Genomic DNA, 144179 nt, shown 5'->3' with positions numbered 1-144179 from the left:
CTAATGATCCAAACAACTCCCGGTGCTTCTCCTGTGAGAGCTCTGGGCTATGTCCTGCTCTCCAGCATCTTGCTCTGTCCAAACTGATGCAGAGAGGTTCTGGAGTTAAGATAAACACTCTCAAGAGGCAAATTTCACTGGGTAAATGCCCAGAGTTTTGTAGTGACAAAGGAGAAAAGTTCTGAAGTAACAAGCAGATTTCTAGAAATTTTTTTCCAAGGTGTTTTGCAAATACAGTTTTTTGGTTTTCTGTTTTTTTTTTTTTTTTTTTTTTTTTTAATTTTAACTATAAACCAGGCTGGGGTTTATATTTAATCCTTAACAGGGGAAAGTGACAACTACTCAACCGTTCTGTTCAGAAGAGACCCATATTGAAATCTGTAAACCGGGACATTGATATCTCTACTAGCCTAATGAGGAGTTGTCAATTTGGTCAAGAAGAAAAAGATCTTCCTGGCTAAATGACAATGTTCCTCGACAGAAACTTTCCACTTTCATTAAACTTGAGTTTTCATACTGTGTAACACAAAGAAAGGGATTTTCCAGAGAGAGACAACCAACCAATGTACAACAGGCTTTATATTAACCTTTTCCCTCCAAGCCATTTAAGCTATAATAGAAGGCAAGGAAAAAAAGGGGGGGGGGGAAGAAAATTCATTTTTAATTTTAAAATATAATTAAAAATTACTAATTATTCAATTCCTTCAGACCACTGATCTCACGCACGAGTTCAGCAGAGAAAGATTTATCCAGTAGCACAGCAAAACTGCAGAAACCCAACAAATAATCATGTGCCCCACCCAAAGGTAATGGATTAGACTGGGAATGGCAACAAAGAGGAACTGCATATTTAGGGTAATTCTCAAAACAACATACAAATCTTATAAAGTAATTTAAATTTAAAAATTCAAACTTGAAAGCATTTATTGAAGAATTTATTGCAGCTAAGTTACTTTTAAATCTTTCTCCATAATATTTGCATTATACCAAAAATTACAACAGTGAGGTGCAATCCTGCGGCACCTGTACACACAGACAAAACTGGGCAGTTGAAGACACAAAGAAATAGGATTTAATGGTAAGACTTGACAGTCTTTTCCAAAATAAAAGATTCAGTGTTTCTAGGACTTCGATTTTTTAGGTCATGAAATGACACAGTGGTATGAATCTGTGGAATATCCAATGTAACCTCTGTTTCTACAGCCTTTTTACCCTTTAAACTAGGAAATTGATAAAGTAGTCGGAAGAAGAAAAAACAACAAACAAATGCAACCATGTTTAAAACATTTTTACTCATTCTGTATCATAAAACACTTCAGAGTACTTCAGTGGGCAAGTACCTCTTATTTGCATAAGAACTCTGAAAAGAAATCCACTGAAGGTTTTTATTTTTTTTCTTGAGAATAAAGTACTATAATATACGCAGGAGACATATCTTTGCTCATTTCACACACAAAACCAATTTTGTAGTGATAATTTCCTCTCTGATTTTTCCCACCTCACAATTGAAATTACTAAATTATCATTCAAATTTTGAAGTAATTTTATGAAATCAAATAGACAAAAAATGCATGCTGCTCTGATTTCTTGAATGTATTCTATATTGTTGAATTTGTAGGCTGAAACTTCAGAAACATGATTACCATAATTATTCTATGGACAAAATAAAGCAGTATCATTTTTTTTACTCTTTGTCAGCAAGGAAAGAGAGTTATTTCCCATTGTGTCTGAAGTACATTCTTTCTGAAATGTTTTGACCACAGCGTTTCTGGTCCTCTGGTTTCTACAGTATTTAGTTTTGTCCACATTTGGACAGCAGAGCTGTAATTAATCTGAGCTGTCAGCTCATCCAAGTCCTGTTCTCCCTGCCTTTATTATGGCTGTTCCTCAGTGGTCTGTTTGCATGAATATTTGCACTGCCAGGTCCATTTCCCCATCCCAGAATCTCACAGGAGCTGGAGAGCTGCAGCCAGGGCAGCAGCGTTCCAGAACTTGCCGTGTGGGTACGAACAGTTTCAACCTTTCCACTGCACAGGACAGAGCTCTGGCTTTAAACAGTGTTTTCCTGCCAGGTACTGTACAAATCCAGGTGGTTTTTTAAACCACAGCAGGTCCACAGCCATCGGAGGAGTGTCCCATTAATGTTCAGCCCATCGACACACAACAAACTCGACAGATTTACACATCACTGTGACTAAGGGCGGCCCACAGCACATGGATGTGGATGTTGTCAGGAAACAAAATAAACATCAAATAAAAGTTGTGTGCAAAAGAGGTCAAAGTCATGTTTCATCATGTTTTCCCAATCTGAGAATCACAAGATAGTATTAAAAAGTGTGAGTGTGTGTGCATGCATGAACAAGTTATTAATGTATTAGACACAAGGATGAAATCTATGATATTCTAAAATCAAAATCCCCCCATAGAGGCTATATTATTGCCAAGATATTTTTCATGATAGTAAGAAAGCACAGCTAAAATAATTTAAATTGAGACGAGACTACTTGCCCAGGCATACACTTTATCAAAGCTTTAAAAGAAGGGAGAAGAGATCGATTTTGGTGGTTCTTAAGATAACAGATACTTGTGAATACAAGCAAAAAAATTGGCTTAATGACACAAATAAAGGCTTCAGCTATCAGTGAGGAAGGTATCTAAAGTAATTTTAAAAATGAAACAGAAAATAATTAAACTGACTATACAGTTGAAAGTAAATTTAATCTCATTTTTACTCATAGAAAGATGGCCTGACAAATTCAATTTGTATCCAATGCCTAATTTATTTCACTGCCAAATTAAAAGCTTTCAGAATGATAAACCTTACATCTGGCTAAGTGACAGGGATCTGGAAGTAGTAAATGGCACACACAAAAAAATTAAAAAAAAAAAAAAAAAAAAATCACAGAAGCTCTTTAACATAGCTGCAGATAGATTTTTTCAGACAGTGACCTGATCTTGAGATGCTCCCAATGAAAATATTTATCCTAGAATTTTACAAACTTTATGAGTATTTTTTAAACATTAACAAACCATTTTCATTTTATAGATTGTTCACTTTCTGTATTCTCCAATACAATCTAATGTTCCAGACTCAGTTAATATCCCATTAAATTCAATTCTAACCTCAAAAGAAAATTCCACTTGACAGTTTCCAGCAGAAAGGAATACAGGACTGTCTGATAGAGGAAAATAGTTCAGAATTTAGGCCAAATCTGCTTGAAATAAATTCTTTTGTAATTGAAAACTGGAATTTGCTCCTGACATACAGTTTTACACAGGCTGCTATTCAGGGCTTAAGAGGTTGAGATTGTTAGGTGATGTTGTGTTGAGTCCTATCTACTGTCATTGCAAGCCTTAAAATTTATAAAAGTGCTGGGTTTGCTATAATTGCACCTCTTTCAAAGGCAGATCTCCAATTTTACACTATAGGCAAGCCGTGGGTTCCACAAATTTACTCTCGTGTAGCACTCATTCCCTTCGGATAGGTCAGAGCATTAAAAAGGAGCCGCAGTCAGGCACAGAAGCCCCAGCCCTGCCCTAATCGGAGGTGATGCTGCTCTGCCCTCGCTGGGCACAGGTAACTCCCTCTGGGTCCAGCCACAGCCGAGGAGATGTGCATGAACCTCGCACGGGGCCTGGGAGACAGCGGATTCCTCCCGCCGCAGGCACGGCTCTGGTTTGGGAGAGCCCCTGCTGAGGGACGAAAACCACGAGACTCCCGGTCCCACTCAGTCTTTCAACACTGCTTTAGGAAGGTGTGGGGTCATTCAAAGTGTAGAGACGGAGAGAAAACCAGCCCGTGGACAGAATTTATCAGCAGTGAATAATCCTGCTTATCTATTATTCCATTTATTTATTATTCCAATTAGCACTGGAAGAGAACATTTTCCAGTATCACCTTTTGCTAAAAGCATTCCCCCAGTCTAGTAGAAGCTTCATGTATCATTTGGCATCAAGACCAGCAGAACCTCACTTGGTAGGGCTCAAAATGGTTTCTGAGAAACTGGAGGGCTTTGCCGGTATTTTAAATATAATTCAACCTTGCAATTAATTTGATGTATTGATACCAACACACACTCTCGATATGATATCTTAAATACAATATTTTCCCTGTTGCTGGCTTAATTTAATGTAGTGCCTCTATGGCATTATTCCATAGTCCACAGCAGAACAGCAATCACCAAGGAGACATTCTGGTCTTTGAGGTTAGATCTGTGTGAGTGATGCAGGGCCCAACCTCACAGAGCCAGACCATCCTTCTACACAAAGTACCAACTTATCAGCCCAAGAACTGAGCAGGTCTTCATAGCAACTCTTTATCCTTTAATTATTTGCTGGTCAAAAACAAGCCAGATGCAAAATAGTATGTATTTGGCACAATGTGCACAATTCTATTAAACAACCTGATTAGAGCTGAAATACCTCCCATTGGATTTCAATCATTTAATTCTTCTTTCATTTTAGAAGGGCTGATTAGCATTTCACTCAATGCCTTATAAACTTACCCTTACCTTGTAATGATATGTAAATGGAGCTGAATTTCATTCTCCATTTAACAACCACTGAAAGATTCTTGGCAAGTAATGATAGATCAAAATAACTATATTCAGAAACTGCACCTTCTAACACCAATATTCTTATTTGTATTTATATTCATCCTTTCTAAATTCCAACAAATATTGGAAGATATTTCTCAGTGTTAATAATTCAAGAGAGACATGAGAAAAGGATAAATCAGTATTATTATAATATTAAGTATGGTGCTAACTGCATTAAGAAAATTGCCACTTACTGCCATTTCAGAAAGCACATAATTAAATTTTGCAAAAGAATTCGGTCCAGCTACCAAATGAATTCTAAAGCAGCTGCAAATGGATCTTTTTCTGTTTGACATGAAATGTTTTCAAATGGAATATCACCAGCTCATATGTATAAATACAAATGAACCTGTGTACATTGTCTTCCTTCTAAAGTTAAGGACAATGCAAAGAAGATAAATTCATTCCACAGAAATGTTTTCAATCCAAACGTACCAGATGTGATTTATTACTGCTTCCTTATCATTATTAACTAGGTTACAGCTAAATTATTGTGTGTTTCCCCTTGTTGCAGGCAACTATCCCACTTAAAATAACCAGTGCGAGAACCTCGAATTTTGGTCAACTGTTCTTTTTAAAAGCTACTTAAAATTATATCAAGGAAGGACAGCTCCCCATTTTCAGTTGCTGCCATGGAACTGAACTACAGCTCTTTGTCACAATACCAGCATGTCACTCAGCAAATACAAAAGTCTGTTAAGTTCTCTTAAATTATTCTCTTATCACTAATCAGTTCTGAAAACGTCCTGGAAACTCTGACACGACTCCACAAAGGATAGACTGTTATGGAGAACTGCATCCTAGAGGGTTAAAGGCCTTCATGCACCTGTCTAGTACGAAACACTGGCACAGGCTGGTGAGGTTTGTGATTCACAGGACGAGGAAGCTTCTGCAGATGACACAAAAAGTTGTACTCCCTAGCGAGCATTCCCTCCCTGTGCTCAAAAAGCCCTGTGGAAGAACTCGAGCTTCAGATGGCCAAGGCTTGGAAATTCGCTAATACTGCCAAAAGGAGAATCCAAGCACAGGTATTTGTAAAGAAAACCCCAAACTCACCACTATAACAACCAACAACACAGCATATTTCCTGAAACAGGGGCAATGGTGCAGCATTGACATGCAGGAATAATGTCCAAATTTATAAACTATTGAAAACTCAATTTTGCCATGTCCTTTAAATTTGTCAAGTTATGGATCATAATTTTTTGAGCAGATTCAAGCACAACAGACCTACTTACATTTCAAAATACTCAGAATTTTCTGTTTAAGCCTGCTAATGTATCTGTTTCCACATTGATTTTTTATAATTAAATTATTAAATTCTCAAATCTCCTCCAAGAATTCAAGGAGAACTCCACAGAAAAGAGAGTAGGACCAGAACATGAACAGAACAATAGGAGACAAAACCAATCCAAAGCATCACTTCAGGGTTTGGCTTCAGAAGAGGCGAATTAATTAGCACAGTGTTTCAGTGATACCATATTCTTTCAAACGAAACACCAGACTGGACTTAGATAACAGTAAAAAAACCCTTAATGAATATTACTGGAGTGGAGCCTTCACAAATCCAATGACTATTTATATATTGGTCCACGGTTTGAAAAGTTAAAAAATAAACTGAAGTGTGACATTTATTCACCAAGCCTTTAGAGAACTTACAATGTGTGGTTTACAGGGGTTCATTTGAGTATTCTGAGCAAGTCTAATGAAATGTCATGTAAAGTCAGTGGGATTTAGAAGGGTAAGTGTTACAATTGCTCCTGAAAGCAAAAATGTAATCTTCAACGTATTTTAAAATTAATAGCAAAGACCCCATGTTCTTCTGATTGATCAGCAATAAACAGCAGTACCCCTGTACAAGATAAATCCTAGACTGTCTTCCTTCAGCCTGACTTCTGAAATACTGTATAGCTGACCTCCCCCGCAGAGCCTTGCCACTTTTATTTTTATAGTATTTTAATACTTAAATATTAAGGATGCACTTTGTGCAATAATCTGTTTTTGTGCATGTAAAATGTGTTCAGATGCTGAATTGCCTTGGAGAAGAAAAGCACTCATATCTGATATTGTCTTCAAATCCATTTCCAGTGAGGGGAGAAAAAAAAAAATCTTTTCAACTCTTGGAGATTTGACTTCAGGTTACATTCAGAAAGTGCTCACAGGATCTTATAGCAGCCAGGCATTTAATTTCTGTATGAAAGTTAAAACGCATATCTAGGAAAACTAAAGATTTAATTAACATCCCCTGATGAGAGTCATTTCTAAAATTATCATATGACCACAAGTATTTTCCAACCCTTCAGTATAATTTTGGGGTTTGGTGTCACATAATATGCAGAAATGGATATGCATTAACTATGCAAGAACATAAAGCATATGGCTCCTGATTACTTTAAAAGAAGCACTGAGAAGTTTAATGAAGAGAAATAATTGCCCTCCCCTCGCTAATGATGATTCTGCAGGGTTATTAAAAGATATGCATCACATCTTTTGTGTGTAATCTGGTATGGAAATGGAGGAACAAGGATTGTTTCACCTACTACATGCATAGACACATGCAGAAATCAAAGAATAACCTGCACATTGCTAATCCCATTCACTCAAAAATAAGGATTAGACAACAGTGCATCCTTTTTGTGTGCTCTTAACCCAAAAGTCTTTGTACTTAATGTAACCAAAAAGAGGAAGGGAAGAAAATTTTATAACTGTTTTCAATCCCACCAGTTTTCTAAAACATGCAGCAATATAAAAACACTGTATCTGAGGGAAAAAAACCCACGCTCTTAATTTACTAGATGTGATGGAGCTTTCTTACAAAGACACAAATTTTGTGCTCACAGCTCATTAAACAAAAGTAAACTCAAGAAATAAATTGGACTTTCCTAATCCTGGTTGCACAGAGCTCTATTCCTATTCACTAAAGAGAAACTTTTTGTCTTCCTCCCAGCTCTCAGGGAATCGTGCACCAGGGAGAGAACTGCCTTTGTAAACCACAGACCACAAAGATGGAAATAGGATCTAAACCACTCAACTTCTTGAGCAAAAGAAACTGCTTCTGTTGAGAACAAACTGGATGAACACTTGAACTCTGATATTATCCCTTAGAAGGTGACAGAGCACCATGTGGATGAAATATAGACATCAAGAGTCATGCTTAGACAATAAACTGAAAATTGTTTGGCAAGTGTAATTATCTCTCAGGAGTAAAAATATCAGTTAATAAATCTGGACTGTAAAGTCAAGTCTATTGTGCTTTCAAAATTAAATGCACAAAAGAAGCTACACCAAGACTTTATAAAATTAATTAGGGAATAAGTTCCCCCCAATATCTCTTCAGAATTAACTATCTTTTGAAGACAAAGAGTAAGAATGAAACATTCATTGCAAACTGGCTTAAATTCTTTTTCAGGTGTCATACATTAATAACAATATGCTTTTGCCATATAATTTTTGGGCCTAGAGCAATGACTCACAGGAATAATTATCTTTTATTAGACTGATGCTTGTGTACAAGATAAACAACAGATAAGCAAGAGAGCTGTCCATCACAACTATCCTGTCAGGCTGTTATTAAAGGATGCCAAAGGACTGATTGTTATGGATGTGATTATATCAGGCACATGCACGTATATAAAAAGCTGAGCACTTTAAATCTATCCATCGGCAAAACCCCATCGCTGGCCAGAACACCCAACAAAAACATTTTTTTGGAAAAAAAAATCCCATTCAATTTTGCATAAAAACACCAGTAAAGAAACAAAAAGGCCACAGAACACGTATTAAAAGACGCAGTATTTTTGCCTCACACAAGGCAGATTATCTAAGACATCTTGGTTGTATCTAATTTTAAGAAAAGTAAAAGGCAACATAAAAGCCTAACCAGACTTTATCCTCTTCCCATTTTAACCAAGAGACTTTGTCAGTACCTTTATTAAGGATATGCTACATTTACTCTTTTGCAACAGGAAATCTTTTTGTTCTCCATCAACTCTGCTGCAGTATTTTCTCACCATATCCATGATAGAGAAGTACATCATCCTACGGACCTCTCCTTGACACCAGTGAAGAGCCTTTCTGATATTTTTATGCCTAGAATTCAAGACATATGCAACTCTCTAATCATTTCCTCTAATTCTGCAGTTTTTCAGCCTTCAAAATAAGATACTGAAGAAACTATAACTGTACCTGAACCAAAGGAGGCCTTACTCATGCCAACCCCAAATCTTTAATTCAAGCATTTAATCATAACTGTGTGCTTCATTCATCACCAGTTTTTTAACTTTAAAATTTTGACTTGATACCTAGAGTTGTGCAAACAAGAAAGGTTGCCAACAGCTTTTTAAAAGAGCATTCAAACAAACAAAACAAAAACAAAACTCCCACCACACTCAAAATCCAGGTTTTTACTCTTCCTTAAAAATCCAATTGAAATACAAGCCAGGTGGATACAGACAACTCAAATCAGGTAAAAATGTTTTATATGAAGTTTAAAATGTTTTGGTGAATAATATGTGAGAGGGAACAGGAAGAAAACAGAACAAGGCAGAATTTGCATTTCTCAAATGGGGCAATAATGCATGCTGTACCTCAGGGGCTTTTGATTGTTTCGTGATTCATCTTTTTCTTTCTGTGCAGCATACATGAGACAAGATTTATTATTGTAAATAAAACAGCTATACAAACCCAAACCCGTAAATCTAACCAACAGGAGAACACACTGAGTTGTGCGTTGAGATGGATTCTGAAGAAAATAAAGGCACATTCATTTTAAAAGAAAAAAAGTAACATTAATTGACAATATTTGCCACAGACAGTGCAGAAGAAAATGCATGTAGGATCCTTTTTCAGCCTGTAAGGAAGAAAAGTTAAATGCATCTCCATCTCTCTTTTGGTGCATAGTGCATAGGATTGCTGGCTATGTTAAGTTCAATACTTTCATCCTAAATCACTGCTGGTGGTTATGATAAAAAAAATTCTCAGGATTATCCAACTCTGCTGTAGAGGTCTAAGTGGAAGATGAAGATTTGAGATCAAGACTGAAAAAAGGGAAATCGCAACGGGGTTTCACACAGCCCACTGAAGGCACAAGATTTCCCTTTTGCAAACTTCAGCTCAAGCTCTGTATGTTTTATAAAAATAGGAATGATGGTGAGTGACAGAAGGAAGAGTGGAGAAGCATCATCTCAGATTGCAGACACTTGCTGCACGTCCAAACGCTGCTTACCAAGGCTGAGCAAGGTCCCAGCAGCGATGCCACGCTGCCTGCAGGAGCGGAGAGGAGCCCAGCTCATTCCAGGAGCTCTGCTCTGCTCACCTGCTGGTCTGGACAGCCAGCAGTGCAACTTCCACCTCCCCTGGGGCTGGTGCCTTCCCTAAGGCAGCCTTTATTAAGAGTTTATTCATGGTTATGCATTGCTCTCTGCACCCTGGGACACACAGGCCCCCCTCACAAGTCAGCCCAATCTCAATGAAGCTTTAATGACATGCTTTGGAAAGAGTATGGTTTTATTCTAAAATTTTAACACCTTCACCGTGCCTGTCAATAGTAAAAAACAAAGCAGAAATGTTCTCTTAATCAAATGAGATTGATTCTTCATCTGTCCACGGTGATAGAACCAAGTAGTAGCTTACAGTTTTTTGCTATGAAAAGGTTTTAGAGGAGTGTCTTTGCCTTTCTACATGAAAGTGTGATGTTCTCTGTCTTCCCTACCTCCAAACTCAGAATCCAGGACCTTTTCCCATTTAACACATATCCTTACACAGAAACCTGACAGTCTCTAGCTGGGACGTGATGCATTATTTAGCTTTGTTCAGGTCAGGCAGACAATGCCTGGCTTTCAACAGCACTAGGAAATCCTCTGGAGTGTTCTCTCTCTCTCTCCCCTCTTTTCCAAGTTCTCCCTTTTGCTGCTCAGACATTTCAGTTCTTAGATTTAGGTATTATATGGGATGGTGCACAGATCCCAAAGGCATCTGCCACTCAGACACACTGTATCACCACAGCAACTGGGAAAGGTTATTTTATCAAATTAAAGAGGGCTTTTATTAGTCCTACTGAAGAGATGTCAAAAAAAAATCAAAACAAAACCCTTCTGACTGCCTGGTTCTGGTCTGTCCCTTCATGAGTTCTCACAAACTACTCCTTCCTCCTGCTTTTCAACAAAGATGCTGTTTGACAGCTCAGAACTCTTCTGTGTCACATCAAACCTCAGACACTTGTCCCACCACAGCAACATTTGAGATAAATTATATTTAGCATAAATCTCAGCCTCAAACTGGATGTAAAATTCTGTACAAGACCAGTTAAATACACAAAACTGATTGATTAGACTACAGAAAATCTTGCTGAAACACATGTACAGCCAGCATGAGTTTCTCTCCATCACCTGTCCATGTACTTCTGTCATGATATTGAAGTATTCTGCCCTGCAATCAAGGAGTTTCAATAATGGGGAATTCCTCCCCCCCACCCCGGGAAAACTGCTAAAGTGCTTGAAAGGTAAAATTTGAAACTTCCTTGTGACAAAATAAAACATACAAAACGACGCTGACACAGCTCCACAATCTCTGCATGAGTGTAGAGAATGGTCAAACTGAAAGCACTGAAGTACTCAGGATGATTACATGCAGGAGAAAGGCTAATTAATACAGCTGCTGTAAAAGAGTATTGCATCTTTTGATAATTGAGTTTTATCAGAAATGGAAAAGCAGAGGCATAGGATTAAATTGATTGATTAAATTGATCTATTGCTTTCTGGATGAAAACGAACAATAGCTAATTCTTAGCACTCTCAAAAAGAATCAATTTTTGAGAGACTGCAGGGTAAAACTCTAAAAACCTTGTTAAAAGAAAGAAATATTTCTGAAAGATATTTTTTTAAAGAGGTAGTAAAAGCTGTATTTTCCATTCTAAACAATCCTAATGCTTTGCTGGTCAGTCATCATGATTGCAGGTACCACAGTGCCTTCCCACCCACCAACCTAGTGGAAAAGCTTCTCAGACCAACACAGTTAGAGACAATCCATAAACTCTGGACCCAAGCAGAAAATTCTGATATCGTGGACTGTCAAAGACAATTCTGTTTACTAATCACCCTTCCCTGCCTCTCTAAGCTTTAAAAAGGAATGATATTCAACAACCATTCTGATAAAGAAGCCAAAAATAATTCAACTGTCAGTCCTTACTGAGCAGCAAAATGCTTGCTGAGTTGGGAATAATTCAGAAATATATATCTGGTTCATTCATGTGATTAAATAGCATCTGTGTGAGAAAGTTCTCCTGCATTTCAGACAGTTCTCACCTGTAAGTGGTCACTGGGTCATTGTCTCTTCAGAATAATATACAGTATGAAGACACAAAACGAAACCACAAATCAAAACCGCAAAAAAAGTTATCAAAGATCTCCACGTAAAAAAAGGCTGATTGAGGCATCTTCTCTTAATCAATGCCCTGAGACATTGCTGACCCAATAGTTCAATATTGAATAAGGAAGATGAGATTTGGCTACTAAATATATATATACACAGATTTCTGAACTGCGAGGAAGACAAAACCCAGTAAATTTACAAAGTTCCCACAATAACATTCACATACCCTTTTTCAGAAGGTGGATACTGTGAACTTTACTCACAGTATTTCTTTAGCTCAGTTTTAAACTTGACAAGTGAAACCTGAAATTTATCTAAACACCTCAAATTTCCAAGTTTGTTGAATTCAAACAGTCTCATATAGGTAAAAATTTCATGACATGATGGTTCAGGAAAAGATCAAAGTAACAATGCTCTGGACCTGGGAAAAAGTTGCATGCCTTTTATAGCCAGAATTTATGCAATTAAGAGTTATGCTTCAGAGATTAAAGGTGAGCGCAAGTAATTGATAATTACGCAAAGAGAATGGATCAGCTAATGAAATTCTGCTACAGAACGAAAATGAATGCATTGATTGGGCTTTTTTTATCAGATTCTATTTATATTGTGTTCCTATTTTCCTCTTTGTTCAATAATGAAGGGGAGGGGTTGTAAGCATCCAAGCTCAAGCCCCCATATGCAGAACAAAGTTTCCATTGCTGTGTACTATCAAACTGGGTGTTAATTTCTTCCAATTTTATTTCAACTTTGCCACGGGACATCTGTTCTTGTGTGCTGTGTTATATTATTAACACTTTCTACACTCTGCTACAAGAACTCGGGCAACAATTTTGAAAGGATGTTCCCGCTTTAACTTAAGAATTCTAGAATGTGCTTTTTGAAAATTAAAATGCCAGCACAGCTCTCTCATTATGGTAACAACTGAACATCCATTTCCAAGTTGAGGATGTAAGGGGAAACCAGATGTGGTGTGATATGTACTGCATGACAAACTTATTACTTAATGGTCTGTGCTATACCGTACAAAGAAGAGATATTTTCCACAGCTAAGTCCTTGGAACTTGTGAACAATGCAGCTCCAAATCACTCCAGTTTCTTTTCAAGAGTGAAAACCCAACCGCAGTCCACTTTTGTACAGCAAAATCAGACCCATTTGTTATCAATTTTCAGTGGAAGGTAGATTTTCCAAAAGGAAAAATCAATCATCCAGATTCCTTTTCCACTCCAAAGTAAAGAAACTTCAGTTTATATAATTAAGACTAAGTCTAAACTTGCCTGGCTCTTCAAAATTAACAGTGCAAAGACAACCTCATGGTTTAATCCATCATTCAGCATTAAATTAGAGCTGGATGTCAATTTTTAATAAAGTTATTTTTTATAAAAAAAAGTCATTTGCCTAAACTGAGCATCCTCAGGACTGCAGCATTATTTGAGAAAAGGGAAACAGAAATCCCAAAATGCTGCTTATTTAAAGCTGTCTGTTGGCAAAAGTTTGTCTTCAACCCAATGAGCATTTCCTTGTAGGTTTCATAGCTAAATAAAGGACAGTGCAAAAAGGTTTCCAGACCAACACGGGTTGCTCTAAGACTTCAATAGGGGAAAACAATCAAAAAACACCTGGAGCATTTGTACCAGATTCCTAAACGTAATTGCAAAATTATAAATTATTTTCACTGATGAGACCTGGAATAATTGCATGGCAGCTGAAACCCAAGGCCGTGTGCCACTTTAAATAGGTTCAGGGTTTATTATTAATGCATCACTTGGACCATAGGATTCGGGCAGGAAAGAAAATAAAGGTGCTGGCTTCCAAAGCAGCTTTCCTTAGAATACTCAGATTCCCAGCTTCTGTGCCAGCCTGCTCGTGCAGTGAAAGGAAGAACACACACAAAAATCCCATCCACATGCCTTGTCCACGTTACAGGAATCGGCCTCTGGATTTCTGTGTTGGCCTAACAATGAGGATACAGGAGAGGATGTACAGTGCCTGACACATGAGCCAAGGGCTTGGTTATTGTTCAAAATAAATCACTACCTAATTACCCTTTGCCAAACAGCATACACAGCTTTCTTGTGACACACACCCAGCAAGCATTCCCTACTGTAATACTCATAATATTGACAACTTCAACTGACAAAATTGATGAGTCTAACTCAATTAAATTTACTTCATCAGTGAACACTTCTGTGTTTCTTCTTACGGAAGGAGTTTGATTTTAGTGGTTTGATTTTAGTGCCACTTAAAAGCTTGGGAGGTTTTGGAAGACTTCTTTTGTGCTAAAAAAACCCAAAAAACCCTACTGCTACAAGATAAATACACAGTACAAAGAGTTAACATTTCCACTCAGAGACCATCATCATGACAAGAAACCTCTCAGAGAGAAGTGCCTTTAACCTTGCTCGCCTGCCAATGATCCAGCTGGGCTACATGGCAGACACAATGGTTGGGGAGTGACATCTCCACCATAGTAAGCAGCTAAAACAGAGACAATTTCATCACAAACCAAAACGAACATTTTGTCAGCTGTTGCTATAATGCACAACCACTGAAAATAGGGTATCACAAATAATGAAAAATATTCATTAGGATATCATTACATGGCTATGAGAGACACAGCTCAAGCAGAGCTGCCCTTGCTGGCTTTACAAGTCACTGGCCCTTCTCTCGAGATGCTAAACTCTCAACCGATGGCCAGCAAGGACTTTTCCTAAACATCAGCAGGAAACACGACTGTTTGGGATTTCATGGCAGGCTCTCAGTGCCTCACAGGAGTGGGCTTTTAAAGGGAAACAAAAGGAGAAGGGAGATGCAGGCAGATGGTAGGCAGTCAGGGAAAAGTCATGCTGAGTTGGCTGACCAGCTGAAAAGGAACAGAGGGAGACGGTCCAGCAATCCCATTGAGGAATAGACAAGGGCAGAACTTGGGGGGATCACAAACAGCTTGCTTCTGTTGCTGGTGCCCCTATTCCCTGAAGTGCAGTGGATCAGAACGAAGTAGAACTTGGCAGAGAATGCGTGATGCCATACCAACACCCCCTGGCACAGCTGCCTCTTTCCTTTCTGCTCTTGCAACTCCCTAGGCTGCCACAGCCTCCATCAGGCTTTGTATTGAAATGCCTTTAGCCATCCAAGCACTAACAGGCAACAAAATAAAGGAAAAAGAGAAAGTCTCGGGTTGAACCTGCCCTAAACGAAGGGATTACTGTACTGACAGTATTGCATCCATTTGACCAGATGCAACAAAGTTTTTGAGAAGTTCCAGAGCACCATCTGCACTCAACAGTCATAGGAGAACTGCAAGTAGCATGTATTTTTATGTGCTGATAACGCTCCTGCAGCCTCATGACCTATCGTTAACACACCATTGCAATATAGTGAGACTGGCAGGCCTGTTTCTATTATAGACCTTTGAGTTTTCACGATGCCAAAAAGAAATGCATTCAACCATTCCACCACCCCCCCACATATGTATTTATGCCCTGGCTTTGTAACAATCACCTGATACCTACATGTCATTACCATCCACGTAGGTTTAAAAGCCACAAATTGAGCAAATCATGGATGTCAAAATAAGATAGCTTAAATAATTATCATTATTTAAGGGTCCATCTTTTGAAGCACAGGCTCTTGCTTTGCAAGAAACGCGAAGCATCGAAGGTGCAACAGTGTTTTTGTGGTCGGATCGTGCCCGGAGGCAGGGGCAGGCAGGGAGCGCTGGCTGCAGCTGCTGCAGCCCTGCATCTGCCGGCTGCACGGCTGCTCCGCAGCACTGACCCCCCAGCACTGCCTGGGCTTCAGCCTGCACAAGAAAAGTCACCTTCTTCATACTTTACTCAAGGAGATTTTATCCCCTGATCCATTATGCAAGTCACAGAATGTAACACTTATAATGACACAAATTCTTATTTAAAGCCAAAACAAACAAGAAAACCTCAGCACGGTGGAAAGCCGAACAGACTATTTTATCTCTCCACCAACCAAGACATAAATCGCCACCAAAACTTTCCTTCCCTAGTTTTTGCATAAACATTCTTCACTGGGTTCCACCTGATCACTATTATCAAATATTCTGGCAAGATAACAACAAGAGAATGATTACTTTGAGAATATGAAATTCATAAAAGCCACGTTTCTCTTAAAATTTTTTACCCGCAAAATCACCTTAGCAGTAACAAATAGAATCCAATAGAGAAGAGGGTAGGTGAAACTTCTCCAGTGGATCACAAAGAAAGGGACTGAAGAAATGAGGGCCAAAAATACCAATTGCTGCCTGGGACAGGAGATTGAATTTTTAACAGTCAAATATCCGAGACATAAAAACCTCCGTATTGTTCCAGGAAATGATCATATTACATTCCTCACCGAGGCCTTGAACCTCACTCATCTAAGTGCACAGGAAAGAAGAGAATTTCTTCATAAATCAGAACTAAGAGAAATGGTGAATAAAGGCTGAGTCATCACAACTAAAATTTCAGTGTCCACCTACCCCTCTTACACATGCACACACACAGAAGATGAACAGCATTGTTTATGAACACTGACACATGTTAATATCAGATGAGTCATAATACAAGGTATTTCAGGATTCATTTTATCACAGCATGTTAGAGGGATACAAAAAAAGGACTGCTTAAATCCAACCCATGTATGCTTTGCCCAGTGCTGTGTAAGATTGCCTCCTCATATAGTATTTTTCAGCATCAACAGCATCTCACTTTAAACAACTACAGTCTATTTGTGAAACTGAGGCAGTTATCCTGAAGCAGGTTTGGCTACCAGTCAGTGTGATACTGGATGTTTTGTAGTGGTAATTGTAGATATCCTTGTACTACTTATATTTTTTTTCATTTCTACCTCTTAAATCCATGCATAACTTGAAAGATTTTACAAGTGACATAATCAGTTAACTAAGGATTTCCTCTCCTTACAGTTCCAGCACTTCTTATCAAAATTTAGCTGAACTGTACCCCAGCTGTGGATATTTGACTCAGTCCTCATTCCTACTGTATGATGCTCTGAGGTGACAGCAACAGCACAGGCTCCTTGCCTCCTTCAGTGTTAAACTTTGCTTATCAGACCTCTTAAATCCCTACAACTCATTAGAACAAAGAATGCTGTCCTTCAGTAAAATCATGAGTAGCCAGGCTCAATTTTACCCCAGACATTTTTATCTCCAGAATTATATCAGCTGCTACTTTAGATCCTTCTCTCTAGAGTCTCAGTAGACTTATAACTTCATGGCACCTGGTTGGCTCTAATGAGGCTCTTAAAGTTATCTTTAGGGCCATGCGGTCTCATTTAGTCAGACTGCTGTCTGCTGGGAGTGATTTCTTGTCATTTATGGGGTTCAATCAGGATTCATTGTCCCTCAAAATGGTGGCAAACTCTTTAATCTAAGGAAGGAGCAGGCTTGCTTCAGTACCCTGATGATCTCCTGCAGCATTTCAGTTCACTGACTTTGGGATGACTTTCTGTGCTTCTTCAGACCTTTTTATTCTAACACCTGCTGCAGCCACTGATCTGCCCTTGGGCTTGTGCTCTCATAAAGAGTCTCTGCAGTGACTCAGCCTCTCCCTGGAACTGCTGATGGGGAGCTGAGTGGTGTTACACAACCCACCCATGGACACCAACACAGATCTGTTCCTTCACTTTGCCTCTCAGGAAGGAACTGGGCCTCTCAGCCATGCACAGACGGGGTTTGGATTCTCACATTCCAAAACACCTAGTGCTGTCTCCTCCTCAGGTTTTGCACCACGTGCTGCTGATCTGATCCTCCCACTCCTGCACCCTTCACATCAGCCCTCAGTTTCCCTGTCACTCTCCAATCCTTTGTGGTGCTCAGTGTTTCCTGGGAGATGCTGAGCCCCCATTTCCACCTGCTTGTCTGAAAATGGGAAATGCTCAGCCTCCCTCATGACTCAATCTTTACTTGGCATTCTTTTCAAAGACACCAGACACTGTCATTTAATATGACAAAAGCCTTGGTAGAAACATTTGTTACAGGAATGGCTGGGTTATCATCTTTGGCTCAAACTGATTTCAGATAACGGGTCCGATTCTCTCCTACCTGTATGTTTTGGTTTAATTCTTTAATTTTTATATGTATTTTCCAACAGTGCATAACAAACCAAGAGGGAAGATGCCCTGTGGACTGGTGTTACATCCTCTGAGATTAGCCTCTGACTGGCTAATGCCCCAAGATGCCTTCCAGCCTGGACCATCCTGTGACCCCAAGTATTTTACAGCCTGATTGGCAGCCATACACATGACACCAGTTAACTGCAGCGCTGCTGCACTATGCATTGCATAACGTTGTTTTTTTCCAGCTGCTTTTCTCTGCACATCTTTGGCAAATAAAGAACTGGAAGAGCAAAGGGAGTCCATCATGCAGTGAAAACAGCCTGAGACTTCAAGCATTGCAATTGTTAATTCTCCCCACAGCAGCTCTGTCCCAAACTCCCACTCTCTATTCCAGGTCCTTGACATGGAGCAGCAATGAAAGTCAGAAATTGAAGGTATTTTTCCCTTCCTTCAGATTAGTATGTATTTTTCCCGAAGGAGCACAAGCAGTAACCATGACCCCTCATACAAACTGTTGTAGAGCAGGCAAACAGCTGGATTTGGCACTTCAGCACTGAGGTTTAGCTGTAAGGTAGTGTTTGAGCACAGGTAGGACTCAGTCTTGGAGGTCTTTTCCAACCTTAATGATTCTATACTAGAAATAGGTAGATTTCACATAAAATTGTTGAGTAGATATTATTAGGCAGACACATCGCACAGTACTGATCCCAGCAATATTAAAAGAAGATGGTCTTCTGCCTTAGCTGCAAAAAGGACCCAAGATCTGCAACCCAAAATTTAGTTAGGAGCAACAAAGTCTCTAGATCTTACCTAAAGACAAATTTGCATTGTCCAAGCTGAACTCAAGTTTTTCATATTTATGGCTATTCTGGAGCCCTCCATGTGTGCAAGAGAAATAATTCACCTAAAGTGGCCTGGACAGCAAGTTTCTAAGTAATTTCATTCCCTTTAGTGGAACTGTTGTAGGAATACATGTAATCTAATTGCCTATGTTGCATGTTCCCAAGACTACCCATAAAATGCAATTTTATTCCTGGGTTGATGATATTTAGTTATTTATAGATAGGTGGGCAGCAGAGTGCTTTTTGCCATGCTATTAGAGATGGTCATGAAGTAATGCCCACACACAGTCAGATGAAGATGATGTTTCCATGCTGTTCCAAAAATCACATCAAGCTCTACAGAAACCACAAATGAGCATATTAACATTCTGCCATTTGAGCATTCGGATCCATTTGTGGATGTTAGTGAATTGCTCCACAAAAATATTGATTCTTGCCTCTCAGAGATCACGATTCCCTTTAGTTCAAAGGATGCTACACTTCTTAGCAGAAACTCTACCCCAAGACCAATCCCAGCTGCTGCATCACCCTTTCAGTCACAGCTGTGCCACTCCTGGGCTGGAATCCACACCATGGATTCTGTCATCTTGCCAACGTGCAGGCACCTCTTATGGCTGTGAAGTCAGAGTCACAGCAGCAAATGTAAAGAAGCCTCCAGACCCAGTCAGCTGCAAAACACTGAATGCTTTCACACTTTTCCTGATAATATCCAAGTTATTAAATCTCTGCACAAGATGAGTAACTCTGTGGATCTCAGCATCTGCCTTTTGTGGGAAAGCGCGACCTACCTTCTCTAATAAATCAGGATGCGTAGGCATCATTGTAATGTGAATAAATAACAGCTCTCCAAACACAACCTAATTTGAAATGCTGGGGAAGTTGGGGTTTGTGTGTGGAAGAATAAAGCTATACAGAAATAACCACAGCGAGAGTGCATTTTCTAGGATACAAAAGCGTGTAACAAACACCACGACTATAAAAAAAGTGGATGCTAGCATAAAGAACAGGATTAGAGAAGTTAATTAAATAACTGATGCTACCTATAAGCACTCTGGAAAGACAGTACAGTATAGGTCCTCCATGGTTTCCTAGCAACAAAATTTTCCCTGCTTTCTCAGAGTATGGTGAAGTTGTGGAATCCTCCTACACACAATTTGAAATCAGGGATGAAAACAAGGATGACCCATCTTCCAGACTAGAAGCATAAAACTGCCTCAAAGCATCTCGAAACGCAGCTCAGTAAAAGGCACTGCTGGCTTAACTGGGTTTCATCTGCATATTAGGCAAGGTCAAAGGCTTAGCCATAGGGTAATCAACCCTTGTGTAGAAGGGCATAACGCAATAACATGAAAAGGAAGAAATGGGACATATTTCAAAATAACTTCAGTGACCACCACAAGAATTAAGTGTAATTCCCAAAGAAAATTACAGAAAGGAACAAGGTTTACACTGGCAGCTGTCCCCTTGCTTTCCCTAGATAGCATCAGAATGGGAATAAAATAGAAGAAAACCCCTGGTTTTTCCTATATTTCACAGGGATTCTCTTGAGAAAAATTCTTTAAAATTTATTTCCCCACCCCCAGAAGAAAGAAAGCAAAAATTTAATTTCAGCTAATCAGTTTTAGCCTTTACTACTATTAGTATCCCATCTTTAAAGAAATTAAAAATAGCAATTATTTTAAAGCCCTTATAGTTACTTATAATGCCTAAATTCCTCCTCATTAATAAATAAATAAATAAAAAGAGGGTCATGGTTTAAGCAATAAAATTTCCATGCAGAAATTCCTCAAAAGAAATTTCCTACCAACAGAAATAACTTTTCAATTTGGAAAGTAGCTTTCATTTCTTTAATCACTTATGAAAGCAAGGTTATGAATTCAAGATTTTGCAGATATTCCGGTAATTGCATCTATAACTTATAAGAGTTACATCTTTCTAAGCACAGGATAAATCACCATCTCACACAAAGGAATGGTAAAGTATCTGGAAGAAAATAAAACCCAATATATCACTAAAGCAGTAGAAAATGATTAAATGCCCAAGCAATCCAATTTAAAGTTTAATACAGAAAGCCTTATTCTACAGGCAAAATCCTCCTAAAACTGAACAGAAAAGTAACAACATCCTCATGGCCAAAAGTGTACATGAACATTTTTGCTGTTCAGTTCCCATGGGAGTCTTGTTTCTACAAGCTAAGAGGAAATAGGACAAGTTACTACTTTTCTTTTTCACTTTATTTCACTTGCAATTAAAGTCTCCTGAGAGCAGCTTACAAGGCACTGAGGTGGCAGGACTGAAACAGCCTCAGTCTTTAAATCTGGTATTCCAAACATCCCAGCATAGGTTCTCTGCAGTACCAGGCTGCGGTCTCAGCCTGTGACTGCTTCCTCAGCTCTTCTTTAAGAAGCCAGCACCAAAGGCAAAACATAATTCAGCAAGACCAATGGCTAAAAATATGTCCATGCTATGGTAGGTACTCAGAACTGATGTTCTCCATCTCTTACAGTTACTTAAAAAGGGAGGGAACAGAAAATACTGAACTCTTCCATATTTATCCTCTCAACACAGGATGTACAAGCACTGCCTACATCCTGCATTACAAGAATCTCAGTCTTTGAATATCTACTGGCCCATGAGAAAGAATTAAAGTAACACTGACATCTTGTTCATCATTTGAACTCCAAATCACATCAGACTGTTTGCAGATTACAATAGATGCATTACTGCAATGAAAATCTCCCAGCAATGCACATAAAATGTATTTAGCAACGCTTGCTGAGTGGCTTCCAAACACCCGCAAGAGTCTGAGCTGCCAACATGACAAAATTGTTGACAGAGAATCTACCGACACCAATTATTCCTGTTCTGGCAGTAATGATGCAGGGTAGTTTTCTTCGTGAAATACATACACCACAAAGAAATTGGAAAAGAAATCCAGAATCTGCTCCAGCACATTTCAAGAGCATGTCAGCCTGTGGGAGATGCTGCTCTGTTTAATACCTTCAGTGGCAATGGTGCTCCGTATTGTTAGGCTGGAGTGTGACTGCCAGAGAGTTGCATAAATGGTCGAACTTGAAAGTTTCCCTAACAAGTATGAAAGATGATAATATAAATAGTGTGACAAACTATCAGGCAACAGGTTTAGAAACAGTACACCCTAGAGTAAATGAATTTAAATAAAGAAATAGTTTGTGAGGAAAAAATATAACCTTACATTTTTACATTTAGAACTGAGAGGAAGACACAATCCTACCCACCTGTCTGGACAGTGTAAAGGAGACAAGTCAAACACAAAGATGGTGGTGGGGGTTCTGTTAGATGTAACAATGGGAAAAAAAGAGAGACTTTTCCTTTATAGGTTTGAAGGCTCAGTTTCAAGGAGGAAAGCTTGAGTAGCAAACCAGAGGCAGCTACCAGCCTTTTATTCAGCAGAAGCACATAACAGCTCATGGGAGTTAGGTGAAAAGTCTGTGCTCCACATTTGACTTTAAATCGCAGCTTCTCAGTACCGCATTTCCCTCCAAAAAAGAAAAATACTACTTGATTTCACAGCAGGTCTGTAAGGATAAATATAAGACAGGGATGGAATGGTAGCTGGGCTGCCTAAGCATTGAAATCATATTTGTGTGAACGTGCAAGCGTGATTTGCCAATAGAGCACTGCAAAAGCACGAGTCCTAAAAGCTGTCAGAGGCAGGTCTCCAGCACTCACACAATGAGTGGGCAGAGGAGGGTTTCAGCTAAGTTCCATATGGAACGAAGATCAAGACCAGATGCAGCCAAAATGTGAATGGAGGAGCCAGGCAGAGATGTAGCATCATTTAACTGGGATTACATGGGGCAGTTCCAATGTTACCGGCTCCCCTGTGACATCCTACTGGTAGAGATTTATAGACAAATATATCAAGTGAGCCTTGAGAAAAACCATTCCTGATTCTAAACATCCCAACTTTTAGAAAGGAATAAAGGAAACGGTTGCAGAGCTACAATCACAGAGATTCAGTTTACAACAATGAGTACGTAATTGCACTGTTTGTACCAAATGCAAAAAATAAATAATGAAATGCCAACTACCTCCATGTGGAGTTTCATTTAACAGTCATCTAGATAAGTGCGTATATTGCTGCTAAAAAACCTTTTGTGCTTTTCTCTGCACCAGTATTGTAACAAGTGGGAACTGTAAAGTTCAGAGCTCTAAGCATGTGGAATTTTCCAGGTCACATGTTAAACCAAGTGCAGGACTGTGCTGGGCAGAGAACATTGAGAAGAAAGAAACCCTGAATTCTAACCATATGTTTTGAAATAAAACAATATGCTCATTCTGTTACAGCTGAAAACTTTTCTAACTGCTTTACAGCTAGCAGCAATAAAAAGGGAAAGTAATCTTGAGGAAGAATTCGCTGTCAAGTAGCAAGTAATTACAGCAGAGTAATGAGAATTCCCAATATATATATTGCAAGCATGATGCAATACAATATTGATTAAGTTATACCATTTTCATCATTATATTTATTACTCTGGTTATACAAGGATTTAAAAAAAAAAAAACTGACCAGAATTAAAATAAGTGGGTCTTCCTTTTAAGTAATCTATGCTAAGACTTTTGTCTTTCAGAGGATCATGAAAAATAATTTTTCCTTCTACTAACTGAAGCATGATCTGTAGCAGAGAAGCAGGACTACTCAAGAGTTTAACATTTAATTCCAATTATAGCAAAGGACATACACTCAGAAAAGAAAAAGATCACACACAGAAAATAGGGTAAGGCCAGTGCCTAGAGCACACCTTGGAGAGGCATCCACAGCTGCACTGCATCAGCCCCATCCATGACCCAAAATCCACTGCAGAGGCACTCCCCCTTCCTGCTGAGGGAGCTCGAAGGCTTCTGCTGGACACGTCCCTTCAAAAAATCACCACACTCCTTTGCTTATCTGCTTACAGCCATTGCCACCAAAGAGTCAGTATTCATCCAGATGAGAAATTATCATTAGTTTCTAGCACTTGAAGACAGTCCACAAAATTAATTAATTGTACTCAAATACAAACTTGCTCTTCTGACTAAACTGCGCTCTTATTGGGGAGGTGATTTAGGTTGATTTTGACAATCATAAATGTAAACAAGAACAACAATAACAAAAATAATAAGAGAGAGACTAAAATCCTTTCAGCGCTCAGATTCTCTGCTTGGTGTGGTATTTGGCATTATTTCTGTAACTTAATATTGGGACTTTTCTGTTGCTACGCTGTTTCTGTTGCTATGTTGTTTATATCACGACTGCATATTACCCACATATTCTGCAGTCAAATTTTGCATTGGCTTTTCACAACAGAATCCTAGAATCACTTTGGTTTAGATGTTTTTCCTTACATGATACTAATTTATGAGATTATATTCAGCAATATTTGGAATTTTCATTTTAAATTTAATGAAAACATCTTTTTTTTAATGAAAAAAAAGTCAGAATTTGTTTTCATGGAATAAAACCCCTAAGCGTCTTAAGAGTCTTATGGGCTCAGGTTACAACAGCAATGTCCCAAATTACATGAGAATTAACTTTTCACTCCAGAGGTTGAAGGTTTTTGTGTCTAAACTGACCATAGCAATGTGTGCATTCCAGGATTAGAAAGTCTGAGGTTTTTTTCTCTCTTCAGGCTCAGCCTGATTTGATGGCAGGGAAGCAACCTAAGAACACCAGCCAAACTGGCTTCATTTTGAGTATTGCAGCATTGCACAGAATAAGCCATCACTGGAAAGAATTTGACAGAGCCCTTTGAGTTAAAAGGAAGATTTTTTTTTTATTATTTTTTAATCTCATACCCTACGTTACGAAAAAGTCTTCGCACTTGTCAAGAGTGTCAAGCTTGATCTGATGCAATAGATAATCTGTTATATGCAGCCTGAAAGCAGCACCCAGACATTGCTTTTTCCAGCAACAGGGGTGTATGGTTTTGGGGAGAGTTCCAGACTAAAGCTGTGGTCTACAGCTACAGGCATGAACCTCTGGCTGGAGATTGCAGGGAAGTGTTGAAGGCCCTGGCTGGCTTTCTAGGATGTGACACATCCACGGAGCCATTAGATAGCCCAGCTTGTCTTAGGGTGGCCTTTGGCCCTCAGTTAGAAAAGTACTATTCGCTACTACTTTCCTGAGATTTTTGTGCTAGAATTCAAGTCATCTTTGATCTCTAACAGCAAGAAAAACTAGAAATAGATAAAAGCAAAGGGAAAGATCTGCCTAACCTCAGAGCTGAACAAGTGACCTCAACCTTCCGAATTAAGGGACAGCTCATGACTGTAGTAACTTGTAGGACAGAAGCAAAGCCTGAAGAATCTAACTTATAAATTTTTCACTTCAAAACAATCTAATGACATGGCCATTTACCAGATATCGCACTGTCTCCTTCAGAAAAAAAATATATACAACCAGGAAGCGCCAGAATTCAGAACTTCATTATTCTTCGGGGCACTAACACCCAACAAGAACCGGCACTTCCCCACTGCCCTCCTCTCTCCTAATTTCTGAGAACACTTATCACTAAGGAGACAGAGCCGGTAAAAAGAAACGAGGCGACTGAAGCTCGGGGGAGACGCGCACAACAAGAGTGATGGAGAAGACAGACGGGAGATGCGATGGCAGCGTACAGGACCGGCGTTTCGGTACAGTCGGGCTGGGCAGCGCTCCCTCGGCAGCGGCCCCGGGCCGTGCGGGGCACCGGGGCCGGGCGGCACCACTCGCGCCAGAGCGCGGGGCAGGAGCGGCTCCCCGGCGCTGCCCCCGCCCCCGGCGCGCCCGCCCGGCCCCGCTCCGCCCGCAGCCAATGGCACTCGGCGAGGTGGCTGCATGTGGTGGCGCGGACCCAGCGCCGGCTGCCAGCGCAGGAGAAGGCAGCGGGCTGCGCTCCGCCGCTCGGGGCACTCCTCCTGCCAGCGGCGGCCCGAGCTGCCCCCCGGCCCCGCCGGCGCCTGCAGCATGGACTCGGACTCCGCGGAGCTCAGCGAAGGCGAGCTGGTCTCGCCCGCAGGTAAGCGGCGGCTGCCGGACGGGCGCCGGGTCCGGGGCGACCGCGCCGAGGAAGGGCTCAGGTCCTGCCGTGGCCCCGCTGTCGGGGGGCTCCCGGCCGTGGCTCCGGGAGCGCTGCGAGGCTGAGGGCACAGGGCAGCGCCGTCCCCGCTTTCACGGCCCCGGCAGAGCCGAGCGCCGCCCCGCTCCGGCCGCGGCTCCGGCGGCTCTCGGGGACGGAGCCCGCGGGCTCGGGGTGCGGCCCCGCTCCGCTGCTGCCCGGGCTGCGGGAGAGCTGCCCCCGAGGGCTGTGACGCGACAGCGGCTTAAATCGCGGCGCTGGCGAAAGCTACTGCTGCGTACCCGGAGGCTGCAAAGTTTTCGGGGGTTTGGTGGCGGCTGTTCCGCTGTCGCTCCAGGATCGCCGCTCCTGGAGCACGCACAGAAGGGGAGCCCGGGGAGGGCACGCAGAGCCCCGGGGCGGCTGGGCTTTTGTTTTCAAGTCTTAACTTGTCACCGGGAACCATGCTGTCTGGTTGCTGCAACCCACATAGTTCTCGGATGAGACAGAAAGGAAAAAGAAATAAAAACCTCTCCTGCCCTTTCCAAATCTTCAAGTTCTTGTGTCTTACGCGAAACAAATAGTGGTTGATGTGCCGTAGTCAAAGGCCGGCCTGCGCACATGGTAAAAACGGGCACAACAAACTTGTGTGGCACACGCAGATGTGGGATCGCTCTACCGGCACCGCACGTGGCCCGGAGATGCGCTGTCACCTCACCGCCACACCTCTGCGTGTCCCACCCTCGGGTCAGCGAGGGTGTCACCCTGCCCGCAGCAGAGCGGGCAGCAGGGCTGTCACACACACAGACACACACGGGGCTGGGCTGCAGGGCTGTAACACACACACACAGAGAGCTGGGCTGCAGGGGTGTCACACACACAGACACACAGAGACACACAGGGCTGGGCTGCAGGGGTGTCACACACACACAGAGAGCTGGGCTGCAGGGGTGTCACACACACACAGAGAGCTGGGCTGCAGGGGTGTCACACACACAGACACACACGGGGCTGGGCTGCAGGGCTGTAACACACACAGACACACACAGAGCTGGGCAGCAGGGGTGTCACACACACAGACATACAGGGCTGGGCTGCAGGGCTGTCACACACACAGGGCTGGGCTGCAGGGGTGTCACACACACACACAGGACTGGGATGCAGGGCTGTCACACACAGACACACAGAGACACACGGGGCTGGGCTGCAGGGCTGTCACACACAGAGAGCTGGGCTGCAGGGGTGTCACACACAGACACACAGAGACACACGGGGCTGGGCTGCAGGGCTGTCACACACAGAGAGCTGGGCTGCAGGGGTGTCACACACACACAGGGCTGGGCAGCAGGGCTGTCACATACACACACAGACATACAGGGCTGGGCTGCAGGGCTGTCACATACACAGACACACACAGGACAGGGCTACAGGGCTGTCAAACACAGACACAGGGCTGGGCTGCAGGGCTGTCACATACACAGACACACACAGGACAGGGCTGCTGGGCTGTCTCACACACACACACAGACACACAGGACAGGGCTGCAGGGCTGTCTCACACACACACACAGAGACACGGGGCTGGGCTGCAGGGGTGTCACACACACAAGACAGGGCTGCAGGGGTGTCACACACACACCTGGCACGTGACAGATGCTAGGCTGTCACTGACACCAGGTGCAGAAGGAACCTGTTTGACCTCCAGCTTCCCACAGGGGAAGTCACAGACATCTTTCTCTGAAGCCATTTAACTGGCATCAGACGCAAGTAAGTGCAGTTGGAATGATGCCCGACATAGTCCCAGTGATCATAATAAATCCAAATAGAAAGTTGCCATGTTATATTATTAGATCTTCGAGAAAAATCTTTCCACCATAACCAGTCCAGTTTGGACGTGTACTTCATCCCAGCTAACATCCTCCTGCATCCCCAAAAAGAAAGATTTGGACACCAGCAAATGTTCTAACTACAAAGGCAGAAAAGCACCAAATATTTTGTGAAATAATTCACCTGTCCTATTAGTACAGCAGTGATAAACATTAGTAGGACATCATAAATGTGTCATCTAGTCTCCCAGCAAAACAGTTTATAGCATAATCTTAAATCTAATCCAGTTTTAAATACAAGGGGTATTTACTCTTGATATCTTGCTTTGTATTTTCTTACTTGAGATCTAGAGAATTAAAGAAGACCAGCAACAGGTCACAGAGCTCCTTATATTCACAGAGCTCTGTTAGGCTGAGCTTACTTGCAAGGACCACCAACAGCTACAATTTTTCATCCAAACAAATCTTCCAAGCCATGCATGAAGAGTAAATTACAAACATTACATTTATAGACAAATTTATATAATAGAACTCCTGCCAACAATTTACTCCTGTCCTGAATAGGATTTTCTTTTAAATAAATTTAAAATAACCATCCTTAGAGATAGCCATAAGTGCTTTTCATGTCATCACTTGCTAGCTGCCAAGAGTTGATATTTATCAGTCTCATTTCCTCATTTCCATTCCTTCTCTGTACTATTTAAGAGAAGAAAAACTCTGTATTTTGGCCATACATGGCAAATGCCTATGCAGTAGAATAAAGTTGGAATAGAGAGAAAGCTTGGATGTTTTGTCTTACCCAGCTGCAATTTTTTTTTTTTTTTTTTTCTGCACCAAAGAGTTACTTGCTCTTTGTATCCCCCATCATCTTCTGAAAAACAGATTTTTTTGCCAGGTTTCCTTGGGTCTTTTTTCTGTACTCTGCCATATGTGCAGTGCAGCCTCTCTCTGTACGTGGGTGTTCAGCAGCCGGGCTGTCAGTCTCTGCTGCAGGCACAGCAGCGGAGGGGCTGCAGGGTGGGATTCAGCCTTGCACACCCCACGGGTGCCAGGGACCCACAGCTCACAGGGCAAGCACGGTGCCTTGGGGGGAACTTGGGGTGAGGTCCTGGCGATGGTTTGATTTTAGTACAGCTAGAACCTTGCACCGCAATTCACAGCACCCCCGGTGTTCAGCTTGCCCTCCTCATTGCCAGTCCTCACACTTCCCCGGGCTTCAGCTGGCACCGTTCAGGCTCCGGGGCTGTCCGATTGTTCGAGCCCAGTGTGATGCAGCCTGCTCTATCTCCAGGCTGCACGATGCTGATGCAACACAGATGTTTAGAGCACAGCCCCTTTCAGGGACCGCAGCGCTCTGCCAGGCGTCGGTTCCGTCCCAGTGGAGCGGCACCCCTGCCATCCCTGCACTCACACGGGTGTGCAGGAGGCTGCTAGCGCACCCCCACCACCTGCCAGACACACGTGGCTTCCAGGAACCAGCTGGAGTCTTGCTCCAACATCCCAGCAGCCTCATTTGCTTTAATAGCCCACTTAAAACTCGAGTCTCAAAGGAGGCAGAAATATTTTTTTCCTCTATTTATCCTGAACGTGTTCTCACAATAGCATCTTCATATTTCTTTGGTGCAAACAAAAAGCTCCTTATATGTGAGCGGTGCAAGATGTTAGCTGTACTTTAGAGCAAACAAACAGCAAAAACCACCACACCTCTAACAACATCCAGCTCTACAGCCTTGGCTCCCACGACTCTCCCACGCCCATCTTTGACTGCTTTGCACTTGAGGTGTCTACAGGGTCAAAAAGCTTTGGTTTTCAAAAAAGGTTACTCATAAGACAGACTCCTATTAAGAACATTAAACAGGTCTGGTCTGCATGAGTCTGAAACAATTAAATATTGTGGTACAAAAGAAGAAAAGTTACGTGCTTACTAGCAAGTGAAACTTCTAGTTTTACTCTAGAGGTGACTAGTCACATTCTTTTTCTCATCCTACAGAAGAGCTTTTGAGAACTGAACAGGTAATCTCAAAATAGAACATTGGTCTCGTTTTTTAATGTCCACCTATTGAGAAGTTGGGTTTTTAAAAGGCCCTTTTCAATAGAGTAATGGTCTCCTTTTCCTCAGCTCTTTCATAGTCATCCTGCCACATGAAAGAATGATCCTCCACGTCATCTTTCACAAAAATTCAGGTCATCACCAACAGAAATGATTTCACAGTGGGTTTGGAAATTGTGCATATAGGAGAAAAAAGGTGTTAGACCTTCATTTGGCGTGCCTTGTCCTAGGTTCGCTGGCTGAAACAGGCAGGAATTTGGCCACACAGCTTTTATGTGTACTGATTTAAGCCTTTATACAAGTCACTAAGTCCCAACATGGATGTTCTTGTTGGTTTTAATGGAACTGTTATGCTACACCAGTAACAGATGATATCCAGAGGCTAAATTGCCTGTATGGTCTCTGAAACAATACAGATGAACCTCATGAAGTTTAACATTCTGTGGAGAACAAACTGTTGCTGATACCTTCTCTGAGTTTCCTTCCACAGAATCAAAAGATGTTTGGCCTAGGAAAGAGCAGTTTGTACTCCAGGTAGAGCCCTAAACTGGTGACAGGGGGCTGTGTTTTGGGTTTTTTTTGGTTTTTGTTTTTTTTAAGAATTGACAGTATGAAGCCTACAGCTTTTTATAATGACAAGGATAACAAAATGCAGATGACCTTATCTCCAGGCTTGTATCCATGAGGGGGCCTGATTGTGACTTTAGTACATCTTCAGCAGAGCCAAGATCTTACCCTGGAACTCCTAGCACAAAAATGTTAATGCATTTAAAATTATTTGATAAATTATCTGAACTTCTTCCCTGGACAATAAATAGACACTTAGTAAAAAACCCAGCAGATTTAAACATTATTTACTGGTGCAAATGACCTCTATGGAAATAATTAATTTTTCTAGAGCTGCAGTATTATTTGATTTGCAATGCTTAGCAGGTAATTTTTTCTGAAAATTGTTTATCATGTTATGTGAACTGCCTGTAGTTTTGTGATGCTAATCTTTGAAGCTTGTTACATATTTTAAGCACTGTTTTACAGAGTTAAATATCATTCAAGAGTTAATATATTCTTGTAAATACAAAATGAATTAGAAAGCGCAATGAAGACATTCAAGAATTATTATTTCAGGCACCAGTAACATGCTTATGTGATCTATAGTGCAAGTAGGCATTGTTTAACCTTTTGCAGTATCACACAGTTTGAAAAATATATCCCTTGCCCCAAGGAATACTTGTGTGAAGAAGGGGGGGTTTGGTTTGCCAAAGCCTTGTTTTGATTCTATGTGGAAAGTTCCAAATCAGAAAAACAATAATATTTATTAGACTTCAGACGAGCCAGAAGAAGTAGTAGATAGCATGTTCTAGGTATGAAAACTAGAAAAATATTTTTAAAGCAAAGAATTTTAATTAAGTTCTTTCCAACAGCTGTCTAATAAAGGGCTCTCCCTTCCCTTTCTGCTGGAAAACAAAGGAGAACAAAGCAAATTGAGAAAAAGATGGACAAAGATGACAGACATGAACTAACATGCCATGGGACCCGTGCACCAAACTGTTACAGGGCTTCCTGGATCACACTGCAAACTGAGGCAAGCACAGGTCCGGGTCCCTCTGCCAGGAGAGTGGGCAAGAGATGCTTTGGGATGAGCAGGCAGCAGCAGCCAGGGCAAGGATGTGAGCCAACAGCCTGGCTGGGTGGATTTTTTCTTTCAGTGTTCCCTCCAGGAATCACCTGGGCTTCTGATTTGCATACAGAGCCCTCATTAGCACAGCAGCTGTCAATTAGGGAGTCTTGTCCAGCAGGGAAAAAAGAAAAAAAAAGTAAAAACTTCAAAGGGAAAAAATTCTAACCATGCTGTAAGGATAGTGAAGACCATAAATAATCCCGATTTTATCAAATTGACTACACTTTGGACAAACAATAGTTTAGTTGAACAAGTCAATTCGTTCAGGGTTCTGTTCTTAAAGTCAAGTGGAAATATGAACTTCATGCAGCACTGGATGGAAGCCCAAGCTCACCTGCTTGTGCAAGATCATGACCAAGCTGTTCCCCCACCTGAAATTTTGATGCAGTCGTGGAGCAGGAAGCCTCCACTCCCTTCTAATATGTGGATATGAAGAAGGAATTTATGATGGCATATTAAATTCCTAAGTAGGAATATGAAGCAGTTGCAGCCACACAGCAATTATTGGCCATTCCTGTCTGCCTTGCCAAAGGTCTGGGAGGAGACCAAGTTCTATTTAAAGTGATTTTGGCACTAAGGAACGACCTGTACAAAGCAACGAGCGCACCGCCTCAAAAAACTCACACCTCCCCTTTGAAGAAATAAACCTTCTAGCCTTTCACCTCCTCTACAGCAAAGACTAAAAAAAGTCATGGTGGGAAGAGTAAGTCACCTCATTTAGCTGGTAACAGAACAATCAAGCTATAAATCCCAGGTAAAAAGGACAACAGTAGGCCAGAGAGACGAGAGAGCTTTCCTGAAGACCTGGCTTGTCTGAGAAACCTTTGGTACTCACATTCTAGCCACAGCATCAGCCTTAGGGTGACAGGTCCTCCCAGGAAGGTAGGAGAACCCCGTAGCTTTCTGAGAGACCTCACTGTTTGATCTGGTACACTAAGCAGGACCTGGCTGTGAGCCCAAGCAGTGGTACACAATCCTCTAAACTGTTTATCTATTAATACCCTTTCTGGCACTGTTTCAGCCCGTGCCAGATAGCCTCCCACTAAACGTCCTGGCATGAGACAGGATAGCAGTGGCCAGCATGAATTAAACATTCCGAGTGTGGGAAAGGATTCGGGCTGTATCCAGATGGCAGTACAATGCATGGACAAAAGGTTCTCTCCTGGGTTATTTACAGACAGAGACCCTGTGGGCAGGGCAGGGTGCAGAGGCTTGTCACTGTGCTTCTGATGCCTGCTCAGGGCTGTCCAGGCTGTTGGACTGCTTGGGACCCCGCTCAGGGCGGCTTCCCTGGGCTCAGACCTGGCTTTGGAGCCTTGCCCAGTTAAAAGTGTGGTGCTTGCTGTTTGCCTGCAGAAATCTCTCTGCCAGTTCCATTATGGGAGGTCATTTCATGGGCTGACAAGTGCAGCTGGAGGAGATCCATGGGAGGCTGAGACTTGCTGCAATAACTACAACTTTATATACAAGCCTCAAACGTCATCTTGAGAAGCCAGGCTGAGCTCCGACATGGGCTGGTAGCCAGTGAGACTTTCTGCTCTTTAAGGCAGACATCTTTAAGAAAAAAGGCCAAGAAAGAGGAAGAGTCACTTTGATGTCCTTTCTGTGGTCACTGACCCCTCCTTGGTACAGATGCTGGTTTATGTCAGGTTTTAGCAGTTGGCTCTGTTCAGCCTTCCTGCAGAGGAACAGACTGACCAGTCCCTCTGTGCAGGTGTAGATTCTGGCTGACATCTGTTGATATAACAACACCAAATAGGGCGGGAAGATTATGCCATCTATGAAACAAACACTTCACCATGGAGAAATGCTCTTAGGTCTTCTTACTAGTGCTAGTTTAATATGAAAGGTGATCTGAAACACTAGTAGTAAAACTTAGCATAATACCTCACTCATCACCACCTCATTCCTGGCATTAACTTTGTTTAGCCAAGCAGTTTGTGTTGCAGGAAAAACTAAATTCTTTCTTTCTCTTTGAAGAAATGTATTAACACTATTATTGTGTTAGTCTTTCCTTTCCAAATAGCTTTCCATTTACTTTTGGAGACTACAGTTTATACGGTCAAATCACTGACTGGTGCAGTTCAAACAAATACAAGCTGGAGACTTTTCAAAGTCGGGGGTATTTTTATTTTTTTTTTCATTAAGATAACCATCGTTCAGATTTTTTTTTCAACAAAAGCTCTGTGCCGTATAGTGTTATGCCAGGTGCATGTCTGTAGCTTTTGTTTACTTGCATTTAATTTTAGCTTTGTGTTTTTGTGCATCATTTCCCTCTAACTCCCAGAAGTGAGAGGGAAATAGGCTAAAGGTATCAAGAACGACCTTCACGTTCACTTCAAAGCGAGTTAAAGTTGGTGCCTCACTATTTTTATACATTATTAATCACCTCCACTGTTAGGAAGAATGTTTACTAGTAGATACAAAAGTAATCAGTGCAGTTATTATGATGCACAGCTACTAGATTCATTAGAAAGCCATAAAGAATTGGTGAGGAAAAATACTGGCTGGAATTACAGGTTTAAGAATGGGATAAAAAGTTCAAGCTCAGTATCCATAAAAACCGCTTGCACAAGCCTTGTACAGTGGCAGCGTGTCCCCTTGGTCCCCCCTTGGACTAACTGGTGCTCTTCAAATACACCAGAGTCTGTGTAACTGAGAGGAAGAGTCTCTTCAGTGATTAAAGCTCACCTCTACCAGAAACTAGCTTTTGTATGCATCCAGCCTGACCTCAGCTGAGGCTTCTCTCCTACCTGCATTTGTTTTTAAGAGTCTATTTCTATACCAGATCTTAAAGGTCAGCATCAGATTATCCTGCCTAAGAAGGAAGGACGTAACCCTTTGCATGCTTGGGGCAGATATAGCTGAGGGTTGACTCTGGCCTGCAGTCCTGTCCATTCCTCTCTCCCAAAACAAACCCCCCACAACCAGACACAAAAGCAACAGCAAGAACAGAAAACAACCACCGAAAACGCCCAGACCTGTACACTCATCCCAAACAGTCACCGCTGGCATTTCTCTGTAGAGCACTTCCTTTACAGAAATCATACAGAACTGATGGAAAGCCAAGAACAAATTGTCTTGAGGACAGATGAATACCAGTGTTTTCCACAATTCCATGATTTAACTTTGTAGTCTGGATTAAACGAGATGCCAGAGGGCTTAGAGCAGTCCCGATATTTAGCTGTTAATCAGCTGGCATCCCCTCATCCTCCAGACCAGGATATCTCCTGCAGTTCTGAAGCCACACCCTGGGCTGGGGCCCCTGACTAGTTGGTATGGTTCACTTCTGGACAGCTCTCTCTTGAACTTGTTGATTTTACTCTGTGCTCAGTGTTGGAAAGCCTAACTGGGGACAGCCAGAAAATAGCCACTTTCAGCGTTATGTTGCCACATACTGTGCTGGTATAAATGGATGTTTCCACTCCATCAGGAAGTGTCCCTGCACCCTGGGAGGACAGGCAGAAACTCCTGCTTTGACAAGAGGCACATGCAGAGGGCAAGGAAGGTCTAAAGTCTCCTTGCACCCTGGCTTTGGCTGCCCCTGCCACCAGCGAGGCTGAGGCTCTTGCAGGAAGGCACATACCCAGATTTTGGCTGCATTCTCCATCTTCTAACCTCTAGAATGCTTTAAAATTCTCTCTTTTCCTATCCATCCTCATATCTTACACTAACAGTTTGTGTTCACTCTCCACACCTTTCTAGCATTTAACTGATCTCCTCTGTGCCCCAGCCAATATGCTGTTCTCCTCAAGCCTCAGTTCTTCCAGTATTGATCCGATTTGTCTTCCTTAACTCATTTCTTCTCAAATGCTCTTGGGTTTATGATTTCTGCCACTAAAAAAAGGGAGTAAGTGCTGTTAGGTTATATTTCAAGAAAGGGGAAATTGATGGAAGTAGGATACCGACTTGGCATTGTAATTAAAGGGTCTAGAAACAGGCACTAACCTGCCTCCTCTGGCGAACCAAAAATACATGGTGGGCTTGCACATAATTTGGTTTTGAAATACTGAAACAGGTAGATGCAGTATTTGCCAGAAAGTGAAAACAATAGCATCTTCACAGGTAACAAGAGCTTCCCAGCTATTACCAGAATGCGTTCCTGAACAAACTGCTTGGAGAAACAGCATATCCTCGCCCCTCTGAGTTCAAACCATTGGGCTTGATTAGCAGATCCAGGGGAGAATTGTGACTGTCACTGATCAGAGGAGGTCAGAGGAGGACACTGCTTGCTAGTGACACAGCTTAACTGCAAGGAGTAAAGGAAACCAGAGCCTTGCCATTTTGCACAGTGCTGTGTGGAATCACAGCATGCAGATCTCACTCACACGAGGTTACAAATATATATTTATTAAAAAGTGACAATATACTTTCATTAAAAAAATACTACAAGAGAATTCACAGAAATTGCCTCTAGAAAGCAGTGAGAAGCTTTAAACAGCTGTGAAAAAGCAGTGAAGGCAAAAGATGCTTCTGTAAACTAAACTCTTCCTCACTTGGGACAAGAATGTCTCTTTCAATTCTCTTCTGCCAATGAGGCAAGGATGAGGGCACAGAAATGCACTGAGGGAGGCTTCAGGGACAGGGCTGAAGCACAGGAATTACCATTATCAGCAGAACAGCAGCACAGTGCCTGCATCCACCCTCCACTCTGCTACTGACCGCCCTGAGCTGAATCGAACTAAATCGGGCCCGTTCTGCCCTTTGGAGGCTCAGCAGCCCCCCTGACACCCAGGTTTCATCTTCCATCACTGGGGAAGAGAAACAAGGTTCCCAGAAACAGGGTCCCCATTCTCCCCCACAGCACCTCCCTCTGGATTGCCTCTGGGCAGCCCACCTGGCACGTCCCCGGTCAGCAGCCAGTGTGTGACCAGCCAGGACCCGGGAGGGGACGCAGTCCTGCCCGGCTCTGCCCTTCCCTGCTGCCTGGGGCAGGGCAGCAGGACCACCTCCCACCACGTGCTTCTGCAGCCAGAATCTCCGTCACACTCCCCAGGGCTGTGTCTGCACTTGCCCATCCACGTCGGGAAGGTGAGGAGCAGTTGCTCCTGCGCTGGGTAGAGCGCTGTGTATTTACCTTCCAGGACTTCAGGAGGGAAGCGGTGCCTTGGCAACAGCCAGCAGTATGAAAGAGACAGGTGACGTGTGGGAAGGGAATTTGGGGCGATGGTGGGGGACAGAGTATTCAAAGCTTTCCATATTTTCATATAACAGAATTTAATTTCCTTGAAGTTACTGCAGTCAATGACTAGCAGAAGCGTGCACGTGAAATACCTCTGGCTGAGCACCGAAATAAAGCATGACTCGGCATACCAAATAACCCATGCAGTCTGCAAGAGGTTGCTTAAAAAATAATTATGTACTTGTCACTGAAGAAGCTTTTCTATATTTGTAATTCCTTTCTCCTCGTAGCCTCGTCTGATGGAATTCAGATAGCACGAGTGCCATTATGTTAAACAAGCAATTCTGGAATACTTCACTTCTTTCCTCTCCACCACGGGCATTAAAGCAGTAGTTACACTTAATGGGGATTATTTTAGGGACAGTTAAGGCCTACGCTTAGTCACTTCATCATTGACTAAAATACAAACTCCGCTCGTATGCCATTAAAGAGATTGAAAACAAATCTTTAAATAAGTACTTAGCTTGCTTTTAAAGCAATGCGGTTTCTTTACCATGATAAAGTGATAAAAATACATATGAGATCATAAAGCTCACAGTAGTTTTGTTGCTGAAGAAGTTTTACAGCTATCTGCTTGAATCCATTTGGTTTGAAACTTGCCTTGGTCTAGCATTTTTTTGAGTTGAAAACATTTTTTGTACAAACAGCGTGTGGCTGAATAGATATATGTATAAAAAAGCTTAGTTAAAGTGGACAAAAAAAAAATTTCCCTAAGTAAGGAAATGCTATATATAGAAGAAAAGATGAAGACTTTCAAGTCACAGACTTCAGTAGGTTTGTTAACACCATCGCCAGGGAGGCAGAAAGACAAACAATAAAAAAGCAATTTCCTTCACAGGAACATACAGAACATCAGAAACACCCTGTAAAGAGAGCAGTGTTGTGCAGAGTGGAAGTCATTTATCCTGTTGGTTCATGTTTTTCACTCTGCTGATCATCATTCCTTGTTACCATCAATGGGAGGTGCACACCCATCAGTATTTTAAACAAGTAATTTCGATTTTTTTTTTTTTTTTGTCAATGTTTTTAACAAATGTCACAACCTGAATAAGCCAGAGAAGGTGTAGGCTCCACAACTTGGAGATGTACAGTGTGGAATAACAGCTCTGGGGAAGAAGGGATGCTCCAGGGTGGTACTGTGCTATCAGAATCATAGACCCTGTGGGGACAGAGCAGTCTCTGCCCTCCAGAGCTGCCCCAGGGAGCACCATGGCCAGGAACCTGCAGCCCTAGGGGGACACAGTGCTGCTAAGGGAAAAAAACCTGCACCCAGGTTCTGCAGCTTCTTCTCAGACCTGGAGGGTGGCACACCTGGAGTTGGACTAGATGCTCTTAATTGATTTTTTCCTTCTCTCTCTTTTTTTTTTTTTTTAAGCAGATACACCACAAAAGAGTTAATATGAACACAAACACACAAAATTGGTGTTTAAAGTTACTTTCACCTGGGCACACAGACACACAGCTTTCACAATGACAAGGGGGAACCAGAAACTTATCTAAAGTAAATAAAAATTAATCTTGGGACAGTGCTGGCTGAGCCATTGAAAGCAGAGGAATGATTCTGCACTACTGCAGTTATTTAGGCAGAGCAGACATCACAGAGGAAATGTTAGATGGCTGCACTGGAAGGGTTTGGGAAGGAGATGAGGATGTGCATGGATGTGTCACATTTCAACAGATGGAATGCTGATTTGGGGTTTATGTAACTCAGAGCTGTTCTAACAGAGTACTCGGGGACTGACATGCAGAGTAACAGAGAATGGGAGCATTTAAGAGGCTTTGCCATGTTTTCACATGCTCATTTGGAACAAAGGTAGAAAGAAAATACCCATATAAGTTTTTCCTTCATAAAAAAAAAAAAAAAAAAAAAAGGAAAACAGGAAAAACAAACTAACAAAAAAACTACAGTGGCAGGAATCCTTTCTTTGTGTGACATCCCAGTTAGGTTTGTGCACAAGTAACACTGTTTTCATATTAAATCAATTTAGTACATTGTAAAAGGTATCTGTAAATCTTTCAAAATAACACTTTGCAACTTTATATTCCTGTTAAATAACACCTTCCTGAATTTCAAAGCAAATAAAACCAGAAATTTAAGGACACTGTAAAGATACTGGGCTAATTTCTTTGTGCAACCTCCCATAAGATAACTTCTCAAGATCTGGTGGATAAAGTACTGGGCTGACAGCAGGATCTTAATGACAGCCTTAAGCAAGTTTTTCAGTTGTATCTATTTCTCCTCCCATTCCTTTGTCTGTTTTTACCTTCACTGTTTTTAGGTGAGGAATGTCTTTCATTGCATTTGTGCAATAAGAGCCCTGAGATGTTTTATGAAAAGCAAGGAGATACTCATGTCAGTGCAGGGCATGGTCCCTCATGGTACTTTCATAGGTAAATTATCAGAGGGCTTCCCTACCAGAGAGAAAATCTGCACTTCACACATCATCTTAAATGGGAAAGATACACGTGCATTCAATAAGGATTTTCAGAAGTCTTTTATGAAAAAGACTGCAGTTTGTACACTACTTTATCTTAACCACACTTGGCCTTTTGTCACATTAATCAGATGACTGAAGTTATTTTTTTTAATAAGCAGTGCTATTGCATACCATAAGACAAAGAGATGTTACAGGCAAAAGTAGAAAATTCTTATTTTTAGCAATTGAGCTAAAGAGAGCACACTTACATTTTTCTCCTCCATTTTTCCCTTTGTTTGTGATTCCAACTGTTTAGCTTTCTGACAGTGAAAATATGTTTGGAATCAAAAATAGACCCCATGATTTGAAGTTAATCCTGTGTAACTTTGTTTTGCTTTTCCCTTTAATATATTCCTACTGAAATGAGGAAAGCCATTCACCCAAAGAGAATTTACCAGAAAGGGTTTGGCAGAATTAACCTGCTGATGACTGCTGGTACATTCTTCGATAAGACTTTGCAGGGTGGGATCAAGCACAAAGAAAGATCCTGATCAAGAGCGTGGACACATGGATTTCTTCCATGGTCTTAGACCACGTCAGCCAGGAGAAACCTGCTGTAAGTCACAGTGAAAGGTATTCCCACCACACACAGAGCCACTACTTTCTCTCCAGCCCAAGTCTCAGCTCCTGCACATAAAGGAGTTTGTGTGTTATTCACATATATAACCCACCTACACAATAATCTTCTCAAGAGGTGCCTGCTGCCAAGTTCATTTGTGTGCAGGCCAAGGAATATGGACATTTTCCAGTCCTGTCTGTTCAGACTTCCCTGCAGGAAGCTGGCTTCCCAGGGTGTGAATTTGTGCTTTAAAGCCATCTGCCCTCCGCTGCTTCATCTCAGGCAGTGCCTTAGTGGAAGAAACAATAAATCCTGCTCAAAGGGGACAAGGTCTGGTAACCTGGCACTAACCCTCAAATTCTACAAAGCCAGATGAAACCTGGCCTGAAATACAGCAATCCCCAAAATCAGGTCCAGCCAAAACACAGCTTTTCGTTAATAGAGCTCTGACAGTCACCTTGCGTGTGAAGCACAGGTTGAAGTCTCCCTGGTAAACAGCTGCAGTGGATAGTGTTACTTTCATTCTCTCACTTCTCAAGATCAGTTTATTTAATCTAGAAATGAAATCGTGGCAGGACAATGTTTTCCACACTCATACTGGAAGATTGCTGAACCCTGTTATTGCACAGAGGGATCAGGGTCTGCTGGAGAGACAGCAAGAGGCACTTGGCATTTTTGCAGCCAGGGAGATCCAGCCTGACACAGGAAAATCAGAGGTGCAGCCACTGAGAAGGAACATTGGTCTTTAGGAGCAGATCAGATAACTGTCCCTTCTAGCCTGCTAGCCATATCTCAGAGAAAGGAACAGTTTAGATGGTTGATAGGAAGTTTTTTTTCCTTCAACCCCAGGTTTCTATGGCACTAAAACAACACACAGCAGTTCAAAGCTTAGCTGGGCAATGTAAACAACTATTTTTTACGCCAAACCTGACTCACTTTCCATATAAACAGACAGAATAACCTTTGCCAAAACTCAGTCCTTGACTCCCTCTCATTTTAACACCGATAGTATTTTAGATAAAGCCTCCAATTGTTCTGGAGTGTATCATTCCTTCAGTTAACACCTGTGTAGATTACCCCATCCCAACATCAGCCAAACAGCCCTTGCCAGCTGCCCCTCGTTCACTGATCAGTTACCTAATCACCACATTGCAGGTGGTTTTTAACACAAACATTGCTTTCCAAGGTGTAAACACAGACAGTTCAGTTGCAGAGACTTAAAGACAGCTGAAAAAAATTTTAAATAACATACTTGAATATTCTTATCCTCCAACCTGCAGCAAGCCAAAAGCCATAGATTGCAGTAAGCCATGAGGTCAGATGCCACTTGTGTGTGTCCCATGCTATCAGATCACTTCCACAATCCATTCTCATCTCCCTAGACTCATTCAGATTGATCCCTCCAGCCTCACCTCGGGTTCTGCTGATGCTCAGGTGCTACAGCAGGCACTGTCCTGTAGACAGCATCGGCCTCACCTGCCTGGAAGCCAATGTTCCTGCAGGGGCCAGCTGCAGCCACCTTCTGTGCCAGCTGGCTTTGAAAGCAGAGAAGGAGCCAGTCCAAACCATCAGCAGGTTATACCTGGTGGTCTGTCAATAGTATTTATACTTCCATGCCCTATAGCCACTCCTGACACCTCATGGCAAACTTCTCCCTCTTAATTAATAGTCAAATAGATCACCCATAGGTAGTTGTAGATGTAACTTGACTAATGCCTACTAGAAGTACTTTGTGTATAGAAGGTACACCTGGGGAAAAAAGGAAGGTGGATTTTAATTAAAAATGTAGCATCTACTCCCAGCCTACAAACTGATTATACATTGATTTCCAGCTCAACAGTGCAGTGAGGCCAGGAGACAAATTAATACCAAGTGTAGGTGCTGAGGAGCAGGCACACTTTCTGTCAAACCAGACAATGTAATTTTATACATTAAACATCTGGGGGCTTTATTTTAATCTTGTTATAACAAAGCTATATATAGCAGGAAAAAGTAGTCTTACTAAAGTAGAACTGTTCCTGAAGTGACCTAAGATAGACTAAACAGACCATCTGTCTTAGGAATCTGATTTTTAACCAGAAATAAAAAGGAATGTTAGAACCTATGAGTTATAGTTAGCCTTAGTCCTTTTTTCATAGTGCTCTAACTTTCCCCTGGAAAAATGTAAACAGACTGAAAGAGGGGAAAAAAAAAAAAAAAAAGGTTTTCTGAAGTTTTATTGCCTAGAGGGAAGACAAGGGGGAAAGTCATTTTTCCTCTCAGGAAGGGAGCTACAAAATCTCTCTGAGCCATACAAGAAAACCACATCAAAGAAAAATTACTGAAGTGCAATGCATGAACAAGACTGCTATGACAAAGTGATTGGCATCATGTGCAGCTATGCTGCTGCCAGAAATAAACTTATCAAGCCTCAATGATATTCACTTGGATATTAGAGATACACATTCATTGTTCTTTTAGATGAGAATAAAATACCTCAACAGAAAGCAGCTAAAATTGTAATAGAACAGTATTCCCAAGGACCATGTAAACTTGCACTACAAGAAAATCCCCTTTCTGTGAACTCCTCTTGAGCACGGAGAATGTGCTGATTTATACTGATTAATCCAATAGCTTCCTTTCTTTGTTTCAGACTACTAATGAATAGCTCTGCTTTAAAAAAAAGCAACAAACTGACCAAGCAACAACAACAAAAGCTAAAACCAAACACAACAAAAAAGAAAACCACACAACCTGACCTAGCAAAAATCCAAACCTTGCCAAACTGGCTTAACTTTTAAGGTCAGAGAGTGAGGAGGTGTCCTTTAAACCCACTGTCAGACCGGCTGGTGGAAGTGTTACCACACATAGCACCTATGGAATTGACTCCTTGGTTCTTGCAGAACTTTGCCAAATGCCCTGCCAGACACCCCTGCAAACGTACGGCTAAAGAATTTTTACATTTAGCTTCTTTCAGCAAAAACAATGAAAATCTTACACAAGTAGTTGGGTCCATTCTCAGTTCCATGAGATAATGAAACAGAGCTACAGTGACCATGCAGAAAACTGCAGATTCCACCTGTAGCTGCTGCCAGAGCACCAGCAAGGAGCACAGAGCCCTCCCTGTGCAGCCCTGGTGGCACTGGGACAAAGCCACCAGCTCTGACAAGTTTTGCCTGCAGGCCCCAAGGGCTGCTGGACAGAGCAATCCCCAGGTGGGAGCAGGGCTCCTTCCAGCCCAGCACACGATGTCTCACAGCAGCAAAACCCCAGACAACAACCGAGCGCATTGTGATAGCAGCAAAGCAATTTCTCGCAACAAGCAGCCCCACGCAGGAGGACCAAGAGCTGCACACTCACCTCGCCAGTTGTGTGTCCCATGTTCCAGCCTTCCACAAACACCTTCTCCTCCGGCCTTCCCTGCAGGAATAACCCCCTCCCCTGCCTCTCCCACGCTTCAAGCCCCAGGTGCAGCTGGTCAGTGCATCTGCTGATGAGGAGCACCTGGCGCATGGGGGACAGCACCGGTGTGCTTGGGCCAGGGCTCTCTGCTGGGCAGGTGCCACTGCAGGAGGGCTGGCAGGTGCCATAGCAGGAGGGCTGGCAGGTGCCACTGCAGGAAAAGTGGCATGTGCCATAGCAGGAGGGCTGGCAGGTGCCATAGCAGGAAAAGTGGCAGGTGCCATAGCAGGAGGGCTGGCAGGTGCCATAGCAGGAGGGCTGGCAGGTGCCATAGCAGGAGGGCTGGCAGGTGCCACTGCAGGAGGGCTGGCAGGTGCCCCTGCAGGAGGGGCTGGCAGGTGTCACTGCAGGAGGGCTGGCAGGTGCCATAGCAGGAGGGCTGGCAGGTGTCACTGCAGGAGGGCTGGCAGGTGTCACTGCAGGAAAAGTGGCAGGTGCCACTGCAGGAAGGGCTGGCAGGTGCCACTGCAGGAGGCCTGGCAGGTGCCACTGCAGGAGGGCTGGCAGGTGCCCACGCTGCCTCCTGGCACCCCTGTTCTGCCCTCACTGCCTCCTGGCACCCCTGTTCTGCCCTCGCTGCCGGGTGAATTTGCCGTCACAGGCTGCAGCGCTGCCTGGCACGGTGCTGGTGCAGACATTGACGTTTCCATCCTGTAGGGGTTGTGACCCTCAGGTGACCCATGAGACCCCCAGTACTTACATAAAGCTCCATCCCTTCCAGCTGGAGCTTTCCCAGCTCCCAGGGGCTGGGAGAAGCAGAGTTACCATGTGTATCTCCCATGGCTGCACATTCTCTGTGCCTCCTAATAATCCACAATATGGGTACCTGGCTCATCTGATTTTGAGCCATCAATTTTTGTCCTCACTTTGGTACTTCAAAGTCTGCTCTTTGGTTTTCTACTTCAGTCATTCCTGTGTTCAAAAGCGGAATATAAATAGGATCACAGAAACCAATCTTCCGTTTCTTCCAGAATAAAAATTAAATCTGCGCTATTGACATCATCATATGCAAGGAGCAATCACAGAGTAGACTTACATAGCAAGTCATAAAAAGATTCATCAAATATTAAAGGAACTTTATTTTTAATTGGACTTTCAGTGGTCAGACTTTTTTTTAATTCTGTCAATATTTTTGAAAATCATTGACAGAATTATCTTGCAGTATAAAGTTGGTTAATACATAAAATAAGTATCTTCAGATCAGAGTAAGGCAATTTGAACCCTCAAAATACCTTATTAGGATTATGAGGAAAAACATAATTACCAATTTGTTACTAATAAAATAGATTTTTGTTTATTGTATAACACTTAAGCAAGGCCTAACCTTGCAGCTTTAGTTTGGTAGAACTCCCATCAAGTGAGGGATTAGTGCTAGACATAAGTCATCATGTGGGAAGAATGCAGGAAATATTTTTCTAATTAAGCCTTACAAGTCTTTTTTTTTTTTTTTTTTTAGTAGCTAGCAGGTATCATCAGCTCTGGGGAAGTTAAATGCTTAAGTGTTATCATGGACTATGAAAATCACACTGTCAAGTGCCTGCAAGGGACATAGCACTGAAGCAGGCAAATAGACATTTAAAACTGATTTACAGTCCCACTCTTAGGTTAGTCTAGGTGGAAGTTCTCAATCTGGAAATAATGTTATTTGGGTCTCTGTCTCACATCCTTTACCGTGTCTTTCATGGTTGCTAAGAAACAGCAGCATTACAGCAGAGTAATCGTTCATACTTCAGTCTAAATTGTGGTTAATTAGCAGATGTGTGAAGTGGGATCCCTACCACGAGAAGAAAGAGATGCCGTTTATGTTTAAAAGCACAAAGCAACACAACTGACGGGCTGGGGATTCGTTCTCAATCAAAATGTCCAAATGGCAAAAAGCTTTGGAAAGTTTACATTTCCTGGAGTGGTTTGTCATACTTGGGTAGAATAAAGGAATGATGATTAGCTGTGTCCCAAAATCTGTCCTTTCGCAGGCCTTAATGAATATTCTCAGCTTGAGTGTGAAATCCGATGGCTACGAAACCAAAGATGATGTGATTGGGTAGATTAAAACAAAAGGAGTTTGTTTTCTGACATGGATAACGTGTACAGCAGGGCAGGGTTAACAGCCTAGGAGAAGGTGGGAGGTAAAGGATGCTACTGGGATTTTTTAGAAGATTTGACGGTATAATTTTATGTGGAAATTATTTAGGTCTAAAAATGTTTAGTATACACAAATATAGCTGATTATCCTTGTCTTCTGCATTTCTCATTTACCCAAACAAGGGTAAACATCATGGTCTTGATCAGAAATAAGTCTTGGCTGTGTCATTTGCCAGGGAATTTTCTAATTAGTGCCTTTGTTGTACATAGCTGTAGTCAAACGATCTCGTAGTTTGATTTCCAAACAGGAGTGAAAATTTGGTGTTTCATTAGGAAAGAACAATGAACAAGTGCCTGATATTTGAAGCTCAGGGAAGATCTGTCATTCTCTTTCTAGCAAATTTGAGGAAGCTGTGTTACTGGTTTTTAACTAAGTCAAGTAAGAGAATTTAAAATACCTTAGAAACTGAAGGCATTTTTTTTTTTCTTTGTACAATTTTAGAAAATATACAAATTCCTTAAGTTCTGCTTGGAGAGGAAAAGAATATTTTGCTTCAGTGTCTTTTCTTATTTATTTTTCAAATATGGATGCTATGGAGAGACATTTCTAAGACAAGTGCAATGAACTTCTCGGTTCTTACTGAGCAGAGACTCTGACAGACTGAGTAGGTGCTAAGTGTTAGCATTAATAACCATCTCAATCTATGCTCTGTTAGACAGCCTTCATTTCAGTAGTTATTTTTAAGAGCCAAAATGCTTTGTGTGATGGTTTATTAAGCAGGATATACACTGCGAACAAAAAGATACTTGTGTTCATTTTGCTTTGAGAGTTTTCAAATTACCAAAATGCAGACAATATGTTGAGATCTTTATATGTTAAAAATACGTCTATTTTTGTGTGTGTTGCTATTTCCAGACTAGGATTCAAAAGTTATTACTTTGATTGTCTCTAAAGCTTCTATTTTCCTTCCTCTCCCTGATGGTAGAAAGATTCATACATCTTGTAAGGAATCAATGTTTGTTTTATTTTACTACTGATCGGGATGTCAGAGGGCTTTTAAGATGTATTGTAAATAAATAGTTTGAGTGAGGCCACATTGGCTGTGCCCCAGAGGAGAGGCCATGGTAATTTTTGGAGCAGCCCAGGGCTATTTTGGACATGAGCTGAACAAACAGCTGTTGTCAGTGGGGCAGAAAGAGATTAAAGCAGGGGTGGATGCAGCCTGACCCAGGAGAAGAGGATACACTGTGCAGCCCGGAGCACATAATGAAATGAATGAACTGAGTAGAACTGGGGGTGGGATAAAACTTCCCATTCTCCCACTCCTTCATCTGTTGATCCCAGCTCAGACTGTGAAATTCATGTGGGTAAAAAGATTCCCTTAAGATACACTTCAGTAAGGACTTAAAGATTGTATATTGCTAAGGGCTTGTGTTGGTCTTCAGCCATTTGAAGAGCTCTACAGGGATTCTTGATATGTCCTATTGCCCTCAGATAATCCAATATTAAGAAAATCTTCGATTCCAGCAGTGAAGGATTGTCTGTGGTGGATCATGGCTGGTGAGAGTTTCACAGAAGCTTGCTGCCTTGTGAGAATACAGTTTTCAGAAGCACAGTGGACATTCCACAGAAATCTGTTTAAGGGCATTGTGTTTGAAGCATTCTAAGTAAGTGTTGCAGTGTTTCGTTACTCTTTGAATGTCACTGTGAAAATGTAGTGAGGTGTGTAACTCAATGGGAGGGTGATTCCCAGACCCAATGCATCATTTGATTGTAAGGGGTGTTACCTGTGGGGCTGACAGCCCTACCTGGGCCTAGCAGAGTGGCTTTACATTTTTTAAATGGGACTAGTCTGTGAGTAAAACTAACCATGGGTTGGAGTAGCTCAGCTTCAATAAGGACAAAGTCATCCACAGTGTTTAGGGTGCTCTTTGGCTGATGCCTCACAGACTGTCTCTTCTGGCTTGCTCCTCAGGACTGCATTCCCCTGGGCTCCCTGGTGTTCTGGTGTGCAGTGTAAAAGCAAAGCAGGGATATTCTGCACGTGGTCAGGAACCCTGCCCAGGGCACATCACTCACTATCGGGGTTCTGTCAGCAGAAGACATTCTAAGCAAGAGCTGCCACTGTATGCTCTCCCACGCAGAGATGGTTGCAGCATCAGTGTAGGTGGTACTTCTGTGCCCAGAGCACTTGGGGTCCTGAAACCAGCCCGAAGAAATCTTTATTGAAAACAATAGACAGGTCTGTAAGTGCCAATCCCTTAATGGCCAGGCAGCGTGGCAGGGCCATTCCACTCTGGGAAGGACAGTGTGTGCCACGGCATGCTCCACCTGCAGGACTGCTGCACGCTGTTTCTGGGATGCTCGGGAAAGGCTGGTGGAGATGCAGACATGTGACAAACAGATCTGGCTTCCCAAATCCTCTGGCTGAATCTGCTGTGCGTGGCATGGGCAGCGATCGCCGCCGTTGCAGCATCTCGAGTGTCACAGCAGAAAGGGAGGAGCTGGCAGCACCTACGGACACCGGGCAGGGGCTGCATCCCTGCATCCCAGCGGCAGGCTCTGGCACATCTCCGCGCTCCAGTGTTTCAGCTTTCAAAGGAAGCCTTTGGAAAAAGGCTATGGAACAGCTACTCAGTTTCCACTTGACAGAAAGCAGCAGTTCAGCCCCACTGACTGTAGATTCTTTTTAGAGAACAGCCCTAGAAATGAATCAGTAAAAGGCACAGCACAGAATAGGCTGCTGTTTCAACTGCAGAATGCACTTGTGTTGGGCTATTTTTGTCTTCCTCGTACAAGAATAATTTCCATCATTTTAGATCAGTTTTCCAAGTTAAACGAGCTGGTTTCGTTTTCCAGCACTAACCGAGGAGAAACCTTTATTTAAATCTTGTAAACGATCATGGGTGAGTAGATGAACCTGTAACAGAGCTAAATAAATATGCCAGATACCCAAATGAGTTTGTTATCTAATCCAGAGCTCTGGGGAGGAAAAAAAAAAAAATTCTGATTAGATCTTTGAGTGGCAAACTTCCAATCCCAGCAATAAAGGCAGGGCCTATGTACCCTGGAGCTGACATATTTCTTCAACACAGAACAGAGTGAACTCTGCAGCAAGGATGACTATAGCCAGCTATGGAACAAGCACTCCATAGTCTACTGCAGTGTTTTCAGTGTTCTATTTAATTTTGCAGATTATGTAACATTTTTCAGTTCAGAGTGTGTACAGTAAATTTAGGCTTATAAAGACTTGACTAGGTTTTCATAATTACCTTTTTCTCGGGCATCTTGGAAAAAGTTCATGGGCTGCTGTGGTCTGGGTCTATCCTCCAGGTCTACAGTGTAGGACTCAGCCTAGACACAAAGATGTAAATTTCTATAATAGGCTTCACCCAGGAAATAAACCTGTGGGGAATTGGGGACTTATTTCTCCATCAAGAGCTGGTACCAGTGCGATACCACACGTGAGCAGTGGTGCATGACTTCCCTGCAAACATCTGAGCTTCATCCAATACAAGGAGGAAAGGGACTAATTTAGGGCTTAGTGATTTTTTGTGGTTGTTGTTCAGCATTTTTCTTTTTAATTTATTGGTTCTTTATTTCCCTGCTGATAAATTAGACATTGTGGACTTTCATCTGTCTCTCTGTATAACCTGAACTGCACAGGCACAGCCGTGGAAGTGGATGCTTTCAGCTCTGCGCTCTTTGCTCAGGTTTTCTGACACAGTCGTTATCAAAGACTGAACATTACAAATATAAATAAGCTATCAGAAGTTGCAAGCTTTGAAGCTTTGTACAACAACTGGTTCTAAATAAAAGCAGGGACTGAAGCAGCAGCAGCAGCAGCACTTCCATGGACAAGAAAGACACCTTTCATGTCGTGAGTACCTGCAGAGCCTCCTCCTGCTCACCAGCATATGAAAGGAGACCAAAGAGGAGACGTGTGAGACTTCATTGCACGAGGTTAATGCAGTGTCTGTTTGAATCACAAAAAACAGAAGCAAGGACACTGAGAAGTTAGAACAAACAAACAAACAAACAACTCAGCCTGATTTAATTGGAAAGCATCACTTGGCTGGCTTCTTTAGTAATTGCTGGAAGCCATCCCAACTCTTTATATATTTAGAAGTGATACAATTCTACTCGTAAATAATTTTTTAATAAGAGGCAGTGCTCCCAAAGTACATGATTTAACCCTTCCATGAGTATGAGAAATAGGGTTGCTCCTTTCAAGCTTCAGACATTTAGAACATTTTATGATAACAATAATTATTCTGTTGTATATTTTAGAAGTAGGATATCACAATAAATGCATTTGCTATCCTATGAAATGACAAAGGCTTCGGACAGCAGGTAACAATAACAACTGAAACAATAATAAGGTGCTGAAACAATTGGTATTACCAGTCCTATGGTATCACAGAGATGAAATTATCATTAGGGAGGTCGACATAAGTGTATGCAAAATTAGATTTGATTAAAAGGCAGTCTTTGCACTGCAAAATCTAGTGGCGCTGTGTTGTCATTGAGAATAAAAATTTTCCTGGGAAAAAAAAAGTATGTGTGTAACATATCTATGCATATATATATGTTGGACATGAGCTGAACAACAATATATACATTTGCTGGGGTTTCAGGTTTGTTTTGATGATTTTATTTGGGATTTTTTTCCAAAAGGACACCAAGTCTACATGACCAAGGTCAGTATCAGCTCTGTTATTCTGAAGAGGAGCACTGAGCTGGATTCCCTATTGCATGGGGGAACAATTCCTTTTTTGTGCCACAACTGGTGCAGCAAAGCTAACTCAAATGTCAGACTCAAGAAGAAAGGGCTGAAAATCTGGGAGACTGACAGGAAACAACTAGGAATTTTAGAAAAAATACATGCACTTCCAACAGTATTTCAGCCAGCCAACATCTTCTGTCAAAATAGCTTAATAATTCCAATTTATATGAATGCTAGAGACAGCCTATACCTCGTGATTTTCCCTGTTCTCAACTGCATAAGTAGATAAAGCCACAGCATTTGTCCAGTCTTAAGTCTCATTAGGTGCAGAGTGGTAATTGTTCTGCAGTCAACCTATTACAAATAAATCTGAGGAGGGGAGTTCTCCCTCCCTGGGTGTAGAACTGGACCAGTTTGCCAGTGCAGGTGGAACTGTGCTGGTGTACACCAGAGGATTTAGCTCCTCTTTGCTTTCCTATAGGAAAGCAAACCGTTTCAGAGGCTGATTCTGTACCTTGGGACAGAGGATATAGGAAAGACCACAAATTATTTTTGATTCAGGGGTTATGTTTTTCTATGACTTCAGTGCAAATTTCAGCCATGCTCTGACTCATCTTTGGGATATTATTCAATGTAGCTATTAAACACTGGATTGCATGAACAGGGTCACCTTAGAACTGGCAAAAATTTAGGACATATATGGAAAGACGTGAAGGAGGGGGAAAACCAGTATTTTTTTAATTCAGTTTCCCTGCTCATTTAACTCAGAACATACCCTATAAAATGACAAAGCTATTTACATTAGTAACTTTAAGCAGTGCTTGGCTGCAAAATCCCTGGCTGTTAAAGAAGCGTGTTTTCATTAGTTTCAACTGGCTTTGGGTTTAAAAAAAGTAACAAATAGTGCTGAAAATCAGCAAGGTGCCAAGGCTGGCAACAGGGAGTCCCCTGAGCCTCCAGCCATTCTAATCAGGGTACTGCTGAAAAGCACTGTTCTTGGAGCTGTTCTCTGGCAATGGAAACGTCTTTTCATTCACTTCTCCCCACTTCAGTGGGCTCGTCAGGGCTGGCTGAGGAGAAAAGGCTCCTTATGGCAGCTGTTCAAAGGATAAGGAGTTTGTATTTTTCTGTGGGGGGCTTTGGGGGTGTTTCCAACCCCGTGCAGTCTGTCATAGGACCTCAAAAGGGTTCCTTTGTGGCACCAATACTTGGGGTGCTCCGTTCATTTCTGCACATCTCTGTTAGGGAAAGCAGCAGAGCCAGCAGCTTTACGCTCTGGAACTCGTTCATGAGAGCGCTGCAACGGGACACTGCAAAGGAATCGGGGGAAACTTTTCTCGTGGAATCTTTTAAAGGTCCCACGTAAACCTTTGAAGATGAGAGTCCATTTTCCTTGTACGACAAAGAAAGGGGAAAAGATTGCACAAGGAGGACTGGAAGAACAGAGTGTGATTACAGCTTCCCATATTTAACCAAAATGCATTAACTAGCCTACATGATAAAAATGACAGCCAAGAAATGGCATAGAGCTAAGAGCTTCAGAGATCTTACAAATCATTAGAGTTTGGTGGAAGTAGCCTGGTATATTTCAAAACTCCAGGGGCTTTAAAGCATCCACTGCACACATTTCTCCATTCTTATCTCCATAGCCTATTTTTTCATTTACTGCTTTACTGACCTGTGCCTGTGGTCTTCTCACTTCTGAAGCAAAGATAATGCCATTAAAAGTCACTCCTAAATCTAGCCATTGACATAAATAAATTATATCCCCATATTCCAGATGATTTCTATTATTTTGTGGTGAGAAAAAAAAAAAAAAAAAAAAAAAAAAAAAAAAAACCACAGAGGAATGAGGCAAGAGCAGACACAGTAAGGTTTTAGCTTGTTCTCTGAGAAGTTGTCATAGTGAAAAATAAACATAACTAAAAGAAAACAGAAAATATTCCTTTTCCTCATTTGCTGATTCAGTCCCCAGTGAGGAGGATGAGAGCCTGAATATGAGACAGACATGCTTTTCAAATTTGGGGCATTAATTCAGACTGGAGCCACTGTGTACTGCAGGGTTATGCTCTGCTAGCTGTGGGAAATCGAACGATAACAGCAAATATCTGGTACAAAAACACATTCTGAGAAAGGTGGTGAAGTGCACCCCAAAATACATAATGGTTGATTGGGATATGTCCCCTTTAAACAGTGAGTTCCCCCTAAAAGAATTAGGAAAGAGGACCTGCTGGAGATTGTCAGTTTGGGATGAGAATGCTTGGAGTCAAACCTAAGCACGCCATGGAAGAAGAAAGTTCTGTGGCACCATCCACGCCACCATAATTTTACCTGACCAGTTTAGACCATTATCACTGGTATCAGTAAAGATTTTCTTTCATGAAGCTCTAAATATAGCAAAAGAATTCTTACCTATGGAAAAGGAAGTAGAATGGAGTCCTAAGTATTCCGTGTGTGCAACCTTCGAGATCTCCAGCTATTTCAGAGGCAGATCCCCATGCAGCCAATAAGGCAGTATTTTCTCCACCTTTGTGAAGAAAAAATGCAAGTATTTTCTTTAAACATTTTGTTTTCTGTAGCTTATCTGAGCAGATAACTTTTTCTTACCACAACATCTTGGCCATATATTTCAGTTTTTGTAAATTTCTCTTTGGAAAGAATATGAAGGAAAAAAGCTGTCTCCAAATGCATATTGTTTCATTGATGGTAAAATAATGAGCTTTTATGGGGGAATGTAAAATAAGAAAGCAATTAAATTATATTAGAAGCAGCCATTACAGTAATGCCCAAACTAAGACATCCAAGTGTGCACTTTTAGAATATTGAAATATACTACCTTCTTTTTATAGTGTTGGACTGAGTTTTAATCCGGAATAAAACACATTCTTGTACAACTGTCTAGCATCTCTAGACTTTTACAAACCATACCCATCAGACTGTTAATGGGATTTATCAGGTTCCATTTGACCATACAAAGCAGTATCAATATTAAAACCATCTTGACTAAGAAACTCAGAGCTGCCTTGAAGAAATCGTGGCGTCATCACATTTATAGGCTTGAGCTCAGGGCATTAATGGTCTCACTCAACCAAAAGTCACTGGATACAAATCTCCTTTCAGCTGCTGTGTTATGATGGATCCTTTGTGAGAGTCCTAAGAAGAAAATGCATGAGCCAGCCACGAGTATGAACATGGGAGCAGAACACACAATCACAGCTGGCTTTCTGATTTTTACCCCACTCTTTCCATTTGTCAGAAATCTTGCAATCTCCAACATGCTGCTTGGATTTATAGGCTATCTCTCACTAGATAAGAGACAGAGTTCTGGTATCTGGAGCTTTATTTTGTTGATAAAAGCTTTCCACAACCAATTTCAGTGTATATTAAAGTCAAATAGACGTCCACTGAAGCAACATTACACTACCACCACTGGGCTGCACTTAATGAGAGCTCACACAGTGGGGAGTGAGTCTGAGAGGCTCATTGGGGAGCCCATTTGCCGTAAGAAAATGCAGTTTTATCACAGACATATTTTGCACTGGTTGTTAAGCAAGCCAAAAGGGTAAAGCTTCTGCATGTGCTTTCTCTGTAAGCATGAGAGTATTTGATATTTGGGGAGAAAATATTGCAAAGTGGCAAGTGGCAAAACCATCTTCTGGGTTTAGGCTTGGAGAAAGGACAGAGCTGAGTGATGGGGAGGTGCTGCTCCTGAAACAAACCCCGAGAGACCACGTGCAGATGAGCAAAGGCAGCCTCAAGAGCTCCATGCCAAGGGGACCTCAGCAACAGCATCAGGCCCAGAGGAAGAGAACAGATTGCTGCAAAAGAAACTATTTGAATAGACTTAGTTGGGGAAAAGAAAAAAAAAAAAGCTAAAAAAGAAAAGCAGGCCAGCTCTCTTTGGCAGCAAACCCAGCTCACGAAGGTGAGGCCCACTGAGTTAAATTGCTGCTCAGTTATTTGCCAAGGGAAGCTTCAAGTGTAGGGCTTAACAGCATGAGACTAGCAGCTCAGATTAGCATTGGTTAAAAGGAAATAAGAATAAACAAAAGGGCTCCTCTTCCAGACCTTTCCTGTTGAATATGTAATATGTGATATTTCTATGCAGAGGACCGCAAACATTCTCTCTTTTGGTTTAAAGCATCCTGGGAAGCTTCATTAAATTAATAATGACTGTTATTAAAAGTTAAACAATTATTTTAAAGTATCATTCAGCTTGATGACAGAATTTATTGAAGTGTTCCTGCCAGCAGTTTATTCCCTATGAGCAATACCTGCATTCAGATCACAAAAACTGGATTATCACTCTCTAGGCTTTCTGGTGCAAACCCACAGGAATCTCAAGATTATTTTGGTTTATGAAATAGTAGTAATGAATGACACATTTACACTCATTCCTTTCTAAGGCTCCTGTCTCCGTTTAAAAGCATAGAAATGTCTCATTTGATCAAAGGCTCTCTGCTTTCTGCTCATTCCTTGTGTACTCAGATGTGAATGTCCCTGGGTTATGCTATGGCAACAGCAGGATCATAAGCAGGAGCTATAGACAGACCTTGGTGCAGGAAAATCCAAACCCTACAAAGGCAGGAGCAGGGGAATCTTATCTCCCTGGACAAGTGTGTGATAGGGGTTGTTAGACCCCCTCACTAAAGGGAATTGGACCAGTTATGAGAACTGGGCTCCCAGCAATCTGGCCCATCCCCGCCTGACAAAGTCCTCTCTGGGGATTGCCCGTCTGCAGTACGTGCCAGAACTGCTCAAACCCCTCTTCATGAAAGGAATTAATGCTTTTCTTTGTATACAAAGTCGAATGGGAAACAGGATCAGTGACAATCCAGTTTTTTCCTACAGGACTGATGAGAGTAGAGCAAGAAGTGGATTTTGTCACATTTCTTCAGGCAGAAAGAGCACTGAGCCCAATGTCCTCAGGCAGGACTAAGAAATGCGAGATTAATTCTCTAGGAAAGAAGGATTTACCAAGACTTACAAAACAGCAAGAGGAAAGAAAGCAGTGTTTTCCCTCAGGTGGCTGCTGCTCTATCTGAGAAAGTTCCACAGGGTGTTCAGTCTTTGAATACCATGTCAATTCCAGGAGAGATAACATCAAAACTCACCTTTGGAAACTTTCTAGGTCAGCCTCGAGAAGCTGTCTATGGTTCCAGAAGGAGAAGTAACAGGCCAATGCCTCTGCTTCTTCAGCAGGTACCACAGATACTCTAAAAATTCATGCTCGAGCTCAAGAAAGGGCCACATTGACCAGACTCCCTTCAGAAGTGTCATTGTTTGGGTGGGATGGGTTTGTGCTGGTGGGCACAGCGTTCCTCAGAGCCATGGGCCGTCTGGTATTCCATCCCAAGAACCCGAGGCGAGGGCAGCAGCTCTGCTGGCAGCAGGGGTGGTAACAGCGGGTGAGCTGCGCTGCATTTCCCGCTCCTAGCATCGGGCTGGGCCACATCCACTTCTCGTGGGGCCTCTCTCCAGAGGCTGATGTTCCTGCTGCAGTCAGAGGTTACATTTTGCATCGCCCCAGCTGGATGCTCTCAGTGTAGGCATCACCACAAATCAGCTCAGTGCTGATGTACCCGGAGGTTTCGGAGATCTGAAACCGTGAGGGATGGCACATTCTGTTTATCTGTGTTTGTTGTTGAGGCTTTTCCTGTCAGGCTTTTCTGTAGGTATTGCAAAGGCAGTGATTTGTGGGTTTTCTCCTATGCAAATTCAATCCTGACTCCTTGGAGCTGCAGTGTTATATAATGAGGATACATGTGCATACTATATATATATATACACATATATATAAAGCCCCACACACAACACATTGCTATTACTCACATGCCTCAGAATAATGAAACAGACCTCCTAAGAACTGTCTTGACCATTTCAGTACTTTTCCAGGATCTTTTCCATTTCTGCTTCCCTGAAATAAAGAGGTGTACTCCGATTGAACTTCAGCACCGTGGGTGGTTACAGCCACTGCTGTGACAGTGTTATTAGAGACTGATGACAGCAAGAGCATCCCTGCTATCAGTATTTCCCTCCTGGCATGATGTGCTTTGCAATATGTATACACTCAATGAACAAGGTAAAAGTACAAAAGCAGACTATCTTCATTAGTGTTTATCCTCTGCAGGAGCTGTGACTGTCAGGTGTTATTTGTGCTGCTTGGGTCAGTTACCTCACTGTGAAGATGCTGATGCCATGCCTAGCAATTTCATTTAAACCCAATGAGGAAACCATCATCAGTAGTCAGGTTTCTCCTCCTTTTTTTTCCCAGTATAAATTCAGGGTTTTTTCTTTCATTGGTGTAAGACACTGTAAGTTTTGGCAGATAATATTCACGCAGATTTTGAACCAAGGAGGAACAGAACTGACCTGCAGTTTCACCTTCCCAGGTTTTCTGTTCTTCTGAAGGAAATAATCTTTCGCTTGTACAGTAAGGCTCGGCTTTCATTAGCCCAGACTGTTTTCCACAGTGGTCAGGATTGCAGAGGACAAGTGTGGAGAATACAGCAGGTGGTCTGGTTCATGTGGAATAGATAGATATATTAACCTGTGTCTTTTTTTCCACAGGGATGGAATTCATCACGTATTCATTCCTAGTGTTTTGTGCATCTTGATCAGATGCTTGACCTGACATTGCAGACAAGCAGTGCAGAGCAGATCACCCAAAGGATATATTAAAGTCCAAACCAGACTTCACTTTAAAGGAAAACAAGGTTATAGATCACATCTGAGGCATAAGGCAATGTGCTCCTACCAATAAATCCCCAATCAGATGCACAAAAACTTGTAAGAGATGGAGAGTGTGATGAATCCCAGCTGCATTGACCAGCATTAATTTTTCCTTTGGTCAGGAGTTTTCCATTCAGAATCTGGGTTGGCCATCTCCCCAGCAACTAATCCCTCTCTAGGGACAGGGGGAGAAAAAAAAAAAAAAGTAAAATAAAGTTACTCAAGGATTCTACACAGCCTAATGTTCTGCAACTGTAAAATGTCTTTCCTTTTCTTTTGAATAACCAGGCAAGCAGTAAAGCATTGTTCAAAACAGTAAGTAAATGGAGTATCTTCTAGTTTTGTTGTCCTCTTTGGGGAACAACACTAAACAGCAAACTCTTCTTCTAAGTATTCACATCTCCTGTCTTTTCAGTTTCAGCTTTGTTGTTGTTGTTGTACTTTTCTGGCACTTTCAGACAGAAAACAAAGCATTGGTTTCACCCTGCATTGAGGATATTGACACTTTGAGGTCAGATTTTCTGGTAAAGGTCTGGAGAGCTCCAGTGCTCACATGTGGGCAGCTGTTGCAGTACAGCACGAGCTTAATCTCCTCTCTGTTGAAGAAAACTACAGGGAAAAGGAATTTACTCATTTGCCTGTCAGCAAGGAGAAGCCGATGACATTTAAAATGAAATTTTCCTCTTTTAAACTTGTAATGCCACTAGTTCATTTATAACTATACCATTGAACTAACTCACTGTAGGTGGATACTGCAACACCAGTCATGATGGTTATAATCAAACAGCAAGCAGGGTTTGTTTCAGCAAGGCCACAATGGGATTGTCTGTTAGAAGTCTGCAAGGAAATTGTTAAAAAAAACCCAACCAACCAACCACAACAACAACAAAAACAACAACAACAAAAACCACCACACCACACAACCACAACACTTTAAATGAGTTAAAAGAAACTAGAGCAGGCATCATTCAGAAACTGGTATTGTCAGCAGCTCTTGCTCAGAAAGGAAGGGCACCCTTAGGTCTTTTATGAACTTGCACAAGCAACATTCCCATCTGGTATTGTGCTGGCTCATAAAGCTGCAGCACCATCAACAGCTGACTGGGGCTGGATGGAACAAAACTGCTTCAAGCAGCAGTGAAACCCTCTCTGCCACGTTGGAGCTCGGATCTGCACCTGAAACCTGCTGTGAGTGCAAGAGTTCAACACCTGGCTCAGAAATGCTGGAGCTCCCCACCCTGCAGTGGGACACAGCTCTGGGGCAGGGGGAGCAGGGGATGCTCTGGAAGGCACGAGGAGGTCACTGGCTGTGGGAGCCATGAATTAATCCAGAACATCTTCTTTACCCCAAATGACTTCACAAGTTGCAGCAACTCTTCCAGATCTGTTTTAAGTCCTTTTTTACCTCCTGCGCGTTCTCAGAATAGGAGCTAAAATTTTGGACTGCAGTCAGTGATAAATTAGATGCCTTTACAAATCCAGTCCTCTGCATTCATGGAGCGAGTGAAAACCATTATAAATACAGAGACAACTGCACCCACATACCTTGTAAGTAATGATTCTGTGACACAGACAATATAACTAAGGGGAGGGTTCAGAAAATTATTTCTTTAGTAGGAGACATACACATCTGCAGAGCCTCTTCTAGAAGTAGTTTTGGGTTGGAGTTTTGAGTGGGATTTTCTGTTTGGTTAGGGAGTTTTGGGGTTGGGGCTTGGGATTTTTGTTGGGGTGTTTCTTTTGTTTAATCTGTTAAGGAACATCAGTCCATCATAGGATAAGCCTCACTTGAAGCTCCCTTATGCCCCTTCCAGGCTCTCATGTTGGAGCAGGTTTGACATCCCCTGTTTGCTCAGTGGCACTCACATCACAGTCCTACCCTCCCAGCTGTGGATAGCCACAGCTGTGCTTCTCTGTGCACTGTCAAACAGCGGCTCCAAATGGGTTTTAACCCGTAAGCCCTCATCTTCCAGAGCTGTGAGCACTAATCAGCATCTTTAGAATATATTTTTTTAATTGACTCCCCCAAAACACACACGCAGAGAATAAAAATTAGACAATAAATAGTCTGTGCAAAAGGTTAAGGAAACCTTCTTTCATTAAGAGTTTTAAACATGTTGTGATCAGTCTACAGCGTCTGCTCCTGACTTAGGAAAGTGAACTGCTGTCAGACATTTCTTGCCATTATTGTCCTCTTCACCTTCTCCTCATTTGACTTTGTTCCCTGGCATCAGCAGAGTTTGGAAGCATGGCTGGAATTAAATGTGGAAATTACCAGCTCCTGTGGTGTTTTTATTTAGGGACCAACAGTGTGTTTTTCCAGCTGCACCTGATATCTGGCATTGGTTTACTCCCCTTCCATTCATCATCTTCTTAATTCAAAACCTAGTGGTCAAGCAACCAAGTACCAAATTAGGAAAACAACAGCACACGGTGTCCATAAAAAAGCATCTCCCTCTTTTGCCAGACACACAGATGCCATCAACTCGTATCAAGCTTCAAGAGCCTTTCCTTCCCCTGCAGTCCCCTGCCATTTCCCCACTCCCTGTGAGGTGTCACCCAGCCCAGCGCTCGCACTCAGTGCGCTCCCAGCACCGCAAGCACAGAAGACACCGTGCTGTTGTCAGGGGTTTTGCCTGTTTTTATATCCCAAGACAAAATCCACCCGACGAGAGTGAATTCCAGTTGTGCTTCTCACAGCGCAGCCTGCCTTGTCCCACGTCTGGGACAGCTCTGCAGGGATGGAGCTGCTGCCGCTGCTCTCCCTCCGGACGTGGCAGAGCTCAGCTCACACAGCCACTCGGTCAGCAGCAGCTGGACACCTGCTGCACCTGCATCCATGCCCGTGTTCTTTGCAGTTTGTTCACCTTGACCTGCTTTAGCAGAAATATTTCCCCCTTCCCATTTTCTTTCAGCCTCACGTTAAGCTACAGAGAAATGCCGTCTCAGTGTCACAGCACCTTCAGACCAGCTACCCTTGGGGTCCCAACGGCTCGCTTTCTCATGGAAGTTTGTACATCCCTAGAGCACAGACGTGGTTATTTTTCATGCCATTCTTAATATATTAGAGACAAAAATAGAATTATTCTGTGTAAAAGGCAAGGACGCTTTATCTCCGGAGAAAGAGCAGCGTAGTGCAACAGCAAGCTATTTGAAGGCACAAAAATAAACCCTCAAAATTTTCTTCCTGAGAGGATGAGAAATGGGTGGGGGAAAAAATAGAAATTGGTAAAGCAGTACTGAAAAGCCTGTTTCATAGCTGCACTTTAACTATTTAAAGCACACAGATTGCACGGAGGCCTTGTTTAATATTTAGGGCTGATACTGATGGGCCTTGCTTTACTAACAGCATATTATTTTGTTCCTACTGGGAACAACCAGCTCCTGCATGCTAAAGAGACTTCTTTGGAAGGAATAGAAAGCATTTGAGCTGCAGAAGCACGGGGAAATCTGACCCTCCCGTTAACCAGGAGTGGTGCCTGTGGGAACTGCCAAGCACCAAGCCCACAAAAGCACAGATGCCTCCACAGCCTTCCTCTCTCCCTCACCCTGCCAGAGGAGAGGATAAAAGAATACATGAAAACCAGACACAGCCTGATCAAGGACTCGAGTCGTTCATGACACTGGACTGAAAGCCCCAAGACCTGTGCAAGTGTCATGATGTTCAAACAGCTCTTCAAGTTTTTGTTCAGAACAAATCTACCAGTTTGGAACCACTGCAAGCAAGTTCTACACATCATTGACAAAGAGAAGCTGCCACAATAATTGTATCTGGATAGAACAGGACAGCTGCAAGATCTTCAAAGGTTTCACATGGCTTTTAAATCTCTGTGACAAACAATGCTTTGGCAAGAAAATCCTTTCTTTCCTGGATAATTGTTACTTTAGTGTGGAAGAACATGATGGTTGAATCCTTTCAAAGAAGCCTGCGAGCCATCGTTCCTTAACAAGATAATTGTTTATCGTTCATTATATGCCTGATATTCCCCAAGAGCCTCTGTCCCTTCTAAGCAATAAACAACCCCTTAGCTCTACCAAAGAACTCATTATGATCCTGTTGTGAAAATTACATGGCCAGACATTAAAACAAGCATAATTTTCCTATAGAGATAATAATTATTTGGCTAATTGGGTATTTTTGCCACTCAGTCCGCACGATAGCTTCTTTTTTTCCTGCTGTGTCTTCTAAAGGATGGTGTAATAAATGCAGGAATCGTAGAAAAGGCAAAGGACATGAAACACAAAATGTTTCAGAGACTGAAGTTAAATTCTTCGATAGTTCCTGCCCAAGATTTTCTGTGGAGCTTGTACTGGGGAAAAAGAAAATAAAAAATCTTCACAATTTGAAGGCCAAAAACTCCTGGCCAATTAAAGATGTCCCTGAGTGCCATCAAGGCATGGGCTGCTGGGGTTGGTCAGCTATCCGTGCTTAAATAAGATCTGGCTGTAGTGTTTTGGGTATGTCACCATGCCTCTTTAATGAAAAGAAGCCTTTTAGACTAAAACTAGCATTTAAAAAAAACCCACATTAATATAGTCCTAAACACCTGTCTCAAAATGCAAGAACAGGATCAGTAGGTCATTGCAAGGGGTAGTAACCAATCTTCCCTTGTCAAAACTCTGCTGTCAGTGGGGAACCTTTTTGTCTGGCAGCGTCAGGCAGAGCTAAACAAGCTTTTCTGGGATAGGGGTGTTCACTCTTTTCAGTGTATTTTGCCGAGAACATAAACTGACATCAAAAGACTTTAAACCTGTTTATAAAATACAGTGGTCAGTTTATCAAAACCTCTTTTAGCTGTATAGTAAAGCTTTGAAACCCAAACTCCCCAGTGTTTGGCTATCATTCCTGGCAGACAGACTTTAACTCCTGAGCACTTGAGAGCAAAGCCTTGCTCACACCCTGGGTGTACCTCGGGGTGCTGTGCAAGCTCTGTCAGCATCGCAGAGCTCACTGCCAGCTGCCAGGAGCTAACCAGGTGTGTTTGCTGCCTCGGCAGAGCTTCCCCCTGTGCTACGAAATGCAAGGTGCAGAGTTGAAAATGAACTCTTGAAAGTCACCCTGCAAAGATAGCATTCCAGGAGCTGCAGCTCGGTTTAGGCTTTGCCTCTGATTTACGTTACCAGGTTAATGAAATGAAAAGCTTTAGTGGCCACTCTCAGAGAGCTGTCAGCTGCTTGTATGTGCCCAGCTGGTCCCTGGCAGGCCGGACCAGGGCTGGGTCCTGACCAAAGCAGCCGCTGCCTGGTCCCTTTGGTTTGTGGGACACAATGGCAGAGCTGATCCTCACTGAGCCCCTCTGGCAGGGAGTGGTTTCCTCTCCCACAAGCTGGATGCGAGTTTGCAGGATATGACCAAGCGTAATGTCTCATTTGGAATGTCAAACAGCAGCCCTCCAGAATCCCAGCGCGGTGTCAGCCGTGCCATGCATTCAGGGGAGTGCCTGGGAGGGTTTCCACCTTGTGAGCCAGGCTCAGCTCCGGGACAGTGATGTCATCCACACACCCCTTGCCAGCTACTGCTTTCAGACCCAGGGGAGGAGCACAGCGGTGCAGTTCAGTTCCCAGCCAGCTACCAGGGGCAGCAGGAGCAGAACTCTGCCAGACCCCTTTTTGGCAAGTCCCTCAGAGCTGATGGAAATTGCAGCTGAGCTCCTCTCCCCCGGCCAGGCTCCTGGAGGCATTACCACAGGACTGCAGCCTACCTGCTCACTCTGCACTGCTCTTCCTCTCTTTACAGAAGGGGCCCCCCAGCCTTCCACCACCCCCTCCAGGTACTGAGAGAGAACTCCAGTATGTAGGAACAATACAGTATAGAAAAGTAAATGCCAGATACAAGTCAGCAGCAGAAATAAGACTACGCATTGGAATCTCCAGTCCCCAGGTTCCCAGACAGAGCTTTTTTTGTGGCATAGTTGGTGCTCATCTAAAGCACTGAAAGGAAAAGTAGTCTTCTTTTCCATTCAGTCATATTTCCTCTGTACAGGGCTGTTGCTGCCGTTTCCAGCCTGTCCAAGTTCTGCTTTCAGACGTTTGGGTACTGGTTCATTCTCCCAAGATTATATAATTATCTGTAACCTCCTGTTCCACTGTGGATATGAGCAACCCTTTTACGCTCACAGTAACAATTTAGAAGTGTTAAAGTTTGAGCACTGGGCCCCTGGTGCTTACACGTGTTTAAACTGGCCCTCCCTGAAAGCTGATGTATTCCATCTGCTCTACTGGATTTCTTGGCTTAAAGTTACTGGAAACACTGAATATTTCTTCTGCAGTGATCCTGTAGCTGTCCAAGAGCAATACACACACTCAGAGCTCGTGCCTGGGCTGCTCAGGACTAAAACACTACAGGACAAGTGGTTTTAGTGGATTTTTTTTTTTTCCTGTCTGCTTTTAGAGCTACTTTGAAATCCTAAATCCTGCAGTTCACATTTCTAATCAGTCCTGTAGCATGTAAGTGAGACTTGATGGATAAATAAAACAGCTTATTTCCTCTAAGATTTTGCCTGAATGATGGAAATTAAGCAACTAGATTTTTTTTTGTATTTATGTCAAGAAAAGGGGGCGTTACAGGCAGATCTTTAGGTTATAAAGAAACAAGCTGCAACACAGTAAATTATCAACACCAGCAGCAACGCTGGAGTAACCATTCAGATACTCACTGCAAGAGCTTTACAATCCAGCTGCCTCATTGCCATTCCCAGACTCTGCAGGCTCAGGGGCAGGAATATCACTAAGTTAAAGTGCACAGGTGCATTCAAACCGGGTCACACGAGTCACTAAAACAGCACATTCCTACAACAATGCTCACAACCCAGCTAGCTCACACTGTAGCAGGCTCTGAGAGCGTGCCTGGCCCTTGGCTTGGTCCATCTCCCACAAGCCTGAGAAACTGCTGGCAGCTGGAGGGATGCCCACTGACCCTGGTGATCCTTAAAGCCTGTCTTTAGCTGCAGAAGCTGTGCTGCATTTTAAAAGTGAAGATTCAGGAGTATTAAAAATACTTCAGCCTCTTCATCAGCTTTACTTTCTAATGCATTTCCATCTTGTTCAGTTAAGACTCAGCCCTTTGCTTACTTCCAGTACAGCTGGGGCACAGATGCAGGGAACTTTTTCTGGTTCCCATCACGTCCCATTCCTGCTAAGCTGAGGGAACCCTCCTCAGACCTGCAGCCTCTTCATGATTTTAGCTCAATTTAAAAGAGCTCAGCTCACCTCTCCAGGATGCTCTCAAGCCTACTCAGTAGCTCCAGCACGTGCTCTCCTTGGCTGGCAAACACAACCACCGTGACTGCTGGGAGCTGGGGTTACACTCAGTGCAGTGGAAAATCAGGCAAAGGCTCCCCGTGTGTCTCACTCGGGAGCAGGTGAAGCCAATGGCTGAGGTAACTGATCACCCAGGACAAGCTGCAGCCAGCACTGGGGTAACAGCTCCCAGCGTCAGGTGAAATTCCAACCAGCCTGCTGATTCAATTAAAAATGCACTGGACAACCTCCACAGAAACCCTTTGGATAACTCCTCCTCTCTCCATTTTTGCGGTGAAGACACACTCCCTCCAGAGCTCCCTTCAACTCAACTTTCAGCCATTAGCCAGGGGAGAAAATATCCTGGCTGCAAAATGGTATTATGGCTTTGACTGAGCGGCTAACTGGGAGGGAAATGGATTCATTGCTCAGGAGACTGGTTTCCATATCCTCATAATTGCTTCCAGCAAATGTTGACCGTCCTCCCTCCTCACCATAGTGGGAGCATCTTCTGGTTGACTGGATTTGCTGTGTTTTGTACAGAGCGACTGAATGCGGATTTACATAAAAATAGTATTGCTGAGCATTTCGTTCTGACCATTTTGTACTTGGTACAGCCATCTGCAATCAAAATATTTGGAGAATATTACAGATGTTCTTGCATTTTAGTCTCAAAAACTCCTAAAATATAAAACTCTTACATCCGCTCGCTAGAGTTGCCAAACTTTTTCTGCACTTCTGTTATTAAGCAACTCTGTTATTAAGCAATCGTGTTATTAAGTTTAGTGGATGTGAGACGTCTTTGTCATGCTGAGCACCGCCTGGCAGGAGCTGGGTGGTCACGGGTGGGGAGGGCTGTCCTGCCCTGGGCACAGGGAGCCTCTCCCCGACCTCCTGCCCACAGCTGGGCACTCGCCACCCCTCCATGGGCACCACAGCACGGGAAACACAGGGCTGGGGAGCTGCACTTCCAGGGGGATGGAAGATTGCTGTGGGATCAATCCCGTCACAAGGAGCTTTTTAAACAGCTTTTATCATACACAGCTCTCTAGGTGACAGAGAGAAGGTGAGAGCAGATCTGAAGCAGAACTGGCCCTTTCTTTAATAAAAACCAAGATGTCAGATTTTCTATAATGGAAGCTAATCACTACCCAACAAAGCTTGGAGGGTGGCTTTTCCTTTTTAGCCTTGGTGAAATGTTCCTGAAAGCTAATAGCATCTATAATGCCGTTGCTGATTTGTTTTGCTGTATGAAAGAAAGCAGAAAATAGAATTGCTGTATGTAGGAGGTGAAGATGTATTTTGTGTAGTGAGCAATGTGCTGCAGTAAGAAAAGGCTGCCACGGTAAACATGCCGTCCCCACGAAAGCCTGAATGTAATCATGTGGCTAACCACTTGTGATCTTTGAAAGGCAAGGCGTCACCTGCGTGTCTGAGCACAGTGTGATTTTGGAGGCAGGAATCCAAACAAGCAATCCAAACAGCTTCTCTCACTCTCCAGCACGCTGCAAAGCTGCACACACCCCGAATCAAAGCAGAGCTGAGCACAGCCCTTTGTGAAGAGCCCCCACGCCGCTGTCTGGATGCACGAGTGGGCTGACAGCTGCTGTCTGCCTCCTTCCCATCCCACACACACTGTCTGAGTCCAGCAGCAGGAGCTGGGGCAGTGCAGGATGGCTCTGCAGAGTGCCCATCCCAGGGCCTGGCAGAGTGCCCATCCAAGGGCTCTGCAGAGTGCCCATCCCAGACACAGCTCTGCAGAGTGCCCGTCCCAGCCAGGGCTCTGCAGAGTGCCCATCGCAGGCAGGGCTCTAAGGCACAGCTCTGCAGAGTGCCCATCCCAGGGCCTGGCAGAGTGCCCATCCCAGACACAGCTCTGCAGAGTGCCCGTCCCAGCCAGGGCTCTGCAGAGTGCCCATCGCAGGCAGGGCTCTAAGGCACGGCTCTGCAGAGTGCCCATCCCAGACACAGCTCTGCAGAGTGCCCGTCCCAGCCAGGGCTCTGCAGAGTGCCCATCACAGGCATGGCTCTGCAGTGCCCATCGCAGACACGGCCTGGCTTAGTGCCCATCCCAGGGCCTGGCAGGCAGCTTGCTGGGCAGGTGGAATGCTGCCCTTCACCTCCTCCTGAGCTTTCCTGACATGGTGTAGGGACCGTGGCAGCAGCTGAAGCCTCTGTGTTTAACAGACACCACAGTGCACAACCATCTCTGTCCCACCAGGCTCTGCCCGTGCCCACTGGAACCTCTTCTGCCTGGTGCAGCTGACTGGGATAGACACAGCACGTGGCAGCCGCCGTGGTGAAACTAATTGCCAGCTCGTACAGATTGTGCAGTGCCGAGAGCAGCACAGGTCACAGAGCGAGCCGGGGGAAAGGAGCATGAACAAAGGATTTGGGTCTGCCTGGTTTCTAGGGGCTGGCATGGCTGCTGGGCTGCAGATGCTGTGGAAGGAAAGGATGGAGAGGCAGGAGCACAAAGTGGGGAGAGAACCACAGCAGCAAGGCAATAATATATTTCTTTATTTTACTTTCAGAAAGATGAGGAGGAGCTCAGTCTCTTGCTGTTAAAAAGTAGGTCCCACACTTGGGACTTGCCATGGAAAAGCATTCCAGCCTTAACACCCAGTTAAACTTGGCCTGATGGTTTCTAGCTGTGCTGCCCCTTTCACAGCCTGCACCTTTCACTGGGAGCTGCGGCATCATTGTCTGAGCTACCAGGGGTGTCCCAGAAAGAGACCCATGTTTGAAGTCACACTGCTCAGTTTTGTGGATGAGAGACAGTGCTTTAGACACACAGACATATAGCACACTTCTTTTTTCTGTGCTGGACAACCCTCCCCTCTGAAAAGTTCATTAGAAGCTTTTATGTGCTAGTTTATCATCCAGCTTTGTCTCGGAGATCACACAGGTGGAGGGCAGCTGCCTGTGTCTGTATGTAAGGTGCTGGTGGCTCTGCTGGTCCCAGAGCCCCCCAGGGGGTGTGATGGGGACGGGAGGGTGGCTTTGCTTCGAGCCACAGAATTGCAGCAGCTCTGCAGAGCTGTCCCTGCAGCAGGCCAGGCATGACAGGATTCAGCTGGGCTCTCACCTGGACAAAGGAACACAAGGCTGAAGTGGCGTGAACTTCAATAAAATTAATATTTTAAAAATCTACTGCAATTATTTTCAGCTTTTGATCAAATCAGGTACTGATCAACTACATCTACTAAGCACTTACTCCAGAAACAGACACTAACAATCTACCATTTCTGTGTGTCAAATGCACATAATTACTCATCATGGATACTATTTATATACCCATGTACTGCTAAGTGAAAGAATGCTTTCATCCTGGTTTTATCATTTCTAGATTAAATCACAGTTTTTCCTATTTCCTCCAGACAGCAGCTCAGCCCCACAATTTTCTCTCCAAATGACAGGCAATTCTTTTAAGCACATTGAATTATTTTTTCCAGGTGGTGGTTCAGTTGAAATTAAATGTTACTCTTTAACATTGCTCAGCAGTACAGCTGTGGCACACAAAGATGACAACTTTAATATTCCAGCCAACTTGAAAATCAGAATTAAAAGGAGGACTTTAAATTCAGTGTTACTTACTCCAAGTGAGCTCTGGCAGCCAGCATCCCTTTTTCCTGGCATGAGGGTGTAAGGAGCACAGGGGAAGTGACAATACTTGTGTGCTGAAGGCTGGAAAGGGCCTGGGAGCTCGTCCCGCCTGCTTAAAGACTCACCCAGGCTCCACAATCAAATAAGTACTGGAAGATTTGATTTTTATTGTCATTTTTAATCTCTTAGTGGTTTGGTTTCCCAGCAGCTGGTGAAGGACATGGTTACCTCCATGCCCCTGGGAGCAGCCAAGGCTCTGGTGTCCTGGTGAGCAGAGCAAGGTCCCCAGCTGGCAGGGACACACAGACACCACCTTTGCAGGAGCACAGACTGAGGGGGGACGTGAGGGAAAGGCAAGGAAGGTGTCTGGGAACAAAGAGGCCACTCTGCCATCACTCAGAGCTCACTGGCTGTCCTCCCCAGACACACACCCCCATCACCACCTGGCTACAATGGTAAAGTGCCCTTTGATCCAACAGAGGCTGTGCTGCCCCAGAATTAACCTGCATAATTATTTCATACCCATATTTCCTTTGCTTTGTCCACAGAGGGTCAGTTAGAAGCCAACATTAATGTGAAGAACAGAGGAAGGTCAAATTAGCTTCGACCAAGAGCTACAGAATCTCATGGGATAAAGCCCAGCAGTAGCCATGTGTTCAGGTGCTCTGCTGAGTGAAGTGTGCAGATATGAGTAAAAGATAAAAAATCCAAAGTATTTGTTTGTTAAATACAGAGCAAATAGCTCAGATATTTTTCTCTGTCAGGAACTGCATGCGCCGAAGCACCAACATTTTATAAACGTTGTAGTCTATAATTTTGTAAATTGGTAACAAAAGGGGAAGGCATTGATACTATAGATTAAGACAAAGTACATCCATGCTTGTGAAGCTGCTTGGCCTAACCATGGAACAACAGTGCCTCCCAATGATCAGAGTGTAACTCTGAAGGGCCATATATTGCTTGTCACTATTTCCTTTTGCTTGTCTCTGATACTTCATGTATTATTTCAACCACAACATCTCAGCAGATCTCTCTGCCAAGAAAGCTTTCATATTGAACTACAAAATTAAAAGACTATCACAGAATCAGCATATATAACCGCTGCCAGGATATTCTGTTCCTCATTTGCAAGCAAAAGCCCTCAGTGACAGCAAGACCTGAAACACGGATGTGTGGAACCCCAAGGTTACCTGGCAATAGTGTGTTGGGAGTGTTCCTGCAGTTGTGACTGTTCTGGTCAGTGACATGTGCAAGGTCTCAGTTAAGCGTGCAGGTACCACTTTTCTTAACTGAATGCAAAAACAATTCACCAAATAAAATTAACATCTCCCCTTTTTTCTATCCCAAACCAGGTCCTGATTATTTCAGCTCCAAGAATCTTGCACTGCAAGCCCAGAAAAAGATCCTGAGCAAAATGGCAACCAAAACCATGGCTAACATGCTGATCGATGACACAAGCAGTGAAATCTTTGATGAGCTGTACAAAGTAACAAAGGAACACACCAGAAACAAAAAGGAAGCCCATAAAATCATGAAAGACCTGATCAAAGTGGCAATAAAAATCGGGATCCTCTATCGAAATAATCAGTTCAACCAGGAAGAGCTGGAGATCGTGGACAAGTTCAGGAAGAAGCTGAACCAAACTGCCATGACAATCGTTAGCTTCTACGAGGTGGAGTACACTTTTGACAGGAATGTGCTCGCAGAACTGCTGAATGAGTGCAAAGAGCTCGTGCACGAACTCGTAGGGCGACACCTGACAGCGCGGTCCCACGGGCGCATCAACCACGTCTTCAACCACTTTGCGGACGTGGAGTTTCTGTCTGCCCTGTACAGCCTGGACGGCGACTGTCGGCCATACCTCAAAAAGATCTGCAACGGCATCAACAAACTGCTTGATGAGAAGGTTCTTTGAAACTGCGCTCAAAAGGCAAGAAACCAACCAAAAACTTGTCTCTAGAACTGGCCACCCTTCCTAAGCCATGGTAGGCAAGCAAGCTTCCTTCCCATCAGTCTTACTACAGTCCCCAGCAGGGCCCAAGAAGGTGCTCACCAGGCTCATGATGAAGTGGAAAACTTAAATCAGAAAGCTATCGATTTTAATGTTTTGTTCAGATAATTCAGTCTTTTTCAAGGAGCAGACTGAACAAGGCTGCTGACGTGTATTGTTCAGACACAGATTGCTACTCACCATGATCTTGCTAGCTTTGTGTTCAAGGCTGAACATGTGAACAGAAAGTAAACTCAGATGCATGGCTATGTAAAAATAGACAGATGAAGGCAAGAGCAATGCATGGAATTTACCCCCAAGGCCCTTGGAGTGTGTATTTTTATTATTTCCAGGCTAAGTGAAAAAGCTTTGACAGAAGGTAGGGCTTTGACGGATTAAGTTCATTCCTTTCAAAAGGATCAGGAATCAATATGAGAAAACATTTCTGATTTTACATGGTATATAAATCTAATGAGAGTAACAAATCATACAAACTGAAGCAGGAGAAAATCTAAAGATCTGCTCTATGAAGCAAGTTTCATCAGTTTAGCTTTATACCTGCTAATGGAGAGAAGGTTTCATTTTGATTTGAAAAGCAGCTCAGTGGTTCAAGCTCAAAGGTAGATGAAGTAGTACAGCAGCTCCCCCGCTCTCAGGGCTTGTATATTGGGTAACAGCAGGTGAGTTCAGACTGAAGGTTGTGCTGCTCTTACTGTTCTGCCTGACAGAACAAAATACTCTTTGTGAAGAGTTGAAATTGTCCTTGTGAGGAGCAGCACGCCTGAGACACCAACACTTACACCCCGATCCTCAAAGTATTCAGCCTAAATAAGACTCCTGGTTTAATATACCCATTACATTTGTGCCTACAGTAAATCAGAGGTGGGATACAATTCATCCCACCCATCCACTATTTGTGCAGTGCCTCCAAGTGTAGCATATCCACAGCAGTCAAAAGAGAACAGCCTTAGTGACTCTGGTGAGTTTCTGGAGTGACTTCTTGTTCAGAATGTTTTCAGCGAATTTTCTGGGTTTTTTTGAAACAAAATATAGTGATATCTCCAAACAGAAAACATTTTGCCAAGAAAGAGCGGGTTTTGTAGAGTCTTGGTTGGACCCAGGGAGTGTGGGAGCAGAGTGGATGCTCTGGCTGCCACCTGCAGAACCTGGGTAGGTGCAGACTGACCCAGAGTGAAAAACACATGCTCAGAAATCTCTCCTCTCCTTGTCCTCTCTCTCCACCTTATCCTCCAGACTCATCTCTATCTCCCGACATTGCAGTACCCTCTCCTTTCGGCTGACACAGAGAGCAGACAGTGCCATCATCTGGGGGTAATACCTTCCATATCGTGTATGCTATAATAGAGATGAGTGTATCTGAAAGTTCACAAAGACAAGAAAATATATTTGAAAGCCATTCCTCTCTAAGGGAAGCTTACACATTGATCACTCATTACTTTAGGGTAAGAAAAAAAGTTTCTCCAATAAATTCTTGAATACTATGGTATTAAGAGAAAACTGTTCAAAATTCTTACTATCCTGTCTTTCCTCACCCCAGAGTAACTATATTTTATCTCTTGCAACAACAGTTGTTACTGTCATACCTTTATACAGCTGAGAGTACCCAGGTCATGTACTCACACAGATGAATTTTTACCTGTTCCCAGGAGAACTCATTCGAAGCACAGTAAAAATGAGACATTGGCAGAACAGTTTTTAATGGTGTAAATTTGCCTCATGTATCTCCTTTAACCATCAAAAGTAGATTTAGTCACAATGAAGATGGAAAACTCCTTTGCAACAGAGAAATGAGACAGCAACGTTTGGGGTTGCAAGTTCAGCCAGTTGCAGAGCCATATTTACCTGCATCATTACCTGCATTTCTTCCAGGCATGTACTTGTCAACTGATGCTTTTGAACAGTATTTCTTGTATCCAGTGCTCCTGTCCCAGTGCACATGTCAGATTTTTGTGTGTTTCATTTGTGGCAAAAAAATTTAGGTTCTTCTTTTAAAGCCAGAAAAAATTATTCAAGACGTCTAAAGGAAAGGCATATCCTGTATTTGTGACTTTTTGTGTGTTTCAAGTATCAATATTCAGACTCTGGTATTTTAAACACACCAGCTGTTGTTTTATTTAAAAATAATCTGAGTAGCCTTAAGGAAAGATATGTTTTCAAGTACTTCTCATACTTGCATATCCTGTATATTCATTGTTTACTTTTGTACTTGTAACTTGGTATGTAACAACATTGCTAAAATATGGGCAATGTTCAGGTCACCTTAAATATATTATGTATTATCACATTTGTGGATTAAAATTGTGTGATTACTGCCCTTTTTGTTTCATTTTGATTTATTTAACCTACCACCTCTGTTGTATCATAAGCAAGTGTCAGCAGCAGAACAGCAGATACCACAAGCCAAAATCTCACTCTTCCAAGGACCTTCTTCCATGTTTCCCAGGATATATTCAGCCCAGTTTAGCTTTTTGTGATTTAAGGTAGATGGAAGACACATTCCTGACAGATTTCAAAGCCCTGTCCTAAACATGGAGGTGCTGGAACCTACCAGAACATTTTAACAGCAAGCATTTATTCTCCTGTCCTTATTCCCAGAAAAGGCAAACTGTTTTGGCTGGAAGAGCTCAGGATTTGCAAACAACTCACATGGCAATTATACTGAAAGCAATGAAATACTGGCACAAAGAGAAAATTGACAACTACCTTAAAATCAAAGTTTAAAGCAATCTCCTTAAGTGGTGCTTTGAACCTTCCTGCTGGTAAAACATTGCTGTCAGGTTAATTTTATGAATCATATCATAGCAGGACAAAATATTCTTTGCTTCATCACTGCCAACTTTATATACTAAAGACAAGAATGTTAATGTTTAAGAAACTCTCATGGAAGTGACCACTTTTGGCATGTTAATGATATGGTGCCTGTGCCACAGAGCTGCTCATCATACTGAACAAGTGATCTGACTTGTGCTAGAGAAACATTCTCAGAGACACACACATAAATAGCTGGCCCTGAAGAGAACCAAGCACTAAAGCAACAGAAATGCAAAAAGCAAATTTTTAACTGGATGACTTAAGGAGGTCTATTTTTGTTCTTACATAAATCAATGCCAGAAAAAGACCACGCAGAGTCTTACCCACACAGAAAAACATAATAGAGCTTTTTATGCTGAAAAACTACTGGTAGGACTCTGTAGGAGAGAAACATTTTTCTGATACTTAGATACCATCAATGTCATTTATGAGCTACTTGCAAGTACAGGAAAACCTCAAGATAGTGCCATCCATTACACAAATTTATTCTTTTGGGTCCTTACAGAATGAGGAGGATTTGGGAATACTTCGCAGAAAGCAATATAATCCAACAGATTGTCTGTATCTAAGAAAACGTCCTGCCTCACACTGCCATGTTGCACTTCCTCCAGTTTTCCTACCAAATTGTTTGTTTCAGTAAAAATATCTGAAAATACTCAGGGTAATGAGGTAGAAGCTGACAAAACAGTTGAAATACAGATCCAATACAATCCCTTTCCTGCTGACTCCCAATTGTCCAGAACTCGCAGGGCACACGGCAGTAGAGCAGTGAGGCCCCCTGGTTCCCAAGGGTTTGTTCCAGTCTCTCCTGACCTGCCAGTTCAGCACAGTCAGTATAGACTTCTTCATGCAAACTGGTTCTGTGCTCTCTTCCTTCCAGCCTGCTTCTTTGCACCTCACTGCCCTTCCTGGAAAACAGGTTCATGCTTCAAGAGCAACCACGCCACAATGAAAAGTAATCATAACACTATGGAAGATGAGGACACTCGCGACAGAATTTTCAATACAGAAATAGATGGAATAATAATCCTTTGTAGAATTACCTCTACAGCTCTGTTTCTGAGACAACCGGATGCTGGATCAAGATCAGGACCGGCAGCAGTGAAACGCTGAGGTTCTGCAGGGCCTGAGCCCCCACCTCAGCCAGGACTCTGGTTACACAGCAGCAGCTTTGTTAGACCAAACAGCCTCATGGCTCAGCTCAGGCTGCAACCACCTTCACTTCAGCCAGTGTTACCCCTCCCAAGCTCCCAGCTCCACAGCCGTGTGTTTGCACTGAACTTAAAAATATGCTATTCCTGTCAGCTGTGAATAACAACAGATACTGACATCTCCTGTGATGCCTAAAAGCAAAATCACACTCTGGCAGTATTCCAAAAAAAAGGACTGGATAATGTGAGCTGGCACACAACGCTGCTTAAAAAGTATAGTCCACTGTTTTGACATCTCCAACTGAGAAACATGACATTTGGATTATTAATGGATTCAAGACTTGATGTTACACTCTTCATCACTGTTCAAATGCAAAGAGAAACAATTAAAATAGAAACTACTTCTTAATATGCAGAAACACTGCTACGTGTAATGGAAAAGAACTTTTAACAAGTATCAAACTAATTTTTTTAATAAAACTGAATTTTATTAAACTGCAAGAAATGCAAATATGGTGATAGATTCAGAACAGTATTTGTTGAGCAGTCTAAAAATAAAGACTGACACAGGTACAATGCCCTGCAAACTCCTTTAAGTGATGTTACCATAAAGCAATTAGAATCAGAATACTGACAGCTTAACATACACTATTCATACAGTGAAAAAGGTTACAGAGAACATTACATTAACAACAGAAGGCATTGTTGTCTTTGCAGTTCTTTAAACACCAGGACATAGAACATCTCCTTGCTGAAATGGTTTAAATGCATAGGCCACAAACAGATATTTGTATTAGAGTTCCTATAATTACAGAAGTCCAATTGCATAACACAAGTCTGATTTACCAGCAGGGAAATTGTCTGCTGGAAATTATTCCACTATAAATCACTTTTCATTTATATAAACTGTCTTGAAGTGCCAAGTAAACATTAAAGAATGCAGAACATTAAATATATTTACAGGTTCAGTGCACTTTAAATTCCTCAGTAAGAGGCTACTGAAACAATAAAAAAGGAACTTTGCTTGGATGATTATACTTGTGATAACACAAGTAGCTTGACTTAAAAAAAACCTGTCATCAGCACATTAACATTGCTAAAACAATTTCATGAATGTTTACCAAAACATCAGCAAAGTAAAAGAATACTTTATTTTTCTTTACAACCAGTGCTTATCAGGTGAGAATCAGAAATGCTGAAATAGAAGTTTCCTTGTTACTATTAAACACTCAAAGGAGAGAATTCCACCACAGAATCCCTTTATACCAGGTCTGAACTGCGTGTACAATCTTGGATACTTAAATAGAAAACATGGCCAGCTGTAAATAATACTAACCAGTACTATTTTTCATTTAGGATCTAAATAAATTAAGATGGCTGGATTTTCAAGATTGTGAGGTCACTTCAGGAAGAAGAGACAATCTGCTCAGACATTTTCCACGTTTGCTGCTGATTTAATCCCTCATGCCTTGCTGCAGTTCCCAGCCATGCACACACGACACAGCCACATCTCTGCAAGTCAGACGTTCGATGAGTCATACTGAGGTTATAAATAATTAGAAGTAAAAATAAATTGAAGTTTTCCCCTTGTGAATTTTCATGCCCAGGGATTTTGGCCAGATTAAATTTACAGGGTGGACTGGAGAGCCATGAACATGTTCACTACCCAACAATCAAGCAGTCAACGTGTCCACAGCCAAGTGCCCCTAGCTCAGTGACCTCAGACTTGATCCATATGGAACTTCATCTCAGACATGCACAAATACTCAGTGACTGTCACAGACCCCTAGGGAGAGGGAATGAGACTGAAATATGGAGAGGAGGAACTGCAGACAGGAACTAACCTGAAGGGCTTTACATAATCCCCCAGGAGATGCTTCCAAACCATTTCACATGCCTGACTCCTATTAAAAAGCTATTTAGATATTATCCCTTCCATGGTAAATACCAAAGATCATGGGAAGTGTTTTGCTCCCTAGAATCTTTTCACTGTTTTAAAACCACACATTTGTTGCTACATTAAGTTATTTTATATAACCACCAATATGGGTCTTGTTGCCAGCAGTGCTTAAAAATAGCTTTAGAAAAATTATCAAAATAAAATTAGATAACTGATCAAATCTGACCTCATAATGGAAATACATTTTCTTCAAAATCATATTTAAGTAGTTGCCATGAAGAATAAGTGTTGGCATCTATAAAAGCTGTGTAATAAAAATAAATACTTTCAGTCATTTACAACAAAATTAATATACATTTCACTTACACAGGTAACAATACTTTAATGTACTGTACAGTCCTGAGCACGTTTTTGCAGGGGTAATTTAGGTTACCATTTTTCCCCCACAAGTCCACTTGGAGATTGCCAGCTGGAAGAAAACTTTTAATACTTGAAGAAGCAGTACCTTAGTTTAGCTTTGGTAATTATCTGTGCAACTGTTTAAATCTTCGATTTGCTTTCACACACCAAATAGATTAAGGCAGGCACTATTGTTCTTAGGATTCCTCCATCACTCTCTGACACTGATAGAGCAAACCATCTGGAAGAGCAGCACAAGGGGATCTGAACCACAGGGCCAGCATCCCTGAGTGAGTACGGCAGTGCAGGAGGCAGGGCACAGATGGAACGAGCTGGCACGCCAGGATTCCCTCATTACCTGAGCAACCACAGGGAAAAATGAACAATCAGCAAGGAACAACTGCTACAGCAGACTTCCTAAAAAAAGCATCTTTCACACTCCATGTCTGCTGTTTTCCCCTACTCTTACCTCTACCTCATGGAACACATCACCACAAATCATGCCCAGCTTCGTACTCCTTACAGCTTCATTCCTTTTTGTCCTGCCCAAAACTCTTCCCAGGGCAAGTTTTCTCCCTTGTAAAATCCCTGTGTCTGCTGAACACTTTGTACCTTTCAATCATCTTCCCACAGACCCCTGAGTGAGGCAAATGAAGTCCAGGGGACACCACTCTCTTGTTTACCACGCTCCCAAACATTCCCTGTAAGGTACTCTCTTCCATGCACTTGTTTTCCTGGGACAAATTCTCCTGTGAGCAACTCTCCAGTATGCCTTCACCTACCTATAATGTCAACTCTGTGGAGTTTCAGCTTCTGTTGCAGTGTATCCAGGGCTGCTGAAAGGGAATCTTGGCAAGGTGACATTTTTATATTCTGTTTCACATCATTGGAAAGGGACAACCACAGCTTCCCAAAGTCTTCTGTAGTCATTTCCATTGGCCTAAAAGGAAATTCACCACATTTCTTAGCCAAATAATATATATCAATCAGAATACCTTTGGTCTCAAACCCTGTATATGGAAGCATCTGGACAACAGAGCAGACAATAAGTAAATACATATTAGTCTAACCAAACCCCTCCTCTTTTCAGCTTAACATTTAGAAAAGGATTCTATTCCTTGCTTTAGATTTCTAAATTTCAAAAGAAAAGAAAAGTCTGTTGGACAAATGACACTTGTCTTTTTCTACTCCTAAAATAAATACAGTGTTCAAAAACAAAAAGAATGAGCTTTCTTCTTCCTCTGCAAAAGTTGTCAACCTTTTCATACGATGTTATGGTCTCTGCACTCAAACCACTCGTTTCCTCTCGACATGTTTACATCATGCCATATTTTAAAGCATCATGTCCTTCTGTTCTCTGCTCTGTTAGCCTCCTCAAAAACAGTTTCTGTCAATATTCTCCCTGCATCTGTACCTTTTGCTGGAACTTTACCCCTTTTTTGCAAGTGTAAAATAACCCTTCATTATATTTACCAGCCATCTCAGATTTGAATTAACTGCTCAAGGTGAAGCTTTATATTTTCATAGTCAATACCCAAATCATCCTACCCTTGTCCAACACTAAGCTGAATACAAGTGTTTTTAAAAACTGCAGCTTATTTTATTTACCTGATGAAGTCCATCAATGATAAAGTTACTGAAAATTCAAGGCGAGTTTCCATTTCTGACTGGTAACTAATAGAGCCAGAAAGAATTGCCTGTGTACACACTTTGTTCATCCTCACACATTTCTGGCAATGTTCCACACTTTGAGCTTCAATTACAGGAAACTGGGAGGTGGCACTCTCCAAAATCTATATAGTCATAAAAGGAATAAAGAATGTAAGTCTTGCTGTCAAGTTGTGCAAGTGATTCAGATACAGCTATAAAACTGTGTAAGTGCCTTTTATTTCTGTCGATTTTTCTTGGAGTATTTGACAAGTGAACAGAGCTACCATTTCTCAGCCCTCATGAAGGATAAATCAATCATTAACACAAACAAACATTCTACGAGAGGCATAGCACCAGTGAAATTGATCTCTGCCGATTGGCTTCTCCCAGCTCCAAAGAACTGCACCAAGAACCTGAATTCTGCAGCTGTCCCAACTGAATTATACAGAAACTAATACAGATTTATATATAAACTGATATACAAGCAAGAAGCATCACAACATACCTCAAGCTATACACTAAAAGCAAGAAGTTAAGAAAACATCCCAAATAAAAAGGAGGATTTCTAGAAAACTCAGCAGCTCCTGGCTCTCCAAACAAAGTGGTATCAGAAATTCTCACCATGATTGAGGTCTGGATGGGAATTAAGTGAATTACAAGAAAAATCTAGACAGGAGATGCTTACTCTCTATCAATGCCAAGTTTGATTCAAGTCAGAAATGGAAAGGAAAGGAACTCCATAACCAATTAGCAGTTCCTTGATTAAGTCAATTCTAAAAGAAACAATATGCTTAATTCTTTTTATCCAGTCATCACTTGCTGAGTTGTTTAATAATTCTGTGCTTCTTTTAGCAAAACCCATGGACAGTCATACCAATTGGCAATTCCTAAATATCGTTCCAAATATTTGAATGAAGTTTTAATTATGACTATAACATGCTTTAACCAATCATATTTAAATCCCTAATGCAGCCAATGTAAAATAATAAACTAATCAACTCCTCTGCACCCTCAACTAAATGCATGAGAATGAACCATGACTGATGCCTTAGAAAACAAAACTGAAAGTCTACACAAATTTGGTGTCAGGAAAGCATAATGTTTGCCTATCAGGTAAATACAAATGAATGCACAAGCACAGCAGTATCACCCAGACAGAGTTTCTTACCTGAAAGTGTTCTGATTCTTCAAACACTAAGTTCACAGCACCAAGGGCAGAAGTGGTTTTATTTGAAACAAAAACAACAAGCAACAGAGAGTCATCTGTCCACACCTTACATAAATGCAGAGCTAAGGCATCACTCTGACAAAGCCCCACTCCTTCAGAGTGAGGAAGCCCTTCAAGTTCTTCTGGTAAGGAAGGGACCAATGGTGTTTCACTGGCACTTTCACTTTGAGCACTTGGAGAAGGCTGAAAAATTTCAATATTACTATCAGCAAACAAAGATGGCTGTGACAGCCTGTTAGCTGAAAGTCTTTCATCCAGCACAGATTTTCTGAGGGACTGAGATGTTTCAAATGCTAAATTGTCTTCTACAATATCTGAAGAACAAGGGGAGGCTTTCCTTAACCTTGTGTGCGTACTTCCCTCAGAGTCTTCCATATTAACAGGTACTGTATCAAGTAAAGGACCAAAATCTGAAGCAGCACTGTTTTGGAAGTCTGATGCCTCCTCACTCAACTGCTGAGTTTCATTAATCTTTGATTTCCTTTTGAACTTCTGAGTAGCTGTGTCTGTTTTGCCCATCTGAAAAGAAAGAGGAAAAAATTTGGTAAAAAGCTCCTAGCAACCAGTTATATTACTCTTAATACCATGCAACAGTGAGGAAGGACCAAGGAAACAAAACAGATGACAAATATAAATAGATACCAAACATTTTAATGGATCCAGGGGTTTGCTGTATCTCTTACAGAGTACTATATTAGCTTATAATGCAAGAATGACTCTAGATTCTCTTAACAAACTAAAAGCTCTTAAAGACTAAGCAAAGGCAGCTTCTGGTTAACCAGTGCTAAGTGCCAAGATTTGAGCTGGCTAATATGCCAGTCTTAAAAATATTACCTAATAGTAAATTCTTTTATGTTCCACATACTACCATATATAAATTAAAAATGGTATTGATATAGGGTGCCAAATTCTAGCCTTACATGCAAATGAATGGTGATGGCTCTGCAAGGCTGGGTCAAGGAACAGTTGTTCAGGAAAACTGACATTAAAACTTGGAGAACAACATGTAACCAGAGGAAAGTTCTAGTTACCAAATCAGATCTGCCTCAGAGGGTGCTTCATCAAACTGTTTCAGGTTTCAATAAAATATCACGCTTCAAAAGCGTTTTTTCCATGACTTGGTTTGTCTTATCAGTAATTTGATCTCTATTTGCATACAAGTATCTATAATTTTAAATGAGACCATATGTAAACTCTAAACTGTTAAGTCTCAAAAGAATCACTTACCAGGCTGACACCAGCACTTGATCCCAGCCCAATGAACAAAGTTGATGCTAACTGCTGCTTCTCTTTGTCCTCCTCAGACAGACTGGCACCTTGATCAGGCTGCAATGCAGGAGGCTCCCCTACCTGCTCTGCCAATAAGCTGCCACAAGGCACTGCTTGTGGCTCATTTCCTTTCTCTGTTTTGTTTTCTTTCTTTGGAAGGTAACCTTCTTTTCCCCACAGCTTGCGTACTCCCTCAAGTTTCAGAGTATTTGTCCTAAAAAGGCAAACAAACCAAAGCAGGATCAGCCATATGAACATGTTCATAAAAACAAGCCAACACCCAAACACCATTCACTACTTTGGCACTTTGATAGACAAGAGTGAGCAGTAAAATATAAAGATTTTGGAAAGGTTTCCTGCATACCAGTTTAGCAGAGTATAAATGAAGTTATTAATTTGTATGAAACTGTGGGTATGGAATTAATGTATACTGCATTAAAAATAAAAGGAGCATCTTACTCTGCAAACCTTAGCCTCACTTCTATCTTTTTCTAAAAGAAAGATGGCAGAAAAAACAGTAAACAATGTAATCATCAGGCAATCCTGTCCCAATTTTACTGCAGCAACTGCCACCTAAACTGCAGTCTGTGAAGAAAGTGGAAGACTGACCACATCAGCTGTTTCCCCAGTTATTACACAGATGTCACCACCTGATTTTTTTTTAATGTGATAGAGGTTTCAACTGCATTCTTTCTAGTTCCATGCAGTGAAGCAACAAAGACCCATGATACTGACAAGAACAGGAGCTCAAGTGTACTTCACTTCACACACAAATTAACTCACTCTTTGTGCCCCGTCTCAACACTATTCCCGGATGTATCAGAGGCAAAAGATAAACCAGTGGGGGACTGTCTGCCAGTGACACCAGATGAGGACACACTTGAAGCAAAGGACAATCCATAAGGTTCAAAATTCAGTGCTGCAAGACAGAAAATTTTAAAATTACAAGGAGGCATAAAAAAATTAAGAGTAAAATCTAATTTCTGAAAATAGATATCCCTGTACTGCTGGACTTCTCAGGAGGTTTTCATTTTAATAATCCCCATAAATTTCAAATCCTATAGAACAGCAAGGATTACAGTAAGACTCTCACCTGCAGAACAGCAATCTATATACATCAGCTAGTCAGAGGTGGAACTAAAACTGAAGTCTGAACTTAGCTCTTGTTTACAGACAAGAGCTGCATTAAGACACTTATTTTAAGAAAATAATTTAACTATACCCTCAAATTGTTAATACATATCAGGTAATGTACCAGTATTAAATAAATGCAGTAAGCTGTCACCTTTTTCCTGAGAAAGTTTCTCCTCTTGTCTCTGGTGATGAGGCTTGTATGGTGCTGCACCATGACCAAGTCCCTCAGCCACAAATCCATCCAGAAAAGATAACGAAGCATCTACCTACACAGAATTAAAAGGAATGAAAAGGCAATTAAAATATTTGCTCTGTGTGAGCCTGCTGTTACCAGGCAAACCTGAATTCAAAAGCAGTAATGTATCACTAAAGCAGGCCTACCTCATCTTTGAAAAAACAAAAGACAACTAAAAATAAACCAGTGTATGAAATGACAATTTTGCTAAAAGCTACTCCAGCTGACTTAAGTAAACCACCATGGTTCTCCATCTTTCAGTACAGAACTCTGTGATTCATCCCATATGCCTGAAAAAGTGTTTCTGAAAGCAGACTTTAAGCGGACTTGCAGCAGTTAGAACTGCAAATACCATTCATTTTGAAAACACCTTTTCACCAAAATATTCATTCCCCTGAACTACAAAGGGGTTCATGAAAAACACAAATGTCATGTGTCTTACCACCAGGTCACTGCAACTAGCATCAAATGGAAGCAAGCTTTTCATCAGTGCTTTGTCCTCACACAGTTGCTTCAATTCAAAGGCATATTGTCTCAGGCATGTATCCAGAGAGCTGCTGAGTTCTTGGATTAGCTCCTCCACTGTTTTTGAGCAAGAGGTGTGTGATGCTATCTTGGTGACTGCAGCCATTATCCACGCTTTAGTTTCAGAAGTAACAAAAGTTTTCCTCAGCAGGCTGTGCAGCTTTGTCAAAATAACTTCTGGATCAACGTCTGTAACAAGACTGAAATATTCTCCCAACACCTATTCACAAAGAACAGACAAAACATGCATTTAGAGCTGTGCTTCCAGTTTTCAAATTGGAATACAATTTTAAATAACAACACAATAAAATCCACCTCATATTCAAGAAACTATTACTTAAACATGTTCCAAGTTATTTCTTTACCATACTGTGTTTTATATGTCAAAGGGCTGAAGTGACCTTTGTGTTCACCTCAACAGCCTCCAACTTTTGTCTTTTTAAAAATCAAATAACTGTCTTGAAAAGAAAGCTAAACATAACTAGGCCCTGACAAAACACCATTTCCTCAAACTGCAGCCTCCGCCTTGGGTGGGATCTGAAGCTTCCCCAGGTGTCAGGTAACACCAGCACAGCACTTGGCCAGTCACTTGCAGGGCTACAAAAGCATTTCACAGCCACATCTGGCTAACTTGGATGAAGACAGAAAGGCTCTCAGGGTGCAGTCAGACTCAGGTGGCTGCTAAGCCATTCCAGCTGTCACCTGCCTTAAAGGGAGCAAGTCGACTTTTCCACAAACCACAAGTTAATAAAATAGATTTCATCATGTTAGCTTGACTTCAAGTAAAAATGACTAAAAATTAAAGTTTAATAAATATTTATTAAAAACAGTATCACCTTTGACAGCTTCCTCAAATCTTTGTATGGAATTCTGACCGTGTCTACCTTACCCAACTCATAACTTGAAGGAATTTCTGTGGATACAATTTATCTTCCTCTTCAAGTAATGCCAAGTAAGATTGTACTGCATACATCCGTAGCTGATGATCTTCTTTTCCATCATCAAATCCTAGATAGAAAACAGCACAGTTTCTGAAACACAAGTAACATATCCTACCAAATATTTCAAAGTACATTTTAAGAAAAGAAAACAAACCCAGATTATTAAGGAACATTGTTAATTCTTCAGAGCACGTGGGGAGTTACCTTCAGCCAACAGCCTCAGAAAGTTGTTTGGGATGTCAGAATGCACAACATCACCTCCAACTGAGAACACAGCGTTCATTGTCTGGATGAACCACTCATTGTTAGGGGCATACGTGTCCAGATGTTAAGGAACGAAATGCTAAGGCATAATGTTTTTCTTTCTTATTTAGTGTATTTCCTAAGGAATGCCCAATGATCTTGGAAGTTGGGGATCTGATGGGCAAATATCAGCTCCATCTAACTAAAGAGGAAATATTCCTGTATCTTTTAGAAAGTGTTTCCTGTAAATGTCATGAAAACTGGTGGTCAGTTGGAAAAGTCTGAAGTTGAAAAAGTTGAGTTTATGCAGGCCTTACTCACTAGGAACAGACACATTCACATTTGTCCTACTCTATTTTAAGCTCTCACTTGTCCTGTGCTAGGCTTCCAGATAATCTTTTGCTCATCCAGCACCACCTGGTCAATTATAAAAAACCAGTTCTCTTCAGTAGTGCTTCACTGTGGACTTACCAATTTTACAAAAACATTTCACAAAAACACAGAAATCCTCACTGCTTTTTTTTAATATATTTAACTTTTGATCAACCTTTGCTAACTTTGAAAGTTGGCTTTTGCCTTCTCTCAGACAAGTCCTAAAACCACACAGTTTATGAATGGAAATTTTTAATAGCACAGAAATTTCAGTGTTATTGCATTAGTTTTTGCAGACTGCAGGACAAGAGAGCTTTTTTTAGTACAGTACTCCTTGCCAAGCACTGCACAAACAGGATGACAAGGCAGATAGTTCTCTGTTATCAAGAGCTTACAACTCGAGTTATCAGACAAAAACACAGAAATCAGGCAGCGGCAGGTCTAACAGTAACACTCATGACAAGCCAAATCCCTAATCATCACTTTCATCTTCTACAGCATCTTTAAAAAAATCTTTATTTCTATCAGAGTGTGCTGTTCTTAAAATCCACACACTGATGAAGAGTTCTATCAGGGAAGATCAGTCCCACAATAACAGAACTGCACTTCACGTAGCACTGAGACATCTCTCTCCATGCAGTGGTATAAGGCTTCAAAGTTTGAATTTAAAACACAAGGTTTTAATGTTAAACTCCAAAGCCAAAATTTGTGTGCACTTAGTTTCTCTCAGTGAAATACAAGAAACACTACAGTCATTTTCATGTGTGCTTTCTTTTGCATCTGAAAGGATGGAAAGCACAGCTCCTACTTTGCAAGCTCATGAAAGATGCTTTGATAGGTATCAGTGCTACAGGTGCCTGAGCTCTGACTTCAAAGTTTCAGAAAAATAAAAGGATATTTCTCAGCTAGCTCAGAAAAACAAAAGGATATTTCTCAGCTAGTTCTGCTACTTTGCCAACTAAGCTGATGATAGTATATTCTTCTTTGCTTTCTTTTAAGTAGTCAAGCATCTTCTGGACTATGACAACTACATTCTGCCCATTTGTAATCCTGTAGAGGAGCTCCAAAGTCTGAAAGAGAAAGCACAAAAACTTAATTGGTTCTGATGACTCAAAAAAGGAAGAAGATAAACAGCAGCTTAGTACGCCAAATTGAACAACTATTCTTAAACGAAATACACTGCTTATCTACACAGCTTGTCACATTAATACTGTTTGTAACTGCTCTCTCACAATTATGGAAATACGACATTTTTACACTACTCATTTTACAAAACCTATCACCCACTTTAACAATTCGCTTAATTTTTGACATTTAGAAATTCACTGACCTCCCTTTTAATAATGGGATCTGGATGGTCCAGACATTCAATTATTGTCATCTGGTGCTGGAGTGCCAGATTCGGATCCTGCTGGATAACATAGGTCAGAGCCTTTAAACCTGGAATGTAAGTGATTGCAAGTGATACAAGGCAATGCTACCGCTACGGCCAAACTAAGGACATAATGAAATCAGGCATGCTTACCTAAGTATTTCAAATTAATTTTGGGAGACAAAACAAATTTTCCAATGCACTTGGCTGCCTTTTCAAGTAATTCAGATTTGGGATAAATGGTATAAATTGTTTGGACACATTCAAACAAGATAGCTGCAGGAGGAGAAGACACATAATTAATGTGTATTGAATACTTAAATAATCTAAAAATTTTTAACAAACAAGCTCAGTGCTCCTCAAGGACTGGCAGTGCTGTCCCACTCCCACTGAATCTAACCAGAGAGTACCATCTGACATAAGGAAAAGCAGGTAATAGTCTATCTCCTTTAGTACATACATGTTTTAAGTAGCCCCTGCCATTGTGCATACAACTTTCTGTCCTTAAAGTTCTTCCAACCTTGAAGTCTCCTACAGCTGCTCAAGGCACTGGACTGGGACAGTCTTCAGAAAGCCAAAAAGCAACTATAAAGGATTTGAGACAAATTATTTTTGATAACTCATACCATTTCTTAGCTACTACCAACAGCCAAAATCATCCCAAGAACATTCTTGAAAATAAAAAAACCCAATGAAAAATCAAAACACAAAACAGAAAAAACCCAACAGCTTTGTGCGGTTGTTTGAGAAAAGTCTAGAAGTAAACTGAACAATACACAAAAATTAATTACTCCTTTATAGCACCAATTTGGCCAAAGATTCAGATCAAGTTAGTCTCCCAAGTTAATCAGGGCTTAAAATCATAATGTAATTTTCAGTTGTTCTTGTAATTCATTCACTAACTGAACCGTCCAATACACATCTCCCTCTCTTCCTTAGCCATTACAAACTAAATCTGAGAAAGACTAGCACACAACAAAACTGCCTGCAGGAAACATGCCAAAACCAATGACTTTTTATATGAGCAATCACTCAGAATTACATTTTTCTTTTGTCTGGGATTATCAACTATAGCTAAAAATACTTGCCATAGGTGAACAAAAACTACATACCTAAATTCTATGTCCTTGTACAAATCATAATGAACTGCCCATTTTGTCCCTTCAAGTGCTCAAAACAAATTTAATGTTTAACTCTTGGCAAGTGCAAATAGTCTGTATTAAAAGTCAACACACCTCCCAATAACTTGTATGTTCTTGCCTAAAAGAACAGAAGCGATCAGCTGAATACTCCAAACGTCTGACAGATGCTTCCTTATTTATTATTTACTAGAAGAGAATACTTCCCTAAAGCTCCCCTTTTTATCAAGTGAAGCTTACACAATGCCTTACAACATATGTATGATGTAGGTGTTAGACATCTACATCTTTGAGCCACGTTCCCTTTTTGTTTTACCCCTCACTGTTGTTTTAGGAAAGTCTCAATTTTCTTTCTATTCCATTAGCACTGAGACTTTGGCACATCTGCAGGGCTTTATTTAACTATAAAAAAAATTGGGGCGGTAGGTTTTTTTAGCCGTAAACAGCTCTTAAATAAGGGTTCTAGAGCATCAGAACTGGGGTTTTGAGGAGGAGAAAACAAAAAAAGACAAATAAATTGCTCAACTTTTTAGTAAGAAAAAAGTTAGCAATGCAACTATTCCTTCTGCTTTGCAGTAGCAACAAAACCTTTCTCTACTGAGAAGATCATGAACTTCTACCAAAATTAACCTTGTACTATGTTTTAGAAATTTTCAATTGAGACATGTGCCAAAGACATCCTTTCACAGGCAGCACTCTCAGTGAACTCTGGAGGTGCAATGTTCATTAACTGTGCCCAGAGGAGAAGCCCTACACAGCTGCAAAGAACTGACACTGTCCTTGCACACTATTGCCTTTCCCAGGGCAGTGAAGAGAAGATGGAAGCATTTCTAACACACAGAGATGTATCAGCAGGATTTTCTTTTACTGCTTATTTCAATTTAAGCAATCTCCAATAAAAGCCTTCATGAAGCACCTGACTTTCTGTATTTAAAGGCAGGGTCAATGCAAAGACAGGATAAAGGCTTTTGAGTTGAAGAGAATTCCCTGCATATAACTGAGTTTTACTTCAGTGATAAAAAAAAATTATGCTGTAGAGCAATGTATCACTTGTGCTACTATTTACTAGTTGGACACTTAAGAATGCAATTAACATTAAGACTATAATTAGATTTTTCAGAAGTATTGTGTATTAGCACAATCAACTACTCATTTTCTATCTTTTCAAATATTGATAATTATATAAAATAACCTTACCCACCATATGTAATATTATGATTAATCTCTGCTCTTCTTAAAGATTCATCTAGAACATCATACATCACTTCACTTGTCCTGTTTAAGAAAATATTTACAATTAATTACAGCACTAATAAGCATGTAGTCTTATTCTGCTAAACAGTTCAAAGCTATTATTGAAACCTGAACACATTATTCATATCCACAGATTTTCTCTATAACGTGATCCTAAATGGCATTTAACAGGATGCTTGAAGCTTTCAAAAGAAACATTTGCCATATTAGAAGAATAAAAACACTTCCCTTGCTGCTTGCATAAATAAAAAGGTCAATAGGAAAAGGATCACAGACAACTAGGTCCTCACAAAATGGCAGCACTTTTTAAAAATAGCTTTACTCCAGATTTTCACTGTTATTTGGTAACATTGTAGTAGAAGTCCCAGTAAAATTCCATTTTAATCATATAGCACAATAATCAATTGCTTAGACAATCCAAAAGCTAAGATACTACTTTTTCAGAAATTAATCTGCTCACTGTCTTGGTTAAAAACAATAGTGCAAGAATTTCAACGCTGAAAGCCTCTTACAGCCAATGGTTACTGTACTCTTTGTACCTTCAAATCATTAAGTACAGAGAAAAATCTCATTACCTTGGATCATCTTTTCCCAAGAGCCCCAAAATTCTTAAAAGCTGAATTTGTAACCACGGTGCTGGCACACTGTGATAGTTGAAGTCAGCAGAGAGCTTTCCTCCCACCACCTGCTTCAGGATGGTAACAAAACTCCCAGTCAAGTCCTTGTATCCAGATGAGTTTTCCTACATAAAGAAAAATTAAAGACAATTCAAATATTTCAATACAGCAACTCAAAGTAAAAATAATCCACAACTTGAATAAGTCAAAATACCTACACTGATGGTATAATTTCTTTAAATCAGACTTCTGCTCTCAACCCTCAGCACCCATAAGCTCCTCCCTCCAAGCCTATGCTCTTTCTCACACATTTGCAAAGGGAGCAAATGTAACACTTACAAGGACATTTCCCTTTAACCCACTGTACTACTCAGATCCTCTAGCTAAGGACCCAGCAAAGCTGAGCATTCAGGCTCTGCAAGAGTTGGATCTGTCCAGCTAAATGGAGAACTGGCAGAAACAAATGGAACACACAACCTCATACATTAACTTTTCTAACTGCTAGAAGTGAGGTTTTTTTGCAAAACCTTTACAGAGCACACTGTGGTATTTAAAATAAAAAACATAAAAATATCTCCCAAATTCAGTTGTGCTTCTAGTTCTTTGCCTACCTTAATCATTTGCAGATAAATATGCAAAGAAGCGGCCATGACTCCAGCATCCCTGTCACATAAAGCCTTCCGGAACTTATCATGGATGTGCTGAACTTGATTAGGAGCAATGACATAGAATTTATATAAAGCTTGAACAGCTTTTCTTCGGATAATTTCCCTGAAATGAGATTTACACTTAACAAAACAAACATATTTTAAGTACTTGACTTTACAAAAAGAACTTGCCAGACCCCAGAACATCACGATTTGCAGAGATGAGAGCCCGCGCTTTACATACTGGTAACAAATGACTTTGCAAATACCATCTAAGTGAGGAAGTGACAAAGCCAGCTCTAAAGCCTAGTGGGGATGGATGTCAGATTGATGATTTAAAACAATGTCTACCAAATAAGCAATGAAAGAGGCCATGACTCATCTGCTGTGGTCACACATGGCAGCTCCAAAAAATACCTGTCTAGAAGTTGCTGAATTAATTCATTCTGCAATTCCCTTTCTAATCAACAATTACAGCATTTTCCTCTATTTATGGGATATAGTAAACTACAATTCAAACAAACCAAGGGTATCCACAGATACACCTTTATCAGTTTCTCTAAAGTGCTTTATGAAAAAAGTATCAGTGAAGTTCAAGGATCTGGATCTGTTTCTCCACCTACTCTACATGAAGAAGCACTTCTTCATGCATATTGCTTAAAAGGACTCCACCAAATAAATTCAATTACATTGACCTATCCACACTGGCTATGAAAAAGTTGCTGTCTGTTCAATACTAAGTCAAGCTGCAAATAAATGAGACAAGAATCCAAAAATAAGCACAAGGAGAGGATTAATTTCTAAAGGTGACTAACAGAAAAGACCAACTGAGAGAAGAAACACCAGTTTACTAAAACTACTGACAAAATCAAGTTACTCAGCTGTACAAGGCATTTGAAATTCTGTAATGAATACATACTTAGAATGCTGAAGCTTGTCTTCTATTAGGGGCAGAACAGCTGGAATCATCTCCCGTGGAAAGATCTGGCTGACAACAGTTAACGCCATGCACACCTCTACAAGATTAGTGCTCTGTAAATCCTGTTACATAAAAGACAGGTAATTTTTTCTTAGACTTTTAAGTTCTGCATAGACATCCCCCAAATCTTGCACAAGCAGGCTGGACCTACCCCCCTAGAGAGCCCACCCATAGCCAGCATCCTGCTGGTGCTTGAGAGGAGCTCTCAGCACTCACTGAGCTCATCAGGCTCTTCTATCCACAGGAAGAGGGAACAGGCAGCTCCTCACACTCTTCTTACAGAACTACATCCTTATTCTAAATGTGTGCAACATTAACACGTAGAGCTACAATCAATTTTTGTTTACTGAAATGATTGCAAAAATATGTTGAGCCCCTATCTGGATCAGGGACATGAGTCACTTCCCACAGAATTCAATAGAACTCTCTCTACTGCTTTTGATGTAGCCAAAAGAATGTTAAAAAAATGAGCAAGCTCAATAATACTGCCAATTATCTATCTGTACACTAAAATATTACTTACTTTCTAAGAAGCAAATGCAAATTACAAGTAACATTCTACAAAACTAAGAATCTCAGTCTGTCCTAAATACAATTAAATATAGTAGGCATAGCTCACTGTAACCTTAAACCAGTGGATGAATTTATGAAGACTACAATTATTTTTCAAAACAAATTGCATGTGTGGGATTTCCAGTTCTAATAACTTGCTTTGTTCATTTCCCCCAGATAAGTTTCAGTCTTTATTTTGATTTAGTTCTTTGTGAGTTTCAAGCCATATTTTTAAATATCATAAAACAGTTTTCAATCACAGCAACAAACAAGCGTCACTTTCAATCTATAATTTCTGGGACCTTGGACTACTGTAGTATACAAGTAAACACTACACAGAAAGAGTTAGAATAAGTCATAATTGCTCCACGTAAGAGACAGCAGTAATAGATTTCCAGTGGCACTCCAAAATGTACTTCCATTTTCTGTCAAAGTCATCAGATAAACTCAGAGAAGGCAAGAGACTCTTGCCATCAGCTAAAAGCCAAAGCTAACATTGCAATACACATGCATGGCTCCTCCTGGAGTTGAGAATGCATACAACTGGTACATTTATAAATTTAAGTTTATGGCATATCTCCTCTTAAAACTTTTAAAAAAAAAACTTTTAAAATATGGCTTCAAGAGCAAAAATTTCAAGATCAAATTAAAAAGCCACTTCAGATTGTCTCTGCTAATCAAAGAAACAGCAACTTAAAGAGAGGGATACAGAAGTAACTAGATCATGCATGACACAACAGGAAAAAATGGTCCAAGTTTTCACCCCACAGCCCCCCCACCAAGTTCCAGCCAAAGCTTTCTGCTCAACCAGGTCTTCTTCCCCACTGGCTCATCTCCTGGCACATGGGAACAGCATCTCCTGTGCCAGGAAGGTTTTCTTTTATTTGTTGTAAAAACACTATACCTTCACAACTGTGTTCACTAGTAGAAGTAGCAGTTCGTGATTTTCATGTAGAAACAGAGAAACTGCCAAGTAACCTATAAAAGAAAGCAGCCTTCATTACTACTTTCAAGGAATAAGAAACTTTATTACAGAAACTTTAAGACTGTCTGTAACACAAGAGTTGACTCAGTTACAAAACAAAAAAAACCTGCTGGATAACAGTTGTTCATGCTTTAAATATCAAAACTCTCTTTTTCCAAGCAAATCAGTTACATTTAAGTTGCAGTAAAGCTCAACAAATAACAGCTAAGAATTCATAAGCTGTGAGAAATAAGAGACATTACAATACTTCTACAGCTAAAGAACAGTCAAGATCACCTTTATATTATAAATCACTTCCTGGAAAACTAATGTCTTTTCTGCAGAGGGAAAAGTCTATTACTTTTAGACTACACAACACAAGTGCACTTCAAAACAAAGAACTGATGATTCAAAATAAATTAATTTCCCCTGACTTCTGTGCTGCAAGCACACACAGAGCACCTCACAAGCTAATTATTTACATAATTTCAAAAAGTAACAGGCAGTGAAACAAGACCAAGAAAGCAGAGAAACACTTTAAGTAGGTTGTATTTGATATGAATTATAAATCCTGGAAAACTTCAAAACTGGGAGTTTGAGAACATCATAAAAACTACAGCTCCATGCACCTACCAACTCTCTTCTCCAGAAGATTCCCTTGCTGGGCTAGTTTGATTGCATGGATATACCCAAAGGAAGACTCGTAGCCCAGCATTTCACAATAGATGAGTCTCACCATGCATTCTTTCATCAGTCTCTGAAATACCAGAAACAAATTATTGAAAATTTTAAGCTCAACACGTTTTATGCTCTTCTTCACTGCTCTACTGAAACAGAGCTTTATCTCATAGAAACATATCTATTCACACATTTTCTAAAATCTCAGCATCCATAGTTTTTTCTTTGCCATGAACTTCTGCAAAGCAGTATTAAATCTGCTAAAAAGGCAGAACTTCCCCTAAACAAATTCTTATTTTGATTAGCATGCATGTGATCAACAGTAGAGTAACTATGACAACATAAAAAATAATAATTATTTGAAGCATATAGATGATCACACTGTTAGCACAAATTATTTTTTACCTATTACTACCCTGACTTAGGATGGTTTCTCACTACATGAGAGGTAAAACTTTATTTTTCCCTTCAAAGATCCTCACTCATGGGACTGACATATGTATTAACTAATTCAAACCACAATACATCATCTCCTGAAACTCAGACATGACAATAGTGCACACAACAAAGCACAGCTTCTTAAAGAGCATGAACTAATTGTGCGAATAATGTCAGCCTACAAAGAGCATTATTTGATGGAAGCAGTTCGTCATCCAGCTTTGCTGTCTGCATTAATTCAGAAACTACAGAATGACAGTAGGGTCATATTGTTACAGTTTATTCACATCAAACAGAATCACAGTGTTCTCACTGTTTTAACCATGCTGCAAAACCATATATATGGTTTAATGCTGGTGGTAAGTATCTATAAAGCAGATAACCTGCACATCCACCGGTCATAAAGAGGGAAAACACTGCTGCTCTTGACCTTCGGTGAGCTGTTTCACAGCCTGCAGCCACTAACAGAACTTACAAGTGTTGTGGTGGGGGCTGAAACTGTTGCTTTCAAACTGGTTAGCTCCTGCTGGATTAATTTTTCTTCTTCCTAGAAAAATTAAACTGGTTTTAACCTCGCACGGATTTCACAGGCAAAATGTGAAAGACTCAGGAGACACGGTAACTCGGCGGTGGCCCAGGCTCTCCCCAAGGCAGCGTGCACCTCACTCTGGGATGCCCGCCTCCAGCACAGCGGCCGTGCTTGCCCAGCCCGAGCCCCAGAGCAGCAGAACGCGGCCACCCACAAACACGGGGAGTTTATCGGGGGTTTATCGCTGGCTCCCGAGCTCAGCCCGATCCAGCCCCGCGGCCGAGGGGAGATGCCGCGCCCGGGACCCCCAGCCCAGCCCCGCGCCGGCTCCCCCGGGGCAGGAAGGGAGAGGAGAGGAGCCCGGCCCCGCAGCCCGTACGTGCTTGGAGGTGAGCGCCGTGATGCTCCGGATGAGGCTCCCGAGCCGGGAGGAGGCCGACACCCTGCCGGGGCCGCCGGCGCCGCCCGGGCCGGCGCCCGGGTCGTGCTGCCCCAGCAGCCCGGGCAGGGCGCTCAGCGTCCGCTCCACAACGTCGCTCATGCCGGACCCACGGCCCCCGGAAGAGACGGGCCCGGGCGGCCCTTTCCGGGGCGGGGCGGGAGGCGGTGCCGGCCGTGAGAGGCGGTGGGGCCGGGCGAGGCGGAGCCGCTCCCGCGGCCCCTCCCTGCCCCTCCCGGGGCCCCGGCTGGGCCGGGAGGTGGAGCTGGAGCCCCGCGTTGGCAGCGGGCGGCCCCTGCGGGTGTGCCGGGCACGGAGCCATGGCCCGCAGCGCTGCCTGAGGGAGCGCGGCCCGGGCCCGGCTGCGGCTGCGGGGCGGCCTGAGCGCCGGCCCGCCCGCCGGCACCTGCTGTCAGCGCCATGAAACATAAAAATTTTAACGGGGCTTTCGAAAGAGCAGCGTGTGGCAGCTTACCACAGAATCAGTTCGGTTCAGACCTCAGACACCACTGCCTCCACCAAACACCACGTCAACTGGACCACGGCACTGAGTGCTACATCCAATCTTCCTTAAACCCTTCCAGGGACGGTGACCACCACCTCCCTGGACAGCCCATTCCAATATCTGATCACCCTTTCTGTGAAGAAAGTCTCCCAAATGTCCAATCTAAACCTCCCAATTATGAAAAATACTATTCTTAAAGTGTGGGTGGGAACATCAGGAGGTTGTCATGGCTGAGAGGCTTCCAAAGGGCTGATCCTGAGGTGATTCCCACAACCCTGGTAGTGTTTTGTCCTCTTGGGAAGGTTTTCACCAGGGAACTTGTATTTCAGTTCAAAGGTAATTTGGGGTTTTTTTTCTAGAAAGGAACTGAAACAATCCCTTCCAAGCTATGTGTTTCCAGTGAAAAGGTATCCCTCTGTCTCCTACATACATCTCGACAGAAAAACCTGCTGAATTTCAAAGCTATAAATTGATTTATTATCAGACAAAGAGAAAAGCCCAGTAGGAACAAACTGAGATTGCTATTTTTAAAAGTATTAAAAGTGGGCATTTCCTTGAAACATGGAAAACTCGTAAGCTTTGCAGATCAAAAATGTAAGTTTAATAACCAGAGGAAAAGCTGCTAGTAAAGTTGATGGAACTTGGATAAATACTCAAAACACACTAGCTTTGACTTTTTTATTTTTTGTGGTTCTAGAGACTTAAATCCTTCTCTTTGCCTTCAGTGGTATATAAATAAATGCTGTCTGTCAAATGATTCGTAGAGCACAAACCCTCAGGCTTGTGCATGGTTAATTGTTGATGATTGCATTGAAATCAAGAGGACTATTCATAGTGCACACATATGTGCAAAATACATGACATTGTCAGATGATTATAGATACACCTAATGCCTTGCATAAAGGTCACGGTAGCTCTTCCAACGCTTTTTTTTCCTTTTTAGTACTGTGTTATTTAGTATGTCATTCGCACTAAATGAGATAAAGTAGAAAAAGCAAATCCACAGAAGTAAGGAACGTCTACATCTAGGCATAACTTGGCAAGGTGGCTTGTTGTGCCTTTCTCCTGCTTTCATCTGCCTTCTTTTTTCATCAGCTAGAGGAAAAACTTTGAAGTGTGGTTATAAAACAACTGCAAAAATAACAGCGAAAGACTGCATTTCAGTTATTTCTCTATGCTTCATATCAACTGCTCTCACCACACCAAGAAACATTCTAATTGTCATTCCTCTGAGTTCTCCTTGGCATCTGATAGGCAAGTGGTATTCTTTCTGGCTCATTTCACATTGCTAGAAGTAAATAGTTCCAGAATAGAAAATGGGTTGATTGTGTATGAGCCAAAATAGAATCCAAAATAGAAGCGCTTGTGCTCTTCACTGTGTTGTCTCTGCACTGGGCAGAGGAGTGTGTTGTAGAAGTTGATATAAATGATGCCAAAAGAAGCAGGTGTAATGAGAAACAAATACAGCACTCTTACACAGTCATTTTTCTCTGAGTATTAAACCTATTCTGTCATAATTAGCAGAGATTATGTATTATCTGTCACATGTCACACACGCTCACAGGGCACCACGAGGAGCAGGGGACCCAGTGTGCCAAAGCAGAGGGGGCAGTGCCAGTGTGCTCTGTGCTCACAGCTGCAGCACGCGGCTGGCAGTGCCCATGAACAGGGAAAGGGTTTGTGTCTGAAGTTTTAGTGATGGCAGGTTTTGAACTCTCTTCTCTCCCCACCATCATTCCCAGCCCCTGCCCTGTCCTTCTCATCATTCCTTGCCAAAGCAGGAGACACTTCAGCACTAAGGAAATGAACCGTATGGATCTGGGAAATAATATAGAAAAGATTTAACAGAAATAGAAACATTTGTCACACAAACAGAAGGACATCCTGTAAAATAAACACATGTAAACACAATTAGATGTATCATTATAGCCAAAAAGCCATATGTAGACATATCACATAAACAGACATGTTTTTGACCTGCACCTTCTTCACGCTGTCGTCTCTAATTAGAGCTCCTTTTCTGGTCTCACTGTTTTACTGACACCTTCATTTCAGCAAGTTTAAAATACAATTGTACTGTTCAGTACTTTTGACTGAATGAGAGATGTGTAGAGTCTTAGCAATGGATGCACATTTACAATGCTTTGTAGGAAATATTTGAGTGGAATGGAAGTAAATATCAGGCAGGGTACCTGGAGAGAAAGTACACGTTTGTGTTACATTGAGAACATTACACAGGCAATGAACTGCTGAATTAATCCCAGACTGAGATGGAACATAAAGCCACATTGAAGTAAAAATTGATCTTTTCATTTTTCTTTATCAGCACTATTCTGTAGTTTTGAGGTTCCTGTGGCTATACATACACATCTAATGAAGATGGCAGGGGAGGAAGTTACTCTGTGCTTTATAAATGGAAGCTGTTTGTCTTCTGTGCTTCTAAAATGAGGGAAGGATCTGTTTATTATAATAGTTTTCCTTGTAGGTCACCAAGCAATGTGTAAATAAGGCTGTTTTCTTCTTACATACAAGTATGCTTAAAAGGTTTTTATCCAAAATATCCTATAATACCTAACTCTGGCTCAGCTCCAAGAATCACCAAGCTTGGTGATAAAGCGAGGATTCTGGGGCTATCAGTACATTTCTGGAAGTTGTTTTCATTGCTCTGGATGTGGAAGACTATAGAAGTGAATCTAAGGTAAACTAGAGCATCATTTTATCTAAATTATATGCAAGGGCTTGACTATGACATACAGTGGCTGCTAAGGGAAAAAATTGCAATTCTTTTTAGTGCTTGTGGTTCAATTTAATTATCATTCTCTTACTTTTTTGTGTGTTCTTCACAGTTCATGCTACAGCGTTGTGTATATATTCATTGATAAAGGAATTAATAGTTCGGCAGTTCCTACTTTTCATTTGTGAAAGCACTGGTCCTTTTCATCTCTTCAAATAGAAGGTTTTAGCCATTTTTAGCAGTCGGTAAAAATTGACATTTCTAATGTTTAACGATTTTCGTCTGCTCCTTGAGTGTATGTTCCGTATTTGTGAATACAGAGTGATGAGGTCCTTTTTGTAGAAAGAACACTGATTTATTTTGGAAGCAGCTTGTGTAGTTCTGAAAAGAGCTACCGCTGGAATCCTTTGTTCTGCCGCGAACCGGTGAAAATGTCTTCCTCCGACCCCTAGGGATTTGTTGGTGTTCTGCGTCTACACGGGCTAAATTCTAATATTGAAAACGTTCAGAAAGAGCTTACATGCTTATTGTCATTTTTGCGACTGCTTTTTTAAATCCTAAATTTTAAACAGCAGGACGTGCTATAATTAAACTTTCCACGTCCTCCCTTTGTCGTCCAAAGAGACTGACGACTGCGCCTTTGCTGTGCAATTCAGCCCCGTGGAGAGGGTTTGATGACAGGCAGCGACTCACAGCCCCCCGTGCGGGACCGGCTTTGCCCATACGCTGCTCCCGGGTGTGCGCGGAGCCTGCCGGGGCCGATGGGTGCCGGTGGGTGCCGGTGGGTGCCGGTGGGTGCCGGCGGGGCCGTTCCGCAGCCGCCCCCGGGCCGCGGCCGCGGAGCGAGGGGGCCGCGCATGCTCCGGGCCCGGCCCGCCCCCGGCTCCTCCCCGTGCCCGGGGCCGCCGCCGGGGCCGGGCTCGACCATTTCTGCGGGCGCGGGGACGAGGGGCCGAGCCCCGGGCGGAGGCTTCCCCGAGCTTCAGCACCTCGGGGCGGACAGCGCCCGCCGGGCCGGGCGGCTCCCGCGGGCGGCGGTGCCTGGCAGGCCCCGGCGGGGCTGCGCGCTCTCACCATGTTCCTCGGGCTGGCGGTCGCGCTGCAGGTGCTGGCGCTGCTGGCGAGCCGGGGGCACGGCTTCCCCAAACCCGCGGGCACAGGTAAGCGCCCGCCCCGGAGCCTTCTCGCCGCTTGCCGCGGATGGGGAAAGTTCTGCGGGGTAGAGATAGAGGATGGTAAAAACTTTCCTTCCACTTGGCTAAAAGCGATGAGGTCCTAAAGCAGCAATATTCCTGGTGCAAGACACCGATCGCTGAAGCTGCAATCTAATATTAAAGTGAAGGGATAGGTGCTGGTAGAGGGAAAAGCTCTGAATTTTTTCAATCTTTTCCAAGCAATCTTTCCATCCATTCTACAGCAGTGTAGAAGCAAGTCTTTGCTTGCTCCCTGTCTCCCGCGGTGTTCTGGATGGAAGAGATTTTTAATCTCTTGGTTGTGCCAATCCGATTATTGCTATTTTAGTCAATCTCCTCCAGCACTTTTTTCCCCAATTCGTGAGTTTTCTGAACAGAAAGACATTGCTGAGTCTATATCAGTGTTTCTGTCTTCTGCAGAACCTCTCCCTCTGCCCCAGTCATGCTTTGTTTAAAGATTTGACTTTTTTATTGTGTTCTCATTCTTCTAGGAACGCTGCAATTTTATTTGCAAGAACTAGCAGTTGGCATCCTATTTAAAACACCATGTTTTATGGGAGAAAATTATAAATTAGGAAGAAATGTGCTGTCTCTTTGTAGTTGCATGTATCATATAACTGAGTGTATATATATGTGTATGTGTGTGTGTTTATTCTAGATAAAGCTATACACAACAGACAATTAAGTGTAGAAAGACCTTTGGAGGAACAGGTGAGTGAAATAAAAAATATTTACTTTTTTTAAAATTTTTTTTTCACAGAATTCCTGTAAATATTTTTAGTCTTTCAGGTACTGGATCCATGAATATCATGGATGACTAATGAATGGGTAAAAAACAGATTTGTCAATAAAGTGATTATTGATGGGGTTAGATACAAAATAGGGTTTCAATAATTTTTAAGAACTGGCATACAGACTTTCACTGTCCAGCATTCTAAAAGCAAGTTGTTAGCTCCAATAGCTCATGTCTTTGATGGTGAATATAGCATGAGCTTGCAGTGAAGAAGCGAAATGTAACTGGCTTTTATCTTAAAACAGAAAGTCTATTGCAGCTTCTCATAATGTCTGTTTCTGATCAGAGGATGGGTGGTACTGATGAAAGTGCTTATTCCTGGTCTACTTATTCAGGCAAACTTCTTACTAAGAGTGAAAATCAGGCATTAAACCTTCTGCTGATACTGATAAATTAAGAGATCACATATTTTATTCCTTCTACCTGTTTGCTCTTTTGTTTGCTTTATTTTTATATATTAGATTGCTGAAGCTGAGGCAGACAAGAATAGGAAAATTGCTCCCACAGGTAAAATATCTTTCCTGGTTTTATAGCAATATTCATAATGGTATTCAAAGAGGTATAAGATTTTGTGTTATGTTGATATTGATATATTTTCCAGAAAATAAGCCAGAGTTCAGGAATTATTCCTTTGTTGATGACCTGAACCTGCTCAAATCAGTAGCAGAAAGAGAAAGGAATGAGAAGGAGAGGGAGTCAATTAGAAGCTCTTTGTATGAACAGCAACTGGCCATTGATGATGCAGACTCCACCAAGAACCGCAGGCTTGTGGATGACTATGACTCCACTAAAAGTGGGATGGATTATAAATTCCAAGGTATTCCATAATCATCTTTCAGTGACTTCTAGGTTAGATTTCTCTTGCAAACTGATTGCCTTCATGAATGTTGTATTCACCACTAAACATGAGCTCTATTTGTTACCGAAGTGCAGTTTCAATTATTTCCAGTTGTGGAAGCTTGTTGTATTACAATTAGGTTTTTGAAACACAGTACAAAAGAATTGATCTTAATTTTAATACACTTCCATGGGGAAAAGTCTAATTGTGTAATTTGTAATGTTTTTTACCAATTTAGATTTGATGGAAGGAAAATGGGACATATTTTTGAATGAAAATATATTTGTTCTGGTTTGTGAGGAAGAAGCACTTCTATATGCAGCTAAATCACATATATTTTTTCAAAATATTATGTGCAGCTTTAGATAATTCTCATAATCAAACCTAGGAGAAATTACCAAAGGCCAAAGAATACTTGCCTTTGCTACAGTAGTAGTTAATTGACTTGTAGTTTAAGTGAGTCCTCTGAGAATTGTAAGCAGCATTTAGCTCAGGATATTGTTAATTATATCAAAGTGTGCTGATCACAGAACAAAGCTCACTCATAGTATTCCCTTTCCCATTGTCACAATGATACCTATTTGCCGTAGGTAACAATTACATAATTAAAAGTTAATTTGCTGAAATTCAAACATAATCGTGTGGCATTTGTCATGGACTGTTTTGATCTAAGTGGCCATACAATGAAAGTAAATACCAGGAAGACAGTAATAAGTGGATATGGAAATTGTGCCAATATTTTTTTAAACAGGAGAGGAAGCTCCTAAACTTCATCCTTGCTCTTTCAGAAGAGCCAGTCAGAAAGACATTTTTCAGATGTGGAAAACTGACACAAAGAACTTCTCCCTGTGACTGATTTAATGTCTTGTAAAGTGTGTATCAAAGTATATTCCTAATGTGTCTAAAAATGTAGTTTTGTTCTGAAGAGAAAAAGAAGTGGGCAGATATTTTTTACGAGAATTTAATCTAAATTAGTTAGGATGGTCAGCACACAATAAAACTTGTAATCCTTTCAGACGATCCAGATGGCCTCCATCAATTAGATGGCACTCCTTTAACTGCTGAAGACATTGTTCAAAAAATTGCCGCAAGAATTTATGAGGAAAATGACAGAGGAGTGTTTGACAAGATTGTTTCAAAACTTCTAAATCTGGGGCTAGTAAGTATCTTGGCAATCATCATTTAACTGTTTTTTGGATTGGATTAATGCTCTTTCAAAAAACAATTTGGATGCAGATTTTGTCTGAAGAGAGTGGGATTCGGGGTCTAAGCAAATTTCTGGAGCTATTTGGGCTTGCTGGTTAAGCTCTGCAATAACATTGTTGTTCCTGTGATGTCTTTGCAACAAAATAGGCCAAACTGCAGAATGTTTCTGATGTTAAAAAAACATTCACTGATTGTACTCCTCCCATGTCTGTCCTCATTTTCCTTTAATTTGTCTTCTGATTTTCACTGAGTGCTTTTCTATTATTAATTTCTTTTCTATACTTAAGGGGGAAAGGTCTAAACTCCTTCCTATCCACCTAATGCTAATTAGTGTCATCAGCAAACACATACTGTTGCTGGCTGGTTGAGGATATATTACATTACTGATTTTTAGGAAGACTGGATTTGTCTCTGACCTCTGGATGTCTCAATGGCTTTAGCCATTGCCATTTGGGATCCTTATATTTAAAAATACTCACCTTATCTTTTGAGCACTAGATTTTGCAGTTGGGTATTGCACCCCAATGATTACAGAGGGAGCTCTGGGGCAGCTGCATGGGAGAGTTCTTGTTCAAGTGACAGCTGTTATGAAGCAAAGAGAAAACATTTTAATGATATCATAGAAAGTTGTTTGCTTTTTTCCCATTCTATATTACTGTATTCTGTTGTAATTATTCAACTGTTGTCCATAGATGTGTTGCGGAGCATGTGTATTTTTTGCAGCTCCATCTTTCAAGCTGGACTTACTGTGTTAAGTCCTAAAGAGGTTTGGTTTGAAGGCTGTAGGTATGAATGGGTGAGATTTATGTGTACACACATATTTGATGTGTATTTCTATGTATACATGTATATGAGAGTTGTAGAGGTAGACATGTTTACATGTCTGTATGTATACATGTATGCACACACACACAGAGGTATTACACCTGATTTCTTTGAAGCAAACACATTGACAGCAACCTATTTTCATGCCAATATCAGGTTTCATATTGATGTTTGATCTACACAAGGCACAGTATCCTATAAGTACTCTGCACAAATATTTTAACAGATCACAGAGAGTCAGGCCTATACCCTGGAAGATGAAGTGGCAGAGGTTTTACAGCAGCTAATTGCAAATGAAGCAAAGGATCGTGAGAAGGAGTCTGAAGATTTTGATTACCCTGCCAGCAGAGCAGACAGTGATACAAAAGAAAAGCAACAGGAAAAAATGGTAATTTCTTAGCTAATAATTTTGTCTTGCTTGCCAAATGGTACTAGTACTGCATTCTTTAGGGAATAGTCAGTTCAATCTAGAAACAAGACGTGTTCTTAAAGAAATCCTGTCTGATAGAAAAAAGAATCATGAGTTACTTTAAAATTTAAGCCAGTTGTCAATTGAAATAACTTTGAGAAAATAGTATAGTCTTCACCTTGCAATTAGGACAATGATGATGTGAGGTTGTGACAGAAATTTTTGCTCTATTAACCCTATCACCAAAAGCAATGTGCTTATAGATTTTTTTTTTATTATTATTATTATGTCTTATGTGGAGACACCAAGCAAATCTGTTCAGGATAGTTTCATTAACGGAGAAGTTGATGATACACTGGATAACACGTGGTCATCATCTAATGTGTTGGAAAGAAGAAATGAGCTGCCTTCTGAAGATAATTTCGAAGACCTCCAATATTTTCCAAATTTTTATGCGTTATTAAAAAGTCTTAACTCAGGTGAGCTTGTCATGTGATTATACAAATATTTGGGAAAAAAATATTAAAAATTAAGATTCTCTGTTTTCTCCTGCTCTTTTCCCCACAACTTCCCTAGCTGCAAGAGACCATGTGCTTTGAAAATGTTCTGTAAGATATATAGCAGAAACGAATTTGATTAGTGATCTTGATGGCAAAACACTGTCAGGAACAGCACTCAGAACTGCAAAGAGTGTGACCTAGACAGCCCTTCCCATCCTGTGCTGAATGAATTCTTTTCATTCCCGTAAGGACATGATGAAAAACTGGCAAATGGTTTTCCCCAGAGATCTTTCCAGTAACATCCATGTCTTCTAAGCCAACAGAGATACAAGTAGGCCACAGTAGAATCCTCACACTGATGGTACCAGTAAATGAGTCTGAGCCTCCCAGCCTTTCCACAAACCACAGGTTTGCTGTTTATTGCAGTGAAAGCTCTGCACGTCTCTCCCTATTCCGGTGCTGGACATCACTCTTATTGCAGGCAAGATTGTGGCTCCTTGCCACAGCCCTCTGTCAGCACCCTCTACACACCCACTCTCTGCAGCCACACACACACTCTCTGACTTTTGGAGGGATGTGGGGAGGCTGGTATTTGGTAGATCCCTTGCCCTGCAGGAGCATTAATATTGCTTCAAATGGTCCCCATATGCACCTGAGTGGAGAGCTAAAATGAAATGCCTGAGGCCGTATTTCGCTCAAGTCCAATCTACAAACTTTATATTCTTCCTGTTCTTTTTAATTTTCCCATGGCAATTCTGCATGCTAGTTCTTCTCCTTTGTCTACTCACAACACAGGCAGGCATGTTTGGTTTAGCAGGTTATCAGGCAAACAGAACCAGGTCCACTGGCTGCACATCTCCTGCTTCATGTGTTCACCTGTCAGGTTGTGTCAAGCTGGAGGAAAGGGATTCGGTTGCATCCTACAGCTGTGTGTTAAATTGCAGCAGCAATAAAAAGCCTGTTCAGCAGCTCTCCAGAGTGGCTGGCTCTCTGCCAAGGTTGGGAGTATGTTTCTGACTGTGCCTGACTGACAGTGCCCCTGGCTCTGTTGGGTCCTTCAGTGACAGCCTGGGCAGTGGGGGGAGCTTGTGTGACTGATGGGGGGGTTTGACACCGCTAATGCAGGAATAGCAGTAATATTGTTCAGCATGTAAACACAGTGGGAAAAGAAAAGCTAAGAAGCAGGTAAGTGTGGGCAAAATTTCTTTATAAAAAATAAATTTTTTTTGTATCCTATTCTGAAGTCATGATCCTCCCAGCCATGTAATGCTTGTATCCCAGTATGCAAGTCATGGACTTGTGCACAGTAACAACCTCATTTGGGACACTTTCTATTTTTGTCATTGATTTTGTAGGAGGATGTATCTCTTTCATACAGAGCCAAACTGATCTACTAAACAGCTCACAAACAAATAAAAGAAAAATTATAGACTGTAGAAAACTCTACCTATATCTGCCCTCCAACCATCAATTAGAACTGTCAGATCACTCCATCTTTGTGTGCTTAGTGTTTTTAGCTGTAAAATGGAATTAATACCATTGGCCTTCCATGACACAGCCCCTCAAGACAAAAAGCTATAAAGAACCAACCCCTCATGTTTTAAAGTATATTCAGCTGTACTTTGCAGGAACTGTTTAAAAAGAAACATATATGAAAGTTCTCATTGCTAATCCAGCACAGCATTTTCTCTTTTACTGAGTAGGTCATTCTTTATGCATGAAGTTTGCAGAACAGTTTTTTCAGGTTGCCTGAATCTGACTAGTTTTGCTTCATCCCTTCACACAGAGACAGAGACAAAAGAGAAAGAGACCTTGATAACTATCATGAAAACCCTGATTGATTTTGTGAAGATGATGGTTAAATATGGAACAATCACACCAGAAGAAGGAGTTTCCTATCTTGGTGAGAGTACATACTTTATACAACTGTTATTAATGTGTGTTCTTCCTTTACCAACAGTGATAATTATCTTCTCATCTTCCTTGGTCTTTCAGATCTGTTTCAGATCTGTTCATTGAAAATGCTAAATCTACACTTCTAAATAGATCATTTCATACAGCAATGCTCAATTCCATACTGCTTTAATATTTCCATCTAATGAAGGAAAGGTAATTTATCAGTTGTGCATTTAGAGTATGTGAAGCACAGTTTATTTCAATTACTTTATGTCAGGGGAAAATGAGGGATTTCTCTGTTCTATTAAAGTGGGTTAAGTACCTGCATTTCCCAAAAGTAATCCAGCACTTCATCTCCTTTAATCTGTCACTGTAGGTAGCTGGACTAGATGGGACCTAATGCTAAGGGTGTATACCAAGTGAAACTCCTTCCATCTGTGAGGGGTGTTACATCTTGGCAAAGGAGTAGATTTTGAAGCACTCTTTCCTGGATCCATTTTAGAGTCTGTGGCTATGTAGGTTTTATAAAATCGTTACCATTTCCTGAAGAAGGAATTTGGAATGGCCAGGTTTGTGTCTCACACACCTTTCCTGGCTTTGACAAACTCTCTTCCATTCACTGTAGGCAGTCTGTCTAGTTAAACAAGCTGACCTACAGAAGAAGGGATCATCTGCACAAACTCTGCACAGCCCTTTCATTTGTCTGAAGTTTTTGTGGTCTGTATTAGTCTGAATAGTTTTTGTTTGTATCAGGGCAATTTCTCAGCTTCATAAATCAGCCTGTCACAGAGAGAGGACTGGCAATGGTCTTTACAGGTTGCAGATTCTTGATTGATGCAATTGTTAATGTATGGATTGATTATCAATTACTTGCCTACAAAAGATCCAGTGAATCATGACTCACATTCAGTGCATGACTGCACCTCCTCTCTAAAGAATTCATGATATATCTGACCAAGGCTATCCTTTTATTTGCTGTTAGAAATCTCCTTGAATTATGGAATATTTGGACAACTTATGCCCCAGTCCAGCTATTTATTTCTCTGTCTGCCAGTACATTTAAAGAAAGATGCAAAGAAAGTGGTTTCACTGTCATTCTAGAAATGAAGATATTACAGCTTGATCAGATATTGCCAAAGTTAATAGGCTAAATTCATCCCTGATGCAAGACCATGCAAATAATGGAATTACACTAGAATTGCATTTTTCCTGCTAAAAGTCAGGGCAGTTGTTCACATTGGCGTTTGTTTGAGCAAGCAGGTACTGTAACCCTGGAAACAAATTGCAATGATGACATAGTACAGAAGGCAAGGATTAAGTTAAGAGTTTGAGAGGTCTGATTTCGTCTGGATTTAAAGTAAGACTATCAACTGATGTATCCAGACTCTGCCTTGCAAATGAGTGATTTATGCAGAGATGGATTTTGTGTTCCATCAAAGCAAGTTACAGTAGTGGAAAAAGCTTTCTCATAGATTCTCAGGTTTCTTCTGTGGTGTTCTTTTTTTAGACTTGCTGTTGAGAAGTCACTTTAAAGCTGACCTTCATTTATTGAGCTGATATTCTCAAATACTTCAATATTTCCTCATCAAATGGAGGAAGAGCATCCACAGGAGCATGTTAGCTTCCTGCACTATTCTTAAGCATGGTAGCAATTTTATTGCCACTCTTACTCAACTAGAAGTTCTATAGTCTGTAATAGCTGGATAGGTACTTGTGTGTATCTTCATGCAGTTTGGATTAGGGGATTGATACACAGCTGTGCTTATTTCCAGCAGATAAGGGAATTAGTATGAATATCTGTCAGAGAGAAGAATCAGTGTAAAAAATTGGCAGCTTTTTGTTGTTTCCTCAGTCTATAATCAGTGAGCAGATTCTGTGCTACTTGGTGGAAAATACCTACTGGGTCTGTGCAGAGGGATTACATCCTCTCTCCATTTTATTACAGTAGGAAACTGCCTAAATTAATTTTCCCCACTCTGTGACTGAAGCCATGCGTAAGCTATGCCTCTGAATTATACATTCAAAATAATAAATCATTTACTGAATCAAGTCACAAGGTGCAGCTTTTTTTTACTGTCACAGGGGTGCAGAGACAGTGAATTTGAATGCATATACCAGTAAAAGCTGGCTTGGCATTTGGAAACCACAACATTATGTCATCATCATTGTATCTTACTCCAGGGGAAAGTATTTTGCTGCAGCAGTGGCTGACGTTATTAGGTTTAGCTATAAGCTACAAAGGGTCTAGCTGCAGTGTGGTGCAAGAAAAACACAGATGCACATACACGGAAACACAAGGAGTACGTTTATTTTTTAATACATATATTCAATATTATGTAATACATATTTAAAAGTTTTCCATATGCTAAATGTAATCTGTAACAATACAGAAAGCCCAAACCTGCATATTCATATATATGAATGAGGAGAAAAATAATGCCTACCTTTTACAGTACGTAAAGCTTCCAGAGCTATAGCTCTGGAAGCATAAAAGAGCCTGTAACAAACTGTTAGAAAATGTGTGTTCAGCTAAGGTCACCTTATTTGATAATTATCCTGTGTGGCAAAATTCCACAGTTTTCTATCACTCTTTGCTTTTTTAGCTGTGAATGCCGTTTCAGGGAGCAAATTCTTCTGTGGAGTGAAAGCCTCATTATATGTTTCTAGCCTGTTCAAAGGTTTTCAGAAATCTTTCTAGAAAGACCATCTGCCCTCTGAAGATTGAAAGCTGTTTTAAAATAATGTTTGCAATTAAAAGAATGGACAAACATTATTTGGTACAGAAAGCATAAGGTAGTAAATTATGACACAGGATCTCGGGAGCACAGGTGGCTTGTGAATTAGATCTAAGTGTGCTATTAACTTATCCACCTTTGGATAAGCAAATGCTGCCCGAACAGCTGAACTGCTCTTGCTTGCCCCAGCCTGCCAGAGGCACAGGCTGCTCTCCCTGAACAGGCTGAGTTTTGGGAAGGGCTTGGGACAGTTGCTGAAATGATGCTGCTGCTGGCAAGGGTGCAGTGACAGCGGGGAATGGAAGTGTTGGAACACTTCCACGTAGTGACCAGCGGAAAGCAGCAAGATGCTTTCAGAGAAGTTATGAACTGATTCAGTATAAAATATTTCATTATTCATGGCATTCATAACATTTATGTTGCATAATAGCTGATACTTCATGCAGAACCGAAAGGACAATATCCTTCACAGTGCTGAGTGCTTCAAGAGAAAAATAATTGTTTGAGCCAATAGCAAAATTCACTTTGATTTCAGCAGAGCACAACAAGGCATGCATTGCACAGTTACTTGTACTGTTTAAATATTAGTTTGTGAGTAATATAACACTTTTCTTCATTTTCCTTCTGTCTGTTGAGTAACGTGATGATGGAGATTTACTCTGATTGCCTTTCCACCAAAACCATCTATAACAGACCAGAAAAATATTAAGGAAAAGCTTCATCTATACCACACAAAGAATTTTTTGTATGACAAGTGACTTTCCCTGCATATGCCAGGCTATCTAGCTAGTTTTAAAATGAACGCATATCAGTCTACTACCATCTTGATAAAAGCTCTATTTATATAATTATGTAAAGTAAACTATAGTTTTGTAATAGATCTATTTTAATAATATTGTTGTCAGCTTAGAAACAGGAACAAATAGTTTCTGCCAGTTTGTTCAGATACAATCTCCCACCAATAAGACCAAAATAATGAGTGATTTTTAGAACCATTCTAGGAAATATTTGCAATTAGAGCCTTGGGGCCATAAAAAAATACAGCTTTCAGAGATGATAGAAAAATTCTTAAGAGGCACCAGTATATATATATGAACCCTTTTTACACCGTAGATTAATTATATCCTCCTGCTGTGTGCTGTTTACAAGAGTAGGTTTGTAGCAAATTTATCCATTGCCACCCCAACCAAGTGAAAGTATGTTACGCAATAAACTATTACCCTAAAAATGCAGATTAGTTATGTGCACATTATAGCCTTGCGTGGAGTTCTCATTTATTGACTAGCACATATAGCACAAACTTCTGCCATCAGTACTTCTCTATGTCACAGATACATCTGTGACATAGAGGAGTACTGTATCTTCCACAAATGGAGAAAAGAAAGGGGCTAAGAACTGGGAAGAAAATGAAGGACTCTGTCGCTTTGCTCTCTCTGAAGGGGATCCCACTTTTTACCTCCTTGTGGTAAAGAATTTAGACTACTGGAAGCACAGTGTGGAACACACAGCACACAGCAGACTGGTTGAGGAGAAACCCCTCCCCTCATTTAGGAGGGAAATAGAGAAATCATACCAGCTGCTCAGTGTGCAGTGTTTGAGTCACAGCTGCCTTCTTCCCTAGACCAAACCAAAGCCACCTCTCATACCTTCTCCCTTTGGCTCTGACTCATTGTCAGAATCCACCCTGTCCCCCGTGACTGAGTAGGAGATTGTGTTGGTTAGAGATGGGCATGAACAGATGTCTCTGTTTACCTTTTCCACCCTCATATGATTTGTTCTTCATGGACAACATGGAAGAAGACCAAGCTGCAGGACACAGGAGCAATGGGAGATGGATTGTTCATGGGGAACTATTGCCAAGGAATACGAACACACATTAGTTTGCTCCTTTCTTAAAGAGCAGCTGGGGTACTGTTTTATTCCAATACTGTCTTTTAGGCAGGCTGAGGCTGCATGAAAGGGGAAGGAGAAGAGGCAGAGAGTCTCCTATGCTGATTTTTGACATGTCCCTGCCTCTCCACGCTAAGGAATATGAAATAGCTGTTGTGCCTGTCACATTCACTCTTGGTACCTCCACAGCTCCACTTCTGATGAAGGCAGAGCTCAGTCATTTCCCCATTGTAGGCCAGTGCACAGTAGACACAGTCTGGCCTTTTCATGTGAGAGGAGAACTTGTTTGAATAATGTCACTAATGCCCGAAGTTCTCATCAGCACAGATGCTGCAGGCCAAAGATCTGATCCTGATATTTGTTTAGTTGGCCAAGAACAGGCAGAGAGCCAAGAGTGTGAGGCAAAGTGCAGATCACAGCCCACACTGGCATCATCTTTCCTCTCCTCGCTGTGACCATAAGCTGAAGTTCCCTGATGCAGACTGTGATTTCAGAGGGTGAGCTGGAAGGTGCTGCTAAAGCAGAGCCAGAGGCTACAAGTGGAGTATGGACATTGTCATGTGAAAAGCCTTTCATACAGGGAACAATTCATGCATAATACCAACATTTTCTTTTTAAAAATCCTTTTTCCCAAAGGTCTCTTTGTTGCTACTGTAGATTTTCTTCATAAATATTAAATTATTTAACAAATTTTTCCCTATATTAATTTTCCTTCTGGTGATTTTCCTTACGCAGTATTTATCATGTGAATGATGCATACAGCTGCCAGTGGGAGCTATTTAATTTCAGGCAGCTCTTTTCTCTGCTATTTATTTTTTATCTGATGAACTAAGGTCACACAGATGCCAGTATACTGTACTATATCTGAAAAGTAGAAATCAGAGGTACCTCAGATGGCAAGAGTGGGGTGAATACAGAGGAGCAGCAGTGATTCTGTAAAGTATATGCGAATAGTTAAACCCAAGATGAATTTGCATGGAGATAAGATAAAATCATGTGGGGACAGAGAGTGTGCAGAGATCTCAGGCAAGACTGGAATCTAGGAAGTATATTGATTACAGACCCCACTGCACCTTTGTAGCTGTTCTTTCTGTAACTCCCTCCATGTCTATCCCCTGCTGCTCCTGCATTTAAACAAACACATGCATGTGGGTTTTTTCCCCATTACTTAGATCTTATCTCCTATTTTCCCCAGTCAGACTCTCACTGTGTAATAAAACAAATGGGTGGCTATGGCGTGAAAAGTCTGTGACCTCACAGTTCTTGAGAACCAGGACCACTACACACTGCAGGAAACTGGGCACCACCTGAGGGTGGCATTGTGTGTGAGTGCGTAGTATATTCAGTATCCACAGGTTCTGAATCTTCTCAGATATGTTTTGGGAGAGATCCAAGAGTTTAGTATCACTAATTGCTTTTCCCACCACATTACATGACTATCAAATCATGTGTTCAAGAATCCAAACAAATACTTAAGTTAATTCCTTTGCTTATCACTAGCTACCATTTAAATTTGCAGTTATTTCTTACAAATATATTGCCTCTTCTTCCATTTCCCTTCACTCTCTCTTCTGCACTTCCCCAACTGGATGGAAATCTCCATCTCCTCATAGTATCTTATTTGACAGATATATTGCTTGGTTCCTGAAAGTCTAGGTTTTGCATCCTCCCAAGTGGTTTGTGTTTCTAAAGGAGGGCAATGCTTTTATTTTTTCTCACAGTATTTAATAGCTCCAACCGCCTACCCCCCCCACACACACACTTTCTGAACTCAGTGCCTCTCTCTTGACAGTTGAGCACTGAGACACTAAGTTGTGATTTGAGATGATTATGTGGGTGTGGAATAAAGAAGGTGTCACTGAACATTTAAAACTCCTTCCCACTCCTGCAGGAGAGGCAGCTCTGTGCTGCTTCAGTCCCAAACCATCATGCTCGTAAAGGGCATGCTGTGGATACACATAAAATGTGTGCTCAGGCCACGGAGCAGCTCCAGGATGGGAAAGGGTTAGCAAAGGACTGCACTGCACAGCTCTAAGAGACCTGCTGTAATGCAAAAGAAATGTCTGTGGAATGTTAGAAGGATAAATCTGAGAAACAGCCTGTGAGGTACGGAATTTACTAGAGGTGATAAAGGAGACTTAGTCTGAGCTATGTTTACCTCAAAGCACATCTCTTTAATTGTGTTTTACTTTTGGAGTTGCTTTTAACCTGATTGCCAAGTGATACCATTACTGTCCGAATTTCAAATCACTCTGACCGTCTCACCTGTAATCCCTTTACAAGTGGTGCCATGACCTGGGATTTGTCACCTGACATGTCACTCCTCATGGCAGCATTAGGCTTCAGACACTCCATCACAACAAATCAGTCAAACAGGAAGATTCAGAAAGAAAATGCCCTGTCTTGACATGTAAGGTAGGGAGCTAGAGAGCAGCGGGAGATTTGCAAGGCTGAGAGCCATCTGCAGTTCCACAATGGAGGGATTTCTCTTGTTTGTCACAGTTTTAGTAGTTTATGTGACATATGCTTGATACAGCTATAGCTGACCAAAGGTCAAACTCTGCTTTTGGCTGCACTGGGGAAAATCCAATGGATATGGACAGTTCTTGGACATGCACTTGTCCAAAGAATTAATCAGATGTGCTCTTCTTACAGAATAGTCCCAAACAAATGCTGAGATGTCTAGAGATTTTTCACAGATGGAAAATGGCCTTGCAAACTCTTAAGGATCATCTACTTCAGGAGACAGAAAAGCCCAAGGAGAACTGTGGGTTTTTAATGCCTGAAATATGTGCATCTCACACAAGCAGTCATCAGCACAAAGCTTTCCAGCTGAAACAGTTGGGGTGTATGAACTCATTAAGTGAATGAATTTTTTAGCTAGCATTAAAAGTGATCTCAGATACCTTGATGATCCCTTTTCTACTTTAATAAACACAGTGTTTTTTATGCTGCTTGAAAACAGCAAAGCAGGTATTTCTGTGGAAATTTAATTGCCCAGAATCTCAGCTTCAGTCAATTTGATGAGGATAGAATGTGAAACTGCCTCCCAGGTACAGGACAATTATGAAGAAGAAAAAACCCCTTCCAGGAAAATTTGCAAGAGTCTGGAAAACACCGTGAATCTTGAGAAAGGTCCATGTCAATCTTCCATCACCAATTCCATTAAATACTCAGATGGATATATTAGTTTCTGCCTCTCTAAGAACAAAGTAATTTAATTTGTAATAGTTATCCATGTAGTATCTTTTCCCATGGGTTTAGATGGTGATAGCACAGTACATTCTCCCAGAGTAAAGATAAAACATTCTGGTTTTATGAAGTTCAGATTTTTGGATGCCCAACTTGAAGGACTTTAGAGTTTCAAAAGTGCTGGAAATTTGCATTTTCAGGTGGAATTGAGAGCATCTATCAGTGTGTAAGGAACAGGGCCTAGAATGTCTCAGAAAGCCTACTCAAAACAGAAGTCCTCCTGCAGCATGGATACTTGAGTGAGTCATCCCAGATCAAAGAGCAAGTTAGAAAGTGAGGCAAGGCAGAAACAAGATCTGGTGACTCCGAGTGTCTGCTTGGGTGATGAGATTATCCTGCTCCGTGGAAAGCTGCCGCCAGGCCATTGACCTATTTACCAGCGTAGGTCACTTCCATTAGCTCAGTAGTTATTGTGCTGTTGTTTTAATTAGTGCCATTTCAAATAAGTGGCCAGCTCTGTGGAAAGGTCAGTGCCTTTCTAAGCTCTTCCTCTGTGCAGATTAGGTTGCTAAGGAAACGACACCGGAAAAGTAATCAATCCTTGTTAGACCTGCGCTAGGACAGGCGGTTGTTTAGCTGCTGGCCAGGCACACCTCACTCAAGAAGATGATTCACTCCATCCGTGTAACTCAGAGCAAACACTGCTCAGCCCTGGCCTAGCCACACATGGCAAGTACAAACATGTTTTGAAACAACACCAGCTGTTAAAGCATTAATTTTGAAGCAGAGCAAGGGCAATAAATCCTGTTCAGGAAGAACTGGGATTATCTGGCAATACTCTCTCTAGGGTACACATGTAGGCACATCAGAGAAGCCCCTCAAACACGGACTCTGTCACTCAGGAAATACGGCTCATTAGAAATGTTCAGATCCATGTTGATATGCCTTCCAGCTGGCAAGGTAACTTCAGCACTTCTGTACAATGGAGTGCCTGTTAAAAGGTCTGTCTTGTAAATTTGTCCACATCCTTTCTGACAAAACAAAGCTCTGAAAATGGAACACAGTGGTTGTCGTATTCAGTCTGGCTTCAGTGGCAAAGCTCAGGTCATTAGTAGTCATCACTGCCTTATTACCCTTCATGGGGCTGGAAAGCAATTCTGTACTCATGATAGAGAACTCACATGAAATTGTCACCCAAATCAAAGGGCTCACAGAACTGTACAGTTCCTGATGCTATTTATAGATGTGAATAAATAATGGAGGAGTATAAATTCCATTGCCAGCAGTAGCACGTGCTGTATGTGGATATGTGTACAATTTTCAAACACTACAATATACTGATAGAACAAAAACTTTTGGAAATATCGGTGTCAGACATTTAAATCTAAAGATGTTTCGGCAGGTTATAAATCTGTCTCATGGTGGAGTCTTTTTGTTTCCTGATAATAGAAACTTACTGCCTAAATGCAGACACTTTTAAGTAGGAACATGAAAGGCACTTATCAATCAATGAACTTAGATATGTGCAATATTTTAATTTTTAAATACTTTTATTTTTTTAAATACCATGTTTAGATTTAAAATTAAGCTTAATTTAATACCATATGCTGGATTAAGCTCCAAAATCAGTGGCATTTTTGCATTTGCACGGATTAGTGAAAGAGAATAATCTATTCGCTTGAGTTTACAAAGGATTTTTAATCTCTTAACTGTGTAATCTTATCCTGAAAACTGTCTTTTGCAACAGAGAGATCCTTATATTGCTGTTGAAATACTAGTATGGTACTGACTCAGGATGAAAAATAGAATCTTAAGATGAACTGAAAGGGATGTTTAAGGTCCTTTCAATAAGCTTTAGATCAAGTGATTAGTGAGGCATCAATACCCCCACTATAATTCTGGCTTGTTTTTTGTTTCACCAGGATGTCTGACCCAGCTTGTAATGCAGCCCAGACCTATTTTGTTTAGGGCATATGGGGCAAGGTCAGAAATCACATTAAAGGAATATGTACCAAATGAAAATATTCACAAAAAACCCTATGATGTGATGTAGACTTGGGAGGGTGCAATCAGGCAGGGTGCCAACAAATACCGCTTACATTTTATTTTATGTAAATAACAAAATATAGAGGATGCAGACAGACATGTGATTTCTCATCAGATGGAAAGCACAACTGCTTGTGGTGATCTGCCACAAAGAGAAATATGTTTGCTAAAAAACCAGTCCTTGTGTTTCAGTGTGGAGTATCTTTCTAATGGAAAAAAATGCTCCCAGCTGATGGATAAAATACTGGCCTTATATGGAAAATGTGATTTAAAATATTATTAGCGTTATTATATCTATTCTGCTGCAGTTCCTACATTGCACACTGAATATTTCAGCTGTTTATATAAAAGGAATTTTGACAAATTTCAAAACTATGTCTCTCAAATATACCCAGCAACAAGATAGTATATATGAAATTTTGAATCCATGTTTAACTGAACCTTTAAAAAGCTGATAAAAGGAAGGAAAATTCTACACTATGTGCATAATAGGACTGAGGAAACATGGCAGGTTGTATGGTGACCTGTATTTTGAATATCTACCAAGTGTGGTATCAAAAGGACTTCTTTTCCCACATAAGCATACAATGTTTGTATCTGAAACATCCATCTTTATGAAGAGATGCTTTTACTTTCAAATTAGATTAATTCAGCCCTAAAATTTGCATAGAAATACATTTTCTAGTCTTCTAGAGCTGTATGCATGGCCACAGATGCCTAGTTGGTTTTCAGGTAAATGCTTAACTTCAGCAACTTTACAAAGTGTTTGTTTGCCTGTTTATTTCGTCTAAATATAATTTAAAACCTTTTACTAGACTTTTTCTAATGAAGCCATATAAAATCGAAACACATAGGCAGTTTGGCATAGTGTTTTCCACAGGATGAAGCACATATTTTATAGTCTTGTAATTTTTGTGAAGTTAATTAAAGCCTTTCATTGCTTTCATCAGAATAAATTGCTACAGATAATCATCAGCATTTTGTGACTTACGTGTCTGAAATATGGAATATGATGCACACTTTTACTGACTTTATGGAGGTTGGCAATATTTGGTACTCTTATGGTCATGATTCGGTCGTTATTTTTTTTTAAATAAGATTGATGAATATTCCATATAGCTATTTGTTCTTTTAGCACTGGCTCTGCATTAACTGTTCAGGGGCGAGGATGAAGGCTGTTCTACTTACCATTCAGACTGGTGTTGGGGAGAATATAGTATGGATTCTGCATCTTATCCATTGAAGAATAACTGGGGGTTGGTTTTGTTTTGCCCTGATTTCTAGAAAACTTAGATACAATGATAGCTGAGCAGACAAAGAAGAAGCTTGAGAAGCCTTCCACCAAAACCAGGACAAAACTAACAGCAGGTACTTACTCTACAATTTTCTTTCATGGAATAACACTTTTTTTAACCTATTCGGTTAAAAGTCTGCTAATTGTTTTAGCTGCCAGACTGCTTGTTAAAGCCACAGTCTCTCAAGGACCTGCACCAAGCCATAGTTCCGTTGTCTAAGCACACAAAAATAAAGAGATTTTCACTTAATTGTCCAGTCTTTGAGAAGTATATTCACTGTCTTTTTCTTCATGGGAGTCCAGACGTTACACATACACAAAAGCAAGCTGTGTCAGTGCTTTTTCATACTAAAATAATAATGAAAAAGCATTATTTGTCAACTTTGAATGTAGCAAGTGCAAATTTCATAGAGTTGTTCTCTGCACAAAATGTGCCTTTGCATTGCAGTCCCCTGTATTCAGCTATTGTTTGTGAGAGCAGAAACAGGTGTTCCTCTTTCCAGAGGTCTGGAGTAGAGATGACCTTTAGAAACCACTTTGAGACAGGCTCCAATGAGGCTCTTCCTCAACCAGCAGTCAAAATGCTTTACTTGCCAAGATTGTATTGATGTGATTGAGAAATACTCCTGGTGCATTTGATACAAAATTGTTTGCTTTTGTTATTTCTTTAGACAAGAGTAGTGAAGAAGCAGATAGTACGAAGGAAGAAGCAGCTAAAATGGAAAAGGAATATGAAGTTTCAAAGGATTCTACGAAAAATGAAGGACAAAATGCAGCAGGAAATAGTGAAGAATCCGGAGGTACAGAATATTGCTTTTCCTACTATGTGTGCTCTAAATGATTGGAGTCTTTTCCTCTCTTTGGTGCTGATTTTCCATGGTGTTAGCATAAATATCTTCAGTCTATAGTCACTGGGAATCAGCACACAACAGCTTGATTCAGAAGTGTACTTATCTGCCAAGTTTTAAATATATGACACTACATCCCTTGCTGGGCAGACATTCACAGAATTCTTAGGCCCTTTTAGAACAATATGAAATGCAGTTCAGTGCAGTAGTGCAGAGGGATTTTGCTTTTTTGCGTCTGTGGCTTTCCAGTGAAATTGAATGGCCAAAATATTCAATAATCTGAGCGGGCCCTTTGATTTCTATAGTTTGTGCTAGAACAAGCTGGTACTGAAAGGCAATGAAGAGTTCTGCAATGTCACAATTTACATTTCCTACTGCCAGAAGTTAAAGGTTATCAGTAATTAATCTGTTTTACATCACTTTGAAAACATTACAGTAAGTTAGTGTCTCCCTAAGCAAATATAGCGCAGTAGTACAGTTATTTTTGTCATGCCTCAGATGACAAATAGTGCCACATGCTAAATTACACTGTGCTGGCTGAAGTCACCTGGGTGCAAATCAGCTGAAAACAAATCTGCAGGGAACATGGTTCCTCCTTATTGCGCTGAACTCTTGAAGGAAAATGTTTGTCGGTGCAGAAACCTTTCAGGTGTTCTTATTGCAAAGGGTCCAGCATAAGTATCTGTGTTTTGTAGTAAGTTGGTTAAACAAAATAGCTTTTGTACAAGTACTCTCTGATGGTCGTACTCTTTGGAATGCAGTATTTTTACTCAGGCTGCTCAGTAATGAAATCAGGACTGCAGTAGATTGTAGTCCATCAGTTCAGCTCTGTGGGCAGTGCAGCCACTCACAGAGGGAAGGTGACATTTTTTCCAGCAGTTTATTTATTTCAACATGGAAGAGGAAAAGAGCTCAAGGTGGCTGTCTGATTTCACAGTAAAGAAAAGCTATCTCAATACCCGTGGGAAGTGATAAATAACACATTTTTCTTGTCTCTTGAAGATTTGTCTTTTCAATTTGGCTTAGGTTTTTTTCTTTTATCTTCAGTCCATTAGCTATTTAAAAATTTAAATTGGATCAGTATTTAGTTCTTTGCCTTATCATGCAATGTGCCCTTGCTCTTTCACAGAGTAACTTACTGTAAAGTTACTGCACTCCCAGGTCAAAAATGAGGGTGTATCTAAGACTGTATCCACTTACTAACAGGAGCAGACATGCGCAGTTGGCAGTAGTAACCTTCTACACACTAATCACGCTAGGTTTTTATTCCTGACAAATGTAAGAACATTACATCAATAAAGCTTCAGCCAAGTTAAGAATTCAAAATCCATTAGCTGGAATATTTCCTTAGGGGCCTTATTAGGTAATCCTTGTACTAATTCTGTTCTGTGTGCTTTCTGGTCCAAAAATAGCCATCACTTCAAATTTCAGCTATAACAAAGAATTATCATGGTAATTTTAATACATCCTTTTTCTCAGTAAAAATAGCAACTATATTTCAGGTTGTCTTTCCAAAACATCACAATTTTTTGCTGTATGCTGCTACTACTTCTATATGGAGGAGTTTTGGTACTGGAAGCTCTCAGCCCTAATTAAGTCATTCCTTGCTATCTTAACAGCTTTTTCTTTGCTGAACAATCGTGATGATCAGAAAGCTATAGGCTGTTTTTAATCCACATATGCAGTTTCTGTGGATGCCACCAAAGTTATGTATAAAGATCAAAAAAAGCCATGATCCTAAGTTTGTGCATGACTAATCTTGCATCGGCAACACCTGCTAACCATCTGTGGGAATTTTGTCTGACTGAGTTTGACAGGACTCAGGTTTTAAACAGAAACTAAGAATAGTTTTAATCTGCCTTTCCTGTGACCAACTTCACCCAGTTAAGCAAGCTGCATCAATCATTGATGTAAGTGCTTGATTTCTCTCTCATCTTTTCCTCTAGGGAAATCTGAGGCATATTTGGAAGCAATCAGGAAGAACATAGAATGGCTGAAAAAACACAATAAACAAGGTAACAAAGAAGGTATGAAGTAAAAGGCCTTGGCATTGGGGTGGCACCATATGCATTAAAAAGCAAGTAATTTGTATTGTGTTGTATAACTTCACATTGTGTTAAACCTTAAGTAATAGTAATGTGAAGCTGTGCTTGTGTAGATTATAGCGATCATTAGTGGTGTCGGAGTTAAATAATACAGGTCATGAAAAAGTTAAGCCAATGAACATAAATTGTGAATTAGTGATTAATGTAAACTGGGTCGAATGGGCACTGGCCACAAACCCCACCACAGACTGACCAGCAGGGAGTTTGTCATGTGCTGTCCACACAGTCCTGGTGGTCTGCCTGTCACCAGGTAGCTGCGTCAGCTTTGTCTAGTGCTTCATTTCTTAGCTCATCATGTTGTTTAATTATGACTTTGTAGGTGGGATAGATGCATTTGAAATGTCTGGACGTGTCTAGAGAAGCTCGGTCCATCTGGCTAGCATGCTGCACCAATAGCAATGAGCCTTGTTACATAACCAGGGACAGTTGAGATACAAACTTATGTCAGTAGCACCATAATACATTGGATTACAGCCCAAATCAACTCAAACGACTTGTAGCTCTCACATGCAAAGCTGTGTAGAAGGAAGCAGTGACTGAAGCAGCTGCACAGGCTTTGCTCACCAGCTGTCCCACCATTTGCCTCTTCCTCGGAGGCAGAGCTGTGTGAGAGCTGCCGGCAGGGACAGAACAGCAGCAGGATTTCGCCTTTATTTCTCACAGACCTTTATTTATCCATACCATCTTTTCCCTCAAGTTCTTACATAAAACCAGCCTCCTCTCCCTGTTCTCTGCCATGGCTGTGTGTTCTGCCATCACCCGCTCTGGAAGTGAAGGTTCCTAGCCAGGGGTTCCATCCCTGGGCTATGACTGGCGCCTGGCGAGAAGGATCCTTCTCGCACCAGCCAAGCAGAGGGTGATCTGAGATGAGATTAGCCCTGGGTAATCTATCCATCTTCTTTGTGAGCTGAAGTGTGTATGAATTCCATTTCAGAGATGACTGCATGCCTACAGCCCAACACATTCATTTTCTTTTTTACAGAAACTGTAATAGGAAAGACTATAAAAAAAAATTCCCATTTCTCAAATCATTTCCACACAATGGCAGCCATGGCAGTTAGCAGCAGGCCTACATATTTGCTCAAGAGTTTTCCTGCCAATTTTAATTAATGGTTCTGTTTAGCAATGTACTCATAGTAATTAGATCTCCATCATGTGTAATTATATCTCTGTATCACACATACTGCCTGAGCAGCCCCTCGCTCCTCTTTGTAGTAATCTTTCTTCTGCACTGCTGCGGTCTGAAAATGGCTGTGACTGCAGATCAATAGCATTTTATCTGCCTGTGAATGCAGTAAGATATATATGTATCTGTGTAGATGGATTTTCATTTGCACTAAAATATCTTTATTCTCCTCTGGCAATGGAAATAGGTCCTAAAGTGAGTGCAAGTTATGACAAAATTAGAATAGTATTCTTACTCTTCTGATACATCATCTTTATTGTGCCTTTTCATACTCCTTATTTTTGTAAAATGCTAATTCAGTTCCCCTGGGATGATGTTAAAAGAAGTACGGTCAGGGTAAGCTTATCTAACCGCAAATGCATTGCAGTGTTTCTTCAGTGCATGATTAGGTGGTGTTGCTGTGCTCATCAATCATTTCTCCACTTCCAGCTGGCACCTGGGGGCTGGCAGAAAAGTGATTCTCAAAGTAATTCATGGATTAGAATGGCCAGACTTTGCCAGCCCTACTCAGGGATTGGTTTACTCACTGAATATACTTGAGGAGGTTTAGGTTTTCTTCAGGCAAATGTCTGTGGGTCCTTGATTTTTTATGAATTTCAGTAGATATTATTCATTCAATGACTAACCCTGGAAATGTTGATTTGGATTTCTGCAGTTTGGAAGTATCAATTGTCTATTAAGGAGGCTGGTAAGCTTGAGTGGCTGGGATGATTTAAAGATAAATACATCAAAAGCCTGGATTTGGGGCTCATTGCCTTTTGCGTCCAAAGTTTGTTTTGCCTGTCCTACAGGCCTGTCCTTCATATCTGGCTTGATGCTTGAAACCTTTGCAGAGCTGAGCATTTAACTGGTACATGCAAAGAGCATGTGTGGATTGTTCAACAAATACCGAGGTAGTTCAGAGTTCCGTAACACTAACAGAGCCATTTAGAAATGAAAGCAATTCCTATCATTAACTTCAATGGCAAATGGCTTGATCTGAATATGCGAGTAAGAGTTCACTTCATTTACTGGAGCTGTTACACAGCTCCATGTAATGCTGCAGCTGTTGCAGTGAATCAGCACCCAAAGCGGATTTTTCTAATTACAATAGATTCTAAATAAGTATTAGAAATTGTCAGTGATCAATTTCTAGGGCAAAAAAACCAATTAAAAATGCTCTGAAATACACAAATTAGCCTGAATTGGATAATATCATAATAGTTGTAATCCCATACAGGATGTTTAGTAATTAAACCTCCACATCTCCACATAATAATCTTAGAGTTAGAAAGAGCATTTTTGAAGTAAAATAAGCACAGAGATTTTAATATGAAAATGTGGACATTAAATTAATTTAGTATTTGTTCTTCATTCATTTCCATTCCTTGGTATCTTTCACTGGAGACCCTCATTCTGTCAACATGAATGAAATCTCTCATCCCAGTTACGAAATTGCTCAGTACTGTTTGTCCCCATTACTCATACAGGATGGAGACACAAGCAGGCTACATTCTCTTAAGTAATGACAGTAACAGACCAGACAAGAAATCCTCACCTCAGTACGGCAAACAGCAAAATTCCTGCTAACTCAGATACGGAGAGGACACCTCTGCAGGAGTGGGGAGTGTTGAATATCAATTTTCTGAATTACTCTTTTGAAATTGCCTTATGCTGTTATAAAAATGATTCCAAGCATCTTAATATCATTCTATTTCCATCCTATTTTGGTCAGCTTTTGAAACCTAAAAAGCCACAAATTCATTATTGTCTATTTTGTTAAGAATGCACAGTTTGAAAGAAGGTTCTTCCACATATTGCTCTGTGATGTTAGACATTGGACATTGCAAAATCAGTTTTAATGTATTCTGAAGGCCCCGTCTGTGGAATAATTTATACTGGAAAATTCAAAATGTATTCATTCTTGTGAAAGATATTGATTCATTTAACTTAGTATGAACCCATAAAACATAGATGTTCTTCTTCTGATTCTAATAAATTAAGCTTTATGTTTATGCAGCTAATTATGAACTGAAACTTTATTGTGTTTATGTGTGAATATATGTGTGCAGTGAATTTGCTGCCAGAGTCCCAGCTACACAATAGGTTACCTTACCATGTTATTTGAAAAATTGCTTTGCAGTAGAATTCTTTTCATGGAAAATAGTGATGTTTTCCATTATAAGAATAGTCTATTTAATGCATATGGTGTGAATCAGGCTGCATAGATGCACTCATCTATTGGAAAAGGAGGAAGGATCTTTCAGCACTCTGTTGCAGATTGACAGAGGCAGATTGTCAAAAACTGACACTAACACTGTGTCACAAAGACTGCTCACTGCAGTAGTTTTCAAACCAGAATGCTATGTTCTGTGTCAAGGTAAAAAATGGTATTATTTTTGATCTATTTTCCGGGAGTTGCTTTCATGAATTTCTACAACAATGGTAGTAAGTGGGAATTTTACTGGGATTTCAACTAGAAATAGTCCATTTAATACTTTCTTTAGATTCCATGACAGTTGTGAAAATAATATGGCACAACCGCTTTTGCTGTGCAGACTAGAACATCAAATCCCTGGACCAGAAAATGTCCTTGCTTTAGCATTTGACAGCAATCAATCAATTAAGAGCAAGAGATGATTATTCCTCTTGGATAATAAAAGCACCACGGTGTGTAAAAAGACTTCGTGCAGCTGTTTGGGGTTTTTTAATGGTTTCACAAGTTTCACTTGGAGAGAATTCTCCTCATGTTGGATAAAGTGCGTTGGTTGGATAAATTTTACAATGACATTGTTTCTTAGGTGAAGCAGTATAATGGCAATGACTCATTGTGCAAATGAATTCTTGTTTTTCAGACTATGATCTTTCAAAGCTGAGAGATTTCATTGATCAGCAAGCTGATGCTTATGTGGACAAGGGCATCCTGGACAAGGAAGAGGCTGATGTAATTAAACGCATCTATGGCAGCCTGTAAAAAGTTAGTGACTGCCAAACCTGTAGAAATCTAGTCTAGTTTCCCCCAGTCCTGACTCAATGACTTATGATCTGTTAATTTGAGGATGTCATTAGAAATGCTCTGTTTACACTGTACTGACAACTCTAGACAGAAATGAAGAGCTGTAGCGCTCCATTCATTTTCTGCATACTGGATTTTCCTACATTCACAAATCAACCTTAACACCAAATTCTGACACTGAATTTCTATTTGATAAGGTAAATATATATGTAATGCTCTCTTTGATTTATTGTTTGTGTTTGGTTTACTTTTGTAGCTAAACCAATAATTTCTGATGGAAATTTCTTTTAATGCTACATTTTTTTGCTTTCACTCAACAAGCTTTCTATAGATGCAACTATGTAAAGGGAATTATGAGAAAATAGTTCATAGTTCTCTAAATAAACTATTTGAAAATAATTTACCTATTAAAGTTTTCATTAATCTTCATATTCTTTTATATTCATTTATTTTGGTTTTAAATACTAACACCTTTTTTGATCCTTGTTTATTTCTTTATGTAGTATTCTGTAACTTGGACTGTAGTGTCCTTAGCTAACTGATAAATCTTAGCCATTACAATTGCCTTCCATATTACAGAGCTGTATTCTCTTCTTCAGCATGTGTGAACATTCTCCTTGCACCATTTGATGATTGTGCATGCATAATTAGTTGAATTCCTGATATGAATATCCTGATAGCAAGTGTAAATAGCCATTGCCTTCTCTAAAGAAAAAAAAAAGAAAGCAAATCAAGTCATTTTGTATGGAAAGGGAAGTTTGCAGCTAGAGATGTTTTTAGGAAAATGGGCCCTGCTTTTCAGAAAGATTATTTAAATAATCTCTTGTATTTCAGTATCTCCGAATATCAAGGCTGCGGTTTGATTACTGACCCCTGTTCTGTGCTGAGCAGTATTATCTTGGAGAGCTTCTTTTTTATTTTGGCCTATATATGTTAGCATTAGCCAAGAATTTGGTACTTCCCAAAGAATCGAAAAGAAAAACAAAAATGTCGTCCTCGTTCTTCTTCCTCAACTAACAAAGTTTTGGAAGAATGGTTTATGAAGTCTTTTATCTTTAAGTGAATGGATAACTTTATGTATGAAGAACTGATGAAGCAAGATCAAAGGTGAAGAAGTATTTAGAAAGGTAAATTTCAGAGTCCCAGATGTAAGGCCTTAGACCTATCACCTGCAGCAGTCAGTTAAGTAGAGGAACTCCAGGAAAGCCCTGTGCTCTTTACGTACAGATTCTTCATTCATAATCGAGGTTATCCCTTCTCTGATTTTTTTTTTTAACTTCTGATATCTCTAAGATTGAAACAGTTAAATGATGCAGAGGTTAGAATTTGCCTGCCAGTGAATGGAAATAGTGACTTAGAGCACTGCCTGCACAGCACGAAGTTCTGTAAGTGTTAAGTCACTCCTTGGGTCATTTCTTTCCTCACAGCTGGAGATTAAAGAGTAGGAGATTTGAGCAGTATTTCTCAGCCAACTGAAGTAAACTCTGGAATCCCTGCAAAATGTAAATTGTCAACTGAGCATTATTGATAATCAGTATTAAGTGAATGTGATAGCATTGAGGTTTAACAGAATAATTCCTTGCAAACTGATGAAACATAAGACAGTAAATGTTTTCTAGCATCCACAAAATGCATTATCACTGCCTGCTCATACACATCCTGACGTCAGTCATTGAATTGCAGTATCAGTCACTAATGGTGATTTTTTTTTTTTTTTTTTAGGTAAAAACTGTATTCAAAAATGCCTCTGACAAATCTAGACTAGTTCTAGACTAAGAACTAGTTTCTCTAGTCTTAGACACTCTATAGAGAAAATAATTAGGAAAAAAGAATTAATGTTATTTTAAATCAGTGTATTTGTTCTCATCTAAGCTCTCTCGTTTGTTCATTATTATTTGCTATTGTTCCCAAAAATGCGAATTTCTTTACGTCTCTATAGATCTCAGTTGCATTCTGCTACAGCTTCTGACTTCCTTTCTTATGTGACCATCACATGGGAAAAGCAAACTGTTTCCCAGATTTGGATTTATGACAGAAATCAGGAGGATGGTAACTAACCATAGACTTTTATAGCTGGGGAAGTGGTAGTGACCTAGGATCTGCACCTGAAAAAACAAAAAAGGACAAACTGTCCTTCCCCAATGACTACCTATAAAAAGACCCCAAATTTTCTTCTCCCGCCAGTATGATGAGTAGTATAAGAATAATTTCAATTTTCATTGGAAGTTAGTTTCTTACTTCATCCTCTCACGAGTCTGGTACTAAAAGGCAGATGTCATCAGCTAGTGACCAGTGATTATGAACAGTGTGTGGTGATATTTGTTAACCTCTCAGTTTTGCAAATTTTATCGCTTGAACAAATTATCAGTGACATAACCTATGAAAACACAAAACCAACAATGGGTATGACCTGACTGTATTTCAGAGTATGCATGTTCTTGGACTTGCTCTGTACTTACCCTGCTGCTGTGCACCCCTGGGGTACACGTGGAGATAACTGAAGCAGCCTGATGAGTAGCTGAGAACAGAGCAAACCTCTGACACATAGACCAGAAATCACAGCTACAGTTCCTCAAACTAAATTCACTTTCCATCCTGCCCAAGCCCACTAAACTTGTTACTTGAATGCTTCAAATACTGGTTCCATTGCTGGTACATGGAATGAACATCTATCAGTACATCCCACCTTTCAGAACCAGACAGTGAAACAGCCAGCCTGATGAATCACCCTGCTTTCCTAAAGGGCTGTGACTTACTCGAAATAAAATCAGACCGAGTGATGCAAGTTTCAGCCCACACCACAGATCAGTCCTTGTTTTGCAGGGAACACTTGGAGCACATTAGGACTTGACATGCCCTGCTGTGTGTTTAGCCACAATTAGTAACCCGTAGTGCTTGCTTTCTTCCTGGTGAGAAAGGTATTTTCAACAACTGCACATCTCTGTTTTAAAACTGACAAAAATCTGTTTCTGTGCTGTTTCTATCTCTGCTAGATCCTTCAGAAATCCTTCACTTCTAAATTATCACTGAAAATGTAATAAGTACAATATATATGGTGTTCACCTTTTGAGCTTTTCTAATAGACTATTGTTTCTGATACTGTACTTTATTAAACACTTTCCTACAAGCTACATTAGTGTGCTGCTTTTGGCTGGGGTAGACTTTATTTTCTCCACAGTAGCCAATATAGGGCTACGTTTTGGATCCGCGTTGGAAACACAAACGTGCTGATAACACAGAGACATTTCAGTTCCTGCTGAGCAGAGCTTGCACAGAGCCAAGGCCTTTCCTGCTCCTCACCCCACCCTGAGGGGTGCACAGGAAGCTGGGAGGGGACCCAGGGAAGACTGATCCCAGCTGAGCCAGGGATGTCCCACACCGTGTGGGGCCATGCTCGGTGTGTGAAGCTGGGGAAGGAGGAGGAAGGGGACGGGTGTTAGAGCGGCATTTGTTTTGTTTTCCCAAATAACCCTTACGGTGGAGCCCTGCTTTCTTGGAGATGGCTGAACGCCTGCCTGCCCATGGAAGTGCTGAATGAATTCCTTTGCTTTGCTTTCATGCCCAGCATTTGCACTACCTATCAAACTGGCTTTATCTCAACTTGTGAGTTTTCTGCCTTTCACCCTTGTGGTGCTCTGCCCCATCCCTCTGTCGGGGGAGTGAGGGGCCGGGTTCCCAGCTGGGGTTAAAGCACAAGAAGCAGTACAAGGCTGCTGTTGTGTGCCAAAGAGAATGCATCTTTTCTGTGTGCTGCCCAGCTTTTTGAGGCTATCCTGCACCACGGACCACAGCAGTTCACTGCCATGCAGGAAGGGTGAGGTGCCACAGGGATGCCCTTCTGAGAAGGTGACACGAAGCTACAGCACCTGGTGGCTGACCTAGCTGGATTCACAGGGCTTTAGTAGCCTCCAGCCACACTGGAACCGAGTCCCAAATGCAAATTTTTTACCACTTATGTCCCACATATTTCACTAAAAAAGATCCTTGTCCAAATCTTACCAGGTTTTGATTTTTCAAACTTTGGCTGAAGAAATATGTAAAAACAAAACTTCAAACATGCAGGTTCCTCAGCACAAAATAGCTGCAAAACATGGAATTTTATCTGCTTCACTTCAGCCTGACATTGCCCTATTCCAGCCTTAAACGGCACCTTGCAGCATTGGTAAAAATATGTAAAAAAGAATGAAACTACAAGTGTATGAAGAATAAAAGCAGAGTGGGAAGTAAAATATACATGGCAATGAATAAAAACACATAAAATATACAGGAAAACATGTCACTTTGCTAAGTAGTAATGTGAAAATGTGAATCAAGACATTAAAATATTAGTTATTACAGAGGCTTAAGAACACTTTTAAGAGTAGTAACGCCCCACCTTGACTCACCCTGTGTGCATTACAGACAATTTCCAGGCACTGTTTCCTCTCACCTGCTCAGTTGTCCTGGGGCAGAGCAGGTGTGGGGCTCCCAGGGGGCCTCAGGGCCCTGTGTGTGACACCCACAGAGGTGACAGAGCCTCTTGGCAGAGAAGGGCTGCAAGGAGCTGGCAGAGGCACAACAAAGCAGTTCCCAGAAGCGTTTTAACTACACATGAAACTCAGGCAGTGGGTCTCTGGATTTGCCCTCGGGATTGTGATGCACTACAGCTGCCTATCTAATAGTCTACCTGAAAGCCAGAAACAGGCATTAAACACACACGGGAAATGCAGCTCTTTGCCCCCAGGGGCAGCCAGGACAGCCTGGTGCTCCGGCCGCAGGCACGGTGCCCACAGGCGAGGAGCCCCGGCCAGCCCGGGCCCTCAGAACCCGGCACACGGCGAGGGCCCGCGGGCACGGACAACACCCGGCCCCAGGGCAGGGCAGGGCAGGGGCTGTGACAGGCACTGCTCAACGCGGCAGGAAGAGAAGATGGAGAGGCCTCTCTGCCTGACCCTGAGCCCTTGGGGCACCACAAAGAACGTCTGTGCGGCAAGAGAGGAGCAGGGACCTGCTCTGGGACAGCGGTGGCAAGGTAGGTGCCCTTTGTGTTGGGCAATGGTGGCCCTGAGCTCCTCCCTGCGGGAGGATCCTTGTGTGGCACAGGCGGCTCGGCTCTCGGTGGGTTTTACACTGAGTGCCAGTTGTGTGTGGCTGTGGAGGGGAGTCCAGCGAGGAGAGGTTCTGGGGGTTATCAGGTTTTACACTGAGTGCCAGTTGTGTGTGGCTGTGGAGGGGAGTCCAGCGAGGAGAGGTTCTGGGGGTTATCAGGTTTTACACTGAGTGCCAGTTGTGTGCGGCTGTGTCCAGCGAGGAGAGGTTCTGGGGGTTATCAGGGGCTGGTACCTGCATATTATGATATATTAACATATATTATTATATATTATAATGCATTATAATATATCATCATATATTATAACACATAATAATATATTATCATATACTATCGTGTCATATATTATCTGCGGTGTGGCCGCTGCTGTCTGAGGGGATGGTGTGCAGCCATGGGCTCTGGCGCGTTCAGGCTGCCAGAGCTGCTTCCTCCCTTGTGCTTCTGCATGGCAGCTTTCTGTCAGGGAAGAAGGTGCAGATGCTGTTTGTCCTGCAGGTCTTGCAGCCCACAGGCACAGCCCCGCTCTTGGAAAGGCCCCATGGAATTGTGCCTTCCCAGGGGCTGGGCAGCCCAGTCTGGGAGGCAGGAGGTGCAGTGCTCCCGTGCCAGGGAGCTGCTCTGACCTGCTCAGCAAAGAACCCTGGGCCTGGCTGTGCTGGAGCACTGGGGGTGTCACAACCAGGTACAAATACAGGACTTTGGTAGAAAAGGATTACATTTTTCTGTGGAATAATAAAATATAACTGGGCTTGAAGCTAGGGTTGCCGTTGGAAAAGCAGTTTGTTCTGGCTTTGTAGTGTTCTACTGAAATTAAATGACAAGAGAAGTTATAATCGTGTAAGGAATACATACAATCCCAACTTAAGAAAGATACAAGACCTAAAACTAATTCACCGGTCTCTTCGAGAAAAATTAGAACTTCCTTTTCTCGACTAAGCTTTTTCTGTTCTTGTTAATTTGTGTGCCACTGCAGACCTTCTCTTTAGGACAAGCTAGAGTTGATTTGAATGAGCCTGCTGGCTCTGAGTTCCTGCCAGCTCTAGGGAAATACCAATTCCTGCTGAGCTTTGAATTTTTACTTCTGGCTTTAGTAAATTAATGAAACTTCCCATATTGTTTCCCTCTTAACATACTGCAGAAAGGTTTTGCTTCAAGGGAGTGATACTGAGGAACTAAAAGATAGGAAACTGCATCTGTTGCAGAGGAGATCCAGCAAATCTTTAATGACAAGTTTTGTAAAGTTTATGGAATACTTGAAGAAAAAATATAGGATATTTAACAAGAAGTTGCTAATATGCTAACTTCAGAGCAGCAGTGATTGCAGGCTGCACCCTGCCTCCCTGAGCTTCAGCTTCAAGGGGTCCACTTGAAGACCTGAATACTGGCACTTCTTCTCAGAACAGGGAAGGCTTCCAATGTGCCTCTTATTCATCTTAACAGACTGCACAACTAGGGCAGATAGCTCTTGCAGGTCTCACTTAGGAGGGTGAGTTATATGGAAAGGGTAAAGATATTATTTACCCTGAAATTAGTATCTAATAGCTTGTGAAACTAGACAAACTATTCTTCCCAAAAAACAGGGTAGAACCAGGCTGACTTCATTATGAACACACACATCAGTATTTTTTGTATTTTATTAAATTAAAACCACACAAAATTTAACTGCACACAAGAACACACATCTGATATTCCAATGTCATATTTCACAAAAAACCTCTTGCATAACTCTTCCCTTTTATGAGTAGAAATCCAATATGCAAACAGTTCTTTAACCAAAAAGGCTGTAACTAATCAAAACAGCTGAATTCCCTTTCTAGGAATACATCATAACCACACACAGACACACACAAAGTTCACAGGCAAGTTCTGCAGCCCTGAAGTAGATAAAACTTTCACAGCAAACTTGCCTATGTTTGCAGAGTAAGTAAATTTCTATTACTTTCATCATTTGTCATTTACAAGCAAACTTATTTAATATTTTTAAATACTTAAAACAAATTTCACTTTAACAAGTATTTACAAAATCTTTACTAAAGATCAACATCCTGCATAAAGGTGACCTCAGGGATATATAGTTGCTACCATGCTACAGTTTGCACAGAAGGGGTAAAAAGGCCATTGCTAGTTTTGGAAGGCTTAAACCTTTTATTGATATAGCATAAGGACATTAACCTATGGAAGGCAGAAGAGGTCATAATTTCAGTGCAATTACCCATTCATGACTTCTTTTAAGTACATCAAGAGGATGAGTCCAAAAGACTTGGGTTTTGAATTATTGACTGTTTAGTTCTGTAAGAACTGATTTCATGGAAAGTTTTCAGGCCATCACATCTGTCTTCTACTGGTGATATGAAGAAGTTGCATAGGGACCTTCCTCATTCTCCTCATCTCTAAAAAGAAAATTATCATAATCATCAGGTCAGGAGCATACCACGTCTCAACAGCAAAACTGTAATGAAACTACAGGAGACCAGTTTTCCTAGTGGATCAAAACAGGCAATGCCAGCCTTGCCCAACAGGAATATCTGCAGTATAATACTGTAATTACCCATCTCTGGAGTTCCTGAGATGTTGAGAACACAATGCTGAAATCAAGTAAAGCTGTGTAAGTTCAACAATATCAGAATGTATTTTAAAAAGTATTCTTGATCAAATCAATAAGAAAAACTTGAAGGATAACAAGGTTGAGGGCATGCTGGAGTTGCTGCACTGTTGCTTTTAATTTCTTCTTTTAAAAAAGTAAAGCTTAGTTAGAGGTTTGTTTCAACATTTTGAATGGCAGGAGGGACGGACAGACCAAAGGAAGCAAGAACAGGAGCAGTTCATCATAGCTGTGGGTGGATCTGTGTCCTGATGCTGCAAGGCTTTTCCTGATGTATACTTCCCTTGCATCAATCCCCAATGAGACATCACTTGGATTTTCTTAGGAAAAAGCAATTGCTCCCAAGTGCTATTGTTAATGCAATAATTGGATAAAGCAAAGTAATGCTGCTTTTAAAACATCCTCAGGAAAATCAGTCTGCTAGCCATTTACCTGAAAAAATTGCCTTTAAAAAAAAAAAGGGTTATGTAAATCTATTGCAGTGCAGCATCCAGTACTAAATCAAGGATGCCAAGTTCCCCAAAGGTCATTGCTTTGTACTACAGTAGCTTCAAAGTTTTGTTCCTGAGAGTCCAACCTTAAAGCTGCTGCCAAGTTCAGTGTTTTGGTGAGAATAGAAGGACTTTACAGCTGCTACACTGTGAAAGGATTAATTTTAATACTGTGACTGCCTTCATACAAAGGTACAGTTATCCAAAGAGTCTAATAGTGGTATAAGGTAAAAAGTAAATATTTCAGTATCAAAACCATTAAGACCTTTCCCTAATAAATATGATTATTTATCTCCAATTTAAATTTCATCTAACATCCCAAAACAGAATTAAAGAACCCTACAAACTAACCAAACAGCAGAGTAACTTGCACTTGTTTTCCCAGCAAAATTATCCTCTTAAGTCAAAGGCATAATACGTCTTTTGCCTTAGAATAATCTTTCCAAAAAAAGAAACCTCAAAGAAAAAAAAAAAAAAAACAACAACACCCACACCAAGTTTGGGATGAAACTGGTTGTTATTGCAGGGATGAGTGGTTACAGTAGTACTGGGAACAGATTTTTAGCCTTTACATTAGTGATGCTACCAACCCAGCAGCAAGGATGCAGATGATCTGCATACATTTAAATAGTATCCTTCGTTATATCCAGTTCTGCATCCAAAACTGCCATGGAATCCTGTAATTTTAATAATGTATCATTTGCAGCAGCTTTCCATGGTACGTGACATGACAGTAAAAGAAGAAAGCAAGTAACTCACATCTAGTCAAAAAAACACTAAACCACTTTTACTCATAAATTCTCTCAGGACATTTTAAAGTTTTTTTTCAGAACTGAAACCTATCAACATACCAAGCTTGTAAGACTGGACTGTAGGACTGTAAAATTCAACCATAACAACTTGACCAAAGCTAAATATTTCAAGAAGTACATTCTGGAGCTCCGACATATGCCGTTCTGGAGAAATGAGTGTAGCCACATGTGCAGAACTTAGCTGCAAATAGTAATCTTCTCCTAGTTTGTGTGAGGATGAAGGAGAACTTTTTTTTTCAGAGCTTAGACTCCAGTGGGGGAGAAACTTACTTTCTATGCTCTACACTGGAAATTACTTTGTCCTACTTCGTTTTGTTATGTTTCCTGTTTTAGGAGAATAAAATGTTTTGTTACAGCAAAAAAGACCTTCCTTCTAATCAAAAGCTGCTAGAATCAAATTTTCAGTCATTCTTCTTGAAAGCCTTAAAGGAATACCATCCATCCTGACCTGGCAACAGCCAAACACTGGACTGAAATGAGTTCATTATGGGTGAATATAGACAATTGAAGAACTGAAATAATGATGTTATATTAGTAGGTCTTCAGACATCCAAGTCCCCAAACCATTGTCTAGGCTGTTTGTCCCCAGCTCCTTCGTGCGAGGTGCACTCGGGTACGGCTGGCAGCTGGCAGCAGAGGGCAGGAGGCCAGCACTGGGGTTATGGCCACCTTTGAGGGGCTTCTCTACAGGACACGGACATGAGAACTATAAAGCAGCCTGGAACTGAAGTACGGCAGTGACCGGTGTAATGTGCAAAGTACATTTCTGACCAAGGCTTGGAACTGCTCAGCAAGAACAGCTTCTGCTCTTCTGTCCCAGGCTCTGGGAGGTCTGCAACATAACCCCAAATCAGGGTAACGACAGGAAATAATGCTCACGTAGATCATAGAACCACACATAGCAAGTACAAGTCTGTTCTGATGGCTTAAAAACAAACTGAGCTTTATATGAAATAAAATTATGTAGTAGTAGCTCTGGTCTGTGACCCACAAGCACCACCATGGCAGTGTGTGTATGTTTAATGACCGAACAATTTACTTCACTTTTAAGATGCTTAAAATAGCAAAGTGGTAAGCCACAGCAACATTCTCCTTCAGGGGCTGGAAAAGGAACAGCACAGCATTACAACACTCTGCAGCACTCTCTTCCCGTTTGCTGTCGCCACTTTGCCCAGTCGCTTACAGGAACTGAAAGAAGTCTCCTGCAAGCTATGGTGTGCAACAGACCACAAATAACCACTTCTGTAAAAGCAAGGACACCTGACTGTGAGCAACTACACTCAAATGCTTGGCTGCTTCGAGAATGCACAATTAAACCAGGCAGCAATCTGAGTTGATAGTTTTGGGATGTCTGAAAGGATTCTCCACAGACAGCCTCCTTTATTGAGGCATCTCTTTTCTCAGCTGATAGCCCATGAGGGTGAAAAATTACTGGGCAAATTACCTCAATTAGGAGTTTTGAAGGCTCCAAGACCATACTCTTTCCTAGGTTCAGGTCAAGGCAAGCGAGCAGATGACAGTATAAAGTTCTGTTTCTGTGCTGAAACCAGTTATATTGGCTTCAATCACCATCACTGATTAGAGAGGCTCTGTTCAGTTACAAGGTTTTCAAAATTAGACACTCCAAGGCAAATGCAGAAAGATGTGGCCTGTTCCAGAAGCACAGTATATGGTTTACATCTATCTTAAAGACTATGAAAAGCTTGCATTAGACATCTGGTGTTCAACTATCTCACATTCAACTATCTGATACAAAAAGCATCACTAAAGTAATTTTCAGTTTTGGTGACAGCATTTTGGGCCAGGTGAAGCACCACTATATTTTCTCAAACTATGAAACATGTTTTTATTCCATGTGTGCATAAAACCAATAATGAGTATTCTTCCTTAATATACAAATACATGAGTTAATAACATATGCTACAGACAACTGTATTAATCCTTTAGCATTTCTTTTGCCCTACTATGAAAACATTGCTCAAAACAAAAAGGCTTTATTGCCTTGAGCTGCATCTTGGTTGAATATGCATGATTAATGATTCATTAACTCATGATTTCTTGCCTAATGAAACTCTAGTAGAAGTACTATTGCATGTAGATCTAGCCATTGTCCTTATATAAACTCTAATAGTGAAAGGCAGCTGGCTCACATTCTGTAATTTTTTATGCTCACCTGCTTGCACAGCTAATATAGTTTAATATTTAGTCTAAATCTGCAACTATGTGCTCCCCAACTTTTATACCTAAACCTTATTCTTTTAAGAGCCACTTAAGGGAGTGACTCCAAGAGTTGTGATCAACGAATATAATTCACTCTAAGCTGCCTTTGTAGCACAGGGCAGTTTCTGACTATGAAACTTCCATGTGTGGTTTAATCCAAATCAGTGCATGTGTGCAAATGCGTTCTTGGCAATTTAAAGGAGGCTAAAGTAAAGAGCAATTTAGTAAGTATGGTTCTCACCATCTGTCAAATCAGGCTTATGGTATGGTGAGAAGTTATGGCTCTTTAAGTTCAGGAATTGAGAGTCTGCTTCTGCTTGCAGTTTTGTGAGGTCCAATGTCCCTTTCGGCAGTAGTGGATTAACTCCAGCTGCTCCTTTGTTACTCTCAAGCAGGCACGGAAGTACTCGGCAGTGTTGGCACATCAGATTCTAAACAGGCCTTGACAAGGCAACCTGAACACAGGCCAGAGCAGCTGGAAAAAGCACTCTAATTTCATAAATGGTTTTCACTCTAAGAATAGAAAACTTGCATATTCATGAGGCTGGTTTATTTACATGGCTTCCAGTTTCCAAAGGCTTCCTGCTCCAAGCAAGGGCCATGAAAGGACTGGGCAGGAAGGAGAACAGGTGCCTTCTAGGGAGCTGGTGGAGCACAGTAAGGAATGCTGCCACCTTCCAGTGTGGACCCAGATACACCATTGATGATATACAGCTGAAAAGCACCTCCAAGGTTTTTGGCAATAGTCTCTCTCTCCCCCTGTTCTCTGCAGACTAAATATTGACTTTGGTCCTTTGCCCCTTCCTGCCAGACTGTAAAGGGGTCTGTCCTTTCCAACTGTGTTAGAGGGCACAAGGCAAGGATGGCTTTTGTGAGCCAAAACTGAAAGCCAGGGGCAGTGATGTAGAAGGGAACATTATGAAGACTATAAGATGCACAGGAAGCGATTTCTCTTCAGAAGCTTTGGGCAACATCCTGCTCAGCAGACTGCCTGCAACTTTTACGCTTCCTGTAACATCCTGACCACTAAAAATCTGTTGTACGCATAATTGACAGAATTACTTGCTAAATCTGAATAGGAGGTGGGAAAATAACTCATCCTCCTGTATACATTATTTCTTGGGAGATGACCTGGTACCACGTCCCCATTTCCCAAGTGGTAACTGAAGCAGTATAGGAAATGGGTATTACTGGCAGCAATGTACTATCTGTGCAGTGTCACTACCACTGTATTGGCTCTGCTCATGGTGCAGCAAGGTCTAAGTGAATTTTCTTCTTTAAATTAGTGTGCTATTATGTTGAAGATATGTTAAAATAATTGCTTTCCTTTGGCAGGGACTGTGGTTTCCTGTTATGCAGTTTAACAGCTGGGTCAACACCTACTCTAATCTGTGGCAGGTACATACATCTAATGATCTGAAAGTCGGCAGCAGCACATTTTCATAGGTGCTCTGATTCTAGCCTTCCCTGAGACTCTGAACCAGTGTCCTGGCAATGGAGAGTTGTATGTGAGGCTATTTCTCCAAGGGAGGCTTGTTCAATAGCTAAATACAATACTCTGCTCTCCTTCAAACTTTTGTCTGCTGAACAAAGTTTTAAAGTTGCTGAAATAACTTCTTAAAGAAATTGTGCAATTCACTACTCAATAAACTCGCTCCTGAAAAGTTACCTTCCGCTTGCCCTCAAAATCAGAATATGTGAAGTGAACCAAGAAGGTAGATGAAGTGTTGCATTGAACAAATTTGCAAAAGCAAAGCATGCATCTGCAGGCATAACTCCTCTCCAGTTCTCTGGTAAGAGAAGCAGCATCAGTCCCCTGGAGTGATACCTTTTATTGTGAGAAGGACCACGTCAGTATCCCCCACTGAGGGGATTTCTGCAGGGAATAAACTGGCAGACAGCCAGCCCAAGAGACTGAATGTGAACAAGTAGAGGAAACCTGTCCTGAGGATATGGAAAACAAACACCACTGAAGCTCACTCCTGTTCTGTTCTATCCTACTCTCCATAAGATACCTACATATGTGAGGGGATGTTTGCCACTACTGTGGCACAGAGGTCAGAAAGTACTGCTTTTTCTATGAGTAAATATGTGGGAACTCCTGGCTGTGAAAATACTGAAGAAAAGATGAAGTCTGCATAGGTGGATCCACAAAGGAGGGGACTGCCTAGGGAAAGGAGATAGGAAAGCTTAACTGAAACTGTGTCATGGAGAATATTTACACAATGAGGCAATTTGGGGCAGAAGAAAAACAGAATCATGCCATGCTGTGCACCATCAGCTTCCTCATAGGGCTTTGCTTAGCACTCTACCAAAAACTATGTTTTTGCTTAAATAGTTGCCTACTTACACAGCAAGACATCTTGGAGAATCCTGTCCTTCTGGCTTTTATGAAATAGTATTTGTATTCTCTAAACAATCTGTTGTGACACAGCCTTTCTAACTGCCATAGCAAGGCACCTGCTAATGCTGTGCTCTGAATGCATCTGGTGCATGAGGATAGCAGGCACTTGCTCTTGACAAATAAAAGCCTCAGATGCTGTCTGATACCCCTCAAAGAGGGGCCAGCTTAGACTACAACGCCTTCAGGGTGAAATTAAGTTGCTTAATACCAAAAGTGGCATTTACCTGACATTGTCATCTTTTAGTTTTCTGGCTGCTTGTTTGGATAACTTAATCTGCAAGTCCAATCTCTGTAGGAAATCTTTGGCAGATAACTCTTCTGGTGCAGTGGGCTGATTGTCAGGCTCTTGAGGACTGGGAGAAGAACTGCTTTCTTCCTGAACTGCCACTAGTCCTTCATCACAAGAAGGGGAGCTGTCAACAGTTTCGTTCTCAGGAGACTCCAGTGAATTAAGTCCATTGAACAGTAATGGTTTCTCTGATATAACTGGAATATTCAGGGTTTTCCTCAGAAATATACAGTCATTAGTGAACAGTTTATTTGCCCTCTTTATTTGTTCCATCTGAAAAAGATAGAAAAAATGTAAGTCATTAGGTTTTGGCAATGTGTAAAGCACTAACTTCCTGAAGCAGCATACAATCTTTAGTTAAAATAAATTTATACTTTCTTTGCAGCAGCAATTCTTTCAGGAAAGAATTTATTTGTATTCAAAGTGATTTCAGAGTGCATGTTCTGTTTCAGCTTTGCTAACGTCCTAGCTTTATGTGCACGATACTGCTTTTTCCAGTCTTGCACTACCTAAAGATGCTTTCCTTGAACAGTCTTGCAGTCTCTATGCAGGCTCACAGGAACAGCCTGCCAGAGAACAAAAATTCTATCACAAAAGTACTATTGATTTGGATTTATACTAGAGTAAGGCTCAGAACTGCAAGCAGCTCCTGTAGGTGAACTCTCTGGTAAAAATGATGCAGAATCCAAACAAGGGGGATAAAGCTACCGTGAGGATTCAACCTGTTGATGCAGATGGCTAAAATGGCGAAATGCTTAGATTTAATAATCCCATTGAACATCTGAAGAGCTAATATCCAGTGTCACAAGTAAGAGATCACTACTCTTCCAGCTCCTAAAGCTTGGAAACCATTTTTAGTAAGGCTCAAAGAGTACAAGAGTGCAAGTTCTCTCCCAAGCTGAGCACCACCAGGGCATAAAGGAAGCTTTACCTGACTCACTCATGAGACCTCTAATGGCCCCAGTGTAAATATCAATTGTTAAAATCTCTATAGAATGTCTGTCTTGATGGGTATAAAAAAAAGTTTAAAATACTAGCTGGAGCTTTTCTGTAAAAATACAATACAGAAGCTGAAAACTGAGATCCTACTGCAGGGGAGTTGGAAGGTGATGCTTCAATAGCTGATTAATAATGCACTGCTATTCTCTCTCCTATTTCCCTGTAACTCTACCTCTGGTTATTTCTTCCTAAAATTCCAGTTCATAGCATTTGGAAGTCTATACGTCTGCACTGAGCAATAATGAAATGGAAAGTACTTGATTCTAAAAAGAACATCCCTGAGCAGGTTATTTTGTACGTGCAACTTGTACAACTCAGGGTGACTGCACATTCAGAGGTGTATGGAAAGTAGGATTTAACAAGAGTTTTCTTCTTTTAGTGCTAGAAAGACTGAAGTAATGCCCATTAACTACAAATCTATCAGAGTGAAAGAGCAAAAGCTTCATCACATGCTTAATATTTTAACTGAAGCTGTGAAGTGATGCTGAACTAACTAATCAAAACTAATTCTACTGACAATGAAACATAGTCCTCATCCTTCTACCCTCAAAAGGGATACACCACTTGCACTGAACCATAAATTGGCTGAACCATAAACATGAATCCCCAGTGTTAATTTACTCAAAAGGAAAATACAACAAATGCAAGTTGTATAACAGACAGTATCGAGGGGAGGTGGTAAAGGGCAGAGGATGAGGCCAAACAAACCACACTGATCCCTCTCTCCCAGCATGGTATTTTTATCTATCTTGAACTCTCTATGCCAAGTCATGCAAAGGCAGGCACTGGACAGGATGCCTCGGGCTACAAAGCAACTCCCAGTGAGGAAAACCACAGGGGAAACTTATAAAACCAGTAATACTGGAGGCAATGGCAGCCAAAGATAATTCTGATGTTTCCATTACAACTCTCACTTCCAGCCAAGAATACATGATGCAGGAAACAAACAGAAGGACTCTTTAGGGGAAGTCAGTCCTGTTCATTGTGTGAACACACAACAGTCTGCATTTTGCTAAAAGCAAAAGTGTTTGCATACGTTCCTACCCTGGGCTGAAACCCATTAAAACAGAAACACAATGGCTGATTTTGCTGAATTTGTCATTGCTCTGAGGGGCATTTCATGTCGGTTTAACCTCTCTCAACTGCAATCTGTAATGATGCAGCCCTGGCTTCTTAAGCAGAACACTTATTAAATCAAATAATCAATGAGATGTTGGAAAGAAGCCCCAACATATATATTTTACATCATTAGCATAGCAAAAGTTTATCAAACTCATATTATAAACAAAGTTTATGGTTCACAACTTAGAGCTGTTTGTACAGGTTTGATTCACAACTTCACTTTAGCTGAAAGGGAGTTGTAAATTACTTAAAAATGTCTTTTTTCTAGAAAACTACTATTTTAGTGATTTGCTTGTATTTTTCACTTATTGGCATGGGCAAACACACTTCTGAAGAAGAGTAACACGGGTAAAACCTTTAGACCAGATACTTTGTATGGGAAGTCCCACAAAAAACAAGCGAAAAAAAAATCTATCATCCAGTGAGCTGCTTTGCCCTCTTAGTGAGCAAAAGTTTACTTTAATGTGGACCAGTGTCATTAACCCTGCTGCCAACAAGATTCAGTCAGAAGTGGTGTAATCTTTCAAAAGAGAAGAGAAATAGACTTTCAACCCTTTTCACAATGAAGGCTGAATGCTGTTGAAGGTGATGGAAAGCTTTAGTAGATCTTGCAGACCAAGAAAAGGAAAAGAAGCCACTCCAGTCAGAACCTAATAGTTTGGGACTACATTGTAGCTCTTCTAGGAAGAGCCCAGCTGGAAGGTGCTGTTTGCAGCTGGTGTCAAAGTGGCACGGACTGTACCAGTGCTACGCTCATCAGCTGCTCAGCCTTGAGCAATTTTCTGTGTTGGCACTCCTGAAGCTGCACATCGGAATATGGGCCCCAGATAAGTGGGAAAGAGGCAGGGTAGGTGAGTTCTGCTCCATCTGGAATGGTGGTACAAGGGCATGCTGGTAGACTTTATTGGACTCTGCATGTCCTACTGGCATAAACCTTTCAGCATTTTTTACAGAAATAAACTTTCTTTCTCCCTAGAAAATGAGCAGAAAAGCAGCAACACTTTCAAATCAGTGGTATGTGTGCCTCACCTCTGGGCTGCTAGGCAGATCACAGCAGAAGAATGCTTAGCCCTGAAGCTACTGGAAGAAATTCTTTCTTCTTGTCACAGCCTGTACATCGAGCTCAAAATAATGCTTCTTTTCAGGGTAAGTTTAATTACAGTGATTTTCTTTTTTAACCTGAAGTGAGTGTAGTGATAAACAGCCGTGTGAGTACAGGTTTATTGGGTGGGAGCAGGTGCGTGTCCTTTCTCCAGGCGCCCAGCCCATGCCAGTCCCAGGCAGTGCCGGCTCCATCCCTTTGCCACCAGCGCTGCGTGCTGACCCCTCCGGGCAGGCCGTAACTTCTGATGTCAGCATTTTAAATAATGAAACTAAAACCAACACCGTACCCACACCGTTTGCTGCCCACTGCGTGTAGGAAATGCCCTATGGGACAACCTCTTGCCGTCATCTCGCGGCTACAGCCCCACAGCTGTCCCCGCTGTCGGGGGCTATAGCCGTCAGGCTGCCGAGGCGGTGCCTGCCCACGGGGGTTGTGGCTGCCCCATCCCTGGAGGTGCTCGAGGCCAGGCTGGATGGAGCTCTGAGCAACCTGCTCTAGTGGAAGGCGTCCCTGCGCACGGCAGGGCGTTTGGAACCGGATGATCTTTAAGGTCTCTTCCAACCCAGGCCAGTCTCCAGCTCCAAGCGCCGCTCCCGGCCCCGCCGGCGGTGCTCCCTTACCGTGACGCCGTACTTGAGGGCGATGCCCTGCAGCGTGTCCCCGGCGCTCAGCCGGTGCTCCACGTAGCGCTCGGCCAGCGGCGCGGCCACGCTCGCCGTGCTGCCGTACGAGCGGGCCTTGGTGCGGGCGAGCCGCTGCGACAGCTCGGCCTCCGACTCGGGCCCGCCCGGCGGCTCCTGGCGCAGCGCCTCGGCCATGCTCCCGCCCGCTCAGCGCCCGCGGCCCCGCGCCGCCGCCCCGGGCCCCGCTCCGGGCATCGCCCCGGCACCGGCGCCGGACACGGGCCCGGCCCCGGCGGAAGCCCCGGCTCGGCCCCGCGGCCCCGCCCGGCGCGGAGAGGCCGCATGCGCGGGGAGCGCCCGCCCCGCTGGCCGCGGCCGGCCTGCGGAGCCGCGTCTGCGGAGCCGCGTCTGCGGGCCGGAGCGCTCCGCGCCGAGCGCACCCGGGCTCCGTAACCTCTGCCGATGGAGCCGGCACTGCGTGCCCCTGGCTGGGGAGACTCCAGCGCCCTTGCCAGCTGCAAGCTCGGTAGTGTGGTCCCTCAAAGGGAGTGTAAAATGGAGTGACTTCGGGCATAAGGGCACAAATATGAAAGTCTCATTATGCCAGATTTATTGAAACAGTACGACGTGGTAAAATTCATTCGAGGAAAACAACTTGTGACTTAGAATCATAGATCCCCTGGAATGGTTTGGGTTGGAAGGGCCCTTAAAGATATCTAGTTCCAACCCCCTGCCTTGGGCAGACACACTTTCCACTACATCACTTTGATCAAAGCCCGAACCAACCTGGCCTTGAATACCTGCAGGGATGGAGCATCCACAATTTACCTGGGAATCGGTTCCAGTGCCTCACTACCACACAGTAAAAAAATTTTTTCTAGTATCTGATCTAAACCTACCCTCTTACAATTTGAACCCATTCCCCGTTGTCTTGTCACTACATGCTCTTGGCATATAGTCTTGCCCCATCTTCCCTGTAAGTTTCCTTCAGGTATTGGAATACAATGATATATTCAAATTGTAATGACAATTACAATTGAGTGTTCTAAGTGAGTACTCACTGAGAAACCTGACAGTGGGCTTGGAAAGCTGATCCATTATTGCTGAACTGGAACTTTCTAACAAAAACTGTTTGTTACATACAGATGGTGCACATGGGTGCATCCTGTACAGACATACCAAAATACCAAAGATGTGTCCAGGGCAGCCTGCCCTAGGTGCCTGTGCTGGAGCAGGGCTGTTGGAAAAGACGCCCCCCCAACCATCACTTCCAACCTCAACCAGGTTGGGATTCTGGGAAGTTTTGTTTTTTTTTTTCTGGGAAGTCCTAGAAAGGTAGATCTCTATCTTAAACCTAAGCAAAAAAGCCATGCATGTCATCCCCTCAGCATTCCTCAGCCCAGTATGTGTTCACACAAGTATTTGCAAACAAACAAACAAATAAATAAATAAGCATCGCCTGACATAATACCTAGTTGTAGTTTTCAGATTAAGTTCAGTATTCAGTAGTGGTCATGGAGTCTCTTCAGGGAATACAGTGCAAAAAACGAGACAAATATAATAAACATTGTTAACTTGGCCACGAGTTTCCAGATGTAAGTTCGGAAAATACAAAAGTTGCCCTGCAAGATGCACAAGTTGCTGATAAGGACTGACACATCAGCACTTCAACATCACATGAAAAGCCCGTGTGACAATCCTGAACAGAGGGACAGTGGGTAGTGCATAGACGGACCAGAGAAGCACAAGAGGCTATAAACCAATGGCAAGAAAAGGTTTGGTTTAAATTTTTGCAGTCTACAATATATTTGGGCAGTTGAAGGCTCCTCTAGGGATGTCCAGATGAGTTTATACCAGCTATAGGAAGTGAGCACCTAATTGTGACATCTCAGTGCTTTCAAGTCCTTGTGAAACAACTTGATCTGCAGAACTGCATCAGCACTTCAGCCATGACCCACCTAGCAAAGAGCTGAACTGCAGCTCAGCATTTATTAAAAATGTCTACTCTGTGTGCAGTGTGGAGCCATCGATCAGCTTCAGCCTCTTCAGGCTGATTAATGGAAGTTACAAACATCTGGATGCCTGCCTAGAGCTGGAATTACTCAGACCAGTTACTTCAGCTAAAATGGCTTTAGTAAAGGGGGGCTGCAATTCAAGAAAATGGAAATGTTTAACATTAGTGATACAATGAGCTGAACATGCAATATTAATCAGTTTGGAAACGTGCTTGACAAGTACACTAATATTAGACAATATTATTCCCTCTAATGTTATCTTAAACTATTTGTATGAAAAGTGTGTGCAATACCCTTTAAATCAGCTGTCACGACTGAGAACAGCAGAAGCTTCCCTTGCAATAGTATAAAGATACCACAGATCTTTTAATATTGAAAGCTTTATTTTAGTAATAAACCTTTTCAAGGACAGATGAAGTTATTTTCTTCTGGACTTGCTGGATTTCTTTGGATTTCTTTGTGTCAGCAATTTGTGGAAATGTTTGTTTCTTATCTCAAAATCCATATTATAGCCAGAGGAACATTTGAATCTGGGATGTTGCCAAGATACTTGATCTGATTAGCTGACTGCCTTTTGTTCTACATGAAGTTAATACCCTCTAAACCAAAAATTGAGTTAGAAATTTGAGCAAGAGCTTCAGTTAGGCAACTCATTTTTACCTGTATCTTCTAATTTGTATTCAAAATTACAGAAGAAACTAGAAGTGTCTTGCTAATGACACTTCATTTTTAAAAACTGTGTCTGACCCGAGACAAGTGGAGGTCCTCTATCAGGCAGAAAGAGGGAAGGGTTACCTACCCCTGAAGGTGTGAGCATTCAGTGTCAGGACACCAAACTTGCCACATTATAAAGAGTCTGTGCTATAGGCTCGGGATTCTCAGCTCCCCAGTTCCTCCTCCTGATCTCTGAATCAGCAGCTTATTGATGTCCATTGGTATTTGCAGATGGGCAGGGGCTACATGGCAATTAGTCTGAATTTACTGTCTGATCATGACCTTCTCTGTTCAGGGAGCCTCATGACACTACTGACTCCATTTCCTTTCCCCCTTGTTCTCTTCTGGTTTTGCTGTTTCTTTATTCCCGTGTCTGTGTTCTCTTTCCCCACAGCAGCTCCCAGTTTCAAGGATCTGTTCTTGTCCAAACCCATTTCTTGTTCACTGAAGTCACACATCTGAGTGTTCGACTCGACACTCATTGGACTAACGTGGGACAGAGGAGTTCACTCCTCAGTCATTGTCCCAAGGGTGGCTGCAGACACTGCTGCATCTGTTACTCATTTCACCTTTGGGAGGTTATTGCTGCAACGGTAGCAGCTAGAAACACATTTTTAGAAAGGAAAGGTTTCATTTCATAAAGTCCAGCCAGGATGAGTGGGGTGTCTTCCGACCTGAGGCTTACTTACAGCTCCATCTGAAAAAGGTTTGAAGTCCCTTTCTGCATTTTTTTCCTCAGGGACATGTTTAGACCTGGATAATATTAGTTTTGAATACTTATATAAAAATCTTTGGACAGGAATTGGTTAAGGCCAGAAAATATATATTTCAATATTTACTCATGATGCAGTAGTTAATGGTAGTCCTAGTGAGTCATTAAGTCTAGGAACTTACTGCCTCTTCTGTCGTTCTGAATTTCTGAGGATGAGAGTTTTCTTTTTAGTAGTGCTTCATGATGAATCTTCTAAATAACCAACTGTATTTAAGTCTGTGTTAATTCCAGTTAGTATTGGATATCTAGCTGCCATTTTATCATTGAAAACCATTCGTATCTAGATCAGTGAGTGTACAGTGATCATGATTTATTTTAAATATTATATGGGTCAGCAGACTACAGTCAACAATCTTCTAAAACAGAAATCACTATCAACTCAGTCTAGTTTAGGTGGCCATATAATTTAATGGCAAAGCAAGTAGAGAAGAGAATGCCTTCTGGCTAATTAATCACTCTGTTAGTGGTCAGCTATTCATCACCTACTTTGCCAGTAAAGAAGCTCAAGCTTGCTTAGTAAAGGATAAAAGGAAACTGAGCGTTTCCTAACTTTGATGTTTATGATGATGCAAGCCAGGAACATTGCCATTTATAATAGTTGCACTGATGTAGGACAGAGAACAATGAAAAACCCTATCCTTATGGGCTATTTGTGTGGGCAGATTTGCACTAATTAGGACAGTAAGGAGGAAAAGAAGGCTGCCCTCT

At 41.6% G+C, this 144179-nt stretch overlaps 5 protein-coding genes across 6 annotated transcripts in view; 3 read left to right on the top strand and 2 right to left on the bottom strand.

Annotated features, from left to right (window-relative positions):
• The window catches only part of LOC120758590 (aromatase), a 20578-nt gene extending 18304 nt beyond the window's left edge, over positions 1–2274 (top strand). The window contains exon 10 of the mRNA XM_040077019.2: positions 1–2274. This exon is cut by the window's left edge and continues 1238 nt beyond it. The gene's annotated coding sequence lies outside the window, so the exon portion shown is untranslated.
• Positions 2275–25791: 23517 nt separating this feature from the next.
• TNFAIP8L3 (TNF alpha induced protein 8 like 3) lies at positions 25792–71872 on the top strand. Its single transcript, XM_040077020.1, has 2 exons — positions 25792–25909; positions 68900–71872. Exons 1-2 carry the CDS (start codon positions 25858–25860, stop codon positions 69460–69462), a joined length of 615 nt encoding a protein of 204 aa, XP_039932954.1. The 5' UTR covers positions 25792–25857; the 3' UTR covers positions 69463–71872.
• Positions 71873–73995: 2123 nt separating this feature from the next.
• On the bottom strand, positions 73996–93126 carry AP4E1 (adaptor related protein complex 4 subunit epsilon 1). The gene is made up of 21 exons (XM_040077577.2): positions 92965–93126; positions 92532–92603; positions 91574–91697; positions 90881–90954; positions 89365–89486; positions 88410–88569; positions 87757–87923; positions 87129–87202; positions 84942–85064; positions 84747–84856; positions 84347–84486; positions 83006–83118; positions 82750–82868; positions 81778–82080; positions 81252–81366; positions 80750–80885; positions 79925–80180; positions 78638–79216; positions 77428–77612; positions 76602–76759; positions 73996–76177 (listed from the first exon to the last, which is right to left on the bottom strand). The coding sequence occupies exons 1-21, from the start codon at positions 93124–93126 to the stop codon at positions 76017–76019; spliced, it is 3453 nt and encodes a 1150-aa protein (XP_039933511.1). The 3' UTR covers positions 73996–76016.
• Positions 93127–97302: 4176 nt separating this feature from the next.
• Positions 97303–122613, top strand: SCG3 (secretogranin III). 2 transcript variants are annotated; one of them, XM_040077561.2, is made up of 12 exons: positions 97303–97423; positions 98115–98167; positions 98711–98756; positions 98851–99066; positions 100104–100246; positions 101345–101506; positions 101829–102006; positions 103814–103930; positions 115071–115154; positions 115752–115880; positions 117875–117943; positions 122054–122613. In XM_040077561.2, exons 1-12 carry the CDS (start codon positions 97339–97341, stop codon positions 122170–122172), a joined length of 1401 nt encoding a protein of 466 aa, XP_039933495.1. In that variant the 5' UTR covers positions 97303–97338; the 3' UTR covers positions 122173–122613. The 2 variants fall into 2 exon arrangements, with proteins under 2 accessions (XP_039933495.1, XP_039933494.1); XM_040077560.2 differs by having other exon boundaries at positions 117875–117955.
• Positions 122614–128923: 6310 nt separating this feature from the next.
• Positions 128924–140297, bottom strand: LYSMD2 (LysM domain containing 2). Its single transcript, XM_040077551.2, has 3 exons — positions 139968–140297; positions 136057–136394; positions 128924–129693 (listed from the first exon to the last, which is right to left on the bottom strand). Exons 1-3 carry the CDS (start codon positions 140163–140165, stop codon positions 129642–129644), a joined length of 588 nt encoding a protein of 195 aa, XP_039933485.1. The 5' UTR covers positions 140166–140297; the 3' UTR covers positions 128924–129641.
• Between the last annotated feature and the right edge of the window lie 3882 nt (positions 140298–144179).

Source organism: Hirundo rustica, chromosome 13 (genome assembly GCF_015227805.2).
Source record: "Hirundo rustica isolate bHirRus1 chromosome 13, bHirRus1.pri.v3, whole genome shotgun sequence".
NCBI classification, from domain to species: Eukaryota; Metazoa; Chordata; class Aves; order Passeriformes; family Hirundinidae; genus Hirundo; species Hirundo rustica.
This window is presented reverse-complemented; position numbering and strand designations above follow the sequence as displayed.

Coding starts and splice junctions, on each gene's coding strand:
- AP4E1 (XM_040077577.2), bottom strand. CDS start 93,126: ATGAGCGACGTTGTGGAGCGGACGCTGAGCGCCCTGCCCGGGCTGCTG. Junction 82,081..82,749: donor TCCTTCAAGTTATGAGTTGG/GTAAGGTAGACA, acceptor CTTTGTGAATAG/GTGTTGGGAGAATATTTCAG. Junction 81,367..81,777: donor CTAGTTGCAGTGACCTGGTG/GTAAGACACATG, acceptor AATTCTGTGTAG/GTAGATGCTTCGTTATCTTT.
- TNFAIP8L3 (XM_040077020.1), top strand. CDS start 25,858: ATGGACTCGGACTCCGCGGAGCTCAGCGAAGGCGAGCTGGTCTCGCCC. Junction 25,910..68,899: donor CGAGCTGGTCTCGCCCGCAG/GTAAGCGGCGGC, acceptor ATCCCAAACCAG/GTCCTGATTATTTCAGCTCC.
- LYSMD2 (XM_040077551.2), bottom strand. CDS start 140,165: ATGGCCGAGGCGCTGCGCCAGGAGCCGCCGGGCGGGCCCGAGTCGGAG. Junction 136,395..139,967: donor CCCTCAAGTACGGCGTCACG/GTAAGGGAGCAC, acceptor TATCTTTTTCAG/ATGGAACAAATAAAGAGGGC. Junction 129,694..136,056: donor CTAAAAGATGACAATGTCAG/GTAAATGCCACT, acceptor TTTTCTTTTTAG/AGATGAGGAGAATGAGGAAG.
- SCG3 (XM_040077560.2), top strand. CDS start 97,339: ATGTTCCTCGGGCTGGCGGTCGCGCTGCAGGTGCTGGCGCTGCTGGCG. Junction 99,067..100,103: donor GATGGATTATAAATTCCAAG/GTATTCCATAAT, acceptor TAATCCTTTCAG/ACGATCCAGATGGCCTCCAT. Junction 101,507..101,828: donor AAAAGCAACAGGAAAAAATG/GTAATTTCTTAG, acceptor TCTTATGTGGAG/ACACCAAGCAAATCTGTTCA.